The sequence below is a fragment of the Onychostruthus taczanowskii genome, unplaced genomic scaffold (genome assembly GCF_017590055.1).
Source record: "Onychostruthus taczanowskii isolate IOZ18803 unplaced genomic scaffold, ASM1759005v1 scaffold15, whole genome shotgun sequence".
NCBI classification, from domain to species: domain Eukaryota; kingdom Metazoa; phylum Chordata; class Aves; order Passeriformes; family Passeridae; genus Onychostruthus; species Onychostruthus taczanowskii.
This window is the reverse complement of record NW_024498685.1, coordinates 3,237,395-3,363,145: the sequence shown is the minus strand read 5'-3', so window position 1 is coordinate 3,363,145 and position 125,751 is coordinate 3,237,395. Positions and strand designations below refer to the sequence as shown.

The following is a 125,751-nucleotide window of genomic DNA, read 5'->3' as shown; positions in this document are numbered from 1 at the left end:
GGTTACTTCTGATGTTTGACCCCAATTCCTGCTGTTGACCCCGCAGCTCCTTTCTAAGATGTGGCAGTAAGTCACAAAATAGCCCAAATGCATTTTTTGCTGGAAACCAGCATAAAGCCACATACTGAGCCTCTGACACACACACACACACTGGGTGCTGTGCAGGGAACAAACACCAAGCCTCAGTCCCTTTCCTCTGAGCAAGCCACTCCCCAGGCTAAGAAGCAGAGCCTGCAGCCTCCGGCTGAAAGTCACATTGTGGCTTTGAGTGCTGGGTGCTGCGTTTGCCTGCATCATGGTTTGGGGGAGGTCGAGTATCTGCCTCAAATTCGATTGCTTAGCCTGGGTATCAATGTTACACACTGCAGTGGCTTTGTGCATTGTAGCTGCTGCTGCTATTGGAAGAGACTTTTCATCTGGAATGTGTATGAGGGTCTGAGATGAGTGAAATTCTTCTCTAATTAGTCTCCTACTCAATCTTCTGCTCTACCGGTTCTTGTTCTTCATTATGCTTCCCTGCTGGCAGAACTGGTTTGTTGGCTTAAATGCAGTTCACAGAAGATTCAAACTGTCTGATGAATTAAAGAATAACTTAGGCAGGACTTGGCTTGGTTACCTATGTATCTAATATGAATTTTCTGTAGTATTATAGCCTATAGTCTAATTCAGTTTTTATTTGGAGTTTCATACCTAATAGAGAGGCAGCGTTTTCTCAGACCTCTGAGAAGTTACTGTCTAAATCAGTTCAAAATAAGCTATAAACGATTTGATGTTTTTAATGTTTAGAAAGTTTTAGAAATCTTCTTGTGTTGGGTGCTGAGTTCATGCATCTTCTCTCTCAGGGTCCTGTGGATTAATGCTCTAAAAATATGTTACTACACAGATTTTCTCTGGGGTACAGCACAAGATAATACTCAGAGAAATCAAAGCTAGATGCCTTGAACTGAATAATGGAATAAATTTTTAGTGCAACTATGGAGAAGGTAAAGTTAAATTCCAGCAGAAAAAAAGAATCTTGACCAATGGCAACAACAGAAATGGTCTCACTCAAGGAGTTAGTGAAAATCAAGTCTTCTGAAGGCTGCTTCCATTAGTAAAATATTAATCCAAACAGGTTTACTGGAGGAACAATGGTTTACATGCGAAGTGATGCATTTGTTTTCTCACAAACTAAATGAAGATTACCTATGAAGTCCTGGTTCCCTGGATGCTTTGGGTCTCCAGCTGCACAAGCTGAATGCTTCCACGACTTTCACACACCAGAAGCATTCTTTCAACTTTTTCTTGAGGCTGTCTTGCCAGCTGTCCTTGCTCTCCTTCTCCACTTCTGTGTGCTTCCACAGGGCTCCTGTTGTTGCTCCCACATGCAAACAAGGTACAGTTAAATCAAGTCTGCACCACTGCATTTCTCACCGCTGCCACAAAGGCCTTGGAGCTGCATGGCCCAGCTATTGCCCACGCTGGGTTGGCTGTGGCTTGCTGGTGACCAGGCAGCAGAGGGGTGTGTAACTCCTCCTGCACTTTTCCTGGGGTGGGAGGTGTGCTACAAGGCTCTTAGCCAAGCAGTGCCATTTTCTGACCTTGATATATTTTAAGTAGCATTGACAGTACTGTCTACATGTAAGCTTATTTTTCTGTTCTCAGATCCCTTCCCCAGTTATTACACTAATATTTTAATCATTTAGGGTGATGTTTTCCAAGATAATACATATCTCTAATTGACCTTTTACACTTAAAGTGTTTTTCCTTTTGCTGACATTGCCAAAGGACTCTCTGTCTGTGCCCGGAGATGGAGAACAAGAGGGATTGAGAGTACAGAAAAGGAGGAAGGTCATGCCAAAAGGGGCGGAAGTTTTTTACCCTGTCAAAGCAGGCGGAACACAGCAGTTGCTGGTGTACAGCAGCTCAGAGCCAGCTTGAGCCAGCTGCTCCAGGTCTGTGTGTAACTAGTTGAAAAGAAGAGACAGTAAGCTACTCTGGGAACCCTGCACCACACTGCAGCGTACAAATGCTTTGCAATTACTGTGAATTTGCTGTCTGCCTGGATTTCTTCTATCACAGGCTGTCACCTCACTGCTTTAAATTGTTCAGTGTGCTTCAGGGTGATTTTTCAAGAAAAGGAGCTTTTGTGACCAATTTTCCGATTCCATGGAGTTGGCATGAGTCTCTTTTCTGAGGTGACCTTTATTTTCCAGGGTGACATTGTAATAAGCTACCACTCACTGATAATATCGCAGAGAACAAAATTAGCACAATTCCTACCATTTGGTTAAGATTTGTAGGGTGTGTTTGCCCTTGCTTCCTTGACTGCTTTCCTTCCAGGAGCAAAGCTCTGTGTTTAAAGAGGTAAGTACAAAGTTCAGTAATAAGTGATACATGCATGTCCATATGCCCAGCCCTAGTCAGGTGACTGAAGTCAGGACATAAATCAGTCTTTTATCTCTGAGCCACTGCTTTTTTTTTTTTGAATGTTTACAAAAGTCAAACCTAATGTTTGCAATTGCAAGCAGACAAAAAGTGTCCAGGAGGTGATCTGGCTGCTTCATTTTTATTGGGAACTGAAGGGGGTGGCTGTAAGATATCAGCCTCTTCTGGCAGAGAATGATTACAGAGACCAAAAGAGTGAGATCATTGGCACATGGTGGCAGATGCCCCAGCTGCACCAGTTCTTCTCCCCGGCTCGCTGCTGACACTGAAAGCAGAAGATCCACTCATTTGGCTTCTGCCTCATGATCCTTCAGTACTTCATGTGTGGTATGGGAAAACCACCACATCCTCTCTCTCCTCAGGGGTCAGACACTGCTGGTGCTTCACACAGCTGGTCCCCTGACATCACCAGGTGGTGTGCTACTGCATGCCAAGAAAGCCTCCTGGAAAAGACTCGAAGGCATGACAAAAGGCATCCTTGCCCCTTGGAGCTCAAGGAAGTTGTGAAGTCAGCAGCTTGCCTGAGCAGTCTATAAAATCTCATTTTGGAATATGTAAAATCCTAAGAGTGGCTGTATGTGTCAAATGAAAGGTCTTGCCTGCCCACTTCCCATCTCTGACAGTGGTCAAAAAGGGATGTAAGAGCAGGGTAAGTACAAAGGGGTACTCACCCAAAATATTATCTCAAGCTCCAGCAATTCATGCTTTCCTGGCAACTAAAAGTTGTGTTGGACTGCTGCCAAAGGGATACCATCACTGGAGTGTAGCTGACTGCACTCCTCTTTTGTGAGGAAATCCTCCAGCTACAGCTGATGGCAAATGAGGCAGCATGCTCCAAAACAGGAGGCCACCTTTAGAGAAGCCCTAAAACCTTGGGTTTCCAAAGGTGAGGAAATCCCTGTGTAGTGGGAGAACTGTTTCTCAACTGGTTTGCCCCAAACTGTAGTACATCAAGCTCCCTGACATACTTCAGAGCTCTTAACAGGCTTCCTGTCACAGTGGCACAGGTGGAGATGTTCTTCCTCTGAACATTGTGTTTTGGTTAACCAGGTAAACAGGTGCTTTCAGACATTGGTGCTGTAGAAGTGATTGTAATCTCAAAGCAGCATAGCCTGCTGATTGCCTTTCTCAGTGATGAAAATTCAGAGACTTTGGCAAAGAGGCAAGAGCTTTGGCCTGGATGAAATTATTATTGATGAAAGAATTGCAGCTCCATCCCTGGCATCAAAACTCACTTTTAAGTGCTGGGACTCAGAGATGCCTTTGAGAACGTTCTCGTCGGACGCGGGGGACTGTGTTACGGGCAGCTCATTTGATGTACAGTGATGTCAGGTACAGCGTCTGACAGCCCTGGCGGAGCTGGGCCTCCCCTCGCAGGGCAGGCAGAGCGGGGGCAGAGCGCGGCCGGCACAGGCGGCTCCCCCACAGCCGCCCGCAGGAACGGGAACGGCCACGGGGCCGGGGTCTCCCGGCGAGGCCCCGGGAGGAAGCAGAGCGGGTGCGGTGCCCGCGGAGGGAACTTGCGCCGTGGGCACCCGGCTCGGAGAAAGTCACCGCGCATCCCCGGGCCGGCCCGGGCGCGGAGGGCCGTGACTCGCCGTGACTCGCCATGCAGGCGGAGAACCTCGCCCGGGGCCGGCGGCCGCTGGGCAGGTAGCGAGGGCAGGGCTGCGGGAGGCGGTGCCCGGCCAGGTGCCGGCCGGGGAAGGGCGGGGAGCGGCCGCAGGTGAGGCCCGAGCGATGCAGGCGGGCGGTGAGGGAGGCGCTGCCCTCAGGGCAGCGCGGGGGGCTCTGCGGAGCCCCCGGCCTCTCCCCCAATCCGCCTTTCTCCGTTTCTCTGCCGCCCCGAGGACGAGCGGAGCGGAGGGCGCGCACTTCAGCAGGGTGGCGATCCGCAGGAAATCCAGCGCCGCTCCCGGTGCCGGCGGAGCAGAGCCCAGCGGCCCTGCGGGAGCGGCCGCCCGGAGCACGCCCGCAGGTGAGAGCGCAGCGCGGAGCGGGAGCAGCGCTCGGGCCGCGGGTGGGCGCGGGGGCTCCCGTGGACTCCCGTGGGCTCCCTGCGCCTGCCGGGTACGAGCAGAAGGCGCTGTTCACCTGCCCAAGCCGGGGAGCTTCGCCTATCTGCTTCTGCCGTGCGGGGTTTTGGCCGGGGTGGCTGCGGGGCCGCTGCTCGCAGGGGTGAACTCGGGGGCTCCTCAGGAGAAAGACCCCCGGGCCTTCGGAGCTGGTACCTTCAGCACGAAATGTACTCAAGTTGTACTTTTTATTCATATCCATTTACATTGTTACTTATTAGAATATTGTAACATATGTTTTCATATCTAAGAGTTTTGTGCTAGCAGTTCTTAGGATGGCAGGAAAGCAATGTTCCCCCTGCCACAGACCGTGTCTTGCACCTGCCCCTCCCCAGTGCCTCCCTCTTTTCCCCCTTCAGCAACAACCTGTGCTAGACTTGTTTGACACGTTACACTCCAGAAAGCAGCTGCATCATGTCGAAGGGGACAGTCAGACTCGGGCTGGTTACCTGTGTTGCCTTGGTCGCCCTGAAGAAGTACTGTGGTAAAATCTGAGCTTCAGAAAGGTGTTCTTTATCAGCAAATTAACACACACACACACACACACATTTCTAGGTCTGAACTCTGTGATGTGACAGCAAGTGCAATGTGCTGTCCTCATGCCTGTGGTGTCACGGCACCTTGGTGTTATGGGTGGGTAAGGGCAAAGTGGGTGAAATAAAGCTTGTAATCTCTGCCATATGGTTGTTACCATGTTGGGAATTATGACATGTCAATCACTAGGATGGGGTGTTTTGCTTGGGACCGGTCATTCCATGACTTCCTGGGCAAGAGGCCTGCTTAATTTAACAATGAGTATGCACAGAGAAGAACAGACTACCACAATGCTGTTCACAGGATCCTTTATTTTAGCTTTAACATGTAGTGACTTTGGATTTGTGCATGAAATCACAATTTTTTATTGGTGGTGGGATTTTTTTTTTTTTTCTCAAGGCTTTATTTACCTTGGGAAAGAGGAATTGGTAATTGTGTTTGCAGCACATAGACTTGGATTTTAATCTCCTCAGATAGAGGTATACTTACAACCAGGACTCTGTGTTTTCTGTTAGTTTGTAATTTAGTTTCTTTAGTCTTCTGCAGTTGCTGTCTGTTACCTTAGACTCCGGGGCAGTGTATTTATGCTCATCTACAATCTATTCATTGTTGTTCTTTCCATCTGTGCTCACACCAGCTCCACCAGGTGACTTATATACTAGACATTTGTGCAGGATGTAGCCTTTCAGTGTGACTGCTCCTGTCAGCTTTTGGGTTGCAGGAAGGTTGTGAGGGTCATGATAGGAGCAATATCCTGCTAATCAAATGTCCTTCCATTGCAATAACCAGACTCACAGCCGTTTCCTCTATTGTGACTTCTAAGTATGAAAACCTCACAAATGAAGATAAGGAAATGAATTTAAAATATGTGGGAAATAAAAGGGAGATTTGGTGATGATTTCTCCATGTAAGTGCATAAAGCCTCTCTTTTTTCCCATTCGTAATCCATTTCTCCCAGAAAATGAGTTGAAGAAACCTTCTGAACAGGACTTCTATTCTCAGAGTGGAACTTTGGCCCCCTTCTTCCTGTTGCAGAAGCTGCTGGAGCAAGTGCTTCAGCATCCTATAAACGCAGGGAAGCTTTGCAGCTTCTCTCTCTGTAGTCAGAATGTGACTGCACTTGCTTCTGTGGCTGGCAAAAGCTCACCAGACTGCCTTGATTCTGCAATAAAATTAATTCACAGTTGCAACATGAAGCTAGATGTGTTCTTTCTTCTATTAAAGGCAGGTGTTTATGCTTTTCTGGCTTATAAAATACCAACTGGATCTGAAAAGGGTTTTCTAATGCAGCACTATGCCTTTGACCTCCTTGAAAATCTTAAAGGAAAGGAGTTAGTGTAGTCCATCTCCAGTCCTTGTCTCTGCCAAATGTTGTGCAGTATGTGAGTTACTGACAATACTGCCTGGGGGACAGTTCTCAGGCAATTCCCTCAGATCTGTATCTGGAAAGGAACTCGAGAAAGTAGATCTGTTTTATGAGCTGTAAATGCATTTGAAACAATTCTGGATGATGCATATGGCAGGCATATCAGAATCCTTCTCAAACTGGTAAATTGTTGTTAATTACTGCCATGACATAATAAAGACTATTGTAACTCCTGTACACTCAGTAGTTGCCTCACAGATTTTGACATTGGACTGATGAAGGAGGGTATGTTGCAGCTTTTATGTGCTGGGAGGAAGAAGATCAGGGAGTGTTTCCATTCTTGGTGTTGCTTGAAAACATTTCTGGTGTTGATACGAGCTATTGAAGTTTTCTGTTACAGCATCAGCCTTTTGTTGTGCACTGCAATCAAAGTGTCTGACATGTAACAGAAAAATCTTTCTGCTCTTCCACTTACCATAGCCCAAATTCACCTTCATTGTGTGCAAAGTGACAATTATATTTTATTAACCTGTGAGTTTGAAAGAGCTTGGTGTGTTTAACTGCCTACAGGACAAAGCAAAATTCATCTCTCCTCAGAAGATGACATTAATTTAAAAGTTGAGTGAATCTTCAGAGATACTTTGAAATTGATGGAAAATGCCAAACTAGGTATCTGGAAACAGTTTAGAAAGGATATTTTGTGGAGTAACATGATTAACAATCTCTTTTAGAAGGAAATAGCTGTTGTGTATTTGGTGCCTTTTTTTTTCTTTTTCCCTGCTGAATTAGAATTCAGAGTTTGTGTGACTTGAGTGAAGGTTTACTTCAAATGTGTGTGTGCATGTTAACTCAAAATTAGCCTCCCACCAAGAAACAGGTGTTTCACAGCGTGCTTGTTCAGCACTTTCACAAGCCAAGAGCTCTGCAAGGTGTGAGTGTGGCACCACTTGGATTCTGCAGAGGATCGAGCTGTCCTAGGAGGTTCAATCTCCACCTAGCAGACTTAATCCAGGTGTGAAGCCATCACTCAGAATAGAGGGACACAGTAACTTACTTTCATAGCAAGAAATAGCTTACTCCTGTCACCAGCACAGTCACCTCTGGCCTTGCTGCACATAAACTAAATTAACTTTTGTGGCATTCAAGTCTTGCACTGCTTCCGTGGCTTTGCCCACTGCAGTGCAAATTTTCACCCTTTCTGGAAAGTTTTCCTCTGACCACTGACTTCTAAATGTACATCTGCTGGCTCTGCGCTGTCTGTTGGCAGTCAGACATTGCAGAATGCCTCGTGGGGAGCTGAGGTAATTTGCATTCAGGACAGCATTCACTGCAGCAAGGTGTCTTCTAACACTGACAGGAAAAAAAATAGTTTCCCTGCCGTAGTAGCTCTGCCTGTAAATGGGTATGAAATGATGGCATTATGTTAAAGAAACTTCAGTAATCTTTTGAGTTTCCACCTTGCAGTAGGAGACTAATGAGACTCTAATAGCGTGCTGCTATAGTCTATGAAAAATGTTTTTGTTGTTTATTTTTTAAACGCTAGAAGGATAACTGTGCCCTGCCTGACAGTTTCTCATTGTTGTGATTTTATCTTTGAAAATACAGTAATGAACATTGGATTTTGATTCTTCTTGTTCCTGGCTTTGTATAACCCACTGCATTTTGTTGACTAGTCTACAGTGATTGAAAATTTGCTATACAGTGTGCTCAGGGAAAACCTATACAATCATTAGGGCTAATCTTAGCAGTGATATGCATCTCTAGGTACATTAGAGACCACTGACAAAGAAATATAGCTGCTTTACAAGCCTTCCTGGGGATTAGAGGCTTTTTGACATTTTTCTAAAAATGAGCTTTATCAAGGAGTGTTGATACTTTAAAATGTCAAGAGAGGAACGTGAATATGAGGAAACTGCTTCCAAACATTCCTCTTTCTTCAAAAATGAGGGAAATTAAAGCATAAGGAATTGCTTTGTGCAGAACTTGTATCAAAATGCGTTTTCCTCTCACTAGAGAGCTTCCTTTTTTAAGCCAAATTAATCACCCCTGCCTCTTATTGAAGCAAAGGTGGGGAAGCGCCAAGAAATGGAACTTCGCTTTTACCATTTCTTCCCCCACTTCTCCTCCAAACATTTAGGATTAAAATTATCCCCTTAAAGCCAGTAAGAGTGTACTGTTTAGTTCATACACTATCCAGTCATGTCTATATGTATTTTGGGTTGGTTTGATGTTTCTATTTAACTCTTGTTTGACAACATCTACTTTACCCAAAAATTATGGTTTGCCCTGTAATATTGACTTCCTGGTGATCTGGATGTTGATTTCCTGAAATAAATTAAAATTCGTATTCACTGACTTTCACGTGACAATACACAAAAGATTTCAAAGGAGAGTTGCAACTGACATGGGTTTGCTGAAACTTGCCTGCTCCTTTCTGTAGAAGCTCTCCTTTTCAATATAGCCTGAGAGGCCAAAGTCAGGTAAGGTTCTGGTAAGTACCATTGCTGAAATGCTTCTAGGCATTGCTGAAACTGAGAAAGTAATAATTTGCACACCCAGTGTAGTTTGTTGTGCAGGATTATAAAGCTGATTTCTTTTGTAGATAAATTAATAAATGTGGGAGATTTCTAGATTGGAAGAGGAGAGCTTGTTCAGGGAACGTGTTACTTTTGGGTAACAAGTAAAATCAAATATTAACAAAGGAAGCTGTTAACAGAAAAACCCAGTAATTTGCCCTTGGCTCTTATTTTGTTCCTCTTTTTGTCAACACCCATGCTGCTTGAAACTGCAGCTATCAGACTTTCCCCCACTTCTAAAGTTCCAATGAGAGACTATCTCATCTCCCAGCATTCCAGTAAAAATCCTGTTCATAACTGGGCAGTGTTTGGCAGTGTTTGTCAGTACGTCTTGAGTACAGTGAGATCTGTGATAAAGCCCTCCAACTGCTGTGTTTTGCACTGTTGTGTCTTAAAGTATGTTCTGTTATGCATTTGACAGATAAATTGTCTTCCCAGGATGAAGGATTTATCAGAGGAAAAGGAAAAATATGAAGCAAGGAAATTTTAAAATGAGGCACTAGTGGGCTTTTCTCTCTAGTTCTCTTAATATTGGGTAGATTTTCTTCAAAACATTTCTGTCAATTCAGTATTTTAATCAAATTACTGACTGTGAATTTTGTAGCTGCAACTCTGTTTCTATGAGAGGAAAAAAATGGCTTTCTGTTCCAGAATGGGATGCTGTGTATATTAGCTGTTCTGAATATAAGGGGATCCAGGATGAATGTTTACACTCAGACAATCAGAATGATCCTTTTCATCTGTGTTAAATCTGTGAATAAACTTTGCCTTCAGCTATTGATGGTCAAAACATTTTAATCAAATGCGTAGCAGAGGACAACTCGATAGATTCACACCATTGTCAACAAACTCCTGTACTCCTGACAAAGGGAAAGAGAATGCTGCTTAGGGAGGGTATCCCCAGAGCACCAGGTTGTGTAAATAACTTGAGCATAAAGGAGGAAACTGAAAGAGGAATTTTTAATGGTTTCTTCACCTAGCTTCCTTAGAAATAACATTTTAACAGAGATAAGCCTTTAGCAGAAGAAAAGACTCTTTGAAGTAAATGTCGGGAAGGGAGGATGGGTTTTGTTGAAATGTTGGCAAGCCATGTAGAAGTCAGATGTGGTCCCAGGGTGCAGACATGCAGCAGTAAGGTGATACCAGAATATAAGGAGAATTGAGTAAAAACAGCAGAGAAGGAAAATTACTTCTACAGTAATCTGCAAAACTAGACATGTAGAGAAATGTATTTCTAATGAGTTTCAGAGCAATTTGACACCTCTGATTGCACTGAAACTCAGTAAAATGTAGCATAAAACGTGTTAAAATTAGAGGCAAAAGACGCTGAGTGGGAGGTAGGACAGAGCAATGATATAGCATTCATTATAAGTATTAATGCTAAGTGTGTCAAATGTTAATGTGAAACAAGTTAAATAGCCTGGAAAGAAGGAAAAATGTGGTGGGACTGTATGGTGACATGGGAATTTCTGTGATCTGTTAATGACTCCTGAACAAATGTCTTGCAGCACAGGTGATAATGTAGCTTAGAGGCACAGCCTTCCCCTCATGGATGACTGCGGGCACTTCCCTTCCCACACAGATGCTGGTGTGACCAGAATTGGATGAGGCTTGGAGAGGGACAGTGGTGGACAATGATTAAAAGTCATTGGTTCAGTGGCTGAATTTCTTCTGGCCCTTTTAAGGGTTTGGCTTTTTATTAGCTCAGCATTTGATGTTTCTGTGCCAGGCTTGAGAAGCCACCACGAATGGACAGGGGGATCTCCCCTCAAGTTTTCCAGGCTGAGGCCTCTCGTGCTTCACAGAAAGAGAAGACACACTGAAGATACAGTTAGAAACTTCTCTGTTGACTTCTGCTTCTCACTCGCCACAAAGTCCCCGAAGGTGACCAGAAGAGCCAAAAGCCTGGCACAGAAATATCAAATGCTCAGCTAATAAAAAGCCAAACCCTTAAAAGGGCCATAAGTCAACAGAAGTTTCTAACTGTATCTTCGGTGTGTCTTCTGTTTCTGTGAAGCACGAGAGGCCTCAGCCTGGAAAACTTTAGGGCAGATCCCCCTGTCCACTTCTGGTGGCTTCTCAAGGTAGAAGATCTAGGGTAGAGTGCAGAGCTCCCTGCCACTGACTCTGCTTCTGGCTGAGCATCCTGACCCAAACAGTTGCTGCTCCTTTTGGGGATTGTCCAGCCTTTAAGCTCCAGCTAGAAATCTGGGGTAGGGAAACTTTTTAAATGTACTTAAGGCTTCATCTTCCTACTAGGCTGAGCCATTTGGTTGCTTAAGCTCAGGAGTCTGTCATATGTCACATGACTTTCTTGAATGCTGTAGTATTGCCAGCTCACAGGAGAGCAGGCTCTAGTTTCTCTTATACCATGAAACAGGTATTCCCTGAACTGTAAAATTTTTCAGGCACACAGTATTTGAAGGCAGATTGCTTTTTAAGTATTTTGTCTTGTATTGCAAGGGCTTGATGACAACTTGTAGTGAGTTATTAAAGTGTTTTTCCTCTTTGCCATCACCATCATTCACTGTCTTGTCTGTGATACTTCACATCCTTAACTGAATACTAGTATATATGCATTATTTATATTAACATCAGTAACTAAGTCAGGAAATTAAACTTACTAATTAGGTCTCCCTTCAGAATTGGTGAGTTAAGAATCAAAGCAAAGTCACTGATACAGTGCCGTGCTGCTGTCCAAGTTTCTCTACTCCCTCAGGCAGGGAGGAGGTCGCACCGGCTGAGCTGAAGGCACGGCAGCCGACAGCCGGGGGGGCACTCCCTAGATGCGCCGGGGCGTCCCGAGAGCGCCTCAGCAAGGGGCAGCAGGGAGCAGCAGGCAGGCGAAGTAGAAGAATGACGGGAGGGACCCTCCTCGGGAGTAAAATCCAGAGCCGTTTATTAACTCCAGGGCCACCGGCCGAGCAGGGACCACGAGGCAGGAATACAGCAGCTTATAAAGGGGGCGGGAACACAACACATTGACCAATGAGGGAGAACTAGGGAGTGAACAAACTCGTGAGAAACATGCCAGCTAGCCAATAGGGAATGTGACAGGGAGGGACCCTTGTTTCCGATCCAATCACCCACCGAAGAGGGGAGAACTTTCTGGAATATGGGAAGGAGACAGTGGGTGATGGACAGAACTTGGGGAGGGATTGACAGAAGGTAACCAGGGAAACAGGGGAGGAGAGAACGAATTGACACTCTCAGAGAGAGAGGTTCCAGGGGAGGGGGAGAGGGGGATCCCAGCACTGAACCATTATAGCTCTAGGGGGTAACAGAACACACCAAATGAATCCTGCACCACAACAATACAGGAAAAGTCAATTGTTTTTGATAGAATTGAATTTTTTTTTCTCACTTTTATGCAATTATACTGCTATCAGCCTTTTCTTCAGATGACTCTTGCCAAAATTTCCGTGTCTTAATACAAACATACTGTGCATTCCTTTTTATTCAGTCTGACACTAACTCTCCTTATTAAGTAGCTGTATTTCATCTGTGAGGGTAGAATCCTTTTGTACTTCAATTATTCTCCTATGAATTAGTACTAGAGCATTCAAGAAAGTAATGTGAGATGAGACACCTGGGGATGGCTTTCAAAAGCCTGAAAATTCTTAACTCTTGAAACTTTAAAAGATGGCTTTTATGTCTTTATTACAAAAGCTTGGAAATTTTTGTGTGAAAATGTGGTTCTAGGGAAGGCTTTGCAAAACACCTTTTTTTTGTGGTCTGTACAATAAAATCAGAATTGCTATCAGTGCATAAAATTATTCAGCATTTGTGTTTTGGGTTATTTTAATTCTAAATATAGAGCAAAGTGAATTTTATTATGTTCTTTAAACTTAAGAGCAAGTTGCATCAATCTGCTACTAAAAATCATTGTCCATTTTAGAAAGCAGGGTGGATGTAGTGCGGCAGCTTAAGCTGACTAAGTTATGGTAATCTGAACAGACTGTTGCTCTGTAATTACCTCTGTGTGCTATTAAGTTCTGCATGATAATGCAGGAAACAGTGTTCTTCATAATTTATTAATCTATAACTGATCCAGGGGGCAAACGGGCTCATCAGACCTGCAAGTCAAGGGCAGGCAGGTGCCTGGGCAGGCTGTTAAGGTTCTCTTTAAGCCTGCCAAGGTAGGTGAGGCAGCAGGGGGTATTGTCGTGGCTTTTGTGTTTGTGGAGGGGTCAAAACACAACAGCCCAAGAGATGAGTTGTGCACATGCTTCTAAACCCCCCTACATCCTTTCCCTGTCCTGTACAGAGGGTGTTCTTAGAACAACATTCCTGACATTCAGTCAAGGGTGAGAGAAGTATCCAAATGCTTGGATAGCCAGCAGGAGACCTGGCTCGTGCTGGTGGGGGCAAACCTTGGTCTTCAACTTCAGCGTGCAGAATTGCCCCTTTAACTTTTCCTTTTACTTCTTTTCTGTATAAGGGCTGCTTGTGCATGGCATATATGAAAAGCTTTTTGTTCACAGAAATGAGAACAATATTAACATTGTGTGTGTTAATAAGGAATTTAAAGGAACTTCAAAACCCAAGTGAGTTACCTCTTCAAAGGATTTTCATGGAGCCTAAACAAACAAGTGTCTGTTCATCATAACTGTGGAGAATGATTACTTCCTGGTTTTAACAACTGTTACCTTTTAACACTATTATGGTTGCTTTTCCCAGGTGGCCAATGCCAACTGTAAAGTTCACTCGTTTTTATGGGATTTTTCGGGGCTGTTGTCACAGCCTGTGCCTGTAGAACTGCTGGAGAAAAGTAGGCCTATCATTTTAGAACCTGAGTAATATCAGGGTGTTGTAGCGTGGTATATATCATGTACCTTACCACTGTGAATATTGTGCCCTCTTTGCTAGGTCCCAAGTGCAATTTAGGTCTTGTATGGGACTGATTAAAATGAATCTTGAGTTTTTTGCCTCTTGTTTCTTACAGAAAATGTTGAAATAGGACAGTGGTAGGTTTTAAATGAAAAAGGGATCAGGTAGTTTCACCATGCATGTCTTATGATTTGTTGATTTAAAGGCTTACATAAGGCTTAGAAAACAGGAGTGTTTCAGGGGTGCTGTGTGCAAACTGTCACAATCTCAAGCAGTCACATTACTTTTTTCCCCCCATGGGGTTAAACATGTTGATTAAAGGCATCTGCCAAGCCCTTTACTGATTGCTTGTGTTCTGTTGGGGTCAAGGCATCTGTGACCAGCATTTATCTGAAATACAGAATGCAGTATATGACAATGGACCAGGATTCTGAAAGTCTTCACATCAGAAAGTTCGCAGTTTTCTAAAACTACTTTGATCCAGATATTTCAGACTCTTTTTTTCTAAAAACTCATTATTTTCACTATGGCTTTCTGAGAAAATATTAATGTAGTCCTTTCAAATAACAAAGAGGTTTTAAATGGACACAGAGGGAATGACTGGTGTCTATAAATGTGGGTAGGTAATGCTGCTGAAGTACCTGCAATGGGGAACACCTCTGGGGCACAACAGTTTATAACTATTTTCCGGTTTATTTGTTTAGGTGTGATATTAGGAATACTCAAATATGGTGAAGTTACAGAATCCAGACCCTCACTTGCAGACAGGTAACTCCAGAGCAAAGCAAGCAAAAACTCCAGTTACTGTGCTGGCACTCATAAAGTGTCACAAGTGTTCCTTTGCAGCACCAGCCTTTCCAATTGTTTCCTTTTGCCTAGAGGTGGAAGTAGTTGATAGATCAGGGGAAAATAAAAAAATTACAGAATTCTGTGTTAGAGTGTGTTTTTGGAGAGAGTTTTCTGCAGGAAAAAGAATTCGTTCAATCTGCTGCCCTGTGGTGTGCAGTGCTCACACTGTTGCTGGCTTAACAGAAAAAAACAAAAAAATCTTTCACTCTTTCCTTCCTCTCACTGCAAGGAAGGAGATTAGAAACCTGAGCAGAAGTAGATGAATTGTTCTCTGTGGACACCATGAGAGTGCATATATTTAGTAATCATAAATTTTCCACAGTGCTCCGCTGAGCTCTGTTTGCTTGTACAAAAGTAGTTATGGAAGAAAAGAACCACTCCTGCCCCTCTCTGCTTCCCATACCTCCATTCTCAGGTGGTTCTTTGTGCCCCTGTGCCACCCTGAATCTATAGTTTGGGATGGAAATGGAGCAATTTCTCCAAGTACTTTTCCTCCTTCAGGAAGTCAGACAAAGTAGCTGCTTGCTGTCAAATGTTAGCTTTAGTTTCAGGAAGGAAAAATGCTTTTTAAATATGAGAAGTGAGAATACATTATCCTGCCTGAGACTGACAAGGACTACATGCTTATTACAGCCAGTGAGCTGACAGACAGCACTAAATGTGAGTAAGGCTAGCAGAGGTGGAAACTGAAGTACACAGAGCTGGGGGATCTTAAATCCTGCAGTTGGATTTTTTTGTTTGTTTGGGTTTTTTGGGGGTTTTTTGTTTTGTTTTGTTTTGCTATGTGTGGAAGAGCAGATTGTTTGAACTTAAAATACAATATTTGCTGTGGCAAATATAGAAGCAGGACCAGCTTTCTGATAGGATTTTACCTGATTTTTTCAGGTATAGTATGCAAGGGATTCGAAAAGCAGGAGCTATTCAGTAACTATGGAGAGGACTGCATGATGCTGAAAGGACCCAATTCCTAAGGATTTCCTGTTTTTCTTTTTTCTTTTTTTTCTTTTTTTCCTTGGTGCATGGGCATGCATTGAAAGAAGGAAGAATTCTGATAATTAGTAAGCATATTAAACTCTAAGTGAAAACTGCTGAACTGCATTACAGTGTCTGCTAGCAAGCCACATAAAACTAGATAATGAAACTCTGATCATGAAGAAGAACCTCCATTTTTACCATAAGCTTTTGAATGACATATGTGCAAATTCAGAACCAAATTTTGTGTGGAATGCATGCTTCTCCTATCCTTTTTTTTCTATATGTGGATGTTATAGCTTTGAACAATCTGCAGTTTAAATTATGATTGTGTAATTAATTATTTGGTGAGTGTAGAAAATCAACTCTTTTACTCTTTTCTACTTATTAACTCGGCAGTGTGGGATTTTGGGTTTGTGGGATGGGTTTTTTTTTGTTGTTATTTTTAAATACTATTCTGTTCCCTAATTAGGACTTAGCAGATGCATTTAGGAATATATAAGCAAAATAAGTTTCTGAAAAGATGCATAATATTTGTTTCCTGATTAGTGGATTGTGGGGAATGACTGCATGTCTTCTCTGATTCATTTATTTGATATTAAAAAGGAAGCAAGTGTGAATTCTTTCTATTAATTCTAATTCAGGTGTTTGAATCAAAAAAATAAGCTAAAAGCACACCTGTATTTTTCAGCTCCTCAGAGATTAAAAGGAAGGTAACTTTAACAACATTATGTCTATGACAAGAATCTGAGTTTTGAAATCTAATGCAGAATTTTATTTTACTTCTGTTAAGGTAATTCCAATATAAAGTTAATAAGGTAATTTATATTTAATAACTTTATTCTACTTCAGTATCTTTCAAAACATTAGTCATGTTGGTTTACCCACTGTGTTGAAAATGTAAAAATTCAGTCTTAGTACATGATACCTATATAAACTTAAGATATGAGCAGCTGCTCTTTATTGACAAATATCAATAAAAAAACATGTAGGCAAGTCTTGACACATGAATATTTAACTCCGTGTCTGTACACAGACTTAAATAGGAATCCTGCACTTATTAGGCTCGAAACAGGCAGGCAAAGTAAATGCAGTATTTTTTTTTTTTAACTTTGTAATTGAATTTAAAATCTTATTTCCCTTATGGCATCTCACTGAATTCTCCACCAACCTTTACTAAGAAAAGCACAATAAATTGCTGCTGTGCCGGAACCAGGGAGGGAAGGCTGCAGCGTGTTCAGCACAGCAGCTGTGCACACGCAGCAGTGGGGATGGCAGGATTTAGGGGCTGGGCTATCAGAGTTCCCCATCCTGCTGCCATCCCTTGGGCTAGAGCTGGGGCTGTGGCAGTGCTGTGTTCTGGCAGCAGGGGCTACTGCTGAATTTCCAGCTGGCTGTGGCTCAGCAAAACTGGTCTGCTTTTCCTTCCTGCACTGGCAATTTTGGGCTCAGGCTACAGACATTGTTTCATTTAACAGTGTTTAGGGGTATGATGTTAAACTCCTTAGAGGTTCTGAACTTTTCATATTCAGAGAAAAAAAAGCAAACTGATAACAGAATTAGTTATATGTGGTTTCCTCTATCTTCTTTTATATGTATCTTCAGATGGAGCTCCTTGCTCCAGCGTAATTTTTAACAAAACAGCAAGATGACTTATATGGGAGAGAACTTCATACACAAACTGATAGTGATAGGACAAGAGGAGCAGTTTTGAACTAAAAAAAGGGAGACATTTATATTAGATGTTAGGAACACATTTTTTATTCACAGGGTGGTGGGCACTGGCACAGGTTGCCTGGAGAAGTTGTGCGCAAGGCCAGTTTGATTGGGGCTCTGAGCAAGCTGGTCTGGTGGAAATTGTACCTGCCCATGGTGAGGGGTTCCAATCCACACCATTCTATAATTTTACAGCTGTTCATACACTGAGCTTTTTTAAACTCTTTGCAAATCTTGAGATACTGACCTACAACCAGTAAATCAGGTTTAATTTTTCTAAGGTTTAGTTTAATTGTTAATTGCTTGCAAATATGCTGTCCCTGATACTGCTACAATTCAATAGAAATGGTTGTGCTGAGTAAATTGGCCATGTCATATGAAAGGTGAAGGGATTTCTGACCTGTCTGTTGCATATTTACATAAAAGCAGACCTGGCCTTTTTATGATCAGGTGAAAGAAATATGACCATGTAGAACACAGACTTGTTTCCCACAGACTTAATTCAAAAGGTTTCTCTTTCACAGATTAATCTGTGATTAATTGTAAAATGGTTACAATTAGCAATGGCTCAGCATGATCCTTATTTCAAAGTCTAGTGTGAAAACAGAGCAATTTACCTGCATATTTCTTTCCTTGAGAGTGGCTACTTGTGAGCTGGAGATCAATGATGAAAATTTGGAATTGAGGATAAATTGCTTATGAAAATGGATAAAAGATAAAATTTCCTTAACTTTTTAGTGGTTTTGCTGTAATTCCTGCACTATGCTTTTCATATCTGCAGTGTGGTTACTTATGCTGGGTAGTGAAATCTTTCTAAAACTCAGTTTTGCTTTCTGCTTCCATGGCAATAGGTGCTCTTAAAAAAAAAAAAAAAAAAAAAAAAAAAGGCAAAAAACCCAACCCCAAAGTAATGCACTTCTCGTTTTTCCTGTGTCTGTGCAACTTAACGCTTCACCTTCTCTCTTAGAAGCTGCTCTAAGAGCTTGTTGAATGCCTCTCTGAATCCCTTAGTGACTCTGCTGATGCTTGGCAAAATTTGTCTCAGCAACTTTCTTTGCTGTCACTCCTCTTTGTGATTGAGCAGCATGATAAGAAATGATATAAAGTCATTTGCTGTAATTTTTTGGACATGTGAAGCAGATGTACTTGTCAAGTGTGCTTCCATCTAAATAAGAACAAATGATTTTTAGGACTGTCTTGTCAAATTGTAAGCCAAAATGCTGGACCCTGTACTATATTGTGTCCCAAATTTAGTAAATTTTTGTACATTTTTGTTTTATTTTTAAGCAGCCCTGTCTAGCAAGTAATACTGTTTGAATGGAGAGGCTCTTTACAACCTATTTATTCAAACCCATAATGTTTTCATTTGTAATGTTCTCATTTGTATGTGTATTTTTCATCTCAGGAGCAAATAATCAGCCTTCAAAAGTTTTGAAACTCTTTCCTTTGATAAAATAGTTTTGACCTATTTATCTCAGTCTGTATGATAAGTATATTTTTACCTTCAGAATTATTTTCTCTGCAAAAGAAACTTTAAAGGATCAGAACTCCATTTGCCTTCAAAAAGGGGAAGCAGCTACTTTGTTTTATTTGATTGATATCTCTATCTTATTGGACAAATAATTATCAAAGCTTCATATTGCTGTATAAACAGCAGGGAAAGGACTATGGATGAGAAGACTGATATTTCTGTATTTTAGGGTGCTTTTACACCACAGACTATTAAATTAGAGAAACAGGAATTAATTATCAGATTATTGCTTTTGGCCTGCTCTGCTGATACTGAGATTTCTTTGCTTTGAGAGCAGTGCTGTGAAGAGACATCCTTCAAAACACTGACCCAGTGTGAAATGAATACAGAATGTCTCAGCTGCAGGACTATTCCAAAACTGGTTTGTATGAGCTTATTACTGTACTTGCAAAACTGAGAAGCAATTGCTATAAGCTTCGCATTCTTTGCGTCCCAGATCTCAAAACAAAAAATTTACTTCTTCCTTCTACCAAACAGCTGAAAGTGTGAAGTTTGCCTATGATTATCTCATAAGTATTTTCAATGTGGATGCCTTGTTTTACAGATAACGTGGCAAGGATCAGGTATGGGTGACAAAAATCCCACTTTTTATTGATGTCAGCTCACTCATTCCTGTGGGAAGGGTGGGCAATGCTCAGCAGGCAATGATGCTGCTCTGCAGGGAATGATGAGTGCAGTCTAACAATATATCCATCGGGTAGCCACACTACTGTGCTTTCCATTTGTCTGGGTAGAGTTTTACTACTCATTGAAGTATCTGCTTTCTGGAGGAGGTTATGCATGCAGAGAGAAGAGTAAACATGAAATGCAGGTGTTCTGAGCTTCTGTGGGTCTTGCCATCTTTCTCTGCATCCACAAATAAGAGCAAAATGTAAGAACAAAGCTCTCTTTAAAAACATGTTTACATATTCATAAAATAACTTAAGAGTGCAATAAGCTGGTGGGGAAAAAAAAAGCTCTCCCTCTCATTTTGGCCTTGAAAACCACAAAAGGAAGTGAAAGAGACAGCGAGCCCTTCAGTGTGTAGGTTGTGCAGCCACCTTGGGTGGTGGCTCTGAGGATACAGCACGAAGTCAGCCTGGTGTAGAAAGAATCTCTTTTGACCTAAGGAGAAAGCGTGAATCCCTAATTTCTTACCAAATGCTCATAGATGTCTTCACTGGTAAGTAAATAAACTCCTGCATGTAGACAAGAATCCTTCAGAAAAATCGGGTAGGGTGTGGATGTTGTAGTTTTCCATAGAACTTCTTACCTTAAGGCAAATATTTAATGCAGTAAATGTTTAAGTGAAAAAGTAATCAGGGATTTGTTTACTGAGAAACACTGAAGGACAAAAAGAAATGGGGGGGGGGGGGGGGGAATAGAAAAGCAGTATTCTATTCTGCCAACAATGTGATTCAGAATTAAATTCCTGCCTGGAGTTAATTGGGATTGATTATCTGTTTCTAAATTATGCATAGGAAAAGCAAAGGTATTACTCAGTGAGGTTAATCAGAGAGTTGTGAGAGCAAGTTTGGAGTTTTCAATTCTGCAGCCAGGATTTTATATGCATATGTAAAAGCTAAATATCCTGTTTTTCTGAGGTATTGAGATTGAGCTCTTCTGAAAACTGCTTCATTAGTTTACAAGTCTGAATATTGGATTTTTATTTCTAACTTTATATGTGTAAACCAACAGATTCAGGTATATAATTTGGTGCATTAATATCAGTAAGTGAATTTCTAGGTATTTTAACTATTTTTGGAAATGAAGAAATGCCTATGTATAAAACAATGGTTTCTGCCCCTTTTTCAGCATGTGAAATTGTCAGTAAAAGCTAAATGTAAGCTGAGCAAATGGCTTCTGTGGACAGCTGAGGTTTGTGCTGCAGTGAAAACACCAGGTTTTAAATGCAGTAATTAGAGAGGGTAGTCAATACTTGTTAATGAAGGCAGTGCTTGTGATCTGTCTTTGAAGGGGGAGCAGAGCAGCGCTGCCCTTCTGCAGTGCCTTATTGACCTGCTGCAGCAGGCACTCTGCTCATCCATGCAGTAATGGACATGCTTTCTTTAAGAATAAATAACCTCTTTTCCAAAAAGTGCTGGAAATAGTTCAGGAAAAATGAAAGGTGCTTGGGACTGCAAGGTGTATGGATACATAATGTGTGTGTGCAATTACAAGGGGCTTTGGTGGGATTTACAAGCTCCAATAGAGACCTTTTATGAACAATTTCCCTATTTTTTAAAGGTGACTTTCATTTTTGTTAAATAGATCAGTAGGAAGGGTTTATGCATATCTCAAATGAGGGAAATTTAGTTGGTGAGCAACTTGCTGCTGTGAAAGGATAATAAATTAAATATGAGGTGGTTGGCAGACACGCTTCAGAAATGTTTCAGTGATTTACTTCTCTGGGAAAAACTGCTGCCACGTAATTCCATTAACTGTATGACATGGCTATGCAATAGCCAGGCATGTCACTGCCCTTGAATTTCCATTTTGTTCACTCTGTTATATGTGCTGTTCCCATGAACTCTTTTCCTGCAGCTTTCCTGGGGTGCCAGTTTCTCGGAGGTGATCAGAATAGCCAGCTTGTGGTGGTGACCCCTTCTGTATTGTAGCTGTCAGAGCGAGTTTGTGAGGATCAAAGATGGAAAAAGGGGGCTCTATTAGAAAATGAGTCTTTGCATGGCATTTCTTTCAAGGCTATTCTAAATCTGCCTTAAGATGAAGAACGTGTCGCTGAGGTCTCTGCTATGCTATTTAGTTCCACAATTACAGAAGAAAGTACCAAAAATGGAGAGCTGCTCATTTTCCCATGAAAAGGGAACGCTACTGCTTATTTCTTTTAGAGCAAGGTAAATGAAAGGGAGAACTTTTGGGAATTCTCTTATGAAGTGTTAGTACCACTTGGTTGTTTTAACCAATTTTGCTCTGCGTAGGTATGTTGCCATGTGCAGGAAAAACAAATATGACTCCCCCCCACTGCCCAAATTCTGCTTCTTCAATTTATCATGCTTTTTATGGTTATTAACATGATTTGGTAGTGATCAAGGCTGTTTTCAGAAGCTCTTACAGCACTCAACACACATGCTGGGTAAGGTCCTGATATCTCACAGTACTCAAAGCTGCTTTACATAAAGTAAAGCAGCTTCCTTCCTTCAGCTGACTCCTGGGCTCACAATGTTCAGGATTCCAGAATATATCACTTGGAAGCCTGCACTGGCCTATAAGGATTGACTTATTTTCTCCTTTAAAAATGCTTCAGTTATTGAAAATATTTTATTTCTCAATTAATATTGGGAACAATGAACACTTAATATCCTACTACTGTTGTAATGGAAAGGTCTTTTTGGAAGTGATTTCTGTCAGGACTGCTCTAACTTAGGAGTTGCAGGATGGTCATTGACAGACCACTGGTGCTGGTGGTGGGATTTAGATTGCCATCCTAATCCAATGGACATTTAAAACTTCTTTGCCATGGTGTTTGCAAGATGGCCACACAAACCTGAGTGGGTTTAACTTGGTGGTGTATTGAAACCACTTATTGACCTCTGTTTAGCAATGGTTTTCTTTGTAGATGATTTATGTACTGGAGTTCAGTCTTTTACATTTTTTGCACTAAACTCAATGTGGTGGGACCTGAATGTGGAGCCTACTTCAAATACCACTTCAGTGCTCAAAGATAGGGGGTTAAGATTCCAGCCAGAGCCATAGATGTCTCTGGCTGGAATCTTTACATCTGGGGAGAGTAAAAAGGGTAGGAAGTCAAGCTTTTGAGTACACTGAGCACCACCAAAACTGAATGCTGCTGTTCAGACTTATTTTTCCACTTTTTCTCTTTTTGGTAAATCTGCTCACTGTGCTTGAAGTGTAGATGGGGTCTTGTTTGGAAAAGCATAACTTAAAAGCACAAATCTTATATGGCTAAAGAATGAGCTACATTGTTCTACCTGTACTTTTTGACAGATGAAAAGCCTTATTTAGATATTTCCTCTCTGCTGTCTTGCTGGAACCATGAAGTTCTTCTCTTTTGTGGGAGCTGTGTGTGGTTTGAAGCAAGGAAGAAAGAAAATGATTATTTAAACAAGGCATTTGTATCCTTGTAGGAGATCTGGGAACACAGTGTAAAGAACTGATGTTATGTGTATGAAATAGCATTTTCAATGGAAAATGTTTGCTTAGAAGAAAGTACATTAACGTTGCTCATTTCAGTTCTGTAAATTTTACAGAAGCCAGGCTGGGGTAGGTGAATCCAGTTTTGGTTTTGTAAGTCCAAAAAAACAAAAGCAAAGCTGACTTCTGCACTTACTGTTTCTAGCTGAAGTGTTGTCTGTCGCACATTTGAAAAAAATCAACCTTTCCTTCTTCCTAAGCTGCTTCATGTCTGTCTAAAGCAACCAAGACAAACCAAGCCAACTACAGCCAGAGAACTGCAATTTACACACGGTGAGGATATATGACAAGTTTGGGTTTTAGACTCGCTATCTCTCCGTTTCCAAGCTCAGCCTCAGGTGTGGCTGAGCCCTTCCTCAGCAGGGGAGGCTGACGTGCAGGAGTGAGGGCTGCTCCTGTGCAGCTGATGTCTCTCAGGTTCTCCCAGAGACACCTGTTCTGGAAAGTTGTTTGCTTAGCTGGTTCTGTCATGAGCTCTTCTTTACTGTTATTTCTTCTTTCCATCAGAGTTCCTCAGTGATCTGAGCTGGCCATACATAGCTTTGTTCAGGGCACTTTCTGGCTCAAAAGTTTCTGTTCTCTCCTGGTCTCTTGGACATTCTTTTATTTGAGATATCTGCCACAGTTCAAGAAGTCTTAACCCTATGCTCTTTTCTCTACTGCCTTGATATGTGATCTTCCTGTGAATTTTTGTCTTTAGGATTCTGACATTGCCTAGAAATAGCTCATGATAATTCTATCTTATTTTTTTTAATCAGACTGCACTACAACTGTAAGATGTGGAACATAAAGGCTGTGATACACTTCACTGTAACTGCAGTGAGAATCAAATTTAATGAAATGCAGGCCTTATGTAGTGAAGGTTCCCAGTGATCACTGAGATATCTCAGAGAATAGCTTGGGTGTTTTTGTGAAACTTGTGTCCGTTTTTAAACAAAAATTTAAAAAATAAAAGAAAAAGTAAGTGTTCCTCATTAGTATTTTATGTCTGTCAAATAGTCAAAATGAAACTGGTGAGCCGGTGTCAGTGTCTGCAGTTAGGTTTATTTTTAAAACTTTTATCCTTCTTTTGAATGCATTCCAGAAACGTATTTTTATCTTCATACCTCCGGAAGGTACAATATCTGACAGATAATGGTAAATTTGATAAACTTTCTTTGCACTTTTACACATCTTGACACTTGAACTTTCAAATGTCATTGTTGTACATGTACTAATACAGTGGACAGGATGGGCTAAGAAACACACATTTTGCTAAGAAGACACTTTTTAACTGACTTTTGCAGTGTGATTGTTAATTATTTTTTTTTTTTTTAATTTAAATTTCACTTGAATGTAGTCAAGCCACTCTGTACATATGGAAAGCTTCTTTGGTGTCCTGTCTTTAGTTTTTCTCTCTCCTTCTGTGTCCCTTGGTAATACTTTTGAGACTGAAGTAGGATATTGAGGTTCCTGTTTCATGGAGCAGTTTGTTCCATAAATAGGGCAGTAAGTGGTTGGCTGGCTACTTTTTCATCAGGAAGTTTATACTGCCTTAGAGATTTATCTGTCACTAAAAGTAACATCCATGCTGATTGCTCTGAAACAGCAGTGAAATACAATAACCATGATTGCATTGCTGCTGTTGGGATAATGGTGGAGGGGAACACTACAAAGTAATCATCTGTCAGGTTCCAGTAGAATTTGTTTAGTATAATGTTTGTGGTTTCCAGTGGCTTCTACTTTTTGTCATGCTTGCTACATAGCTGTTTAAGCTTTTATAACAGTACCTGATGATAGCCATCTAGTCTTTTGGCAAATTATCACTTTCAGTGCTGAGTAGCTCCCCACACACATGGGGTACTACTCAACCTCGTTGCTACAGAGGAAAAAAATTGCATCTGCTTCGTCCCTCAAAAGTAGTGAATTTTAGGTCATTTGGTTGCTTCTATTCAAGAGAAAGGGTAGCAGAATTTCTGGCTAAAAGTTTGTAATCTGGAATAAATGTTTCCTGGTTGTCTTGAGGGGTTAAAATAAATGTCAGCTGATTGTGGGGGTGTTAAAGGATGTGACACTGTGCTTATGGATCTGGGTTTCTTCCTGCATCTATCTTTTCTATGCTTTTTCCAGCTGATACTCTGTGATGTGTTTGAAACCTAAGTGCAGATGTTATATAATGAATCGCTTTTTTTTTTGTTGTTTTGTGCACCTTTACATCACTTCTTCCTTCATTACCTGTTTAAGGGGGTTTTTGTTAAACTCTCAGAAATATCACAATGGTGGTTTGATCATGCTTCATGTCTCTTGGTATCAATGCTGTGCCATACAGACAGACTTTTCTCTTAAAAGTACTTTAAAAATATCTGAAAAAAGGAGTTTGGTTTCAAGCACACTGTTATATGAGGAAAACCTTGTTGCTTTCTTCTTGAATTTTTTTGTTTGGTTGGGTTTTTTCACTAGATTTAGGGCTCTTAAGTCCTAAAATACTTGTGAGCTTATTAACAGTGCTTCTCTAAAATATCAACAAATAGTATTGCTGAGAGCCCTGTACATGAATAATCTTAAAATACCGAGAGAAATGTTATATCTGCTGTCTTCCCAGAAGCCCCATGCATCAGCCAGTAAAAATAGATTAGTGATGATATAGTAGTAGCAACATTCTCAGTCTAGAAGTTGTTCCCTTTGGAGTGGGATGTACAGAACTAAATCCAGACAGGCACATGGGAGACTGGCAGCCCTGTGGGTAGGGATGTGAGCAGGGAAAAAAGCAACATTGGTTGCATTTTTGAAATAGCTCTTTTGATGCTGAACCTGGGAAATCATGAGATGACTTTTAACAAAATACCCGGGATCCTGGAAATTTGCTGTCTTCTCAGTGGAATTTTTCCATACAAGGTCAGTATCTAAACTCCCTAGTGGCATTTTTCAAATATACTTTTAGAACAGCTAACTCTTTAAACTTGGCAAAGACAAGCAACTGCAGCCCTAACATGATCCCTGGCAGCTGATTACCGCTTTCCCCAGCTGGCAAGTTTTCCTGTTGTTTTCCTCTTCCCTTTTGTGTCAGACAGTTGGTGATATTTATTTGTCCTCTAATGGGAAAGCAGTTTCCTCTATCCCATATTAGAACAAAGTCTGATTTTTATTTTGATTCCTGAGGTCCTTTATTTTTTTTCTCTCACATGCAACTGCCTAAAAACACCATGGGTGCCATCAAGAACTGCATGTTCATTTTTCTTGCCTTATAAATATCTGCACAGCCTCAAGTAATTAATGGTTGTTTCCTCCTCCTGTGTTCATAGTCAGTGGGATTATTAATGCTGGGGTTATGCACACAGAGGTCTGCACAGAGAATTGAGGAAGGAATATGTTGAAGAAAAAATTCATTGCAGAGACAAAGATTTTGAACTTAGTTTTCTTGAAGCAACTCAGTAGCTTACCATAGGAATTTTTATGTTGTAAGTTCTCCATGCAGGATATCATCATAATTCCATCATTGTTTGGATTACCGTATTTCCCACATTTCTTCATTAATAGTTTTCTATTTGTTTGGTTTTGGTTTTGTTTCATTTTTTCTTGTCTTTCAAAGTGTCTCTGTGACAAATGCAGATATCTCTAAACTGGTTTTGCACTTGAAAGTGAGGACACAGTGGTGAGAGTGAATTTTCTTCTTTGAAAAGGAGTAAGGTATCATAGTTTCTAATGGAGCTCATTTATCTCATAGAAGGTGAAGCCACCTTTCTGAATGGAAAGGCTTTTAAAACTAATTTTACACGTTTTCTATGGTGTCTTCTTGATAGACTATGATCTCTTGTCTAAACTTAACCTCTCATCTAAACTTAATCTCTCTATTGCCCAGAGTAATCATGTAAGCTATTCCTCTCCATCCCAAATAAACTGTGCAAGATTTAATGGTCAGCCAAAAGTAAAAATTCTAGATGAGTGAAAAAGAGTCCAAATTCGTTTTTTTCCATGATATGAACTGCATTGTTTGAAGGGATATTTTAGCAGCTGTGCTTTTGTTAGTTTCTAAATTCTCTGAGGCACCATATGTGTCACCAGTTTGCATATGACTTTAGCTAAGTTCCAAGGTGGTGTGCTGCACTTCATCTATGAAAATTATCTGCAAACTTTTTCTCTGTGAATAATGATAAATTGATATTGCTATTATATTTTCCTAATCCCTGACCGTCTCTGAATAAAAGCCAAAGAACCCAAACCGAACATGTTACTCTGACATTTATTATATAAATTTATTTTTATACAAATAGTTGTGCCATGCCTTAATATGCCAAAAATGTAAACATTCTTTCTATTCTATGAAGTTACTGAACTCAAAAGCTCTTCAAAGGACCCTTGGGAAAGAAACCCACCAGAACAGCTTTGCAAAGTTCTTCTTGTCTCTTTCTTTGTTTATGCTTTCTTTCTGTTATGTACACAAACAGTTCAGGACAGGGAAGAACTTAAAACACTTGAAACATAGCAGATGGAGACAGATAGTGACTAACAGTTACTGATCAGATTCTTGTACTTTAAATTATGCTCTAAGCAAAGCAATTTGCCTGGAGGTAAACTGGTATTTGAGCTTAGAGGAGGAGCCACCTTATGCTGTTGTACTTATATTTAGGGAATGTTGCCCTTTGGCTATGGACAACACGGTCAGACAGTGATTCTGGAGGTGATTTGGCTCCCAAAGCTCTTTTAGTATTCCTTTAGAAGACACTGATCAATTGATAGGCCAGGCAAATGGCAGACAGGGAAAGAAAAGGAATTCCTATTTCCTGGGTTAACCCTGACTTTGATACTGTTCCATACTGCTGTGAACTACCTGGACAAGGGAAAGCAGAGCATCTGCAGCAAGTTTGGGGATGATATTACGTGAAGAGGGACCAGCTGATATGGGTAGGGTAGGGATGCTCTCCAGAAGGACTTTTTCAGACTGGAAAAATGGATTGATGAAGTGGATGAACGGATTGAACTTCCATGCAGTTAATTATGGGCAAAAATGTTTTACAGTCCCTGATGGAAAAATCTCTGTGCAATAGCAGAAGCTGGTTTTTAGAGAGCAATGCAGATATGGGGAACTTATAAGACAATAATTTATGCACCAGCTGTGTTGGGTCATGGAAAGTGAGCATGTAAGTGGTCAGACTACATCTGGAGTATTGCCTCCAGTTTAGGGGCATATTGAGAGGAGATTCTTTACTGTGAGAGTGGAGAGACACTGGAGAAGGTTGCCCAGAGAAGCTGTGGATGCCCCATCCCTGGAAGCATTCAAGACTGGGTTGGACGGGGCTCTGATCAGTCTGCTGTCGTGGAAGGTGACAGCAATCACTCCTCTGATGCCCAAGGCAGGAGGCTGGAACTGGGTGGTTTTTAAGGTTTCTTCCAACTCAAACCTTTCTGTGATTCCTCCAAAACTGAACTACTGCATGGGTTGAGGCAGCAAGAAGTGCAGCTTGATCCAGAGGGAGTCTGACAACACTTGCTTGCCTGTTGTGGTCTGCAAATGTTCCTCTAAGAGTTTAGATGCCTGGCTGTTTAACTGGAAATATAAATGGCCCAGAGCATGGGCCTGCTGAAATAACCTTTCTTGTTGGTTCCTATTCTTTGTAAGGCAAATAAAGTAGTTGTTTTGCCTCCCAAAGGAGAAAAAAAATTGCACAATCTGCTTTGTCTTGGATAGCAAAAGAAATCTTATTTTGGTCATGATTCCTGCTTCCTCTAGTTCAGCTCCATAGCTGAAAGAACTTAAGTTATATTCTCTAGCTGCAAGAACTTAAGTTATATTATCATTGAATATATAATATGTGATATTGTATCTTGAGACATCTTCCTCATTTTTTAAGTTACTGTGAGCTTCTGTCCTGAAGGAACTATGACCTTATGATAGAATTCATTCTTGAATACTCATTTTTCATTTTTCCTTCTAAGAGTTCAGGTACATTAAAAAAACAACAGATAAGGTAATAATGAGCTCTAGGATCCAAATCTTGCAAAAATGTATTCCTCAAGGTAGGACAGCAAATACGTGTCTGTTGTAGCTGAGTATTTATTTCCTTGATTTTGAATTGATTTACCAGCTTCATGCATCTGCTTTGAAATTCTTATGAGAATGTAATCATTCATATCAATAGTTTCAGTTCTGGAAGAGGTAAAAAGTCATAATTTCCACCCCCATCTTCACTCCCTCCCCAGTCTCATGTCAGTCATGGTAGTTGACAGAAAGTCTTAACAAAATATTCTGATGAATGTCTTGGACATGTTGCAAGTCAATGAAGATGTTCAAGCCCTGTGCAGAAGAGGTCAAAGAAATCCTTGGAGAAGGCAAATCTGAACTGTTGATGCCCCATCCGTTTGTTTGTTTGAGGGTTTTTTTTTTTGGTTTTTTTTTTGGTTTTTTTTTTTTTTTTGTGGTTTGTAAATCCTTCTGTTATTTTTAGTTTTTAAAGGTGTAAGTGTATACCACAGAGTATGTCTTTCTGTGTGCAACTCATTTCAGAGTCATAATGAGGATGCCCTAAACCATAAAAAGATTAGGAAGCAACTAAAGTAGCAGTGTTTGCAGTTTAAAATGGTGAGTCAGAGTCACGGGTGCATGTGGCCATGGACTTGGCAAAATGCTGGGCAGCTGCTGAGAATCTGCAGTAGAGACCCAAATTAAAGAAGTGTGTATCCTTTTTTGTGTGTAGGTGTGCATTCTGGTTTTTATTTTTATTTTTTCCCCCCCATTTTATGGCATTGCTCATTTAAACACTTTTTATTTAAACGAAATTTTAGAAAAAAAATTCCAGTGTGCATTGGCTGAATAATAATATGGATAGCATGAAGATTTTGGCACAAAGCAAACTTAGGGAGCTTTTGTTCTTGTTTAGCTCTGTGAGTAATTTCCACTTTATTTGACTTTTGCTGCATGAAAATATCTTGTGGGCTGCCACTGCTGATTAATATTTTCCCATTTTAATTCAGAGGGACATGTACAGAATGTACAAGTGTAAGGGCAATCAGATGTTGACAACCTGATGTGATTTGATCATGATTAATAATAACTCTGCAGGGCCTGGCTTGTTGATAAGACTTCAAACCAACCAGCCAAACAGCCTCACCGCCAGCACCCTGCCCCCCAATATTCTCTAACACTAAAAACCTTCAGTGCTTATGTGCCTGTCAGTGTTCTCTAGCAGCTCCTCTTCTGCTTTCTTGCCTGCAAATCTGAGCCAAATTATGGATTGGACTGGAGGAATGACAGTTTTGTTATCTAATTTTCCTGTTTCAAGGAGTTAGCATTTTTTTTTTCCTATTGGCTAGGGAAAAAAGTTTTCTACTGAAACTGGATATTGAATAGATGAGGGTAAAATATTGCTAAGCTACTGTTTCCAGAATTTCTGAAGCTTTCTCCCTTTGCTGTGATGTAGTGTATGAGCAACAAAGTCCAACCCCAAAGTACTCATTGACTTTGGTTGTTTATTTGAAAATAAAAGCTTTTTGAATATAATCAAACATAGCTATTGTTCTGTTATATTCCTGGAAACGGGAGAGACCATAGTGTGAACACAGAAACATTCCTCTGAACACACATAACAATTTTGCTTGTTCTGGGTTAGAGGTTGGTTGCCTTCCCAAATCAGCATCCAGCAGAGGTCCTTGCTGTCAAAGAGGAGAGATTAAAAAGCAAATGTTTATCATCATGTACTGCCCTTAACACACAGGCTTCCTGTATATCCTGAAAGAACTTCTCAAATCTTTCTGCTTCCAAATCTAGGCATCATAATCCCTCAGCTCTCCAGAAAGATCACTGAGGAAGACTGTAAGGCTTCTTGTGGCCCACAGTGTCCTCATAGGCTAAATAATTGTGACTAGAATCTCTTTCAGCTATATCATTGCTGTTTTTCAAGCTCTTTGTGAAAACAAAATGGATGAATTTTCCCTTTTAGAATCAAATATTGAACATTCTCTCCATTGCATAGGAAACATAGGTGTTTCTAGCAGCCAGCTGCTGCTCCAGAGGGAAGTGGCAGAGGTACAGGATGTATGTTGTGTTCAGAGGAACGCACTTGAGGTCAGTTTGGCAATCCTCCACTGCTGCTGTGCTGTGTTGGGTCAGCTGGAGTATTTATATCCACTTTTAGCATCACTTCTGATAAATCACGTATATAGATGTCTTTGCTGTGACAAATACATGTCTTAAATTTAATTGGGATTTCCTCTGAATTGGGGAGTGGATACATCTTGGAGATTAGTTGTTTTGGATCATGTAGGACTGAACTGAATATCATTTCTGGGGTGCTTTGTCTTCATTTTGTAGCTTTCAGGTGTGAATGTCACAACTTATTAAAGTTTCTACTTGTTATGGAATAGAGGGACTGATTAACAGCTGAATCTGAAACCTGTTAAGCTACAGATTTTGCTGTATTGTGTCCCATGATACTGTGGGATTGGCTTAAAATTAAATATTAGATTACAATTTACTGAAGCAATGGAAATAGACTATTTCAGGAGTCAAGCCCCCTGCACCCCACCTCCCCCCCCCAAAAAAAATCCCAGTCTTACAATATAGGCTTAATTATTTGTCATAAAAAGCTTTATGGAAGCTTAAATAAAATAAGTTTAAATAAATGGAAATGTAATATATGATATAACACTACTGAATTCTAAGTGACTGGAGTCCAGATGAGAAAGTGCCCTTTGCAGACTGTCGGGTGCAGCTGTTTTCCTGTTGATGACAGCAATCACTCCTGATGGTTGTAGTGCTGAAGTCAAAGGTAACTCTGCAAACCACAGACTTTGAAAACCACAATTTTTCTTTCATTAGTTTCTGTTCAGCTATCTCTTCCTTCTATAACCTGAAATTTTGAGAAGAAAGAGTGTGAAAATTTAATGTTTCTGCTGTTATTGTTGTTTCTGCAGGAGGTTGCTAGAAGTAATATGACCAAAAAGATCATTATAATTCATACTGAGCTTTCAAATTATAGATTCAGAGCTTGAATGAAAGGGTCAGGAGGGTTTCTGCGTGAAATAGGGGACAGTATTGGGAGAGGATGATGCTTGAGCTCCATTTTTTCATGAGAATGCTGAGAATCTTTGCCCTGCTGGTAGTTAGGAGAAAATGAGAGTGGTTGATTTACACTGGTAGCATCAGACAGCTTTCAACTGAAGAACTATTAAAAAATACTGTGTTCTTCTTTCTCTTCTATTAAGCTGAGAGTGTATAGTTCATACTTCTGATGAGGTAGTTTTCTCATATTTATCTTCCCAGGATGGGTTAGACATGCCAATTTTGCTTCAGGGCTGGGTGTTTCACTATGTAGTCTCCTGTTATGTCTTCCGCTTGTGTATTTATAGAATTCCTATTGATCATTAAATATAATTTTACTGATGTGCAAGTTCTCACTCTTCTTGAAACAATAGTATAGCAGACACAGACTCCCCTTTTTGTTAGAACTCTTCGCTCCTCCTGCTTTAAAAAAAATCAGATTGAGGAATGGACTTCTGAAGAAGCTGCATGGAGTGGGTGCTGTGACAGCTGTGTCCAGCTGTCTAGAGAGCTGCTGGCATCATCCACGCCTGATGCTATGGGACTGTATCTTAAGAAGTTTTTTGTTGGTGTTGTTGTTTTTATTTGTTTGGTTGGTTGGGTTTTTTTTGTTTTGTCTTGTTTTTAATTGAGGCATGGTGGAAATTGTCAAGTCGTTTTCTTTTGCCTGAAAATTCTCTCATATAATTTCAATAATGTAACAGTCAATGCAGAAAGGAGTCAGGAGCTTTTTGCAGTTAGGGCATGCTTGTTTCTGCTGAATTTTGCATGGTGCAAATGTGTGGCAGTAGAAGAATTGGAGGCCTCCTGCTGGAGTTGGGTGTAAAGGTCACAATGACGAGAAGCAAAAATGGAGGAGCAAATTACAAGACCTGTCTTGTTTACAAGTTTCCTGCTACAGGAAAATAATAACTTACTACTAGACAGTTTATTACTGTCAAAAGAATAGTGAGGCTACAAGTGAAAGTAACTCCTAGAAATCCTTTCTCTCAACTTATTAATGTGTTTCCAGTTCTTAACAAACTAAAATACAGGACTGCTCTTCTACAGAGTAACAGACATTCTGCATTGCCAGAGCTGCTCATTATTTTCTTAAGAAGTGAGGGTTCCCAAAAGGCCTTAAAGGTGAGATTAGAATATAGCTTCCATAATGTAGAAAAGAAAATAACTATTCTTGATGGCACTGAAACAAACAATTCCCAGTGTGTAAGGATTTTTTTTCTTTTTAAGGAGAAATTCTAAAGTCACATTTCCTTTGACACATGTGCCCACTCACACAATCTGCTGTTAGTATGTGTTGAAATGCTTCTTGTTGCTTACTTCCTGAGATATGTCACTAAGTTATGAAATTCAGAACTTCCTTTTTCATAAAATGAGTTGATAATGCTCATTCTATGTCCACTTTGAAGATTGCCTCCCAAATAAGTAGGTTTACTTGCACAGAATCACTGGAATGTAAGGATTTCTGCTTGTGGCACTGGCATTCCTTTAAAAGGCATGGGTAGCTGTAAGTAGCTGTCTTTTGTTTTTGTGGGGTTTTTTTTCTTAAACAGTTTACTGGTTTTGATGTTAAATAGATGTCCTCTGGGAGAGTCTCAGAAATATTTGAAAAACAAGATACACAGTTTTTCTCATCTTGGCCTGTAGCTGATACGTGTATAGATCTCTCTTGAAGAATTAGAAATCTGCAGGAGGCCAGGAACTTCTCTAGTAGCCTGTGGCCAAACTTATCTGTGCAGGAGTGAATCTGTGGTCTAGATCCAGTTTTTCTGCTGATCTCAAAAAGAAAGCTTGTTTCTTGCTGTGGTTGAGGACCAAGTAATCTGCCAACATCCAGAGGTAGTTGCACTAAACTGAATTCTCATGGCTTGGATGAGCAGCAGCAGAAGCAGAACAAGAATGTGTTGATCCTAGGCAGTTACCACTACAAAGAGAAATAGAGGCTTGTGACCTTCCTCATTGCACACCATGGACTTGTCTTCAAATTTGAACTTGGTTTCTGACATTTTCCTGACCTTTCCTTCCTATTTTTCTGTCACATGCAGTCTGAGAATAGTGATGATCTTTGAAATTATGGATAGGAGACGAGGGGTGAGTGTCACTGTGGTCCCCCACATCATTACTTTGCAGTGCATTGCCAAAGGTTTTATTTTCCTGGAAGCTAAGTGTAGGTAATACAGTTACTAGAGTGCTGTTTAAGTATATCAACATGTATTTATAGATATATTTCTAGATATAAAAATATAAAATACACCCTAGCTGTTTAAAATGTAAGTACAGGCAGACTGGATGGAAAATATTTTATTGTAGTGCATATATACAATATATATACACACTTGCACTATATTGTATTAATTAAGGAACATTGAAATGCAGTTAATTATTCATCCCTGCTGATACTACATTCTTTGGACTCATTTTTCTCACCAGTGCAAAGACAATCAAAACTTCAAAAGTGTCTCTAAAATTTTTTTCAGTGAACAAGATCAGCTTATTAGTTCTGTTTTCTGCACGTGTGTCAGTCTTGCTCATTTCTCAGAATGTGGAGTCTTTCTTTGTAGGTGTGTCTTATGTTGTTTGGTTTTTTTGTTTTTTTTCCCTTATGTGCATTAAAAGCAATTAAAGGCAAACTATGAAAATTCTAGACCTTTCAAGGTACTGCAGTGACTTGTGCTAATATTCTTTTGTGTTTCCTTGTAGCAAAATAATACAATCCTTGCAAGATCCCTCTTTGTTGCATTATATGTTACTAGCAATAATAATACAAAAGCTTTCAAAAGGTGCTTGCTGCCAGCAGCAATAGACTGTACTGGGCTGATTACTTTTGTAGAAAATGATCTGAAATAGAGACAACCTGCTGTATCCCTCTAGCACCATATATTTGTCAGAAGTCCACCTGGAAGTCCTAACTGTAACCAAGGCCCCCAGTATTCATCAAAATTTTCTAAACAGTTTCTGGCAGAACCTCTTTTTCCTTTTTTTTTCCCCCCCACAGCTGTAAAAATAGTTGCTTCTTCTTGTGGGAGGAGGTAGACTGCAATGAAATCTCCAAGCCATTGAAATATAAACAAAAATAAAACCCAGGAGTATTTTGAGTAGCTCCAGTGGAACAGATAGCTACTCTTGGCCCAAGTGGCCCTGTAAATTTGGGTTGTAAAAAAAGCTAACTCTCTTGTGTGAGCTAGCAGGGGAGGTGGGTAGAATTTTTAGGTTTTGTTGTTGTTGTCTTGTCAGCTACCAGTGAATCTTGTGATGCTGCTTTTTCTTCCTCGTGTCAGTGGAACTGTCAACTGTGGACATGGAAGGAGCATGCTCCAAGTTTGCCTGATGAAATACCCTCCAAAATGAGGGATTTTTTTTAGATGGCTTTGTGCTTAGTTGACCTGTGGAAGGAGATTTTGGGTAGTGAAAAGCAAGGTGTATTGTAAAATGAATATGGTGTTGTTCTGAGAACTGTTACAGACTGCCCAGAAAAGTGCTTGTTTGGGTTGGATCTGGCACTGGTGTCTCTAGACCTTAGAAACCTCTAGCAAAGTGGTGCCTGATGAGTTTGGAAAGGAATTTAAATCAAATCAATGTGTATTATATGAGTGGATCTGCTAGATGCATTTCAAGAATTTTTGCTGTATTCTTTGCCACTAATAAGTTATCCACATGCAGTGGGCTAAAGCATGATGTAATATTTAGTACTGCTCAAATACCACTGCTCCTGCTGTACCTCAGATTACCTCTGCAAAGACTAACTTAAAGTTCTGGAGTTATAACAGCCTTTTTTCTTTCCAAGTTGGATTGATGAAGTATGAGAGCTTCCTGTATCTGCGTGGAGGAGACAAGCTCACTGAATACCCATAATGTCGTGAGTTACTTCATTGTGGTTGCATCGGTTTCTCTACATTTCCTTACTCTCCTACTGGTTTTGGTAATTACTGTGGGATAATTTATAGAGGAGGGAAAGTATAGGCTATTCTTCTTCCAGCATTTCTATCTTTGTTTTGCCAGTTCTGTCCAAGAGCAGTCCTTCAGTTCCTCTACAGACTTTTCAGAAACTCCTTAGTGAAGCCTAAGGAGAAAGGAAAGCCCTGTGGCCACAGCTCCCACCCATGTGCTGCTCTGATGTCTGTTCTGCTTTCATTTGGAACTTAACTGGTAAATAAAAGGCACAGAGCAGAACCCCTGGGGTTGGGCTCTTCCTCAGAGCTGGATTTAGTCTTGCATTGCTCAGAACCACATCCAAAGAGCTGTCTGTGATCTCTCTTTGAGCCTTCTGAGTCTGAGCTTTGGCTGGCTCAGCTGTCAGACGCTGAATGTTAAACCTAGGAGGCTGCTGCTTTTCCATGGAAACACTCTGTGAGATTGCAGAAATAATCAGGCACGTCTGCTGGTTGCTGTGCCCTATTGTTGGGTGCTTCCAGACAGTGAACTGAATTGTCCTACCTAGACAAACTGAGTTTTTAGCTGAAATCTGCTGTACTTTTGTCATACCTCTTGATTTTATTTTTTTTTAATTGAATGCATTAGTGTGACAGCTCATTCTGCTGTTGTGAGGCAAGCCTCTTGATGTTGGCTTTCCATTTCTCTCTGTTCATGCACCACTTGCAAAGCCAGATCCAGCCCCCTTGCTGCTGGGTGGGTAGCACCAATATGAGCTCTTTCATACCTTGGATGTGCAAGGCCTGACTGCAGTGTGCTCTTGAGGGACCCTGTGCAATCATACATCTCCTTAACAATTCTTCTGTGCACTACATTTTGCTGTTGACATGAAAATAATTCAGTGTTTACAATGTAAAATTCTGTTAATTAGCTGTGTCTTTGTTATCAGCAGTTAGCAAGAGGATTTTCTTCACTAGAGGAAGGGGCTGAAATCTAGAGTGTTTTGATAGCTGAATTTTCTTGAAATTAGATTTTAAATAATTTAATTTCCATAATACTTGAAAATTATATTAATCAATGTGCCTGGATAACTCTAGATATGCTTTAGTATTGGCTTTAGGAAGAAACAATATCTTTGCTACAGGCATTACTAACTCGAAGCCAGTAGTGACACAGCTGAGTGGGAGAGGTGCCATAAACTGCTTGGAAATGAAAGCAATTCTAGTTTACAGAATGTGTTTCTGTGTATCAGGCTGGTGCCCTGCCTGATCTGAAAATAGCTATCTTTGGAGACATAACAGTAAAAGTCTTGTTTCTTATATTTCTGTAACTGGAAAGTTATTCTGGAGAACTGCCTAGGAGGGAAGGATAACTTCCAAGCTTGTGGACCAAACAGATCACTAAGGTGGCCTAGTAAAACTTCTGTCTGTGTTTCTTTGTTGTCCTTTAGTGATAGCTGCCAAAAATAGACATCCACAGGAACAGCTGTTGTAACATTGGAGGAAGGATGGCTGCAGCGGACGGAGACAGTGTCACTGAGGTGGAGAGAAGGAGATAGCTCATCTCTCTGCTGCAAATCCCCTTCTGTAAACAGTAGCAGTTTGGAAGGGAAAGATTCTGCACTTGGAACACTGACATTGTGCATCAAACACTGCCTGTCAGAACAAAAGCAAAACAGCCACCCTGTTTTTCCAAGCCCAGCACACATCTCCTTTCAGGGCACCCTGTGAAAGAAAAATAAATGCCATAGTCTTGTTTCTTGTGGCACTGAGGAGCCTGAAATCGCTGGGGAAGTAATGGGAGTAACAGGAGTGCAGCCTGAGGTCTCCTTTTGCATCTTCAGAGCCTTTATGCTTACTTATGAGAATAGATGTATTTTTTAATGCTCTTAAAAATGTAGACATCCTATTTCCCTTGAGGTCCACTTCTTCAGTACTGGATGATTTGGAGCTAAAAGGAACACGTGACCATTTTGTGCCCCTGTGCTTGGCACTGGTGGGGCTGCACCTCAAATTCTGTGTTCAGTTCTGGGCCTCTCACTATGAGAAAGAGCTGCTGGAGCTGGGGAAGGGTCTGGAGCACAAATCCTGTGAGAGCAGCTGGGAGAGCTGGGGATGTTTAGACAAGAAAAGAAGGCTCTGGGGGGACCTTAAAACTTTTTACAATGCCCTGAAAGGTTATAGCAAGGTGGGGGTCAGGCTCTTCTCCCAGGTAATGAGTAACTGTCTTTCAGTTTGCACCAGGGATGATTTAGATTGGATTTTAGGAAAAAATTCTTCACTGACAGGATTATCAAGCATTGGAACAGGCTGCTCAGGAAAGTGCTGGAATCATCATCCCTGGAAGTGTTTAAAAAATGTGTGGATGTGACACCAGGGGACATGGTGTAGTGGAGAATACAGTGGTGCTGGGTTAACAGCTGAACTCCATGATCTTGGATGTCTTTTCCAGCACAAACAATTCTATGAGTCTATATTTACATGGAAGTTGATTTCTCTATAGAAACAAAGGTGATATTATAATAGAGCAGATCAATGTTGTATTGTTTTACTTTGTCTGGCAGTAAATGTTGCAACTGTCAGGAATTACAAGCCTGTTTCAGTGGAACTCTAAAAAATGGTATAACAAATGGGCAACAACTTGAAACCATGCATGTGTGTGGCCTGACATGCCACTTACTTAGGTGCTGTGGTTGGTTTTAGTGAAAGCTTTCAAATCTTATGCAGACAATGGTGACTAACTGCTGTCTATATACCTCATTCTAAACTCACATAACTTGGTTTGGGTGAATAGATTTTGAAGTGGTCATTACCAAAAAGACACCTCCACCCCCATTCAATTTGAAAAACATAAATTTCTAAAGCTTAGTTTCAGACTTCATCAACCTGAATAAAATGGCAAAATCTTGGTCTGTCAGATAGCAGCTGGGATTGGAAAAGCTGAAGCACATGGTGTCATTGTTGTGAAAGACAATCCTTACAATGGAATTAGTTCAGGACACCGGATGTCAATATGTTCTTTATTTTCCATTCATGTCTTCCAGCTAAAACCAGTTTACTCCTAAACTTCTGTCTCTGAGCCAAAAAAGGAGAGATTACTAAATTTTTTTTTCTATGTCCACCCCTCCTCAGAATCATTTTGGATGTGCTGTTTTCCTCTGTCCCTTTCAAGGAGCTTGAATAAAACTTTTGTCATATGAACAGAAGATACTTTTTTAAGCATTGCTCCATATATGTTACCTATTGCTTCTATCAAAGATTGTAGTCTGTCCCATTGCCCCTTCCCTTGCGTGATGGCTGCTCCACGTAGTTGATTCGTTTCCCATTGTGTCTTTGTAAAATCAGACCGAATAATTAAAGAAATGCCAAGTAAGAAGCTGAAATGGATTTTGACTGCTGTTGCCCTTCATTCTGCTAGCAATCCTCCTATAATGAGTACAGCTAGTTCTTGTTCAAGAACAGATGGTCTAAGGGTTTTTATGGTGTATGGAACAGGTTTTCCAATACCAAGATGGCTTATAATATTTCAGTAAACAACTTAATTTTTAAATACAAAGTTGGAATTAACATAAATCTAGAAAACTGTTTTGTAGGAGGTGTCCCTTTCATGATGGAAAAAAGACCGAAACTGAACTTGAATCCCTATAATTTTGAAGTAATTTTGCTAAGAATTGCAATTGCTCCATTTTTAACCCCCAAAAGGCATAAATGCATAAAAATCTCTAAGTACATCAAACCTAATTTCTGAGCCACTGTCTTTATTTTTAAGAGGCAAAAAGGAAATGGTGTTGCTGCCTATCATGATTCTTTAATGATGAAATTTTTTGTTATTAACAACTGGCAAGTTGAGTAGGATACTAGTTTTTTCCCTTACTTTATTTTACTGCTGTTGCTGATGGATAATCAGGTTTGGTGTCCATATAAGCTTAAGAATTTTTTGATGATGTAAAGATTGCTTATTTAGAGGAAGAGAATGGATTGAAATTAGCAGCATGAGTCAGAATAGTCTACTAGTCCTGGAGGGCAAGTTGTCAGACGTGGGTTTTGTCCCACACCTTTCACCAGTATCCACAGTAACCTTGTGAGTTCTGTGAGTTCCTTCTGAAATCTGGGTCCTCTTCAGCTTTTTGTGGTGGGGCCTTTTGATTTCAGATACTTTTGTGCTGTCAGCAAGGATCTGAAAGGCTTCCAGTGGTAATGCACCAGCAGTTTAATAGTGGTGTCTCTTACCAATGTAAACTTCACTGGGCTTGCTGTGAAACAAAATAAACATCCTTGTGCAGCGAGGATGAGGAAAACTGAAAATTTGGGTGGGAGGAGAGAGAAAATCATAGAGCTCTGTGACTGAAACCACTTGCAGAAGAAGACATGTTTTTGTGATGGCAGGGTCCAGCTCAGGGTTTTTCAGTCTTTTAGAGGAACATAAGCTCTTCTGCAGGACCACCTAGAAGATTAAAGGAGAAAGGAAACCATTTTCCCTTCCTCAAAAGATTCATTTGCTAGACCTAAGTCAGTATGCAGGAACCTGAGGTCCAAATTTGGTTCAGCTTCAAGTAAAATTACCCAGTTTTTTGACACACTGTTAGTCATAAGCACTGAGTGGTTTTGAGAGTGAAGCAGAGAAAGTTTGTGTGAGTCAAGGCTATTGTCCATTCAGTGTTTCAAACCTTAAATATTTTGAGACTCTGCAACTCATCAGTATTTAAAACCTTAATATGTTCTTTCAAAGCCCTTTTATTTTGAGAGAAGATCTTTATCGGTTGGATGTGAAAAGCCACTTCCCTTTTCCCTGCAGACATCATCAGTGGGAATTCTCTGAGCTGGTGCACACACCTTCACTGTAGGTGTGGAGCTGTGCAGGGTCTGGCCCAGCGAGAGCAGAGGTTTCAGGCACACCTTTGATATGGAAAAAAAGGCTTTTCCAGACACACCTCTCCTGGCAGTGCAGCAGGGACAGGGCAGTTTTGCCTGGTGCTGAATCAGCATTGATCTCGGCTGATGCAGAGCAGATAAGCCTGACAGAAGCCCTGAGACCAAAACAGAGGGTCTGTGCAATTCTTGTTGAGCAATAGATTATGGTATCTTGAGGGGAGCAATTTCAAAGTCCGGGAGATAGAGATCAGGCAGCAAACGTTTCCAATCGTGCTGAAATCAAACCCATGCAGGGGAAAATAAGCCTGCCTTCAGAAAATAATTTTGCCAAGGGAAAACCAGCTCCCTGCTAATTTCCCCGTTTTAATAGCAAACAGAACTCCCGCTTAGCTTCACCTCCATGTCAGCGGGTGTTTCACCCCCTGCACGCCGCGGGAACAGGCAGTGTCAAGGTTAAAGCTGGCCGCCAGCTTTTGTTCAGGTGCCGCGGCTGCCTGCGAAGGCAGGGCACCTGCCAGGCATGCCCAGTCCGCCCGGAGCCGGCTCTGCTGCGCTCGGGCTTTGCGAGGCTGGAGCACAAAGAGCGCTTGTTGCCCCGGTCCCCGGGAGTCTCCCAGTGCTAGCACTAGCTGGAGAGGACTGGTTACCATGGAGGCTGCCATCTGTTCGCTCCCTGCTGGAATGTGATTATCCTCGCTGGGTTGGGAACCAGCAAAAGCAGGGGAGCGTGTGCTGTCGGCAATTATCTGCAATGGAGTGCGTTAATGGAAGGCTGGAATTAGCTAGCTGGAGGAGCACATAAAAGGATTTTACCAAAACTGTTAATGATTTCTAGCCAAGAGGAGCAAGCTTTTTGCAAGGTCGGTGCTAAATTCATTTTGTATGTAGGTAATTTTTAATTGAGGTAGTGGCTTTAAGATTTGAGGATGGCAGCACCACGGAAATAATGCTTATTGTTAGGAGGGTGTGGGGCGGATTGTATTTTAAGGCTCTTCGTTTGTCTGTTGCAGTTCAAGCAGTTTAATCTGGGGTAGTTAAAGGAGTAAGTCAGAACAATAACTGGCCGAACGGACACAAATGGAGCAATCCATGTCTCTCGTCTTTATGAAATGCTCTTTGCTGCCAGATCTGTTTGATTTACGTGTCTTTTCACGCTGGTTGCTTTTTGTCTGAGTGATTTCTTTTTGGATGTGATACGTGTTTGGTTTTCCTACTGTCATGAAGGGTGAGACGAGGGGGAAATGTGTGAGCAGAGCTGGTGATACAATGGATGTTTAGGGGTTTTTTTGCAGTTTGCCCAAGGAAGCAGTGTAAGGGAGGCAGAATGCAGGAGCAGGTTTTCCGCTCCTCGTTCCCACCCTCTCTCCCTCTTTCTAACTCACCAACTGATCAAACATTTTGGACTATTTCTCTTATACAGCTTAGTTGTATAAAGACTTGACATGAGTTTTTGGGATTCCCTTCAAATATTGTGACTGTTTTGATGGCTGGATTTAATATAAAGGGGAAAATAAAATTCAAGGTATATCCTTGTAAGGTTTTCTTGTCCTATAAAATACTTTTTTTGCTGTGTTGCAGGAGCTAGGAGTATTAATTTTTTCCCTAATATCTTCATGGTGAACATTTTAGTGCAACTCAAATTGCTGACTTAAATGAGGGACATGAAAATTTTGCCGCCCAAAAATGCAAAATGTTGCTTCAGCAGATGTTTTTAGTCGCATATGGGCTTTCCCTTTTCAAATAAAGGTCTTATGCTGCATCCCTCTTGTCAGAACTGCCATTTTTATTTGGTGCAGGGGAGAACACTACTAGAGGCTGTTAATTAAAACTGTGTCAGTGCTAATTCAACCGCTCTGTCCTCTGCTTTTAAGCACTGAAAATGTCAGGGCATTGGAGTCTGGATGGAAAGTTACTGATAGAGTTAATAAGTCACGATTGCAACATATTTAACTAAGATAAATTTTTAACCTACAAGATGCTTTTCAAGTCTTGGTGCCTAACAAAAGTGTGTGTGGGAGGTTGAGAGGGTTTTTATTTCTTTGAGTGCTTTAACTGTTTGTGGTGAATGAGCTTTTCTTGTGCTTGTGGGAGGCTGGTATATGTGCCTGAAGTCCTTTCAGACATCATGTAACACTCTCATATTGGTGGAATTGGGTGAACACCCTTAATAAAAGCTGTATCAACTTGTAATGAAAAAAAACCCCTTTTTAAAAATTCCCTTCCTTCCCCAGAATTTAAATATTGCATTGCCTTTGAAGTTGATAATTTATGCAAAACTTGCTCTTAATGGGCTGCATCGGACTTGTTCACACGTGCAAGTGCCAAGTCTGTAATTGCATTGTCAGGAGGAAGGGGGCAGATTGGCTTTTGTGCTTGGAAGGAGATTAGACTTTCACCCTTCAGGTGTTATCCTGGACCTGCCTGGAGTGAAGGGCAGCCCTCCCAAGGTTATGCTGCTGTGGGATGTGTTTCTCTTCCCTGCTCTGTTTCGTGGAAGGCAGCTGCTGCCCACAGGATTCACTGTCACTGCGTGTGAATTCCTGTCTGGCTGGCAACTCTTCAGAGACAGCAACAATCCTAAGGGCGGGAAGGTAATGGCTTGTGTACTCTTTCCAGAGGTGATTTCTTCTGATTGCTAGCTGGGGCTGTGCTGAGGAGCCTGTTTTCCCACTGCCTCTGCTAAACCTGTGTCAAGGATAAATAGGGGGCTGCACATTCTGCGCTTTCCAGCTACTCTGTTCTCATGAGCACCATGTAAATGTCCAAACAGTCTTAGGCAAACAATTTTTTAAATCTTTTTTTTAATTTCTGTCTTGATCGGTCTATATGTGTCTGTTGGATACTTTTTTATTATTAAATTTTACTTTAGGTCACTAGGTCACTGTTGATTTGTGGATGCAGGATTTAAAGGCTAGACACTGTTTAATCCATTTGAGCATCTGGCCTTTCATAGTAGACATCCCATTTCCATGTAAGAGAGGAACTGTTAAATGTCTGGTGAAAACTAATGATATTTTTTTTAAATGGCTTTTTTTTTTTTTGTTTTTAGTCTTAGGTAGATTACTACAAGTGGCTCTGATGTTTCTGCTTAATGCAAATAAGTGATTGTCAATGTAATCTGCCACATGATCTCTTGAAGGAGATTTAGTCTAAAATACAGGCTTTGGGGGCCAGCAGAGATGATGGGTCATACTGAGTATTTGGTTGGGGTAATTTTAAGTGGGTAAGCTAAACTTAGGTATATCATCTGGCAATAAAAGGGCATTTTGAATGAGCACTCAACTAAATAGTGTCTAGAAATGCAACCTAGTATATAATGAGCTCATAATAATCTTGTTTATAGTGTCTGTACTCACTAAGCTTTCAGGAAACTTGTCATTAAATGGTAAAATCCTGAGTCAATATATAGGAAAGTGGCTTGCGCATAAACGATCACAATTGTTTGCTTCAAACAGACAAGTCTTTCTGCTTTTCACTTGACACATGACTGTGGAATGCTGCTTGACATGACTTGGGTTTATTTATACATTGTGTTCAGGCTGCTTGGTGAAGGTTTTAAACATGCTTCATTTTCAATGCACTTTGTTTTTGCCATTTACTCCTGTATAGAGAGTATTAAAACAAAAAAAACCAAAAAAGGTCAGGCTCCTCACTGTCTCCTTACAGCAGCACGGCTGTTTCAAGGTTAAAGCCTGCAGCTCTCTCTGAAGGGCCAGCTGTTTTGGAAAGTCCTGGTGCCTGTTTACAAACTGTTCTCTTTGCAAGTCCCATGGAATAATGGAGTTCTCCAGCCTCTGGATGTGGGAGGATAAACCTGCTGACACAGGCGCTGCTGCTGTTGGTCTGTTTGCTGGGCCTTAGTCACGTAAAATTGCTGCTGCCTTTATGCTTTCTCTGGGTGGGGTCAAAATTCAGGCATTAACACTTATTTTTCCCACGATGCTGGAAAGCACTGTACCAGATTTCAGAAAACATCAAATTGGTTGAATTTGTTCTAAAGCTGATCACCATCCTAAACCTCTGCAGTGAGATGGTGAGTAACTAAATCATGGTGAGAGACTGGCAGATGACTTATTTTTGTGAATTGTTGTAGGTTTTTTTAGTCTTTTCCAGAGGAGCTTGCATTTAGTGCAGAAGTACTTCTGTCCTTCATTGTGCTTCCACCTCGTTAAGGTGTGTAACTGAAGAACCTGAAGACTCAGAGGTGTTCTGCAAATTGTTTCAGAAAATATTCCTCCCAAGTAATTGTTATTCAAAGTTGGAAGAAGAACAGGATGGGAAGAAATGTGACTGCAGAATATCTTGAAGGGGAATTTTTTCTTCCACTCCCCCCCCACCCCGTTCATCCAGTTGCTCTTACTATATAATTAGCTGTTAATTTTCAGTATAAAAATACTACTTGGACTTATAAGAGCCATGGGAATTGTTTACTTTTTGATGAATATCTCAGCCAAGCAATTCCTTGAGTGCATTTGGGAATGTGGAGCTCAGGACTGGAAGGAGCCATTTGGTCACCGAGGGGTTTTTGTGTAGGATTTCCCCACTGCCACCCTCAGTCACAAGTAGCCTTATAACTTACGTGCCATTTAGATGATCAGCTGGATTTTCTTCTGGCATACAGCAAATTGCAGACTCTTATGGTATGAGAAGCAAACTTTAAAGAGAACTTTAAACTCTGCTAAGTGATGAAAAGTCAGTGTTACACTATGCTTCAGAAAATGAACAATAAAGATTGAACTCATTGCCAATGTCATGAGATCCCTGTCAGCAGAAAACTCGAGCGGGCACTTTGAGGCATGAATTCTACTATCAGGATGATGCTTTCTGGGCTCAAGCCAGTGTTCAGTGCTTCAGATGAATGGTAACCCAGGGCAGCCAGATTTTGAATTGAGGGGAGAAAGCCTTCTGGTCCTGACAGATGGCTAGCAGAAGTGCTTTTTCAAGTAGAAGTGCTTCTCCAGCTGCTGATCTTTGGAGGAACCTTCATGACAAGTGTTTGTGTAGTTCTTCTTGCCTATCTGTAGACATTTTCTGGCTTGTGCCTTCTTCAGATTCTACTTTTTGGTTGTGGTTTTCTCACTACCACAGATGCACTTTACCTTCATGGAAAGGGTGTAGGTGCAGCTAACCCTGATATTAAACAGTGTTGTAACTTGTCTGTTCCACTTCTACTTGTAGTAACACTTGCCAAAAACCAAAACAAAATCCATGTTCACCTGCTCAATTAGGTGTTGGTGTGGTTTATAGTTGTAAGTATATTTTAAAATTTTTTTTAGCTAAGATTGAAACAAAGATTTATGCAAACCCTTTCAGCAAAGGCTCACGACCTGGGGATTGAGGTTGTAGAAGACCTGAATTGTAGACTTTTCTACAACCAAGGGATTTGTTTTGAAGTAGTGCCATGGGTGGCGTGGTGTATTTCCTGGAGAGGTGTTGAACATAGCTGCTGTTTGCGTAGTAGAGGGAAAATGATCTCAAGAGATTGTAATAATACTTTAAAGAAAAACTTGATTCTTTAATGAGTCATTCCTGCAGGGCAGGGCCTGAACTTCTCACCTGGAATTTTTCTTCATCTTATCTCCTCCTCAGTATCAGCATTCTTTGTGTTCTCCTACACTGCTGTCCTATTTTCTACACAAGCCAATATTTATTTATTTTTTCATTCTCCTCCATTAGTTAAGGAGGTCACTGATGCTCGAGAAGACAAGTGAAAGAATGACGTGGCTTTTTGTGATTCAAAATAGTTTTTTGGCTTCCCATACCATGCTTGTAGCTGTTATATTGAGATTGAAACAGAGAATAAATAATTTATGCTCATTTTACTGGTTCAGTGTGGCTGAGTGTTGTCCAGCTCTCTAAAACATCAAAAGGTTATGTAAGATCACCTGTTGCCTTTATTTAAAGATCCTGTTCCACTTTTCTCTGTAGCTGAAATAGTTCACTGGCAGCTCTATGTGTCACAGCAGTTTCCAAGACAGATTTTGATGTCTGTTCTCTTCAGTAGCTCTTGTTCACGCCATTGCTTGGAGCCTTATGTTGCTGTTATGACTTGGCCACCCACTAGAATGTAACTGGCAAGTGTTTTAGTCCCTTGGCTTGTCAAGATTTCTGTGTGTAAGTCACTTTCAACTGTGAAAGCTGCTACAAACACTCTTAAAGATAGCTGCTATAAGTCAAAATAAATTCAAAGGCTCAGTGATGGAATTAGAGCTTTGCCTGAGAACTGAAACACAACACTTAAAATCTAATACGATGAAATACAGTTAGTAGTGTGTTTGCCCTCAGTGAAGTCAGCAATGCTGCACCCCTCTGTTGTCTGCTAGCATCCTGTTATTTTGGGGAAATGCTCATTTTAAAACCTTAGTCTGGAATATTGTAGATGAAGAGCCTTGCCCACGAATTTTGCCCACTTGCTCTGCAAGCTGTGACCTGGTTACGTCGTAAGAGAGTGAACATTTGTGTGTGTGTATGTGTTTATGAAGCTGATCTGATTGGTTTTAAAATACAGCCTTTCTAAATTAAATTTTCCATGTTTGTCACTGATTTTACTGGTCTTATTCCTGGTGTTTCTCTGTTTTGCCTGAAAATATTCCAAATATTCCAAAATTTTCCCACTGTTGAAAAATTGTGAAAACTGTAGAATGCTTTTTTAGTTGCTGCTTAACACAGGACTAAAACTTCAGTTGGCAGCTAAGGTGACTTTTTTGTGTATATGTGTATTCCATGGAGTGTCCTCTGTTTGTATGAGTAGAAGTGTGATATTCCCTCAATCTGATGCTAAACATCTTCAGTGCAAAACAATGCCCAGGACACAGTCATGATGAGAGGGGAAAGCCTCTCAATACAATGTGATCTACTTACTGCTCTTTGATACTCTAGTCTGTTCATCATGTTTTAATGGATTAAGATTTTCTTTGCATTGCTTTAATCCCGTTTATCACAAAATCAAGTGGTGTTTTAGAATTTCCTTCCATAACAAAGACAACAATGAAACCTGGCTGTGTCTGTTTTATAGCTGGCATCTTCTCTGATTCTGGGTTTTAGAGTTCAGAAATAGCAGTAAAGGAGCTGGGGGGGGGGGAAGCTTATTGATTGTTTTTGTGTTGAAATAAATGATGAAAAGTCATTACTGTCTGGCTGATGAGGCCTGGTGGATGGCAATAATTTCAAGGAAATTACAGTTTCATTAGTGCGGATGTGGTCTCAAAGGCTATGTTTAACTATAAGCACAACTTCACTATTAAAAACAGTCATAGCTCTCTCTGGTCTTTGACCCTTACTGCTCCAAAAGCTGAAATGCACTTCTACATTGTCTTATTTGTTACCACTGTATGTATTTTTACCTTCCCTTTTTGAATCGAGTTGGTTTGTTGAATTCCTTGTGATCATTTTTCTCTGGAAAGTTGGGGTACACAAGGCTGGATGGACTGGAAAAAAAATCAGCTCTATGTATTAATGGCAGGGCAGAAAAAAACTCTGTGAAGAAGGGTCCAGTTTGCTGACTGTCCTGTGAATACTAGATTATATTGGCCCTAACAGGACAAAGTAAGGAGACTACAGCTGTAGATATATTTGAGGCTGAAAAAAAGAATTGTGAACAGATAGTGACATTTTTTTTGTCCTGGTCTGGTGAAAGTTGTCCTTGCCCATGCAGGAGGGCTGGATTGAATGATCTCCATCAAAATCATTCTATGCTTCTCTGATTTTTAGGAACTGATGTGTTCTGGAGAAAGCTCGTCTGATACTTTTTGTGGTGTGACAGGGAGGATGGAGGAAGGTGAAAGGGAAAATGTCTTGTGCTTTCAGGTTTCTCCTCCTCAGAAAGCATGGAGTCAGAGCTAAGGTGGAATAGGTTAAAAATGCCTGCACTGTCACATATTCTGTCTAAGAAATGTAAATGGGATTCAGGGAAAGACTAAACAAATTCATGGTGAATATGGCTTTCAGCATCTGCTAAAATTCAGTTGCAAAAATGACATGGGTGATCCATAAACTGATGCTGTAAGCCATGGGGCTTGTGTGTTTGTGGCTTTCTGCAGTGGATTACCCAAACATTTCCTACTGCTTCTTGTCAGATAAAGAATATTTGACTGGTTTTTCAATCCCTTTTTTACCCTGATCGTATTTTGTGTAGTCTTATCTAGCCCAGAAGAGTATTAATGCATTTTGCTCTGCTGTTTGTTGTGAATCCTCCATGCAGGTTTTATTAACTCAAACCAAGAATAATTTGTACTTTATTTTTAGTATCTGACTGCCCTGATTTGATTTTTATATGGAAATGAAATCACAGTCCCTACAATCTTATCTGCTTATTTTGTGAGTCTGTTTGGATTTTTAATGTGGAAGGTGTAATTTTTAAAGTTAGGAATTCAGCCTTTCTCTGTACTGCTGAATCTAATGACAGTTCTGTGTGCTGGTCTTCCTGTATTGGGTCATGGCCTTTCTTTGTGGGATGCACGTGTGCTTTGTGTGTTTGTGTATGACCAAAAGCTACTTTAATTAGAATTAATGCTGCTTCCCTAATGGCTGCTTCCCTAAATCATAGCACGATTTTGCAGGATATATATTTATCATTTGTCTATATAGAAAGGAGGTTTTAGAAATAAAAACTGTCAAACCATTTTTTTTTTAACAGAAGAATTGGCAAATCAAACCCAGTTGGCAGAGGCGTACCCTTTGACCACTTTTCATGTCTAAAACCAGAAATCCTATAACAATTGCTGATCTTTCTTTACTAAACAAGATTAATTGACAAATAAATCACACATTCCTGGATTTTAGGGGGTTTTTTGTTTTTTTTTTTTTTTTCAAGTATGGAAGGTACTTCAAGCTACAGAAACCCAGCTTTATATGGTTAGTGTAAAACATAGAGTTACCATAGGTCCTTTTGTGAACTCTAATAGACTAGAAGGCATGCAATGATCTTTGGTATAGTTCTCTGATTTCACTGAATTGCAACCATTTCATATTTGTTTGGAGAGTTTTGTAGTTGCTGGTATTACTCTTACTCTTGAACTAAACTGCAAACAACAAGATGCTACAGTGATAAATGCTGTGCAATTATAGGACAAAAAGTCCTTTTCCTCTAAGAACTTCTAGTGTGTGTTCTTTGAGCACAACCACAGGCTTTTTCTTTGGGACACATAATACAGCTGAGCTGGAAGGAAACAAAAAAGGATGGAAAAATACGGTTATTTACTTTCTAATTATGGCATGGTAATTGTTCATCACCTCTACCTTGAGAGTACTTTTCTTGCAATGTGATGAAGTCACAATTTCCTTGCATGTGAACCAGGAGAGCTAGAGAGGAGAGTGATAGATATTCCTGATTTTCAGAATTTGGAGGGGAAAATGTCCTTTCAACAAATGTGTTTCTGTTGGACTGCAGATCCAGTGTCCTCTAGTGTTTCTCACCTTGTTGAGGGTTATCTGCCTATCTTTTTAAAGATATTGTTGCTTTTCCTTGTTGCAGCAGTCCTGAATACCCATTCCTAAACATTCTCCTTGCCCAGCCCACTTCTGTGTGGACTTTACCTCCTCCTTTTTCTAGTGATCACTAATCTCTGGAGCTCACTTCCTTAATATAAAATTCCCCCCAGTCCTTTTATTTATTATATGCCTGCAAATCCTGAGTTGTGATGTGGCTGTTTCTTCCTTCCTTACATGCCACTGGGCAATGCTTGAAGGGTGCACTTTAACAAGACAGCAGTTTTAAATAAGCTGTGTGCTTCAGGGTTTTTTTAATGTATTTGTTTAAGCCATCCAGGCTTCTGCACAAAATCTCTTGTTACTGATTTTAGCCTATGCCAGGAGTCATGAAAAGGACAGCATGTGAAAGGTCTGACAGAAGTGAGGGTCACTTCAGGACAGGGCTCCATGATGTCCTGTAGCCAATCCCATTTCCCTAAGAATAGCTGGGACCCAAGTCAAACCCCTCTGCAGAATGCTGCCCAGCTCATGAGTGGGGCTTTTAACAGCATCTCAGGAACTCTTTGGGGATGAGCAAAAAGCATACTTTTGTTTCTGCCCATGCCCCAGATCCTGTGATTTTCAAGTTCTGGGGTGTAATAGAGAAGAGAAAGGGGAGATCAGTGTGAGTCAACCACAACTGCTCTATGGGAGCCCTCTGAAAGGCGCCTTTCTCTCTTGGATTCACTGAGATGCCTGTGGATCTCTCACATGGAAAAAGAAAGTTGGGAGGTGTTTCCATACTGAAATTCAGAATTTCTCCTTTTGAATTCTGTGTCAGGGTGCAGGTGGATTACTGATCCTTTAGCTGGGACAAAAATCCCTCTCCATCACTGGCTTACACAAACTGTGCATCATGTTCTGATGCATGATCCACAGCAAACCTTTTCAAACACTTCGTGCCTGAAGTAAGTCTGCAGGAAGGAGGAGAGAAGCAGAAGACAGCCACACTGAGTGCTGGACTGTGATTCACTGTCACATGAGCCAATTTGGTTTTGGGGGCTGTGTGTCACAGTGACACACTGCTCACGTAGCTCTTTAATACTTAGTTCAGCTTTCCAGGTTTCCTAACAGTACTCATGTGACTTGCTTCTCAACTTCATCACATTAAGAATATTCAAATGAGTTATGTATACAGTTTGAGTCCATTGTCTCCAAAATGGGGAAAGTACTGATGAAAGCTGGTATTCCTTTGCTCGTATTCCAAGTGCTTGGAGGTGGAAAAAAAGTAAGTGCCATCTATTTACTGTGAGACATTTGTGAAAACTTTCAGTTATTGGAGTGAGGCAGTCATATATGAGCCAATAATTTTGATTTGGGGTAACAGTTTCCTAGAACTAGTCTGCTGTGCAAGGACTAAAGGGCATACTGTGTTTAGTCTGTGTAGTTATTCTGATTATACTAAATGATGGCAACTTCTTATCTTGGTAGTATGACTGTTATGGCACATTAATGAGAATGTTTGTTTTATTTAACAAGTTGTTCTCCGTGCCTCTTTATCTGCCTTTTAGAGAAAATTAATAAAACTAACCTTATTTTTAAATTAACTTTTCTTTAAAGTTCATAGGCATGTTGTGGTGACAGGGAAGACATAGCTGCACTCTTGATGAGTTTGCAGCCAATACTTGCATTGTGCAATTTGCATGCTTCTGCTTTTAGAGAAAGCAAAGTTGGGCATAGAACACTTGTGAAACCAGGGTAATAGGTTAATGAGATATTCCCCTTCTAGCAGTTTAATCTCTTCCAAATCCCCTTATCTGCTAGATAATCAAATAGATATGGAACAATTAATATATTACTTTTTTTTTTAAAAAAAAATGAGGAGTTCACTGCCCATTTTTGAAATATTTATTTATGACTTCTTTATACCTGTCCAAATGTTGCTACTTCTGGAAGTGAAATAAGATCCTGAGTTTCCTTCATGTGTGTAAAATTCCTTCTTTCTGAGTGGTAACAGAGCTACAGTGACTCTCTTTGTCTGGCTCCTGCTTTTCCTTGTCTGACCCCTTCTCTTTTTGCTTGCAGTGGTCAGTAACAATTTATGTAATTTCTTATCTAAAATAATTGTTTCTTAAATTCTTTTGTAGCCATTTGTCTTATAGTTTTCTAACCTACTATATTGTTTGTGTCAATATTGAAACCTATGTTTCTGATTCAAGCTGAATTTAAAATCTGGCAGGTACTTGTATGACAGGCATTATCAGTGGTTTTCCTGGGTTGGGCAGGGTAGACCTGGTTGAAGAAAGGCTGGCAAAGCCCTCACTCCCTGGCAGATGGACAACCCAGACTCCTGGGGAAAGTGGCTTATTCCAAATGTGGGAAACTGAGCAGAAAATTTATCTTCTCAACAAAGGCTTTCCTGGAGCAATAAAGTGTTATGTTATAAAGGCACTTCATGTGCAAGCCCAAGCAACAGGGACAAGCTTTGAACTCCTGTAGGTGAACTTTCAAACTACAAATATGCATTGGAGTTTTCTTGGTCTGATTATGAAACTCAGCTAATGCTATTTTTTCTTTTAATGGTGTACTGATGATCCAGGTGAATAAAATTTGTATGTGTCTTTAAGGAGCCTGGGATTACTTGCTAGGGGTATCAGGGATGAGGAAATGCAACTTTCTAGCTCAGCAGTTTAAATACTCAAAGCAGAAAGAAAACTGTCAAAGAAAGTAAATCTTGGCCAAGGTGCTAAAAATGTGTTCCATTTAGGTTTCAAATCCAAATGTGTGGAGCTTGCATCTGCTCATCTCAAGACAAATAAGGCACCAAAATGGCCAAATAACTGGAGGAAAGTTTGGGTTTTTTTTTTTTTGCTGGTTTTGGCAATATCCCTCTGCCCTACAGCATCTGTAATAGAAAGGAAACAATTAATTGCCCAGAGGGCTGTCCCCTCAGTGACAAACAGATTCTCAGGGATTGTTTTGTAAGTGTGTTCCCAGTAACCCTTGGTGCTCACCCCTCCAAGCAGCTCTGCAGTGGTGTGAGCGTGGGGATTGCGAGCGGCTGGAGACGGAAGGGGCTGCAGGGAGCTGTGGTTTGGACCAGTGCAGAGGCTGAAAACTACTTCAGCTGGCTGCTATATTCTGATTCATATTCTCAGACTTGACAGGGCTGGATTTAAATCCCAGGTTTTTCCTCCTGCTGAGATGTATGTGTGCCAGCTGGGGATCACATGGTGCGGGAGCTCTGAACAATAAAAGAAAGTTACTCGGGGTAACTTCCCTATCCAGTTAATCCTTTTGCTTTTTGAAACTGTGTATTTCCTTGGTTAATAATTCACTCTAATATCTTTGTGTTGTGCCCTGCAGCACGATATGTAGTTTATGTAATTTAAAAATAGATTTTAAATTATTCTAATCAGTTTTAATCCATGCAAAATAAACTAATGTTTTCATAACAATTTTTTAATGTCGATTCTTTTGGTCAGTGCTCTGGTATATTTTGTGTCCTATACTTAATTTTAGGCATAAATTTAAAGAGGGATTAGGAAATGCAGATGATTTGACATGAGCACCATGCATTATAAAGGGAGAACAAAGCACCAAACAGAAAAATGTACTAACTTGTCCTTTAACCTTGATGCTACTTTAATTTTAAACAACAACACAATGAATAGTGACAAAACTTTCATAGTGGCTGAGGTATTAGACAAAACAGCTTACAGTAGTCCCTCCTTCTCCTCCACCTCCTCCTTTCTCCAGTAGTTTGTACGTTACATAAGCTGATTTCTTTGTTTTTCCTCTTTCCACGTGAACAGACTTTTCACTCTTTTCTCTAAGCAGACTGGTTTGCGTTGCTTACGCCTCTCCTCTCAGCACAGGCTTGCCCTCCGAGAGGAGGAGCATCGTGTGACTGGGACCAGCATGTGAACTGTGAGCACAAACCGAGCATCTGGGGAGAAGTCCTTTCTGGCAACTTGTAGGGCTTGTAAATGGGATAAATGTGAGCCTCTGGTAGGGTAATTACCATTGCAAAACCACTTCCTCGTGCAGTGGTACTGGATTACGTTTGCAAACAATGTCTTCTGAACCAGGTAAGGCTGACCGGGATGCTTCTGGCAAACTTTAATCTCTTCAAGGCTTGGGGTGTGTTTGTGTCCAGAGACAGCAAGAGTTAAACTTTCTAGTCTGAGGCAAATAAACCGGTGAACATCAGCTGCCTTGTGATGCAATACAGCTGGAATGCTCTGGTGGCTTTTTCTTCCTATTCGAAGTAAATGAGCCTGAAGTCTCCTGAGCTGACTGCCTGATACATCTGCCACACCATAACCCTGCTGCTTTGGGCTTGTTTTGCTGCTGCTTTCACCAGCTTGGGACTTTCTTAAGAGCAAGTTTTTTGATGTTTGTGAGTGGTTTCAGTTCCTGGCTCGTTTGCCAGATTCACTGAGCTGTGTTCATAGCTGTAAGGTTTCTATAGGACATATCTATAAGACAGCATTACCTTTAAGATTTATATCCTGCATCATATTTATATCGTTGTTTTAGGAAGTAGGTGTACACTCGTGACTCATACCCAGCTTTTCACCTATAATGTTGCAATAATCCATTTAACTGATGCTTATGTTATACTTAATGTGCAGAACTTGCTTCCAGAATTTTAAAAAATCCCCACGTTTTGTTTCACCATCCAGTGTAAGGTTTGGATTTTTTCCATTGTATGCTTGTAAATGAGTTTGAAAGAATACTATTAAAAATCTTGCTTTACTTCTGAGTGCATTTTTCAGTTCTGAGAAAAATTCAGCTTGGGGTGAGTTCAGTCAAAAGGCATACCCAACCCTAAGACTTAATATAAACCAGCAAATATTCTGCATTAGGTATTTCACAGAGAGATGGATGTAGCTGATCTGTGGAAGGTTTGGGTTTAATATGCCAGTCTTCCTCTCTGGAAAGCCCTCTGAGGGTCAAGAAAGGGAAGGAAGTTACTGGCAGAGTGAGTTTGAGATTTGCTAGAGAAGCTTGGAGTAGATGTGTGCAGATAGTTCTCCTGATTTCAGGACTTGTGGGCATCTCCTGTTTTAGTGGGGTACAAAGAACACTTGTTTCAAAAAATTCTATTGGCTCCTTATCTGTTTTATGAGCAAGTTTGAAACTGGCCTTTTCCCTCTAGCATTTAATAATCAGTGAAAAGGACGGAAATCACACCTTTCCTTCCACTCCTTAAATACCATTTTGTTGTATCCCGAGAAGAATTATATGTGGATGTAGGAAACTTTCTTTCTCTGATCTTTCTCTGATCTGTCTCTTAAGAGCTGTTTTCAAATGTGTATCCTTTTCCTGTAAATGTGAGCACTTACGGATCTTTCAGGAAGGATAATGTGGTGTTAAAACCACAATTTCCTCTTTCCCTTTGGCTTGCTTTCAGTCTGCAAAGGCCTAGGCCTACAGAATTCTTACATGTAACAGTGGCAGTCTGAAGGTCAAATGGAGTGGTGAAGCTGCGATATTTGGGGTTTTTTTGAGATTAACTATGTGATGCACAAATAAATTTTACAAGCTTTAAGATGACATCAATTATACTATCAGGTGTAAGAGACCTGTGGATATAGACAATGCACAGAGAAAGGGTGACAGCAAATAATTCCAGTCTGTGTGGGTTTTAAATCAAGTGGACAGATATCCCTGGATCCCCCTAAACGGTGTCAGAGAAGCAGTGAGTCTCTTGCTGAAGCGCTGGCTGCCTCCTCAAACACAAAGAAATCCTTCCAGTGCTGGCTGCTGGGACTGGGTGAGAGGGCAAAAGGAGGGGCTGGACCTACAGGAACTATAAGTTCACATAGCAGTGCATTCACTGTCATCACCATGGGCAGTTTGGGCAGTTGAGTGTCTGCAGGTATCTGAACAAAGCAGTTTTTCCAAGCACTAAAGGCCACAACAAATATGTAGAATGTACCTTTCCTGGAGTTTTGATGTTTTTGAAGACTCAAACTTTATAAATTTATATTCTTTTAGTAGTAGCATTCACTATAAAGGAAAAAACTGATTTCAAGCAATACCTTTTCAAAGGGTCATTGATACCATGACTCAGAAGTCAACAGGGACTCCAGTGTTTTCATTAGTGTCACCATTATGCTTTCCTTGGCCTGCAGCACTGAGTCTTATGTTAGTCTTTTATGTGATAGGTGCTGTATAAACAGAAAATGTCTGTTGGTTTACACCAATGCTTAGAAACCCAGTGTATTTGTTGAGTCTTTACTAAAAATTCAAAATATTTATGTAATTCTCCTCTTCTGCCCTGGGTTTATAATTATTATTAAAAAAAGGAGTAAGTTTCTTTAGTGTTAACAGTTTGGAACTTTAGTGCCCCATGTATTTCTTACAGTTTGACAGGCAACGCTTGACCTTGAGAAGGACAGGTGTTTAGGAAAAATAATCTTTCCTTTACATTGCTATAAGATCTTTAATGCATTATGATTACTCTTGCTTGCCTTTGAAAAAACCCCTTCAGTCATGATCCGTCACTGTAAAAAAGGAAACAAAAAGTAGAGGAGGCAACAGCTGGTTTACGTCATGTGAGGTGGAGAGGGATTGGAGTATTGCCAAACCTTGTATTAGAAAAGAAATGCTTAACCTTAAACAAATGTTATTTTTACAAGTAATTTTGTAGAGTTTATTTTTTCTCTGTTTTGGAAAACTATTTTCCCCATCATGCAAGCCATCCACTTTTTTTAGTGACTATTACAATGCTCTTTCTACTGATGCCAAGAGCTGAGGCTCTGAGGAGAGCACTGAGTATTACATAGGAGTCAGCAACATTCTGCTGGGCTGCAGTTTTGTCAGCAGCTCAAGTGATCCAGTGGGCAGCTGCTGCCAGGAGGCTGCCAGGTCCCGCTCTGGGGCTCACCCACGAGCCAGCTCAGCTCGCTCCCACTGTACAAAACTCTGGTGTAAAAGCCGTGTCCACTCACCCGGGAGCTGTGCGGGCTTCCACCGACCTGGAGAGAAACCCAGCGAGCCCCAGGGTGGGTAAGAAGTGAACAGCGGGAGGGATGTGGAGGGATGGAAAAGATGGAACTTCTAATCTTGGTAGGGGCTGTCTCACTCTGGGCTAGCTGCAGTTTGGGTGGAAACAGCCTTTTTTGGTCTGTCCTGGGGCCTTCGAACATTTGCGTTTTGAAGCGTTTGCAAAGTGAAAGGTTGCACGTCCTTGAGATGTTTTGGACAAAACTTCAGCCATTTCAAAATTATTTATCTTCTTGGAGTCTAGTTGGGTTTAATGTATTTTTTACATTATATTACTTTTTTTTCAATAGCATTTTCTATCCATTTACACACTCAAAGTTAAATATTCATAGGAATATTAAGCTTTTTGGAACAGTATGATCAGTATGATAAATTTTCAAGTTTGCATGGAGATCAGATATTTGAATTCTCCAGTTTTTTATAAGTTTTAAGAAATTACATTCAAAATTCATTTTGAATTTTGAATTCAGTTGCTGTTTTTCTAAGAAATTACATTCAAAATTCATTTTGAATTCAGTTGCTGTTTTTCTTATTTTTTTTTAACATTTAAGATTTTAAATGGGGGTCTAGAAAAGAGAGTAGAGAGAACTAAACAATAGAATGCTTTTGAATTTTAATCTCTCAACCCGTTCAGAGCATGAAGTGTAAAGCTGTTTCAATCTGTATAATGTTCAAGAGGCAAATGCATTCATGGTCAGGTCTGTTAACCTGGAGTGAATTCTGTGGCCAGTACAAAGAGTGGTCATCACTGGCAATTAAAGGCTAAGGAATTTTTTTCCCCATTTGGATTCCAGGCAACTTGTATTTGGCTTCCTTACATAAGGATGATCATGAGCCAGTGGGTTAATGTGAAATGGTGATTGGTTTCTTGCTCCTTACGGAAAGGAGGCGATGTAAAAGCTGGCATAATTGTGGTAGGCTTTAAAGAGACTGGACAAGGAAGGTCCTTCCTGAATGATTACACAGGAAGGCTCTAAATGCACTTAAACGAGGCTTTTTGTAGCTATTCTTCACTTTTTTTCCCTCAACCAGGTCAAAAGCAGGAAGCACTTGAATTCTTGTGAAGTGTCCAGCTTCGGGTTCTTTATATTTCTGGTTTGGTGCAGTGAGCATTCCCTGGGAGCCGCTTGTTTGGAAGCTGATGGTTGTTAATGACTTGGCAGGGAGGCTGAAGCTCCTGGGGAGCCTGGGAGAGCCGGGCTTGGGGAGGAAGGCAGCGGCCATGGAGCAGCCTGGAGCCACGCAGTTGCACCACTTGGGCAACAGGGTTTCTCTCCATCCCCACCTTCCTCTTTATCATAAAGTTCACGAGTTTACATTTACTTGTAACCTTTCATGTAACAGGAAGCAGTGCCTGGTAGCCTGTTGTAATGCTATTGTGCAGTTAATACCCTGCTGCCTGTTCTATAATTAAAGCATATTTCAAGCCATCCATTTTTAGATAATGTTTGTTTTTATTATTTTTTCCTTTTCTGTCCCTAGTGTTTTCTCCAACCACACTGAGATATGATTCAATAAAATCAATATTACCTAGTGGCTACTGGCTTCTGGAAAGAGAATCTTGTATTCCTTTCCCTATCAATAAATTTGCATCTTTGCCCAAGCTCCAGTGCACCTAAGGTGAATGAATGCATGGGACTGGCTGCTTTATTTTTTGGGCAGAGTTACATTTCTGATGGCTTAACTTTCCCAGACCACATCCTGAGGCTAGATGGGTGCCAACACTGGGGCATAGAAAGTGGTGGGAGCGGGCAGCCAGGGGGAGGGAGGAGAGTGGGTGGAATGACTTGTGTCCGTGACAGCTGGCTGCTGGATTGTTGTCAGATGCTGGCAGGACACGTGGACTGCCTCAGCAGCTGGATCAGGGAAACAGTTTCCATCTATCAGTGATGATTTTATTGACTTGTATTGAGTGATTGACTTCTTTCTGGATCTTTGGCCCTTCTGCATTTTGGATGTACTATATTATGTATTTATTTCTTTAAATTACTTGAATGTGCCTCTATTTTACAATTTCGAAATAATATATCAGTTACAGTTTCAACCTTCTGTAATTAGATACTTTATTTTTTTCCCCTTTGGGTCTGTGGGGGCTTTTTGCTTTGGGTTGTTTAGCATCCTGTTTCTAAAAATGCTTTCTTTTAGTCCTTTTATCTACAGAAATAGCTGATTTCATGTCTCAGAGCATATGGATTGTTTCCAAAATAGCTCTGAGTTGAAATGAAATAACTTCTCAGATAACAGGGCAGAGAATAAGATTGAAGTGGCAGTGACTTCTTAGATAAGTTCAGAAGCAATGAATACTGTGCAAAATTATGAAATTTGTAGTTAGTTCAAATTTCTCTAAGCACACTGTTATTTTATAATGGCTTATGAATTATAGAACGGGAGGTCTTTCTGTCATTGTCTGAGTAATCCCTGCACTTGCCTGGTAAGTATATGCTAATGAATCCTCTTGAATTATTCCACTGATTTGTATGAGATAGTCAGATGCATTTTCCTTTCAGTTGACCCCAGTATCGCTGGTGCTTTCCTTAATATGAAGTTAAATTGGGCTGCCCAACATGGTGTCATACTGTTTATCTGATATGTAATAAAAGAAAGAAGAAAAGAAATCAACCTAAAACTCAAAAAATAAAGTGAAAAAAACACCAGGCTCAGTGTAACAACCCTTGCCCAGACAAGTGATTCTTCTGTGATCAGTAAATCTGTTTTTACAAATGGGGTGTCTTGTTTAGTAAATAGGAGCTTGGGGAACTTATTAAACAATGATTTCCATCTGTGCAGAATATGCTGGTGACAATTAAAAACTTAATGAAAATTTTCATTGTTCCATAAAATAATAGTTGAGGGGACATTGCTCACCTCACACAGCTCTGTGGAGAAAACTAAAATGAAAAAATAATTCTGGGAAAACACGGAGGAGGTGTATCCTGTCAATATTTTCTTGTGGTAGAGTTCATAATCAAAATGACTATTAATGCAGTAGGAACTCCAGAAAGTCGCACAAAACTTGCTCAAGCCCTTCTTCATCAAACATGAAGGAAGCTGTCAAGAGAGCATGGGATAGGGAGGGGAGGAAGTGCCCCCCAGATACAGAACTCACCAGTGCTCCATTACCATGATGGGGGAAGAGGTTGACAGATGTAGTCAGGACACTGCTGCAACTTTGTGAAATGCAGTCATCTGAGAAGCAGCTCTCGAGCTGAAAGTTGCCGTCATGAGTTATGGCACTGGCAAAAGGCAGTGCTGGCAAGGAGGGAGGAATTACCTGAAGTTTCCTGGTGCAGAAATGAGACAGTAATGGCAGGGCAGCTGACTTGGGCTACAGGGTCAACTTGCCCTGCCTATTCCTGGAGTGATGGAGCTGATGCTTCTCATTGCACCCATTTTCTTTCTTAGGGTTTCTTGTTTTGTGGCTTTGGATCCTGTGGTTCTTAGCTACATGAAGTTCATGGTACATGGCTGTAGGGTCAGGACCTGTATTCACTTGAAAGTCTTGTAGTTGTAATAAAAGCAAAGAAAAAATATTGTCCAAATCTGCTGAAAGATTTTTACATTATTTCATGAAACAAACCATTAAAAGTTTCTACAAATAAAAGAATACTATTGCATATTTTCTGTCTAGACTTTGTGCTTGATAATATGTGTTCAAGGCTAAAGTGAAAACAAGGCTTTGAGGGAACATATTGTAATACAGGAACTAAGTATGTGGAAGAAGAATAATTTATTCCTCTGAACAGAACTCCTTGCTCTCGGAGCTCTCTCTTCAGTCATGGGTTTCTGGAGACGTGATTTGAACATTTCTTTTCTCTGTGTATTTAAGAAACCCCCCTTATTCATTAAATAGCTGATGAACTATTCCACCATCAGCAAAACCATCGTCACAGTGTGTACAAGTGTAGGTGAGTAATAAAAACCTCAGTGAAGAAATGGCGTGGTTTGGCAGAGGACCTCAGTCATAAGCTTCTACTTTCAAACTACAACCATTTGGAGTCCTGTACAGTGCTTTTTGTTTTATTGGAACAGCATCAGCAGTGCAATGTTATATTATTGTGCTAATCCGAAATTGAAACAAATATTGAAAGATAATCCCATTAATTGTTGACTAATTTTAATAAGACTCACATCAGATGTGCAGGTTTCACTGCAAAGAAATGATTGTCAGAGCGAAAAGAACAAAGGTTGCAGCCAGACAGGACAACAGAGTGAAGCACACTGAGTCTGCCTCCTGTAGCCAGCATTGGCAGGACATTTGTAGTGACTGTGGAGTTCACCATTCAGTTCCTTGCTTTGTGTGATTCACTGTATGCTAACACTGAGATCAGGGGATTACTGATAAATCTTATTTAGGAGTTTATTTAATTATATATTTAATATAATATTGTATGTGTTACTTTAAATATGTATCCTACTTCAAAGTGGTGGCATCCATAGCAACTCCACCTTTTTGGTAGAAATCACTGAAAGCTCTATTTCAGTCTCGAAATGAAAGTTACCATCAGAAAGATGCATGATTTCTTCCAACTAAAACAACTGTAATGCTTGGCAAAACATAGGAAAAACAGCATGGAATGTGCAAGTCTCCCAAATACCTGCAAAAATCAAACCAATGCAGTAATGTCTCATCTTAGACCAAGAAACTGTAATGCTTGGCAAAACATAGGAAAAACAGCATGGAATGTGCAAGTCTCCCAAATACCTGCAAATCAAACTAATGCAGTAATATCTCATCTTAGACCAAGCAGATATGGGAATGTTTGGTATTGGGTTCGGTCACTGATGCTTTGCATAACCTGCCTCAGTTTATTAAAAATGAAACTATTTCAGAAGTCGTTTCTTCTTTTAAAATAATTTGGGTGTTGTGCACAGTTAAACTTGCTGAAGTTTCTTTCACTTTTCCTTCTGTATTACTGCTCTATGTATTTCTTGTCAGTGGTTCACACACTGTTGGGCAAAGCACAATCTGGAAACCTTTGCTCTCTGTTACTAAGTAAGGTACCATATCTACCAAGAAGTTAAATATTTTCTGGTTCTTGCCAACTATCATATAGCAAGTATTTGATCTGACAGTTTGAAATTCAGTAAGGTTTCCTGTTTAACTTCACTGTCACATGTTATGGGTGCATTCACAGGGGTCATTAAACTAAAAGAGCAGTATTTATATATTTTTTTGCAATCTACAATTTATATCTACCATATTCACTTGAAGTTTTATTTACTCCATCCAGAAAATGCTATGAAAGGCAGGTAATATTGGCTTGGTAATTCTATTAATGTTTGTATGCAGCGAGAAATAATAGTTTTATACGGTTTGCATCTTTTTTAGTTCCAGAAAATGGTGTACTTTCTTCTGTTGAACTTAGAATATTTTTGCTTGTGTCTGGGGAATAGCTCTGCAAGAAAAAAGCCCTACATTTTTACATTTTGTCATCATATGCATCTGAACTAATCCTTTAAAAGAACCTGATCTGTCCCGTATACTTTGCCAAGATTCCATTTTTCAAAGATAATTCTAAACCGTCTGTTATTTGCTATTTATTTTTCTGGCCAGTACCTATTTGCAGGAAAAAAACGAATTTATTTGGTGAGACAGCCCTCCTGACTTCAACAAAAGCTATTTTTTTCTCTTTTTGCAGTGTTTGGTGGTCAGCTATTTACAGTATTTCAGCACTGGCTCACCACAGTGAAGCCTGGCCTGATGTTTAACCTTCATAGCTCATGTGCACAGAACAGAGTATCAGTGTGGAGTTTCTGCACTATTCTGCAGCTGAAAACATTCACAATTCTATCACCACTACAGTGGGAGAGGTGAGATGTGTCAAAGCACAACTGTGTAATTAACTCAGAATGATAGCTTTTAATAGGAATTGGAGGAAGGAAGATTTTTTTTTTTCATGAGAGAAATGTTGACTTCCAAACTTCCTACTCTCCTCCTTCACACTCCTAATTCTCAGATAATTTGAATTTAGTCCAGTTGTTACTGACATTGGGTATGCTTCAGCAGTATAAACCTCTCAGGAGCATGTCAGCTCCTCTCACAGCAAGGATAAATCTGTGAAGAGGAAGTACCAGGTTACTTGAGACTTGGGTTTGAGGGCAGGTTTGGACACAACTGTGTGCAAAATCTATGACCTCATGTACTGGATGTCTGGCTCAGCCTCAGCCTGTGGTCTTGTAACCGAGAAGCCACTTTGTGCCTTCTTGCTCGTGATCAGGGAGCTGCTGCTCACTCTTGCTCTGCCCTTGCCAGCTCCTGTAGTGTTTGGTGAGTAGGTGGATGGGTTGGAGTAGTCTCTGTGGTGCCAGTGTCACTTAGCACTCCTCTGAGCTGGTAGGAGAATGTCTGGTTTGGTTGCTGTTCCTGCAGTGCCTTGGCAGGGTCTGTTTGCTGAACACCCACTTCTGTCCAGGGCTGCGGGAAGTGTGAGAACATTGATGTTACATGAAAAGATCCAGCTGTAGAACACCAAGGCCACAGCCACTGGGGTAGGTGCTCTTGGGACTTAACACATGGGGCATGCATAGCTATAGAATTTAAGAGAAGTAATTTTGATCCTTTAATTTTGCCTCTTGTCACAAGAGACTAAACTTCCCCCATATATTTTGTTTACATCCAGAAACACTGCATTTCTTTCATTCAGAATGCATGAACAAGAGTGGGATCACCGTGACAAGAAAAATTAGACAGTGCTGCAGGAATAGAGAAGCACTATGTGCTTGTAAGTGGGAATGAAAATAAATACAACAGAAGAGTTAATGGTGTTGAGATTGGCTTATGGAACTGCTGATGGAGGACCCATCAATACTAAGATATTAGTTAATCTTTGTGAATATAAATGAGTCATTTTTCAGTCTTACTGGCACTTCAAGCTGGCTGATTGTTTGTCTAAATGTTCATGGATCCAAGTTATTTCTAATTAAAATGCCCTGAAAAAATATATAATGCATCACCTAGCTTCAAACATACTTGCAGATGCAAGCATTCTAGCTTCTCATTTCCTTGCAGATGATAAGCAAAGTAATTAAATGCTTATCAAATTTGCACTGTTTATTTCTCTTTTCTATTAGCTATTATTACCTCTTTCTCCCTTACACCTCTTAAATCTTTCCATCACCTTTCTCTCCTCTCAAATGTATATAACTATTCCTGATTATAAGAGGGGAGTTTTAACATGTACCAGTCAACACAGTAAGTGGCTGGCAGTATTTTGTTGCCCATGGCATTTCTGACTTCAGGTAAAATTTCTTATTTTTATTATGGTTATTATAATTCTTATATTTTTTTATAATTCATAGGAGTAGCAGAAGTGCACAAGTGTTTATTTAATCAGGTCAGAAATAATCATGATGGGATTCTACTTCAGCCCAGTAAAAGGTGGAGGTTTTTGCAGCATATCTACATTTTTGCATATCTAATGGGATTTTTCATTGTGTTTACAGAACAACAACTGTATTTTGAAAAGGCAGACTGTGTTACTGCTTACTTAAGCCTTGAGAACTGAGCAGCCCTACTGAAATGCATGCTGCTGGTTGTGGAGCAAGTATTTGGGCTGAGTATTGCATGTTTTGGGCTTTTGTTATAACAAAATGTATTATTATATTACAATACACTTGAATACGTTACACTAGATACAGGAATTTTCACCAGTTTGTGTTTCTGCCACAGTTTTATTGCCTGCATCGCCTGGAAGGTGGTATTGTTCATTGCCTAGAAACTAGGGCTCAGATTTCCATGGTTGTCAAAGGATGCACCCTGCCCAGAAAATTTGTCTGCTCAGTTTTGTATAGAAATATGCTGTAGCTAGATTTCTGTTACCTTTTACCATTCCAGCATTACATGGCTTGAGGATGTGACACAATTAACAAAATCACTAGTTTGAAATATGGGTTAAATGTCTGCAGCATGTCCATCTCGAGCAAGTGTGGCTCCCAGAGAGGAAGGAGGAATTGTTTAATGGCTTGTACAGCAATAACAAATTTGAAGTCGCTCTCTTTCCCCACTGCCCCATGTGCTGAATTGTTGGTGTGAAGCCAGAGCACATCTTGAATCAGAGCACCTCTTGTAGCTTTTGTTTCCTGTAAGCAGTTGCAAAAATCCCATTTTAGAGAAGCACTCTTTTCTGTTGCTTGTGTTACTGTTCTGTCTTACAGTGGATGAGCTTTACAAAATGGATTTTGCCCACTGAATGTAACTAATATTTGCCAGTCTAGTGGAGAGCACAGGATGCTGACAGCAAAATTGATTCTTAAGGCCATCTAATATTTTTGCATGAAAGATTTGTTTTCAGCTGTTGCTGGTTTTGCTGGACTTTGTGTTAAGGCTATGTGTGTGCATGTGTAAACCAAGTAGAATGGAAGTCTGAACAGCTGCTTGAGGAACTGGGGTTGTGTTGAAATTATCTTATCAGGCAGGTCTGAGGAAGGGCTGCTGCTGCTGGGAGGAGCTGTCCTGTCCCCTTCCAGCCATATTCCCAGCTGTTCCCTTGTGCAAGCAGCAGTGCTGGGGGATGGCTGTGAGGTCGAATTAACCCAAAACGCACTCCAGCTTCCACCTGCCCAATTTCTGCTGCTCATCTCACAGTGCGGTGCAACAGGGGCTGGTGCTGGCCCAGGGGAAGTAGTAGCCAGAAGCAGAAGCTGGAGCAGAAGGTGACAAGGAGGGGGGACCATGGCTGACCACAAAGCAGCTCTGTTCTCAGCAGCAGCTCTGTATTTGGCTGGGCGTTGTGTGATTGTGAGTGATAACCTTCAGCAGGTGTGAATGCCTTGATAAAGCTGTGCGTGCAAAATAAGTTCCTATTCTGGATACAGCAAAACCTAATTTCTCAGAAAATCTGTATAATAAATAAGGTAATATTTTGATGGAGATTTTTAGCCTTGGTCTGAGCAGTTGACACAGCAATGCCCGTTACTGAGCTGCACTCTGGGAGCTGTGGATTTTACAGCATGTTGGCTGACAAATCTGCAAACCAATTAGTTTTCAGAGAAGTCCAAGCCTTCACACTTTGACCCTCACTGCAATCTTACAAGTGATCTGAATATAGATTTATAAATTGTGTGCAATTGCCCACTCAATTTGTGCAACCTAATGATACCACAGGAGTTACTCTTCTTAAATTTGTTTCTGAATTTAGAATTGCCCAATTAGGGTGCAAACTGCTACATTTGTAGTGGTATTTTTATGGGATTCTGTAGGAAAGGGAAATCCAGCCTGTCAGCTTTTAGGTGAAGACAAGGAAAACTTGCTGGTCCAACTCCCTGTACCATCAGCTTGGTCTTTTTGAGAGCTTTCATAACTCCCACCTGCAGGAGAGACAGATACGGAACTAAAGTACCATGTCAGAATTTGAGGAATGCTGTGGGACAGAGCTCTCGCTGCTGTAGTACAACACAACTTTTTATGGATGGGAGTGATACCAAAGGAAGCAGAGTCAAGGAGTCTCTGCCTGAGATAGCAGGCATCTGAGACTTTGCTTCTGTAGAGTGGGGGCCTTGTTAGATTATCCTCATCACTCTGGAATAACCACCTTTATGTTCTTGGGAGATCCCTTGCTATGAGCGAGATCCTTGGATGAACTAGAAGATGCCGTGCTGCTGCTGTGGGTGTTGTGCGTGCGTTGTCACCAAGTACTGGGGCTTTGGTAGCATGGAATGTTGATCTCACCGTGGACCTCTGCAGGAATCTGTGTTGGTAGAAGCAGCCTCTGGGTAAGGCTGCCTCAATGTTCAACAGGAAAAATAGGCTTCCAGGAAATAGAAAATAAATACTTGAAAGTATTGTTGGAATCCAGAAAATGCTGAAGAATCGTTAAGCAGCATGGAGCAGTAGTTGTAGCATCCCTCTCCATTACTGCTCTAAGAGCAGGCTTGGCTGTAGCTAGGGGTGGGTGGACTTTGTAGTGGGGAGAGGAAGTTGGATGAGACCAGAGGGTACAAACTCTTGTTGTTGTTCAGAAGATACAGGAAGATCACCTTATGAAACAGTTGAGTGGGTTTTGGATTTGATTTTCACAGAAACATGCAAAGAAAAACCCAGCAAAGGCAAGCAAATGGAAAGGGTGGTAAACAACAACAGTAAATAGAGGTGCAGAAACTCTATCCTAATATATTTTTTAATGAAAATAATTACGACAACACCACAATAAATGATAAATGGGCTTTTCTCCTTTTCCTTGCTTCTTCCACAAAAATGTTCTGGAGCTTTTTTGGTTCAGTGGTAAATGAATATTGACCTAAGTGATGTCTCAAAGTCCTTCATACTATTCTTTCAAGTTTTTGATTGTGTTTAGAGAGCCAATTGCTTTTAAGCTGCAAAACTAGAATGCATGTTTTTGGCTTCTGTAATTGCATTCAAATAAGTGCTTTTATTACCATTTCCATTGTTTGAATATATTTTACTTTATATTTTCTTCCACATTTCTTATCAATAACAGCAGCATATTGATTCTGTGAATGAGAATAAATTCCATTCTGCTAAGAAATAATTTCTTTCTGGCTTTGTGCTGTGCTTTTTTTTTTTTTTTTTAATACTTATAATAGGGCCTGTTCCTACCAAAAGAGACACAATTAGTTTAGCTGACTTTTGGGTCCTTCCATCAAGTAATTAAATAAGTGTTCTGAATATACAGCATTTTGTACACATTTTGAATACAGAAATAGAATAGATGAACAAAAATGCTGGTTCTGTTGAACCAGCTGGTCCAGTTCTGTTGAACAAGCAAAAATTCAAATGGGAAAAATGTCTGTTGGTTATTGTCATGTTCCTATAGAAGAGCTTAGGCTAGTCATGGTGGAAGTATATTCTTCATATCCAATCCTTCAAAGTTTAAACAACATAACAAATTTCACTGAAAGGCAAAGAGTGTTTTTAGGATGAGACACTCTTAAATATTTTAATATTCTCTGTAGAGAATTGTTAGCATGCTAATAAATGTTCTTGTAGTCATTCTAGCCTATACTCAATCCCGTTTCTTACTTCTGTGTGTATTTATTTTCCAGGCAGCAGCATCTGTCCAAAGCCCTTACTACTGCCTAGAGCTTGTGCAGCAGGTGCCACAGCCAGGCTTGTGGAGCAGAATGTACGCTACGAAGCGGCTCAGGGAATAAATGGAAGTGTGCCACTCAAACAGTCCCCACGTTCAGCTGCAAGTCCAAAGCCACAAGGTAAGCACTCTCAAATATTTTTGTTAGGAAAGTTGTTCTTTCAGACTTCTGAGAGCAGCAGAGCACCTTGAGACAATTGTATTTGAAAGAGAGAAAACCATGGGGCATAAGCCTGCTACTGAAATACAAATGTTCTGTAAATGCCTTGTGATTCTGTAATTTCTGGCTTATTTTTCAAAACTGTTGCTGTATTTGAGCTGGGAGGTTTGGACACTATTTTTAAACTGGAGTGTTTGACAGTCTGGCTTCAAGGCAGGAATGGTGGGAAGATATTCAGGGTCTTTGGAGTTCTAGCAGAGATTAAGAGGTGCCTTCCTGCAGGAGTATGTGGAAAGATGGGAACTTCATGTTTGTGCAGCAAAAGCTGACAGTAATGTACACAGGCTAGAATTAGGTCTCCTTTCTCTCTGCTTCTGTCCATAAATATCTTTACTCTTAAAAGTGAAATAGATCAACCTGTGTATATATATATATGTGTGTATATATATATACATACATAATTTATATAAACACATTTTATATGCATATATATATATCTATGTATGACCATACATATATAAAATCACTATTTAAGTTGACTTAAACCATCTTTTTATGTGGTCTTCTCAGTCATGTTGTTGATTCTGCTTTGGCTAATCACAGCTAAGAGTCGCTACATTCCAGAGATTTTGAATTCAAATCAAATCTGGACTGATATCTTTTAGAGGCGACAAGCAATAGGAACTTTGATTATTTAAAAAAATTTTTTAAAAGTGAATTTTGAGGACATAAATTACAATGTGCTCAGTGCATTGGATTCTGAGACACAGTGCTAATAAGGCATAGATGAGAATTACTTATGGAAAACTAGATGTGGAGGGCTGACCCCGGCTGAATACCAGGTACCCACCAAAGCTGTTCTATCACTCCCCTCTTCAAATGGACAGAGGAGAGAAAATATAACAAATGGCTCCTAAGTTGAGGTAAGGACAGGGGGAGATCACAAACTGATTGCTATCATGGGAAAAGTGTTGAATTTATTAGTAACCAAAATCAGAACAGGAGAATGGTAAATAAAACAAATCTTTAAAACATCTTCCCCCCACCCCAACCTCATCCCCAGGTTCTGTGTCCTTTCTCCAGTGACAGAGGCAAGTGGGAATGGGGGTTAAGGTCAGCTCAGCACAGGTCGTTTCTGCCACTGCTCAGGCAGAGGAGTCCCTCCCCTGCTCCAGCTCAGGGTGCCTCCCATGGGAGAGTTTTCCACGTGCTTCTTCAGCATCTGTCCTTCTGTGTGCTACAGTTGTTCATGAGCTGCTCCAGATGAGTGGAGGGTGCAGCCCCTCAGGCACAGCCTGCTCCAGCATGGGTCCCCCAGAGGGTCACAAACCCAGGCAGAAAACCTGCTCCAGTGTGGGCTTCCCCTGGGGTCACAGCCTTCTCTCAGGCATCCACATGCTCCACCACAGCTCTCCTCCAGGTGCTGCAGGTGGATCTCTGCAGACCCATGGACCTCCGTGCGCTGCAGGGGCACCGCTGGTTCACCATGGGCTGCACCCATGGGCTGTGGGGGAATCCCAGCTCCAGCACCTGGAGCACCTCCTGCTCCTCCTTCTGCACTGACCTTGGTGTCTGCAGAGTTGTTCCTCTCACATATTGTCACTCCTCTCGTCCCTGAGCACAATCATGTCTGTACAATAACTTTTTTCCCCTCTCAAATGTATTATCACAGAAGTGTTACTCCCTTCTCTGATGGCTCAGCCTTGGCCAGTGGTGGGTTCATCCTGGAGCTGGCTGGTATTAGCTCTGTTGGACATGGAGGAAGCTTCTGGCAGCTTCTCACAAAAGCCACTCCTGTAGTTCCCCCAGCTACCAAAAGCTGGTCCCACAAACCCCATAGTAGAGCACATCTAAATCAAGTACAGAAACTAGAATCACACAGAGTCATCATGTAGTGGAGTCAAAAATATCTGTATCACTCAATGGGAAAATGCACCTTGAAGAATTTTGCATCAATCCTGAGTTTTTCTTAGAGCTAAGGGCAGGAAGAAATTTTTAGAGGTGTCAGAAAATTTTGTTTACTTCAGGAGAATAAAAGCAAAATAAAGCTGGGGTTTTTTTGTGTGTAATTTGTTTTTGTAGAACATTTGCCCGTATTGTTAACTAAACTAAGAATTTTTGCCAGTCATATGTAAACATTACTTATCTGAGGAGCCTTTCTGTACCATTTCCTATGTCTCTGGAATTAATTCTCTACAGCAAAGGGAACGTGTTCTTCCTAGGAAAAATATTTTAGAAGTCATTAATGGATAAATAGAAATGTGCTATCAATAAAAATATTTAAAGTCTTTCAAAACCAAAGCCAACATAGTTATTATAAAATTTTAGCTATTAGATAAATTAGGAGTTGTGTATTATTGGACCCCATTCATTCAAGTTACACAGCTGTTGTTGCTCTTTCCCAGCCAAGTTTCCTTTTGTTTGTCAATATTGTGTACTCCAAAATGTGCCACAGCCAGGAATAGTGTGGTAGTCTAAGAAATGCAGCTGTGTAGATGAAATTCAATAATACTGTTGTAAATAATATTTTGTGTCTCCTCTGTTCATGGCTCGCTCTCCATTTATGAATATTAAATATGTGCATCATATGGAAGTTTTGTACTGTATCTTTGTTTGGCTTTTTATTTGAAGAATTGAAGCAAAAGAAACCAGAATTAATGAGAGAGGCATTTGGGAGACTAAATGTTCTTAGCAAACTAGGCTGCTCTGGTTTATTCGTTTAAAAGTAGCCACTGGTTTTTTTTAAAGTTGTAATGTGGAGGTACAAAAATGTTTTTGGTTTATAGCAGCAGGAAGCATTTTTCCATATGATAGTTCTAGTCATGCAAATACTAAGTGGCCTTTAATAGTGAAAGGAAATAAGATGACAGACCTGAATTGTACTGCCAGTGTATTTGGTTGTGGAGGAACTAACTGCAAAATGACCTTCATCCAACCTACCAAAATAATTAAAACAAGAGATATAAACATGACTTTGAGGTTATGTTGCAAGTGTGGTACAGTCATTTTCAGTAAAATTTGCTTTATTAAGGGAAATAGAAGTTTAACATTAAGAAAAAATGTTCAAAATCTTGCACTTCAAGTGAACCCTGTACTTTTGTCTGTACTTGGTCTCTGAGTAGTTTAAGTATTTAGAAACAGTTCACTCGGGGTAGCTAAGTCAAGTGAATAAAGTTCTGCACGCAATCCAATATGAAATTATTTATTTTCATTTTAATTTTCCCCCCTGGCATTTCAAGGAGTAAAAAACCTGTCTGCTACAATAGCAGAAATTTTGTTCTCCAGTAATTACTTCCATCAATTTTTGTTCCCCAGTAATTCCTTCCATCAATAAGTCAGCAATTCATGTGTCAGATTTCTGTCTGGAGCAGAGTTTGATTCAGGAAAATATTTGGAAAAAATTTGGAGCAAAGCCTGAAACTGGCTGAAAAGCTGATGAGGGAGTTGAGCAAAGGAATCAGGGCTGCAGAGCAAAAGCAGTCACAGTCTGTGTGTCTGTACCAGCTGTGAGATATGCTGCTTTGCCTTTGCACCAATGCAGTGCATTCCCTGATAAAATGGACTGATCCACACTGGGGGCAGTCAGTGGAAATAGCAAAATATGCTACCACATATGAATCCACAAGAGAGGAAGAAAATTGTTAAATAATTTAAAATTTGTCTTTGTCTACAAATATTTGGGTAGTGATCTGAACCTCGTAATAGCAGAGCTCATGTAGAGTGACATGTAAAAATTTACTTTTTAACCCCTAGTTTCTCCTGTTCCTTGCTCTTTGATCCTCTTGCGTCAGTTCTTTTATGACGTCAAATTGCTAAATACTGGGCACTGAAACTGCTGCCTGTACCAGGCAGTTTTATTGTAGGATGCAAAATATGTGGAAATGCCAACACTTCTTCAAAGCGGTGGAGTGCCTTGTCAGTTCAAGACTGTGCATCAGTTGCTCATTTAAATTTTTCTAAAGGAGAATCTAGGAGTACTTATGAATCTCCTGCTGAGGCTGAAGAGGCATTTTTGTTTGGGTTGGAGGTGAATTTTCACTCCAAAAGATGGCCTGGTTTGTGCTACTGTGAAATGATAAGGATGCAACAGATTCAACATTTAAACTTTGGCAGTCAATTTTAGCTGCCTATCTGCTGTGTATCATGAATCCTGTCTTCCTTTCTCAGTTATTATATAGTCTGTGGATAAAACTTGACAGTGGCCTGGGCTTAAAAAAAGCTGAGACACCTCTTAAAGGTCTCAGATAAACATTGTACTTCCCTAGCAAATTAAATTTGTACAGTGAAAGGTGAATTGAACTAAAACTGGCAGCTGTTCCTAGGTAGGTTTCTCCAGTCTTGGTGATCCTTTAAGAAACCTGCAACAATGTCTGTTTTATCAACAAAACTAACAAATCCCCAAATTATCTCTGTGAAGAAGACAAATGAGAGGACAAAAGGCATTTGATGATTATTGGTCTTCTCTCTTGATATACTATTGAAAGATTCTTGTGGCGTGGACTGGAAATGTGGAAACACACATCTCAAAGAGAAGATTAATTTTTTCTCTCTTTCTGCTGTGTTTAATTTACTGCTTATTTCATATTGTTCTTGAGAGTATAAATCTTTGGCATCTATTCAGCAGTGCTCATTTGGTATTCCTGAAGGTGATGGAGCATGCAGGGAGGTGAAGATGGATGACTCAGCCAGGAGAGCTGTAGTTGCTTACCACAGGAACTTTTAACTTCATTTTCATTGAGTCAAGGCATAGCAGCCTTTTTAACCATTGAACACATACTTTCTAAGACAAGAGATAAATGACCTTTGCTGATATGCGTTGGAGTCTGCAAAGGTGGTTGTACCTTTTGAGCCATTTATATAGGATTACCTGACATTTCCTTATGAATGTATGCAAAGTTGAATGCACAGCCAGGCACTGCAGCATAAATTTTGATTTTGGCTAGTGGTGTACAGTATCTGCTACCTCAGTATATGGAAGGGTTTTCTTTGGGCAGAATAAGCAGTTCATATCTCCTAATGAGCTCAAAATTCTGCAGTACAGAGGCAAGAGTATTTATAGACTCAAACAGAGCTCTGTATTATGCAGGTTACTACAATAGGGCAGTCTTTTCTCTTTTTTCCCTCCTTAAGATCCTTGCTCTGCACACACTGAAAAATAATCTGATTAAAACAAAACACTACAGAAGTACATTGAGGAGAGAATTAATAGAATTTGCTTTCCATAATCCCTGTTAACAAGGCTGACCTTACAGGAAGGTTTGAGGGTTGTGGTTTGCTTTTTTTTTTTTTTTTCACTACTCATTCTTTTCTTTCCATTGATCTTGTGACTATTCTTTCTCCGCTGCACTATTTCTGAACCATACAGTAGCTACAGCAGCAACTGGTAGGGGAAATGCTGTCTGCTAGGTGCTGATAGGGAGTAAGGAATAAAATATTTTGTCTAAGTGATTTGGCTGTTTGGTTCGTGGTTCTCTTCTGAAGACATTAAAGTGATTTTCAGTATATGGGGATTGTCCAGTTTGACAAGAGGTTCCTCATTCCTTGCCATGCATAAATGCTGCTTAGCCATGGTTTTTCAGCTGCAAAAGTTTGTGACACTTCCACAAAATGTCCTAGAATTTGATTTTTGTCCCCATGGATCCGGTATAAAAATAGCTACCCACTAATTCCTTCTGCTTTATCAGTAGACATTAATTCCCGCAAGTTTAGTAGTTTTAATATATCCTTGTGAGGACATTAACATTTCGTGAGATGTACAGAAGAATTGAAGAGATGTACGAGTCCATTACATAAGAGAACTCACAGGACTGGAGGTTATGCAGAGACCATTGCAAGAGCAAGAAATGTTCCTACAAATTGCTGTGGTGCTGGCCAGCAAATCCACTCCATGTCCCCTTTGCTGTCCACCTCCTCCCCGAGGGAATGGCAGTGCTTATGATCAATTATGTGTCCTGCTTTTCCCCAGCCTGCTTGTGTCTCCTTTTCTCCGCTGTCCCATGGCCTTTGTCAGCACAGTGAGCTATTCAGTGCTCGGACAATTATTGGATGCTCGCTGGCCTCATTCTGCCAGGCCTTGCCTGAGCTCCTGGGAAGAGGGAATTTGGGGAAAGCTGTTCCACTGCACTGCAGCCGAGCACTGCGCGGGGCTTCTCAGGAGGGACTGCACTTACTGCAGCTGAAGCAGTTGCACAATTTAATATCTCCTTGTTTCAGGGTTGCAAATAACAAATTGCAAATATTTCAAAAGAGCATTTTGAGTCATCTTCTATACTGCATCCTTCCCCAAACTTGCTTTTTTTGCATGTGTTAATACATATAAAGCTTCTGAGGACTGAGGGTGCACATATGCACAGTAAAGGCATCTGACCTACAGTAATTGTCTTCCTTTTCCCTCTGATTATTTCATCTATCAGCCTTTGCAGTTGATATGATTGAAGTCTAAAGCTTTTTATGGCAAGTTCATTTCTGCATAGAGTCTCTCATGGTACTTTTCAGACTGCAGTGATCACTGCAATCCCATTAAACTGCAATTAGGTTGTTGGAAACACAGACAAATATTACCTCCTGTATTACCTATAAATTAAATGAAGGGAAGAAATTAATAATTGCCCTTAATTGTGTGTTTCTTCAAGTTTATCGCCATCTGTGATTAGCATATTTGATAGAATTTTTTCAACATCCCTTTCAAATGTTGGTTGATGGCTTCCTCTGCTCCCACAGTATGTTTTGGGGATGTGTGTGGGAATGAACAGGTATACCTGGGAATTAAGGTCCTTTTCCATCAAGGCTGTCCTTTTGATGGAGCTGGACATTCATTGCTCCAATGTGGAATGCATTTGGGCCCAGACTGTGATGTGCTTTTGTTGCCCACAAATGCTGCATGGTTGCTTAAAGACTTTAGTGCTGTGACTTCAGTTGCTTTATGTGCCACCTTGTCTTTTGTGTTCTAGTCACTGCTGTATTAAGCAGTAGATGATCATCAACAATCTAATTAGAAGGACTTATGGTAAGAATAGGGAAAAAGCAGGAGTAAAAATATGTTTTCAGGGGGGAAGGTTTTCAGTAGTATAATTAGACAAAGGTTCAGTAAGTAAGGGAATTTTAAAGCTGAAGGCAAATATCTTTTCTACTGATTATTATTATTGAGGTCACAAGGGATAAGGTAAAGAATGAGAGCACCAGAGTTTTGGGGCAGCAATTTCCTTCATCTTTCCTTTGTGCTTAATTCTTTTTTATTACAAAACTTGCAACCATAAGCTTCTCATACATATTTCCTACAGTATACTATGAAAACAAACACACAGAAAGAAAACAAGAAAAAAATTCTAGCTTGTTTAAAGTAGCATATTGTTCAGCTTTTAGTCAAGAAATATAACAAGATCCCTAATAACAAACAGTGCATGAAGAATTAGATGAAGTCTCTCCTGTATTTGTAAAGCAGCTTTAAGGTTGAATTTTAAGGTTGTAGCCAAGAGTATCTCTTTTTCGTTGCTACAATGAGTTCTTTCTAAAGAACTAAATCTAATTTGTGAGAGTAACCTGGTCTTGCAGAAAGTGTCCCTGCCATGGCAGGGGGTTTGGAGCTAGATGATCTTTAAGGTCCCTTCCAATATAAACCGTTCCATGAATCTGTATAGAAACTCAAAGAAATTCAAGAGATTGATTTTTGTTGTTTTTTGCAGTGCCTCCAAAGCCAATTCACCTGCAGAAGGCAACATACCAAACCCCTAGGCATAAAGCTTTAATAAATCAGAAACCAAGAATGGAGGAAGAGACGCCTGCTGCTGTTTCTAGTGTCACAAAGGAAAAGTCCAGTAAAGTGTCAGATCTCATCAACCATTTTGAGGGAGGCAGGTATGTAATAGAATTTGAATTGGTTTGTAACTCTGTTTGTTGTGTGGGGATTTTGGAACTTGAAGCTGTTGATGCCTTGTGAAGGCTGACCTAGAACAGAGGCTAGATGGAGTTAAAGAATAAAGTAGGTATTTATTAGAAGGCCTCAATGGATACGCCTTGGGCAGTACAAGAGCCCAATTCAAGATTAGTCTAAAATGGTCACAAAATGGATGACAGGTCATGGGGTCTCACACTTGTATAGGTTCTGGTCCATTTCCATATTGGAGCTAATCGTCCAATTATAGCTTCAACTTATTAAGTCCCATCCTTCTTGTTTTCCTCTCTTCAGTCCACTGTTGTTTATTCTCTTGGGCCTGAAATTTGGCTCATTTGTCCTTGTTCCCAGCTAGAGAAGGAATTGTTTTGTCTCCCTACTCTGTGAAGAGAGCTTACCATCCCCTAATATGAAGCTCAGAACTACACACAAAAGCAGCCGAGAATCTGAAAAACATAAAAGCTAAAACCTGAGGCATCACTGTGAGGAAGAACATTGGTACTGTGGTAGGGCTTACTCCTATCCCTGCTAAAGGACTTGATGGCAAAACTGTATGTGTTTTGAAATAGTGGGAGCCAGTTGTATATTTAGCTTAACAAAGTGTGCTTTTTCATAAGGCATTAGTCCTAATTTTCCTTTAAAAGAAAGAAAGAAACTTGCAGCATTTTAAAAACAACTTGAAAAATGTCAGCAATTTGAAATAGGTTTAATATTGAAGCTAATATTAAATACCTTTTTTGTTGAAGAAGAAAAAAATACTTTTATGAGCAAATAGAAAAACCTAAAATACTGGTTTTAATTTCATACTGTCTTAACTTTTCAATGGTTCATGTGAAGAGGGTGAACTCTACAAATTATTTGTAACAGCATTGCATACATTCCCTAAATGGCCTGTTTCTTGGTGATTTTGATGGAAAAGCTCATTGTTCTTGAGTTTCAATTCAGTGGGTTATGGGAAACATTTGGAACTTTTGGAAAAAAGAACTACAGTCAACAATGCTTCCACAAAATGGTGTTTCTTGGGTGTCTTTAATTAGATACCCATGATGCATCTCTAAGTAGATGCATTATAAGCTCTGAAACAGAAGTTTCAAATATATCTGTACAAAGAGAGTGACTTTCCAGAAAGCCCATGGCAGAGGAGCAGTTCAAGAAACAGTCCAGTGGCAGTTGTGCATTGCAAGTTTTGGATGTGATTTTTTTCATGTTCTCTTGGGACATGAAATTGCTTGGATCTCAGAAGGGATGCCCCCTGTGGGAGTGAATGAATGATGTACAACAGAGTACATGAATGCATGGCCTGCTGTGGGACCAGAGTAAAAGGGCTTTCATTGAAAGAATTTCTCCTCAAGATGGGTGAAATTTAATCCGTTATGTGGAAGCAGCTGAGTATTGCAAAAGTATGTTTGCCCATTGGAATAGAAATAATTTCAGAGCTTCATCTGCAAGAAACTTCTGTCATTAGGCAGAGACTTAATTGCACTTGGTGATGACAGGTGCTCAGAGATGGGAAAAATAGATTATTACAGCACTGGAGGTCTTGTGAATTCTTTTAGCATCAGTCTCTAATCCTGCTATCACTCTGTTTTCCAGTTTCCTCCAAAGCATTACCCAGCTTTTAAACAGTGCAGTATCCTTAGGAAAAAAAAAAAATTTTCTGAAAGAACACTCTTCAGGTTCATTGTGCCCTGCGCCACTGAGCCCTACATTTCTTCTTCCTAGACCTGCCTGCTGTGCTGTGCAGGAATTTCTTCCATATTATGCAATCAAAGGAGAGTATAAAGAAAGAAAGAAAACTTTCTTGTTGACAGACTTTTACAAGTAGGGACATTTTGTGGACTATGGGAAGCTGAGTTGGTTTTGGGCAGCATAATTTGCTAGGTACAGCAGTAATATCTGTCCAATGACTAAATTCTACTCAAGTCTACGATCTCTGCTTATGAGAAATTTTCATGATTAGCATGCTGGGTTCTGGATTATCTTGCTTTGGCAGTGGAGGTAATTCCTGGTTTTTTGAATGAGCTCAACCCACAAAATATGTCTTCTGTGAAGCTGAACTTCAGTTTAATTAAGGATTTTGAAATGGCTAGGTAGCATATTCATGAACTGCAAACTGTGATTGTCAACTGTACTAACTTATTTTCATTAGTCTGTACAGCCCCCAAGCATGTAGGCATGTCAGAAAGTTAATTAAACCTCTTTGTGCAGGCAATTGAAAAATGTATGTTAATTTTATCCTAGAGTTAAGTTTATTTAATAAAAAAATCAAAGTCTTTACATGACTAAAGAAAAAGTGATTTAAACTTTTTTTTTTTGTTATATGATGGAAGAAGATAAAGCTAGTGTAAGTTATTTCTGATCTGTGTGCACAAAAGTGCAGAATATGTTTGCAACATTTGTGTAAAGTATCCTATAAATAAGGAGTAAAAGTACAGTTTGTAAGCAGTTTTCATCCTTCCAGAAGATGGAAGTTCATACCAGGAATAGTTTGAGGACAGTGAGGAACAAGAGATAATGTGTTTAAAGCACAGACAAATTCTGGAGGAAAAAGATCTTCAGAAAAGATGCAGCATGAAAAAACGACATTGCTAACTAAGGAAACTGGAAAAGAAATGAGATAAAAATGTAAAGGTCCTCATGTAATATTCTGACCTAAGAAAAGGGATGCTAAATGTTCTTGATTGATTTTGTTAGATTAATTTTTAATTATTAAAGAGCTGTTAAGGAATGGGCTACTTTTCAGTTTAAGCAGTGGACTAGGACTTGGCAAACCACAAGCCTTGCTCCATTTCTGCCAATAACCTTCTGGGACACTTTGGGCAAGTTGCTTCATCTATCCATTTCTTGGTTTCCTGCTCTGTTTCATGGAGCTAAGAATAGAAAAATTTAGGTTGCAAAAGATGAGTGAATCTAACTGTTAACCCAGCACTGCCAAAGCCACCACTAAACCACGTCCTCAAGTGCCACATCTTCGCATCTTTTAAATACCTGCAGGGATGGTGGCTCAAAGTCTTCCCTGGGCACCCTTTTCCAATGCCTGATGGCCCTTTCAGTGGAGAATTTTTTGCTAATATCCAATATAAATCTCCCATACATGTGGGATTCAAGATGCATAGGGATGCAATGGCTCAAAATGGGCAAAGGTCTGGGTTTCTGGTAAGAGAAGCTTGTTTGTAAGTGTTTTAATGCATTTCAGGTCTCAGAACTTTCTAGTATTAACACAGGAAAAAGATTTTTTTGGGAGAAATTGATTATATGGTGCAACTCTCCTATTTCTCTGTCTTGGTTTCAAAAGACAGGTGTCTGCTAAGGAAAGCAGGAGCTTCCCCTGAAGTGGAAAATCTACACCCTCTCCCTCCAAATTGCTATAAGGGCTCTCAGGCAGAAAAATATGCGAGCAGGAATAACAGTTCTTTATTAGGGAAAATAAAAAGATAAAATAAACAATGCAGTAAACCAAAACAACACTGACAGAGTCAGAATATGACCTGATGCCTTGTTGGTCAGGGGGCTGGTAGCAGTCCAATTGGAAATGTGGCTGCAGTCCTCCTGCAGTGTCAGGTGTGGTTCTGTTGGAGCAGTGATCCTGTAGAAAGGGTGTAGTCTTCCTCTGAAGATCCAGTGGAAGAGGCAGCTGTCCCTCTGGGAAATCCAGTGGAGAAGCTGTACTGGTGTCCTAGAACTTCACGATTATATCCAGGTAGCAACGCTTGGCTCTTCCCTCTGGGCACAGCATCTCACAATGGGACGCTATAGTTCTTATCAGTCATGCAGTGACATTCAATAGCCTGTTATCAGCAGATGTCTCCCCGGTGGGGGGAGTGGTTGTGGAAGAGGTAAGGAAGACTGCCCACTTAACAGAAGACAACTGTCATACAGATGGCAAATGGAATACAATTTGCTTGGCAATCCAGCAAATTTTACTCTTCTCTCATCAATGTTTTGTTTGCTTGGTGTTTTTAGCTCACTGAATCCTAGCGATTTCAAGAAAGATTCCTCCATTCTCCACATTACTAAATCTCAAGGAAGATATGGGTCCACACCATCACCTCAGCCAAAACTCCCCTCCCAGCACTCACTACAGAAACAGGGAAACAGTAACACTGACAAAACTCAGGTTGCACAGCTGCCCACGGCCAACGGCGTCGTAGCGCAGGACCAGCCAGAGGAAGAGGAGCGGCGATCGCCGGACCGCAGCTCGGCCGTGCCCACCCCGGTCCCGGATGATGCCATGGACAGCAGCTTGACAAACGGGGAAGGAGAAAGCACTCGCAGAGAGTCCTTGCAAAGTGTGGCTGCCTGTGAGGAGCAGATGCTCAACAGCTGCCACAGGACTCCAAGCAGTGACACGCTGCTCCTACCCGAAAATGAAACTCTAGGAATTGATACTGATGTCAAGGAAGAACCAGCTGAGGAAAGCAGTAAACAAGATCAACCTGTGGAAATAAAGGTAAAGAGAGAAATGGTTTAATTCTTGATATATCACTACTTTTTGTATTGTCTCTAGGTTGTTATTTACAAAAATAGGCTTCCAGGAGCAGGTCAGAAATTGAAAATATTTCAGTTATTTTCGCTCTGAAAAAAGATGAGAAAAAAGCCTTGCTTGCCTTTCCTCACACTCTCCCCTCCTTTGCTCTTCTCATCCCCTTGGCTCTTTCCCCATTAGTTATCTGAAGTTTAAAAAAAAGTGAAACTCAAATATGTGTGCCTGTTTAGCACCATGCTTCAGCTGTGCTAGCCTAAAAGGGACACATGTTAGCGATGTATATGAAATAAAATGCCATGTGCAGTAAACTGTAATGACAGAGCTTCAGGCAGAAGAGTTGTGTGAATCCCTAACTTGGATGTAGTTGTCAAGTCAAAGCTGGAAAGACATTGGCAGTCTGCTAGCGATCAGATAGATGCAATATTCAGGGTATACTAAATACATTACATTTTAGCAAGCAGAACTTATATCATGACGAATTTGAGCTCCCTTGTGAGGAAGATTTTAAATGCTGAAGCAAAGTAAGTGGGTGGAAGGAAATCTGTCTTGGGAAATTAATTGCTGAAAAATTGTTCATAGTTTTCATAGTTTTGAAAGTTTACTTGTGAGTTCACCTCCTTGAACCAAAGCAACAAATGTGATTAACAGTTCTGGTCCAGCCATCCCCTGTTTGGCATGGGGAGCTTGCCCAGTCTTCCTCTTCACCACAGAGCCAAACAGCTGATGCAGGAAAAGCTCCTCACTGCTGCTCAGGTGTGCACCTGCAGCAGTTCACTGCAGCCCTTGAGTTTGGTTAGCTGGAGGTCACAGATATACATGCCAGAAGGTAAATTCTGTGAGTGGGAAAGGTGGATGAAATATCCTGAGTAATGATAAGGAAGTGATGGTTTATGTGGTTTTCTGATTTTTTTTTTAGGGATTGTTATTTTTTCCATAATATTTTTTCCAGTAATTAACGAATGTTATGATCACCACCTGAGCATAAGCCTGGGTACAGTCCAAGGCACTTTTGGCTGTCACAATATTTCTCTCTCCTGTTGGGTAATGCCTGTTTCCCCTCTCTGTGCCTATAAAGTGCTGAATTCTCAGTGGGCAACGATGTTAAGCTTGAATCCAAGTCACGCAGTAAGGTGCTGGGAGCATTTTCAAGAAAAAAGCTGAAAAGTGAAGCAGTTCTGTTTTAAAGTTCAGGAAGGATCTGGGCAAATGCTAATGGCAGCAATCTCATTAAAATCTGTCTTTGAGCTGTAAATGTGATCTGTCTTATATTGACACTGAGTCAGCTTGTGAGGTGTAATGTGACTGTAACTAGATGTATATTGCTCACTGGTGCTTGAAGGGTACAAAACCAAGACATACCCATGCAGGATGACTTTTAAGGTTGCACTGGTGCAGAACTGATTCTGTAAAACTGAGCTGGGTCACAGCAACCCTTCCTGAGATACCTTGTGCAACAAGGACTTCCCCTTTAGTCTGGTGGGGTTAAGAAGTTTGTCTGCCACCCTTTACAGAATCTAAGACTGATTTAGTTTGGGTTAATGCAACCTGGAGATGGCAATCAGCCCTCTGGTGGTCTAAATAGCTGCTGCCATGCTATCTGGATTAGGAGAAGGAGGATGAGCAACAGGAGAGTTCTGGTAGTGCTTTAAGCTGTTTCTGTGCTCAAGCACATGCTGGTAAGAAGTAAGACATTAGCATTAGACAATCTGTGATTTTGCTAAATGCCCACTTAGTCATTAAAGAATATTAAAACTGGGATGCAGTCCAGTTGAAGTTGCTCTGCACAGGATAACAGCACTCTCCTGCCCTTTTGATTAATAATATAAGTACAATTGAATAAAAGCAAAAGGAGCAGATGCATGTGAGTCATAGTCAAACTTTTTGAGTCTGATATATGTATTTTGATGCAGATGCAAAGTATCTTGTCTCTTTCATGTCATGTTTCTTAGTTCAGGAAAGAGCAGAAAGTGGTGCTCTCTCTCTTTGTAAATGTGTACATGTACAGTAGAAGTAATCCTAAATCCACAGCTAGAAAGGGTGAATTAAATGAGCAACTGGTGCAAAACCAGTGCAGAAATTAATTTTTGGACTTGGAAAAGGAGGCTTGTTTTGCAATAGTGTTGCCCTTACAATTATTCCCCTCCCTCTCCCCCCAGTCACTATAGATCTGACTAAAGACAGATTATTGCAGCTTCTGCAAAAAGTTGAGCAAAACTTATTAAATTTTGCAGTGATCTGAAACAATTTCCCCAAACAACCAGAGTAGAGTATCCTTTATTTCTCTTATTTTCTGAATTGGTTTGAAGGTAATTAAACACAATCATAGCAAGCAAAAAGACAATTAAAAGTTAAAAGTTTCCTGCCTTACAGCAGAAACACCTCCTGTCATAAAAATTGGTTTGTCTGAACTGCGGAGGCTGAATAGTACAAGAACATCTCAATCAATTGACTTCCTGAATAACATCTTGTAGGGAATCTGCTGCTACAGCTAACTGAAGACAAGAGGACAAATGTGTCAGTGTTTGCTGTGAGACTGGTAGGAATTAGGGATGTAGACTGCCTGCATGCCTGCATGATGGGGAAGAATCCACTGAACATCTTTTAATAAAGTCCTTATATGATGTCTTCTTTTAATGATAGCGCTGGGGGCTCTTATGCTTCAGATGTAAAAACCTGGTGTAGATACTGGATTTCTAAATGTAGGGTGATGTTTCAGTTTAACCAGGGTAAAATTTTTGGTTTTGCAAAGTTAATTTTCTGCCAAGAAATGTTTTACTGTTGAAAGACTTGAGAGGTTCTAGCAGCTTCTTGATTCTACAGTTTTTGGTCTTTAGGAATAGTACAGGCAACAAAGCTGTGTATCTTCAGCAACCAATATAAATGTATAAATCTTCTTGTGAACACTTCTAACTACTTTAGGAATACCAGAATCTTCCCACTTCTTGGTTGCTGTGCAAGAAACAAGCACAGTGTAATTTAAATTTTATTTGTTCATACTTTACTACTCTCACCCTGTCTGTGTTGTTTAATATACTCCTTCAAAGCCCTTGGGGCAAGGACTATGCCTGAGTAAGAGTGAATCATATACATCACTGTCATGTTGGCAGGTACAGTTTTCTTGACAGGAGATGGCTCCTCTTTGGTTTGGATAACAAGAAAGTTCATACTTTCACTAGCATTTTTCACACCTCTTCTTAATTTCAGAGTTCAAAATAACTTATTTTAATTTCTTAAGCGTGCATAGTAATATAATTATTCTAAGGATGAGCAGCTTTGTACTAAAGAACTAGATCCAACTGACAAATTTACTGTAAGCATTGGAATAGAGATTCAGGTTTACAGTCCCTGCTGATGCAACTCTTGGTCTCTCACACTGCTGATATTTTGGTCCACAGATGAAATAATGTACCTGTGTAATGTAAATGTTTTCTATATAGCACACTAGCCATTTCTGTTTGGTTTTATATGTTGAGTTGCCACGTGTTATGGATTGTCATAGAAGTTTAAAATGTTCCTTGAAATAATTGTTCCCTGAAATTCCCCTCAACAACAGCCCTGCTTCCCCACTGAGGACGTGCTGAAAGAAAAGCAGTAGTAGAGTTTTCTGGTTTTTTGTGCTGATCTGACCTTGTAGGTGGGTGTTCTTATGCTGGAATAGGAACACGCTGCAGTGATTAAGATATAACTCATGCGTGATGCGCATTTTCCCCCCACACAAAAGATCCCTCTGTCAGGTCGTGCAATTGATGTAGAAAGGAGGTGCAGGATCAAGAATTAAGATGATGTCTAAGGTTGATACTGAGACGTTTGGAAATCTCAGCTCAGCTAATTTTATGTGATTTTTTTGCATTTGTTATGCATAATTTTGCCTCTCTTAATTAGTTCAAGCAATCTTCCAAAAACTATGGATTGCTTCTGTAGCATTGCTTCAGGGAGAAAGTGGGGTTCTGGAGTGAGAAAAAAATAAAATTACTAAGGAACCAGTAACCTCCATGGTTTTGTGCCTCAAGTCCACATGTGAGATCTTTTGTAAATGGTTGCACTAAGCAGCAAGCTGTAGCTGTAATAACTAATCCTCCAGCTCCCTGCAATGTCTCTTGACAGCACTTAAAACACTGTTCTGCAGGTTACTGTGGTTGCTATGCTGATTTAAACAGATTTAATGAACAGCTTTGAAGTCACTATTGAAAGCCTGTTTTTAGGGAGGAAGTTTGCCATGTAGCAGTGCAACTGTGAACACTGCAGATTAGAACTGAAATACATTGAAATTTGGAATACTTATTGAATACCAAAATGGGGGAAAAATGCACTGAACTGATTTAAATATAAGACTGTACTTTAATATTCAGTATTCTTCACACAATTTTTGTAAAGGTATTTGCAAATGTTTTTCATAGTCTCGTGGGAAGCAGTGTGCAGCTTGAAATCAGAAACCACTCCCTCAAGCTCTCCTCTTTATTTTTTTTTTTAATGAAGAATTTTTATGGTTTGTCTAGCAATTACCAGTTTCCCATAAGCACTGTGATAATACTGCCATTTATTTCAGGAAAACTCTGATGTTGTTAGATGAGAAGAGACTATCACTAGATCTGGAGAAAGAATCTTGTAATGGAAGTGTCAGTTTGTTGAGCCTGACACTTGTAAGCCTGAGGCATTTCCCTAATGTTTTGACATTATAGAAGGCTGTCCTTTCATTGTTTGTTTTGGAGTAATTTTGCCCTGCAACTTACAATTACATATTCTAACATATTTAGTTTAATATTGAAAATTGAGTGAATGTTTTAAGTTTCTGTTCAGCAGAAGAATCAGAAATATATTTTGCAGAAGAAAAGATTTTAAAATGAAAATTTCCCTTAAAATGTAAAAATTGCTTCCATAAAGCCTTAATGAAGGAGTTCTCTAATGGCAATCAACAATTATTCAGCAATGAATGTATTGGTGAACATAAAATATTTTGTACCACATTTTTCAATAATTTTGCATGCAAAGAACACGCAGTTCAAATAACTTCTGAAATGGGGTGGGGGTGAACACTGAGTGCTCCCATCTGTTCCCTCTTACTCTGTAAATCAGTTCCTCCAGCTCTGAAAGGTCAGTGGTACTCAATTACCAGGATGTGAGCTGATCTGTTGAGTAGGGAGTTGGTGCTTTGGCAAAGATCCCTGTACAAACTGGAAAATGCTAAATCTTTTAGGCTTTGAATTTTGCTTCACAGTTTGACTGATTTTTAACGTTCTCTGGCTTTTGTATGTCTTGATTAAACTGTGGGAAATCATGTATTTTTTGAAGTTGGTGTTTATTACTAAATGTTAAACTTGTATTTCAGTTTTTGGACTATAAGGTAGTCATAAGTATTTTCAAATTTTTTTATTGATATTAATGTTTTCTTCAGTGTCCTAAGAGTTGCTCTTCTTTTCCTCCAGGAGACTGATGAGCAGAAACGTCACAAAATTGCCAATGAACTTCTGCAAACAGAAAAGGCCTATGTTAGCCGACTTGACCTCCTAGATGGGGTACATTTTTCTTGAATTTGCTTTTATTGTGTTGCCTTGAATTCAATAAAATGGCTATGTATAAGTGTGGGTGTAAATTACATGAGATGTGGCATGTTTTTCACAATTTACTGATTTTCCAATCAGTCATTTTCTGTTGCCTCATGGTTTTGCCTTTGCTTCTATTTTAAGAGTGCTATATTTTTAATAAGTATTCAAATTTTGTGGCTATTAATGCAATATGTTCTGTGTGTGGAGATGTCCTTATAAGCAATCATGCTGGTAGACAACAAGGAGGATGGATAACAGTGTTTTGGCTTCCAATGAATTGGAGTGAATGTTGCAACTTGTTAGAAAATTACTAAATCCTTCTAATTTGAACCACCCAATCAGAATTTTTCTTTAGTCCCAAAGAACCTAGAAATTGCCCATTCCAAAAAGAATATCCTCTACTTTCCCATTGTATTTTTTGAAACAGAAATTACTGCTCCTGCAAGGAAAGGGTTGGACTCTCATGCTTTGTACAATTGATGTTTCTTAAATGTAAAAGTGTGTACTTTAGAGTTTTCCTTCCTCAGTCTTGTTTACTTCCCACATAACACATATACACTTTACTTGGATGCCTCTAGCTTTGCATTGCCTTACCACAGGATACTTTTCTCAGACTCTACAGTTTAAATTTCTCAGGTCTACTGCAGAAGTTTTGTACAAAGAGTTGATGAAAAGCAAAAATCTCAACTGATTGTTCAGGCTGCTTGGGGATCTAAGTAATTGTCCTCATGAAAGTGAATTTACGCAGCAGACCCACATGGTGATGGATGTATGGTAACTTTTAAAAGCCAAAATATTGCAGGAAAAGAAAAGTGATTTAGAGAAGTTTAAAAACAAAAAAAAATATGTTTATGTCCTTCATAGATTTTTCTGATGAGTAATGTACAATTATTTTCCTTGATGGCTTTATAAGTGCATTACTGCTATGTCTGTTTTCCAAGTATTAACTGGAGAGAATTCTGAAAAATGAGTTTCAAAAGCTGCTCAACTGCTGCTAATGAGAGGAAAGCAGAAGACTAGGAAGGGACTGTTGTATTTCTGAACTTGGTTAAAAAGTTGTGTAATCTTTATGGTATTCACAAGTAACTGTTCTGTTGGCAATGCAGCAAACGGGGCATGTTTTAGAGTGTATGTGGCGGTACATGGCATTTTTCCTTTTAAGACATTCCAGCTGTCTCAGTTGGGGTGATCAAAGTTCCTGTCTTCAGACTCTTTTCTTCTTTTGCAAATCCTTACCCAGACCTTTGAAGCCTTTTCTAGGGATGTACAATTTGTTCAAGCATGGGAGAGGGTGCCAGAGGGACAATAGCTCTCCGAAAGTTCGGGGTTTTTTGTGATGTGCCTATTAACAGATGCACATTTTGTAGCTGCACCTGGTCAGGTTGAGCCCACTGAAGGAGAAAGAATACATTTATTTTTAAAAGAGACTATAGTCCACTCAGAACTGGGTCCCTTCTGTACTTTAAATGATATGTGGGGACCACTCATAATCTGCCAACTACTTTGATTTCAAAAGGATAAGGGGATACAGCACTCAAAGAAAGTGGTGGGGCTGATGGTGATCAGACATCATGCTAATTGCAAAGAACAGAAGAGTGGAAAATACTGCTGGAAGACTGGCAAAGCTGAGATGATCTAGCTGTTAAAACAGACAGGATGTCTGGAGTGATCCCAAATGGCACTGCTTCAGCTTGGCTCTCCTTGTGTCAGCCCTGCCTGCAGTCTCTCTTGGCTTAGAAGAACAAAAGTGGGGTGTTAGGGGAGGAGAAGCTTTTCACTACCAGTGAGGGAAAGGCAATGAATGAATTCATCACTACCCATCTATATTATTGAAATATTAATCTTGCCTCAGCTGGAGCAGGAAGGGGGGATAGGTGGTCTTCCATTGGTTAAAGATAATAGGCTGATAGGTTTGTGGCTCTTTTTCTGTATTGCAGGTATTCTACTCCAGACTCCTTGAGGAAGCCAACAGAGGTTCATTCCCAACTGAAGTGATTAATAAAATATTTTCTAACATTTCATCAATAAATGCCTTCCACAGTAAATTCTTACTTCCAGAACTTGAAAAAAGAATGCAAGAATGGTAAGAGAGAATTCACTGGTTAATACACTTCTAAAACTGTGTCTGTAGAAACTCTCTTGCAGGGTTGAGGTAGGGAAAATATCTTCAAATTAAGATGTCCAGGCCCTGGAACCACTGTGAGTAAGACAACATCTGCTCTTCCACTCTTCCTCAGGATCTGACTCAGTAGAGGACTTGCATCATTTGCTCAAAATAAAGGACATGGATCATGAGTAATCTCAGTGGCTTCAGTGAGATTACTCATGATCTTGCTAAATTAGGGGTTCAGACTCAAATTATGTGCTACCTGGTGAATTTATTGTACAGAGTACAAAGTTGAGGTAAATAGCACATATTGTGGTTTATGATAATGCTGAAGTACAGTAGCCTCTGTTGTTATTGCCTTTTGTAAAAAGATGGAACAGAATCTTCTTCTATGTTTTAGTTTTCTGTTTGAAATTAAAATCCATGCCAGATATATTTCAGGGCCATTTCCCCCTCCGCTTTTCTTGACCTCTATTTGGAGCCAGCAAGGATAGAACAGGTGTAAATATACTGTGTAATACTCATGTACAGATGTAGTATCTTTATCCTGCCTTGTTGTGTGTGTGTGTGATTCTGGGCATAAGAAAACCTAGCCATACATTTTTGGTCTCTTCTATGTAATTGAAAAAAATGGTCTCAAACCATTGCTGCTTCCCTATCTTCTTTGGGAAAAAGAATAACCTCATTTAAAAAGAAATTGTAAATACAGTTTCATCCAGTCATTTCACCTCAGCACTTGTTTGGCTCCTATATTCTATGTTATCTAGAATTTGTTATGAGGAATTCAAGTGTTTGTCCATACATAATTTCCAGCTACGCTATTGTATAGCTCCGTTATTGTCAAAAAACACCCCAAAAATGAGGGGGGAAAAAGCTTTTTTGTGATATGTATAAAAATCTTAGACCATACAGTGGTGCTTTAGACAGCAGCTGTACATCTTCTGACTCTGTAAGATGATTCCCCTTTAAATGATGATTCCTTAAAATAGAATACTTAACACATGGTACCTTTGGAAGTAATAAAATGTCAGCATTGTGAAATATAAGAAGTTCCCTGCAGAATGATTTGAGTAAGTAAAAACTACCAATTTCTTTTAACAGAAGTTGAAAAAATCTGATAGGAAATATGAATGCCTGGAATATACTAGAGTGCATGTTCGTGAGAAGTGGAGTTGAGATGTTTAAAAAACAGCTCACACCACATTATGTCAGTGCTGTGTAATTTGAAATGAGATTCACAATGCAATCTTAAAATTCTGCTCTAGACACTTCATGGAGCACAGAATATGGGTTGCCTCACTTTACATATTGGCAAAAGGCTAAACCGCTCACTATGATTGTGTGTATAATTATATAGCTTCAAAGGTTGAAAAGTGCTTTTGCAGATAAGCTTTGACTCTTGGTGCAGAGGTAATAAATTGCATCACAAGGATATTATCTTTTCCAAATTGTATAAAAACAACCTTTGTGCTGCACCTGAGACAGCCTGTTTAAATGTCCTTGAAACACTGTGCTTTTGGGAGGAGTTAGAAAAAAGGGTGCAGTTGAAGACAGCTTTTTTTGATCATTGCTGAAAGTAAAATCTGGGGTAATTTTCTCTCCCCATCACTGGTGTCTGAAATTTTCTGGCATAATAGCTTCTGCCAGATGCAGTCTTCTCAGAAGTTCCTCTCATTAGACACAAGAAATTAAGTATGTTCTATGGGTAGCTTTATGTGCTTCTATTACTCTTTATCCTCCAGCAAAAAAGCTGGATAAAAATTTCTGACCTTTCCTTGAGCTGTGGTTTAAATTGAAAACTAAGAGTAAAAATATTTAATTTTGTAACTGGGAAAGCAGATCAAAAGCAAATTCATTTTTGGAAGAAAAGGCAGTGTGAATCTAAACTTACCAAGTGAAAGTGAAATTGTCTAGTAGCTGCATTTTGAATGAGTTGAGCAACAGCTGGAGCTGAATATCTCTTACAACATACGGCTTGAAAACACCAGAACCAGCATTGTTGCAATATATTTCTCATGAAAAGTGTGTAACAGAGCAGAACAGTGATCCCACGCCACAGAATCATCACATGGTTTGGCTTGGAACAGACCTTAAAGATCATCTAATTCCAAGTCCCCTTCCATCGGCAGGGATACCTTTCACTAGACTATCAAACAAAATAATTAGATACAAAACCCTGAGTGTTCTGGACCCAAGGATAACCTAGTAGCAGATACTTGGGAATAACATAAGAACCCTGCAAGACTTCAGAGACCAACTTCCCACCCTGTCTTGTCCCCTCACTGCCAGCCCCAGCAGCAGCCCAGTCCTCTGCCAGGTGTTACACAGGAACTCTCTGCCCTGCAGAGGCAGCTGGAGCTGGACCAGTTTTTGACAGTCCTGCAGTATTCACTGTTCAAGTATAACTTTTCTGTTCTGCACAGCTTTTCTCTCAGAGAAGTGATGCATTGGAGTGGGCTGTAGAAATTTTTGCTTCAGACCACTATGAGAACATTGATTTCAGACTTTTAGAAATCCATACTGAGATACTGAGTTTCTGAGTCTGTTCCTGAAAATGAGACATCAAATGTGATTCCTGTTGTAGTTCTCGGAGGTGCCTGTGTGCTGCTCCACATTTTTTGTGTGCCCTGGGATTGCAGCTTCTCTAAGCTTCTCCATCTGCTACTTTACTATTCTGTTTTATCTGAAGATGCCATCAGGAGTTGGGAAAAATGTGGAAAAGTTCTCACAAAAGATTGGAATCCAAGGGTTTATCTTTCCTTCATATGTTTCCTTAGATAATTAGTAATTAAAACCAAAATGTTAATACATATGTTTATACGAGGCACAGAGTGGAAGCGGTACAGAATGGATTTAGCCCTCAAACCAAACCACAGGTTAGATGTTTTAAGGATTAACTTATGGTCAAAAGAAGATAATGTAATTTTAAGGAAGTGCAGATAAAATAAATTAGGCCATGTTTTGTAAATAAAATCTTTCATGTCTTCAATTTCCAGCTTTACTTTTTTAGTCCTCTACGTGACCTGTGGTGCTTATACATCACCAGAAGGGGATACAAACACCCTTTCCATGTGAATTCAGATTTAACACTTATGTTGGAACTCTATATGATCTCAAACAGAAGGATTCTCTGTTAAACACTTGAAACATTTTATAACCTTGCATGACTTTTTTTCTTTCCATTTTGCTCTGAGATTCCAATCTCTTACTTTGCAGGACTACCACCCCTAGGATTGGAGATATTCTGCAGAAGTTGGCTCCTTTCCTCAAGATGTACGGCGAGTACGTGAAGAATTTCGACAATGCAATGGAACTGGTGAAAACGTGGACTGAGCGGTCACCTCAGTTCAAATTCATTATTCAAGACATTCAGGTAATGGGGAGAATAATGTAGATCCTCAAATAATATATAAAAACACATAGGTTTGTGGATGAAAAAAGGATTAAAAAAGAAGTTAAATACCAAATCCCTTAGAATTAAGGTAGTTGTTTTATGCACTTCACACTGCATTTCTCCCTACTCCTTTCTGCATATGTGCACAACCCACCCACAAAAATCCAGATTTTTCTCCTGAAAAATAGAAGAGCAAATTGTAAAGGCTGAAACATCTGAAGATTACAAAAATAGTGCATTTTGTTGTAAATAACATTTTAGGATAAAGTGAAAAGACAGTGCAACCCTAGATCCCTGTGCTGCATCCAACAATACTGTGTTTCCTCACAGTAATGCTGAGCACAGGCAGCTGAAGAGCCCAGGGATGCAAGTCTTTGCCAAAGGCTCGTTTCACACCCTCTGGTGCTCCCTGGGGGTGTCTCTGGGAATTGGCAGGTGTGTGTCCTGCTGCAGTCTGAGCACTTAGAAATAGAATGGAATATTTCTACTTAAATTTTACTGCTCTGTGGGGTCTTTTGGTTGTAAGCCAGGGAAGAAAACAATGTAGATTTTAATGTAATTTTGGTTTTTATAATCTAATTGCATCTAAGATCATGGAAATGAATATACATCTAAAGGTATGAGGGAAGGACACTGCTGAGGGAGTTGAAATTGTAAATAAAATGAAAAGAAAGCATTCCCTCCTTAGATGGGTAAAACATACCTTTATAGCCCGGTAAAGTGATTGTTTATATATGTGGACATGAACTGTTCTTATTAATTTTAGAAGTATTTCTCTTGTGCGTTATTACAAACCTATTTTGAACTACACTGGAGTTTAAAATATTTTTTTGGTAAGACTATCAAATACTTAGTATGTTTTTACAGTTATTTTTTGTGAAGATTTTCTGATTATCTGATTTGGTAAAATAGTTCTGTGTTCTTTCAGAAGATCTATCATGCATGTCTCAAAACACATTGTTTATGTTTCATCAACCATAGCTTTTATTTTATGGTATTGTAATGACATTTCTGCTTGCTTCATTGAAATATGTTTACAATTTTTTAGAAGGAAAAAGTGTGTGGAAATTTGACATTGCAACATCACATGCTAGAACCAGTCCAACGCATTCCACGCTACGAGATGCTTCTAAAGGACTACCTAAGGAAATTGCCTCAGGATTCCCTAGACTGGAAAGATGCTGAAAGTAAATATCTTCAGGCCATTAAAGGAGCTATAATAAGATATTAGTAAGAGGATACTGTAAATTAAAGATATTTTCAGGAAAGATCAAATGAAGAATTACCCATGAAAAGAATGATAGAATTTCTTCAGTGGAATCATAGCATTCCTTGAAAAAAGTCTGTTTGAATTTAAGTTAATTTTAAAGCCATAAAGCCTTTAGTATTCTCCTGGAGCTCAGAAGTTTTCCTTTGGTTTTGGAATAGTGCACAGGTTTTGATTTGTTTGCTTTGCAGATGATCAGGGCTTGTGGTGGCTTTTTAATTTATTTTTGTTGGCATTTTGGTTTGCTTTATGCACATTTGGAATGTTTGACTGCTATTTGTAAAAAAGTGAAGTTAGGCTCACTGTATTTTTAAGCTTCTGCAGGGAAAAAGCACAGTCCACTTTTAAATTTCTTCCTCTCTGTATTTACACAAGAATAGTTCAAGGTATTTGCATAGAGTGTTCAAAATCACTTGCCAGATAATTCTTTTAACTATTTAATTTTTAGTACCATTACAGTAAACACTTGTAAGATGAGCTGCTTCAACTGAAAAAATATAGTTTGACTTTCTGAACTACTTTGAGAAAAGGAGGGAGAGAACCATGACTGTTCTTGTCACAGAAAAATGTGATTCTGAGTACTGAAGTGCTACAGTAAACTGCAATAATTCTCTTCTTCTTTCCATATAATTGTTTCTATTTGGTACCTGACTTTTTTATGCCGTCCACTTCACCTTGTATTCTTTTTATTGCTAACTGAAGAAATCTGTTGTACTTTGAAATTTACATAAAAACAACAAATATTTTTGTAGAATTACCACTGTGCCCCCCGCCCCCCCCCCCCCACCCCCGTCCCTCGACCACTTTAAAAATACCCCCGCCCCCCCCCCCCCCCCCCCCATGTAGTACATGAATAAGTAAAAGTACAGCTTTTTTGTTTTACTTATTTTCTTTTTCTTCTGTCTAGAGTCCCTGGAAATTATATCCACTGCAGCAAGTCACTCAAACAGTGCAATAAGAAAGATGGTAAATGATCCTTGTTTTCCTGATCACTTTTCAATATAATTGCAAATCTTCCCTAAAATGTCAAGAATTGGTTACTTGGGTCAAAATGATTGTTCCTACTTAATGTATTTATATAGCTCCTAGAAATGACAGACAAAATCTGTCATTGCAGCAAATTCTCTCAAGTGGGAAATGGGACATACTTAGTTCTTCTCCTGGCTCAAATCACTGATACTGCACTGAACTCTTAACCAGGTTTCATCTGTTTCTTTGAGTGCAGGACAATGTTTGTGAAGAGCAGATACTGTTTCTCTGCCTGATTGGGCTGGGATGATAGGATCTTAATTGAAATGTGAGATGTTTTAGGCAAGAAATAATGCAGACTGTATAAACAACTGCATTTTAAAAATTACCAAGGATATAATATTTCTAAAAGTACTTCTAGCTTTATCAACTAAATTAATCAGTCAGACCACTCATGTTGGGTATAAATATTTTTTCTAAAGCTTAACAGTCTCCAGATTTATGCCAGCTCCCATCATTTAATTTAAACTGCATCAAGATCTGTGTTTTCCCTAAGTTTTATAACTGTATTTTCACCATAAAGGAGAATCTAAAGAAATTGTTGGAGATCTACGAGATGCTGGGAGAAGAAGAAGACATCGTGAACCCTTCTAATGAGCTGATCAAAGAAGGACAGATCCTTAAACTGGCTGCTCGCAACACGTCTGCCCAAGAGCGCTACCTTTTCCTGGTGAGTATGGTGCTGCTGCTGCTGGGAACTTGGAAATCCTCATTAAACTGAAATGTAAAAGCTTAGGATCTTTGCCCTGATGGATTGTGTGTTGAGGTCCCAGTAAGTAAGTCTCATGGCTCTGTGGGAGGTTTTCATCGTGGCAGGTCATCTTTTCAGCTGGAATTTGAAAAGTACAGCCGTGGTCCTTTGCAACTCCCTTGGAAGAGGTTTGGTGGAGTTTTTTGCTTCCCATACATTGAAAATTGATGGTATATTTTTGCTCAGGGGTCTGTGGCATGGCCCCTCTTCTGATTAATGAAGGGTAGTGACAGGATGTTGAGGCACAGCTCCTCCTTATCTGTGCTTCAAACAAAAGGAGAAATTACAGAATAGAAAGACTTCAGCTGGGGCCAGATGATGTTCCCTTCATATGAGAGGTGACAAGCTCAAATGTGCTGTGTCTGTGATACAGACTAGGCAATAGTCTAGTCAGGATTTCTATGAAATAGGATTTAACTGAAGTGAGTTTTTCTTTTTAATAATTAATTTTGAGAAAAATGAGAGGGGAAAAAAAGTCAGAAAATTAAACACTTTATATCTGATTTAATAACTGTGCTTCTAGGCTGCGGCTTTAGACATTTAAACCTTATTTAAAGTTCTACTTTAATAACGGAATATATCTTTGTCCTATTCATGTACCATTTTCCCCCCTGTGATATGGAGGGTTTCAGGGAATAAAAATTTTAAGGAATGTTCTTTTGTCTTGGAGAAAAGACAAAAAAATATCTTCAAATAGCATTAATTCCAACTTGTACAAAACAAAATTATTTTGGTACAGGATAAATATAAATGTATACACTGAAGTGAAAAGTCCTTATTCTACAGTTTACAGTAGGTTTTGCAGAATTGGGGCATAAGAACAGATTTGGTAGAAAAGCTTTACATTGGCATAGAATATGTGGTCTGAGTATAGTTTGATAATAAATACTATGAAGACTGCTACATATGCAGAACAATTATTCTTACATTGACTGAAGCTGTCCTTGAATCCTATTCCTAAAGAAATCAGAAAGAGAAGTTGTCTTGCATTAGGGCTTAGGTCTTCCCATGTGTCAGCTGATCAGGAAAGAACCTGCTTTCTCACCCACCAAGTCTAGCTTTGTGATATTCTCCAGGTCTCAGTGGACAAACTATGGTTTTATCTGTGTTTTTCTTAGTGCAAAACCACGTGTTTATTTTTTCCCCCAGTTTAACAATATGTTGCTCTACTGCGTCCCCAAATTCAGCCTGGTAGGATCCAAGTTCTCGGTTCGAACCAGAGTTGGCATAGATGGCATGAAGATTATAGAAACCCATAATGAGGAATATCCACACACTTTCCAAGTGTCTGGAAAAGAGAGGACACTGGAGTTGCAGGCCAGGTAAGCAGTCTTTTTAGCCAGTTCCTTGAGATCAGATATATACACACAGAAGAGTGGATTAACAGATTTGAAGAACGAGGCAGCGGATTTCATTTTAATGCTTGTGTTTTGAAAATAGCCTAGGCTGCCAAAAAATCATGAATTCTAAGTCCAAGAATCCCTCTGAGCAGAAGATGCATCTACGACGTATAACACATTGGCTAACCTTGCAGAAATGCCCAGGACAGCTGTGAATGGGCTGGCTGGGAATTTGAGAGCAGTGCCAAGGCAGCCTGTCTGACCAAAGTGTTTTAGGACACTGGGTGTGTCAATCACTGGTGCCTCTGGGATCTGAGCTGCCTTGGTACCAACGAGTCTGTTCACCTCAGGGCAGGTCCAACAAACAAAGCTCTCCCTCCCACTGGGTTTACCACCACAGAACAGAGTTTTCTGCAGCAGTAGTTGAGCATCTGCTTTCCTCTGTTCCTCAGGCCCATTTCCCATCTACTTGTTTTCTTCCAATCCGGAGTATCACCCTCTCTCTGCAAGGCAAGCTCTCCTCCTGGTTCTTGGGTCCTTTTCCTCCAGGTGCCCTCTTCTGACTGGCACTTTTTCTGCTTTCCAATTTATTAGTCCTTGTATCCTCCTTTTGCTGAGTTACCTTCCCCTCACCTTTTTGCACTGACTAGGCTAAATTGCCCCTGTCTAGACTCAAATAAAGTGAGATACTCCTTCTCTCCTTTTGGGCCTGCCTAAAAATCCTATTCTTAGGATTAGGATCAGGGTTTCTTAGCAGTCGGGGTTTCATTGCAGAGAGGCAAGGATTAAATAGGCAGGAAAGTGTCCATGGTGGGTATAGTTCTGTGTTGGCACCATGTGTTTGGGGACAAGCCATAGCTGGCTAGCCAGTGAACTTGCAAGCTACTTTCCTTTATGGAAAACCTGTAATATTTAATGTTTAAATAAATATTTAAGCAGAGAACATGCAAAGATAATGGCATATAGGTATTTATCTAAACTTCAATTCCATTTCAAATTAAATATATACTTTGAAAAATGACACAAAAAACCCCTTTCCACTAAGATCTGCAAGATTTTTGGGACAGGTTTTTGGCTATCAGTCATATCTGCTGTAAATTACTGTGTGATATCTTGCTAAATATTTTGTAAATTGTTATGCCATACACCTATTTCAATGGTGAAAGGTGGCATCTTGTTATACCATTTCTGAAGCATGTTTTAATTTGAAGAAAATTGATACAGCAAAGTAAGTTTAATTTGTTAGCTTTCCTATGTTACCTGTAGGAGAAAGTTTATTTTAGGTGAGGGAAGCACAGATTTTTATCTTTTGCTTTGCGATCATTGTTAGAATACATTAAGTCTGTACAAAACTGTGAAGGAGTAAGTGCCACGAAGCTCTTATTCAATTATATTAGAAAAATCTAATACATTTATCAATGTATGAGTAGTATATGTACCCTATGCCTTAATGTCCTTAATTCATGAGCTTGTATTAACACTGTAATAATTTTTAATTTACTCTTGGCATATTCTTTAGTAGGAGAATTATAATTATTTTTTAAACTGTTATTGGAGTATATTTTCAATTACTGTTTTTAAACAGCTGGTAGATTATTTCTTTGGAATGCTGCTGGTCAGGTACTATGCTTAATAGCTCAGCTTTTTGTTTTTACTGTAAGCAGGAAGAATGATTTTGGCTGCTTGGACAGATTTCTTCTTCCTCATGTGCAGATGGTAGGTGGGAAGGGCAAACAGTAGTTTAGGATTCTGCCAGCTTAAAAGTTCTGCTAATACTGCAAAACAACAGGTGGGGAGCTGTTTTAATTGAGATGTTGTAAAGGTTCTCTTTTGCATCCTTCAGAGCAATCCATAGAAAAATTAATTTTTGTATGATTGGTATCACATGGTACAGCAGGGTTTTTTCCCAACACATTATCCAAGGAGGAGGCAACTATTGGAGAGCCAGATACACTGAAGTGTTAGTTCTCATGTTTTTAACTTTTGTCTTCTGGTTTGGCTTGTTTGGGGTTCTTTTGTTTGTTTTGGGGTTTTTTTTGTTTGTTTGTTTAAGTTGGACAGTTAATGAGTATTGTTTAAATTCTTGAGAATTACTGAAGAGTTACTTGGCTTTTGCAAGAAGTTGTTGATAGTGGGATAATGTTTCCTAAACTAGTCTCAAACTAATGTGTCAAATATTTCTTTTAGTTCTGAACAGGATAAAGAAGAATGGATAAAGGTAAATTAATCTACATTCTTTATTTTCTAACCATTTTGTCACTGAAGCAATCAGAAAAGTAATATTCATGTCTTCTGTCTCTACCGTCTCTCTGCTGATCAATAACTGGTCAGAATGCAGAGTCTGTTTTAAATTTTACCATGTCTGAAGAATTTCTCCACTGTTTCCTTAGGCCCTTCAGAGTACTATTGAAGCTTTTCAGCAGAGGAATGAAACTTTCAGAAATGCTATTGCTAAAGAATATGAAGACATGCCTGTTGAAGTCTCTGTAAGCTGCTCTTATTCTTTTGTAACTTTCTTAATACCCATTGTGTTCTTCAATAAGTGGAAGAAGTTTGGCAGAAACTTTGTTTTCAAGCTCATCATTCTTAAATCAGAGTAATCACAAAGGAGTCATCTTGTTGGTAATTGTTTTTCTTCAAAATGCCAAATCTTGTAAACGAGCCTCTTTCTTTCTTAAAACAGGAAACAGAGCACCCTTTCAGTGATGCATCATGATTTTTGACTGGGCTCTTTGTTATTTCTTTTATAGATTTCAAAATGCATCTTGAGCTATGTTTTGTAATTTCCTTCCCAGAGGACGAGAATAACTATTTTCCCTATTTCAAGTACTGCGCAGTTTTTTTACTAGCTTTTAAAATTCTTTTCTCCTCCTCCTGGCCCTCAGAATGCTGAGCTTGGGAAGAGAGCGCCGAGGTGGATCCGGGACAACGAGGTCACCATGTGCATGAAATGCAAGGAGCCCTTCAATGCGCTGACGAGGAGGAGGCACCACTGCCGGGCGTGTGGACACGTGAGTGCAAACCCCCCTGCCTGCAGCTGCCCAGCAGGCCTGCCAGTGTCTCCGAGCACCTGCTTGGCTTCTCATGGCTCCTTGTCATCATAGATTCTTGGAATGGCTTGGGCTGGGAGGGACTTTAAACATCATCCAGCCCCAACCCCACTGCTGTGGTCAGGGACCTTCAGCAGACCAGGCTGCTCAGAGTCACACCCAGCCTGGCCTTGAGCCCTCCTTCCCTGTTCCAGTGCTGTGGAGTCTGCTGCTGCACTTGTAGCTGGAAGAAGCAGCTCTGCATACCACCAAGGACCTTCTCCTGCTTTAGTCATCAGAAGCATGTACACTTGTGTATAATGTCCTGCACACAGTATATTGTTAATTTTGAGAGAACTCTACCAATATGAAGAGTTTCAAGACCATAGTAAGATGTCATAATCCAGCATTATTTCAGAATATTGTTAATTTTAAGAGACCTCTACTAATATAAATAAATTCAAAAGCCTATTAAGATGGCATAACCCAGCATTATTTCAGGCAGCACTGGCTGACTCCACCAAAAGACCATAAAACCCTGCAGTTTTTCATTAGGTTAACTTGAAGCTGCTCCCAGCTGGGTTCAGTGTGAACATGTGCAAAGCATCATGGAAGGAGGGAATGTGAGGGTGGGGAGAGAGTATTGCTGCTGCTTTCCTTGGGGGATGCTACTGTAACATATCCAGCTTGAAAGCAACCATCAGGCAATGGGATTATAACTTGTGAGTTTTCAGAAGGTAACAAAAGAACAGCAAACATTCTGTGCTTTCTTCTCTTGCCATCTAGCAGCTCTGCCTGTCTCCACCAGATGGTAGTATAAGCTCAGGTTTAATACTTGTGGTACAGGGTGTCTTGTCTGATTTCTAATGTTTTAAGTGGTATGAGGTATGCATTCATGGTATACATTCATGGTATGCATTCATAACACTGCTTTTGTGCTTTTCAGGGCACAAGTGGCTTTTTCAGAAGCTCTAAATTATTGGGTTTACAGTTGTCATAGAGGGTTTTTCCCCCAGATCTTTTTGTCTTAAAATTCTGTTAATGTTAAAAACACACCCTCCCTTTTTATTTCCCTTTTTGTTTAGACTCCTAACTACTTCCCTCTATTATAGTTCTATCACATCTCCTTGTGCTTTAATTTCAAAAGACTTTTTTCATGGGAGTTAATTTGGGCTAGCAATGATGGCTTTCCAGAAGTGACTAATTTGGAATACTTAACTAGGATTGTCTAGAGCTACAAGCTGAAGGTGGTGTACTAGGTTAGCACTGCAAAGCCTTGGTCCACAATAAAGATTTGTTCAGTTTTGTTAATGGTTCAAGTCCATTCATGTACCTTTTTTTTCTTGAAATAACTTCACTCCTATTTTTTATTCAGGGCATCTTTTTTTCATGTGAAAGAAAAATTCTGTGGAAAAACACTTTTAATGAAACAACTTTGATATCTCATTGCATTTCACTTAGATATATACTGAAAAGAAAAATCAGGAAAAATCAGTGGATATTGACTTACTTGTTCTGTGTATTTATGATTTGATTTTAAAATTGTAAATTTTATATGTTTAGGTGTATATATACATCTAAACATGCTAATATTTCTTAACAAGTAAAAAAAGTAGCCATTTCTGATTTTATCAGACTTTTATCCTTAAAATGTCATATCAATTGTAGGTTTTTTTCATTCTCATAACCTCATTCTGGTTACATAGAAAACCAACTGGTAAATGTACCTTTTCAGACTGGCATATAAGGAAACTGCCAGCATGGCTTGGGCTATATTCTGATTCTAGACCTAACTTGAAACTACAGATATAATTAAAAGCTGAATGTGATTTTATGCAAAGTACAAAATTTCCACCAGCTAAAAAGGAAGAGGTGCTTCTAGTTAAGAAGTAGTGGCACAAATTTGGAAAATCATTATTTTCAAATAAGTTGTTGCTTGTTATACAGACATCTTTCTTGTTCTGTATGATTAAAAATATATTACAAAATAGCTTAATACTAATTTTTATTTATATTTTAATAAAATTCTAGAAATACTTAAATATTATATGTTGTTTCTTTTTTTTTTCTAAGGTGGTTTGCTGGAAATGTTCTGATTACAAAGCACATCTCGAATATGATGGCAATAAATTGAACAAAGTCTGTAAGGATTGCTATCATGTTATAATTGGTTGTACAGACAGTGAAGAAAAGAAGAGGAAGGGCATCTTGGAGGTATGTCATTCAAAAATACTATATATGTATAGCTGCAATCCTTTTGGTTCATCAGTAGGTGAAAAATGGTAGCATTCCTGCAGAGTTTATTTTCTCTTTGAGAAATAAAAAGTATGTGGATCAATTTCATATAATTCCCTATATTTTGGTTCCCAGCACTCACCTTTGCAAAATAGCTTTGTTTCTTGCAACTTTACATTTTTTAAGGGAATGCATAAATTATAATTTAATTATATAATTGTAAGAATTATAAACCTTAGAACTTGTTTGCTTCTTTCAGTTACATCAGCTCCTGTGACAAAATGTAGCCTTCCCTTATAAATTTTCAGTTTTCTTCTTCTGCACTTAAGCTTTCATCGCACCAAACCCCACTGCTACCAGTTGGTTTTTGAAAATGTATACCCAGACTGAAAGTCTGGATGGAAACGAGGGGACTGGGGAGAATTTTGCTCATCCTTCATAGTCTGAGTAATAAGATACTGTTTTGATCAGTGTATAAAATGAACCTTTAAGTTGTCAGGTTGTCCTCAGCTTTTGGCATCTGAAAAGTCAAGGTCCATGGAAATTTTAACACATAATCATTTTGTATTCTTTCTTATCATCTCAAGTTCACTATTTAATTTGAGTAGCGTTTTACGCTGTCTACAGATTTTAAGCAATTAATCTAATCTTTTCTCTAGGATTAGTGCTTGAATACTTATGTTTTTCTTAAAAATGTGTTTGAACTTGATTTAGTCATAATATTTTGACTGCCAAAGTAGATAAGTTGTCATGTTGGATAGTTAGTGCCACTTCAGTGCCTAACATGGTTTTATTTTGGAAATCAGACATTGTTGTAGATGCTCAGATACAGAGAAAGGCTGGCTGTGGTGGCAAAATGAAAATTGGAGTGATATAGGAATCTATAATCCAAAGTTATTGATGAAAAAAGGAATGGATTACACGTGCTAAGGGAATGTGTGTTGTGACTGCACATGTTTAATATATATATATTCTCCATAGATCCAGTCATTCGTGATCTATCTTGCGTATTTCCTGAAGCCTTTTTGCAGATGTCCAAGAGTTCATGTGGTCAATGGCGATGTACTTCCTGCTTTTCTGTTCTTTCTGGTTTTAGTCTTTACTGAAGGAAAGTTTAGTTTCCTTTTTATGCTTTCTACTTCTCCTAGATTGAATCTGCAGAAGTCTCTGGAAACAGTGTCATATGTAGCTTTCTTCAGTACATGGAGAAGTCCAAGCCCTGGCAGAAGGCATGGTGTGTCATACCCAAACAGGAGGCTCTTGTGCTCTACATGTACGGTGCTCCACAGGTATGTACAGGGGAAATGGGAAAGACTTGAGTAATTATTGTCACTGGTATTTGAGGAAGAGGCAACAAATCGCTTGGGAATGGAGGAAAGATCCAAGTGTTTTCACCAAACTGTACAGCAAATGAGAAGTAATGGGTAGATTAGTTGTCAGTTCTTAATAAAGAACTTCTTCTTCTTAGGATGTGAAAGCTCTGGCTACAATTCCTCTTCTGGGCTACACAGTGGATGACACTCCAAAAAGTGCTGACCTCCCGCACAGCTTCAAACTGACCCAGTCCAAGTCTGTGCACAGCTTTGCTGCAGACAATGAGGAACTGAAACAGAAGTGGCTAAAAGTTATCCATTTAGCTGTCAAAGGTGAGACACCAGAATGTCAAAATGAACTGCAAGTGAATTTAGAAGAGCAGCCTGAATCTTCTAAAAGATCTGAATGCTGAAGCACAGGAACACATGGCATTTTTAAAAATTTTTAGTTGAAATTGTGGTTAACCTTTGTGTTGACCTTTCTTTGCTCAATCAAGGAGAAAAAAAAAAAAAGAAAAAAAAAAAAAAAAAAAGAAACTTCTTACTACCATACACATCTTGGCACTTTATGTTTGGGAAAGAATTCTGGTCTTTTTAGGGATCTTTTTCTTATATTTATGTTCTGTCAATAAAAGTGATGTACAGGTCCATTTCAGAGACTTTTTAAAAAAATGTGAATGCTATTAAAAATATTTACTAACTTTACTGTACTACTTGTTCATTGTAATGCAATTTTTTTTTTTTTAATCCAGTTGCTCTTCAGTTAACATTTGCTACTTTCATTAAGAATGCAAATATTTGAAGCTTCCTACTTACATGTTAGGACTTGCAACAGGATAAAAGATATACCTCCACATTGCCAAAATAGATCTGTACTTAAATATGCAGGGACAGTTTGGTTCAATGTATGTAGTTTATAGATTGATTTCCATGGTTCTGTACATATGTTGTATTTACTTGTATCTTTTTAATTAAAGTAATGCAAATTGCTTTCACAGGTATATTGGCTTTTAAGGTTTCAATTTATCAAGGAAACAATCTAATGATTTTCAATGTAGAAATAAATACCTAAAATATGAGAAAACTATATATAATATATGTACAGTATTAAAAATGTACAATACTTGATTATTGCTTTGATTTCATGATACTGGGTTCTTATTAGTGAATAATTTATTTTTAAAAAAGCATGTTTTCTATTTGAAATTAAACACAGTCCTAAATTGAAAAATACTGTTCAGTGATTTGTTTTAATAGCTGACACTTAATGATTTTGATATTTTTATGCATCAAAAAATTAGCAGTAATGTAAGTGGCATGCAATGGAGAAATGAGTTCCAGTTGTGATTAAACAAGTAGTCGCTTTTCTTCAGTGTCCTATCACTGTTAGCTTTTAAGAGTGCAGTAGTTTGTTGCTCAAATGCAGTATGTGGTTTGAGAAAAGCAACAGATTCTAGTAACCTTCTGGGAATGTGTATTTTTGCTATTATGGTTATTGGAGCAAAAGAACAATTTGAACTTAAGTTTTTTAATTTTTCTAGACTATTAGGTATTGTAATGCTTATTTATGACAACAACCTTCAAGGATTCTTGTTTTAAAGTGGAGCCTGGTTTATAAAAATTTCATATGAAGTCTGAGCTTGCAAATCTGAAATTTTATGAACTAACATTATTTTTTTTTCTGTTTCTGGGTATAAGGACTCACTGGCTTCACAATATTAAGCTCCTTATGAACTTCCATTCCTATTAGAATTTTTATGCATAGAGACAAATGACTTCCATAAAATATTACTGTAATCCTTTAGTGAAATATGGCAAAATCAGAGGAAGTGATTGACTATCAATTAAAATCATTGCTGTCTTTCCTTTTTGAAACCTTTTAAGGAAGGAAAATACGTAACTTCTACAATCAGCTTGTCATAAGAACATTCAGAAGTCTTACTTCTCAATAAATCTGCAATCTGTATTTTAATTCATGTCAAGTTGAAGAGCTCAGGTTCAATTTTGTTAGTCACATGACAGATTTAAATTGTTGGATTTTTATAATGAGTTTGCCAAGCAAACTATCCACTGAACTCCTACTCCTGCTTTACTCTTTCTGGAACATTATAGGGAAAAAAAAAAAAAAACAAACCAAAACCAACTCATTTTGCATTTAGCAAGGGACTCATACCTGTTTGTAGTGTCAAGCACACGTGAGCATGCAGTGTCCATCATTCCTTCATAAGTATGTACCTTAATGTTAGTGGGATGGATTTTGCTCTCACCTGCACCGATCCAGGATCTACCATATCCTTTAGATTCCACAGCTTGACACCAGTGTTAATAATGATCAGGACACGGTAAGGTACTAACTCTCCAGCTGACTTGGTGCATGTCCATTCTGAATTCTCTTCCTTGGGTGCTCCCTGGGTCCAGGGATTGTTCTGGATATAACCCTAGTATTGCTTTTATCTGATGTGCAAGCTCTTCTGAGCTTGCAAATCTATAATACTCTGAGATTTTAAGTTACTTCTGCTGGCAGCTGTGTTTACCTTTAGCAGTGGGCAGCTCAAGCCTGGTTTGATTCATGTTAGTGAATACCATCAGATTTTTGCCAAGGTAATTAATATAAGATCTCCCTAGCTAATATATGTAATCTTACATATACCTTGGCAAGGGATGGGGGAACATTCAGGTAAGCAAGCAGAACTCTTGGTGGCTATCTTTCCTTTATGGCCGTCTCCCAAGAGTGGGTATCTTCTACAAGAGCCTCAAGTGCAATTGTGGGATATGGAGAGTTTTCTTCCTACATCCCAATGTATAAAAACTTTCCCATGGTCAAGGTGTTGAGTGTAGAGGAAGAAGTTGCTTTAAAGGAGTTCTCAGACAGGAAGGACTGAGCTATAGTGAAAATATGATGATATGACTGTAGAGACAATTAGGTTGGAAAAGATCACTGAGCCCAACCATTGCCCAGCACTGCCAAGTCCACCACTAAAGCATGTCCCTAAGTGCCACATCTACACACCTTTTAAATACCGTCAAGGATGGTGACTCAACCCTTTCCCTAGGCAGCCTATTCCAATGCTTCCCCTCTGTTTTGGTGACAAAATATTTTCTAGAATCCAATCTAAAACTCCCCTGGTGCAACTTGAGGCCATTTCATCTTGTGCTTATTGCTTGTTTCTTGGGAGAAGAGACCAGTCCCCTCCTTGCTGTCATCTCCTTTCAAGGAGCTGTAGAGTGATAAGGTCTCTCCTGAGCCTTCTTTTCTCCAGGCTGAACACCCCCAGGTCCCTCAGCCACCTCTCACAGGACTCATGCTCCAGACCCTTCACCAGCTCTGTTGCCTTTCTCTGGGCCCAATCCAGCACTTCCATGTCCTTCTTATCCTGTCTTTCATGTCCCAGAACGGGACATGGCATTTGAGGCATAGCCTCTCCTGTGCCAAGTACAGGGGACAACCACTGCCCTGGTCCTGCTGGCCACACTGTTGCTGGTACAGGCCAGGACACCCTTGGCCTTCTTGCCCACCTGGGCACACGCTGGCTCTTGTTCAGCTGCTGTCAAACCAGCACTCCCAAGTCCTTTTCCCCCAGGCAGCTTTCCAGCCTTTCCTCCCCAAGCCTGTAGTGCTGCAGGGGTTGTTGTGGCCCAGGTGCAGGACCCAGCACTCAGCCTTGTTGAACCTCTTTGAGCTGGCTTGACCCATTGATCCAGCCTGTCTGGGTCTCATTGCAGAGCCTTCCTGCTCTCCAGCAGGTCAGCATCCTCCCAGCTTGGTGCTGTATAGTACATTCTGTTTCCTCCTGCAAATCTCATTCTAAGCCAGGCAGGGAGCCCCATTCCAGTTAAATGGTTAGAAGTAGCAGTTTCTGTGCTGCCTCATTGTTAGAGTGGTATTGAGCAGTTGAAGCTACTTGAATGGCAGCATCTCCCAGATGAAGCCCAGCATTTGGGCACAAGCAGTTTGAAATGTGAGTTGTTTGTTTGGATGTTAGCTTAACGTTTGCTCTTGGCCGTTAAATTTTATACAGAACAGGATATTTTATTAATCCTAGTGAAACCTGTTTCATGTTCTCATAATCAATTGCTTGGTCAGAATTGTTCTCTTCTGAGTCAGAATGCCTTGGCACTCAAATACATGGTTCTGTGTGTATTTTGTGGGAAAAGTATGTATTACCAATATTAAAGGACATCAGAAGATAGAGAAACTCTAAATTTAACCAACCTGCTGTCTTCATTCCCCACAGACAAGCCCTCCTAACAACAGCAAACTTACACTTCAAATTGTAAATTATGACTGCAGAGGAACAAAAACAAAGTTGTAGCTGCTGTGGTTTAAGAATTGTGATGAAAGCAATGAAATTAAAACCACCATTCTAACAAGGTAGAAGCTGTTCCCATTTGAAATAAATTCTTAAATTCTTCAAGGAAAAGAAAAAGGCATTAAGTGGGCGAGCATAAAGCTGTGTGTGTAAGAAATAAACTGTAACTAAGCATTCATTCATAATGCATAAATGCATGTGAATGGCTCTGCTGCATTATTTAAGTTTTGCAACTCTTGTGTTCAAGTAATGCTTGTTTCTCACTTTAAAAGTGATCACTCTTCTGTGTGATTTAAAGCAGATCAAAAGTTATTTTAGTGGTTTTATCTGTGTTCGACCAGAACAAGACGAAAATTTATCACTCATATTTTTGGATCATAGCAATATATTTTTTGAAATTACTTATTTTTTTCCCCCTACCATGGGAATAGTGTATCATGATATCTGCATGTCTGCACCATTCCTCCAGACCCTCTAAAAATTCTTGTTTGGTATCAGGTACTCCTACTTGGTTGAAGAGCTGCTATAAAACCTGTATTATGTAGTTTTTTCAGATCCCTTTATGACGAGTAGTTTTGGTTTTTTTCTAAGTGTATTTAACTTATATGTGCAAAATAGATACTGAGAGTACAAAACATTCTCTTTGGAATAGAATATTAAACACTTTAATTGCATGTATATATAGTAGCATCTTTTTATGCAAAACCATCTCAAAGTGCTTTATAAATCTCCTCAAAGATTCTAACCCAAGAAGATTTTTATTGCTCATGTTTTTAAGTTATGGATGAAGGCAAGGCACTGATTAAATACAGAGTAAATACACTACCACCTAAGTAAAATTCAGGTGAGATTATAGAAGTATGCTCCACAGACTTCCAAGTGGAGTCAGGAGGAAAAAGAATATATTAAAACAAGTGAGAAAGTGGAAACACTTGACAGGTTGTTTGCGTTCCTCACCACATAGCTAGTATAAAATATCATCAGCTTTTCATTTCAAGGAAAGATTAAATAAAATTAAGAGAAGGTAGTTATTTCTTATACTGAAGGAAAGACTTTCTGGAAAGAAATAAACATTCCGTGTAAAAATAACCCTAAGCAATAACAAAAGGTCTTTCTCCATGTAGCTGGTATAAACTAGCATGGGCCTGCTGGAGCTATTATACCTTCAGTGTTTTAAATTCACATAGAATCTGCCTTACATTATATAAGAACACTTCTGGAAGATGAAACTTCCCAGTTAGGGAGCTGCTGAGACACCAGGTCTCACCTGGACTCACAGAGCTCAGGTGAACCTCAGGTGGAGGTAATGGATGTAGGGATGGATGTAAACGACTGGAAATATATATCCAAAAGTAAATGACTGGAGAGAATAATTTTGTGGCAGAACTCACTACCCTTAAGGTAAATCCATTGGTGAAATGGGCATCATTCTTAGTCTCTGTGGTGTACTGTTATTTGAAATCTGAATTTAAATAGAAGGGGTTAATGCTTTTTGCTCTCGTCTGTGGCCCTCTTGGTTTGAGGAATTTACCTAGCTGGTTCTGACCCATGGGACTGTAGTCTGTTCCTCAGATAGGAGTTGTAATCTGCTAGTCAGATTGTTTCCTAAATCCTTTCCATTTAACAGATGATAACATTAATTTAATGGTTACATATGTGTGTGTATATACACATGTGCACATGTATGTGTGTATATGTATATATGTGTATTTATATATTTGAGACTATTATTCAGATGACTTGTTTTCAAGCAGTATTTTACAATCAAAAAAGTACACTGTGCTGCATTCAAAATAGAATGTATAATGACTGTGTTAAGTATGCTTTCCAGAAAAATATGGAGGTAGATCTGCTATTGTGGCATGTTTACTATTTCAGCCTATAAAAATAAACACAGAAGCCCTGACAAACATGCTAATTCCAGTGAGGCATTTCAATCAGCTTCCTTTGAAACCTTGTGATTAAATTTCTTCCCAGAATAAACTATGGCATTTTGTTTCACCCCTTCCTCGTCTTGGCACAAGTGAATGTAGAACATGCTTTTTTTCTCAAAATCCTCAAGCAGATATCTTTGAATAAAACATGTTTTCAGCCACTGTATAACACCAACCTACTTCTGTTTGTACTTCATCTGCGTAGATTCATTAAGTATTTATGGTGGAAACATTCAGAAAAGAGGGAACTATATCAAAGCATTTTTGCATCTATGTGCCCTGGTATTTTTAAGCCAAATTTGTAGAGATCAGTTTGCAATAGAAATACTATTTTTTTCTACCAGTGTATTTTCTATTCTGCAGCCCTTAAGGCAGATTAATACAATAATTTTAGTGGGAGCTGTATCAGCTGTAATGTTTGACATCAGAATTACAGGCTATACATGTTCATTTTCCTTCATTATGGAAGCATGTCTGATTTTAATTGCAAAAAGATTTTCTTTAAAAAAATAATAATTGGAAGAATTGTAAATTTGTTTTGGTTTTGCAATAAAGTGAATAATACTAAAAAGGTGAAACACAAATGCCATTGTAAGTTGTGCAAATGTAAGTTGTCATTTTTATGGTTAAGAATGGTTATATGAATGTAAAAAAGTTGAAGATATTGTACATTTTTTCTGTAATATATGTATATTTGATCCTAAGGTGGGTGGAGAATTGTAAAAATGAAGCACTTTAATTCATGTTGAGTACTTAAAAAGAACAGAAATTTGTATCCTGTAAAATAAAAGCATCATTAAATAAGTATTGCTGGTTGACTCTTTTTTTTTTTTGTCCACCTACCCATTTTGCTAATAAAATCTTTAAGCTGTATTTCTTGTTGTGTGTGACGGTGGGGAGCAGTTTTGGAACACTGGTATCTAATTTGCTGAAGTGCTGGTTTCTCACAAGTACTGCTGAGTTGGTGAAAGATGTATTCTGAGTTTATAAAGGGTGTATTTAATGCTATGATATCCTAGGTGGGAAAGATAAATGACATCTGCACAGTTTGGTCCAGATTTCTGTAATGGGAATGTGCCCAGTTCATTATATGAGTGCTTTGTGGATTTCTGTACCTCCATCCCCATAGAAAAGTGCAAAAATAAGGGAAATTGTTCAGCAGAGCCCCAAATCTTTCTTAGTATTACTCAATACTAAACGATCAGCGTGATCTCATGCACTGAACTAAAGTGGTGCTGAAAAGCAAAAAATGATCAGGTAATTAGCTGGATGTGTCCTTTAACAGTCCAAAACTGGTTGCAGTTGCCTCTGATTTCCGTCATCAGCACACATTAAACCTGTTTTGATTGTATCTGATTTATTCTTGATATTCTTCTGCAGGTGAGCACAGTGTTGCAGAAAACACAGAAACACAAACCAGAGGAAAAGTTACCATAGTACTTGGTAGTTCCTGATTGGAAAGAATTGCATACAAGAATTTTTCTTTCATTTCTACATCTTCTTCTCTTTGCACATACCGTAAACAAATCAGTATTTGAAATAAGCACTGATTAACCACAGAAACTAATGCCTCCCTTTCTGTTTATCTTACTGATTTTTCTGATTTTTTTTTATACTGTACTCTGTTCCAAACCTCATTTAGCCCATTAAGCACAATGCAATGTCTTCTGCATGGAGACAAAAACAATAGCATTTACCCTATAAATGTGCTTTAATAACAGAACACAATTATAAAACTCAAACTACAGGAAATGTGGCACCACAGGTCCTACTTAATTCCCTTAAATCAGCAGGGTTAATAAGCACTGGTATTTCTACGTGGCAGCAAATTGTCCAGAGCCCATCAGGTTGGTGAGGAAGTGGTAGGCGTTGCTCCTCTGGCTTTCCTGAAGAGCCTGACTAACACTGCCTCATTACCACAGAATTGTTCTTGACATTGCATGAACTTCCTGACATGAGAGAAGTGGCAGACCAGCCTTTGGCAAACACAGTATTGGGAGCTGGTTTGCTCTAAATAAATTGCTCTAGAGGGTCCTGTGGTGTCTTGAATGGACAAGCAGAGGGATCCTTATGATTGTGACCATTTTGCTTGGGAGCTGCTCACCCCCTGCCTTCTTGGCCTTGTGCACCAGGCAGCCATGGCAATATTTAGCCTCACCAGACCCAGTTCTTGTGTTTAGTTCCTTGAGGAACGCCATGTCTGTGTTGCATGGTGCTGTTTCTGTCTCAAAAGCACAATGCTCTGGTGCCATGAGCAGGATGTGCTGCCTGCCCCAGAGTTGACATGGCCTCCAACCATCAGGATCTTACCAAGAAAATTCATTAATACTTTCAACTGCCAAATTTCAATTTTTTTTGTTTGCTAAATGAAGGAAATTACTGCTGTCAGAAGCATTTCCTTATGGAATAGATCCTTAACTGGGAATCTAGGGTAAGATGAATTTCCAGATCCAGATCTTCATACTAATTTTACTGAATACTACCTTATTTAACTTACAGATTCCAAAGGTTTCTGGATTTGATTGATGTATTTGTAACATTAAAATAACACATGGCTGAAGAAATGGAGATTATCCTGGGAGCAGAATCTGGGATTACTCTCTCTTTGGCCACTAGTAGCCTCATGGTCTCTTCTGCCTCTTCCTATTCCTGTCTGGGAGCCAGGCAGTCGCAGCACTCTTGCGTGGAGAGCATGGAAATTAACTTTCTCTTGGGTTCACTGGACACTGAACTTGTACCTCTGACTCTGTGAGCTTGTGTTTGGAAACAAGACTGGAGGTTTGTGCTCTCTTTTGAACGTTTTAACATCGTATGCGTGACCCACTTTTCCAAATTCTAGGTAAGAGGAAATTCCTGCTTTGGGGAAATGGTTTTAGACTCCGACTGCTACTGAACAGCGGAGCCTTCTCTCAGTGTGAAATTAAATTAATGAGCCTACAATGAAAGAAGACAGGATTTCATTGTAGTTCTGTTTCGATGTACTGCCTGGCATGTAGAACCACCTGCATTACCTCTTTTGTCTTACTTGAATATTCCTTGCAAAGTAAATCCAAATATCACAGCCTGAGGTTCTGGGACACAGCATTTGTAAAAGGTCTGCCACCTTATCTATTTTGTATTTTGGAAGCTGATCTCAGACTAGCACTAAGTTGGTCCTATGAGCTGAATGCCCTTTAGTTGCTGAAGTGCCTCCCACAGTTGTGTTTCACATGGAAAGACCTGCATCCCTGGGCCTCAAGATGAATCTGCAGTGCAAAGCAAAGCATGGCAGGTGAGACATGAAGTGTCTGCTATCATTGCTCTTACAAGCAGGGTCTGATGTTGTAAATCTCATATGCTCAATTGTTACCTTGCCAACGTAAAATTGTGCCAATCATAAGCAGCGTGCTCAAGAAAATGTGCATCACAAGAATAAGAAATGCTCCTCTTGGTATACTATTTTACCTTAAAAAGACTACAGGAGATGGTCTTCTTTAACTGCTAGATCCAGAAGTAGAAGGTACAAGCTCAATTCCTCCTAAATACCAACAAGTTTTGGTTGAGGTAAGGTTTGGTTGGGATAAGATTTTTTATTTTCTGTTTATGTTGCCTCAGTTGAATGCTAAGTGTGCATTTTGTTTAGCAATAAAAGTTACTCACTTGATAGCAGACAGGAGGTTATTGCTTTTATTCCCAAAACCTTTGTCCTTTAACATAAAGAGTATTCACCTGAAAACTATAAACCATTGGGATGGTGAAAATCTTTTATTGAAGCAACTGTTTCATTATTGTGTTTGTTATTTCAAGCGACCACCCCAGTTGCAGCAAGGAGGGAGCACTGCTGTACAGGAATCCACAAGGATACAGATTTTACTTTCATCTCCAACCTAAGTTTTTATCTCTTTTGGCCCTGTGAGAAAAGCTGATGTCTTCCAAACACCAAAGCGCTTGGGCTTTGTTACTGATTTATGAGGTTCGACTGCTGTGCTTGCCTTGTGGCTCTTGACCTCTGCTCTCCCCTCCCTTAACTTGAAACATGCTTTCAGTTTCACAAGCAAGTTTTACCAGAAGCAGTCTGACACCCCAAATCGTCAGTGGATTTTCATAAATAACTTCCCAGTGTTCAGATTAAGAAAATATAAGGAGCTCTCAGTTTTTTAGTTCATATTGTCCAGCAAAGTTGCATCCCCGCCCCAGGATAAGTTTGTTTTGTCAGAGACTGGGTGTCAGCACAGGTAACATGTTCCTCACACTCAGGAATTCCTATCAGCACTGTGATTTCTTACAGCCAGCCAAAGCACGTAGGAGAGCTTGCTTTGCCAACTCAGCAGAATTCCTGAAATATGGATTTCAAACCTCTGACTTCTGTTGCTTCTAGAAAAGAAAAAAAAAGAGCAAGATTTAGAATCTCTCAGCCTGGGAAATCTGTGTAGAGCAGCCAAACAAAGGGTCATTCTGTCAAGGGATTTCAGGAATTTATTTATCTCATCTTCTAATGGTGCCTGGTGTAAGAAATTGTTACAGTTACATCTGTGACAAGGTTGTTTTGGAGAATACAGAAACACCATTCATTCAATTTGACTTCACATAAAATCTGATCTCTGCCAGACCCATATAATTGCTGTGCTGCATGGTTCCAAAAGGTGACATTAGTAAGGAATAATTTATAGAAGTATTTTGCTAATGGTGTTTTTGCAGCATAAAGCAGTATGAATGTATGAGGCACAATTGCTACGTTACGTACTTGATATATTTCAGTAATAATTCTCTAGACAAAAGAGGATGTCAGGAAAAATGCTTTGCTGAGGTGCTAGTTTGTGGTTTCCTTGTCTGGCAAAAAGGAACTAAATGGCAAATGACTTGTCCATTACTGTCAGTATGCCAACAAAAAAGACTCAGCTATCTAAGAAAAATGGAAGTAAATGATGATGCAAAACTAAAAAGAAATTCATATCATGGAGAAGAAAGTCTGGAAATGCTCTCCTGATGTCAAACATAAAACCAAGGAGGCTTATGTGGAAATTGGAAGAAATACAAAATTAATATAAAATTGAATTTTTGCATTATATATAATTAGATAATGAAATTTACCACCAGAGGCTGTCATTGGAACCAAGAATTTAGTGTGATGGGACAAAAAACCCTATTATATGTTAAATAAAGCAATCTAGTTTGCAGTAACATGGAAGAAATATTGAACTGTCTACTTCAGATCTTACAGCAATATCAAAATAATTTAACATACAGTTTTGGAATGATCTTATTACTGCATTTTTATATTTTCCCCAGAGGGCTACTGCTGGAAGGTCTTAGGTGAGGTCCTGAAGTAGACTGATATCAGGTCACATTTGGTGTGGCAGTTCTTGTGTCCTCATGTCAATTAACTTCAATAACCAGTCTGACTACTATTTTCTTCATCAGATCTTTGAGTTTCTTGCTCAGTAAGTCAGCCACGGAAATTTAGAGTTAAAGCTACAGGCAACCATTGCCTGTTAAAATATTTATTGCTTTGGCAGAGTCCTCAACAGGGCTGAGGTAACTGTTGGTGCAGGCCATGAAACTTCACAGCAGAGGTATTTCTGGCTCTCACTTTTTAGCCAGAAATGTGAAATGTGTTAAACATAGCATTCTGATGCTTCTGAACTTTACATCTTCTTTAGTACTTCCTTCTTGCATTTCTTCCTTAATTCACTTCCTCCGTCTCCACTCTCCATTGGTGCACCCAGCCCTTGACAGGCCTTTCAACACCTCTGCTGGGCGAGATGGCTTGTCTCAGCTTGGTTCAGCAACTGATATTTCCTCTGTGTGCTCCTTGAAATACCGCACTGATAAATTTCTAAGAATAGCCATAGTGGGACAGGCTAATGTGTGAGCACACACTGCTTCTGCATGCTGATCCCCCAGCTCCCAAACACTGCCAGCTCAGAAACAGCCCCAGCTAGATTTCATCCCTACAGGGCTGCTTTTATACATGCAATGCATTTCTCCTTAAACTAATCCATGCAACATCTGCACCAATTTAAAGTTTTACTGTCTACAGCATCCTTTGGCAAGGGGCTCAAAAGGTCACCAAAGCACCCATATGGGGCTCTTGTGTTTTATTCTGAGCTTGCTCTTACTTTTATTAGATGTTCCCAAAATCTCTCTAGTGGAAGGGAGAGTAAAGAAACCTGATTCTCTTTTACCCACTCCAGGTTGCTAATGATTATACAGACCTCTGGTCCTTGCTACCTTGTGCCATTTTTTCCTAGAGTGAAGGCTCCTGGTTTTCTTAGTTGGTCTTGATATAGAAGCTGTTCCACACCTTTCATCATCCTTGTTGTTCCTCTATGACTCTCTTCCATTCTTCCTCTATGACTCTCTTACATTCTTGCTGAGATGTCCCACTTCTGGTCTAAATTAAGACATAAACCAGGTTTCACTTTCTCCATTTCACAGGAGTGTCCATGAGGTCATATGGCAAAATAAAAGTGGTAGGAGAAAAAAGATTTGCATAGATAAATAAGCTGGTGTTATCCACTTCAATGGCAGTCAGCAGCTTCTTGTCCTGTGCAACTGGGATGCTTTTTTACTTCCTTTCCTTTCCTTTCCTTTCCTTTCCTTTCCTTTCCTTTCCTTTCCTTTCCTTTCCTTTCCTTTCCTTTCCTTTCCTTTCCTTTCCTTTCCTTTTCCTTTTCCTTCCAGAGACTCAAGGAAGGAGAGGAGATCAGCCTTGACAAGGAACAGCTAACCTTTTAGAAAGATTATTTGCTGTGTCAGGGAAAAACTTCCTTTTGTCTGGGAAGCTGGAGAGGTGGATGCCAAATGACTTTTTGGTATTAATGATCTCTGGGAGCCATCAGCTGCGGGATGCTGAGAGCTAATGAGTGAAATCACTGGTTAATGTTTGTATGACAGGAAACCCTCACCAGTCATTCAGGACCTTCTTCCCCAAATTTTACATGCATTAAATGCTTATCTCTGTGCTGAATACACTGAATTTTGGAGTGTTTCAATTTGCTTAGCCATCTTTATGCTTTTATCACAAAATATTATCCCTCTGACAAACAGTGTGGAATTCCTTGGCCAGGAGTGAGAAACTTTGTTGAAAAGATGTACAATAAGAACACATATCCTTGTTCTTTCTGTTGACATTTGAGTGTTTCAAGATGTGAAGACTGCAAAAGACTAATCTGTACAGAAAACAAAAATACTGTTTTTAAAAATACTTTTAAACAACTCTGTCCCAGTTATCATTTCCTAGGTGTAAATACTGAGAGTTAAAACAGTATTGACATGTTTGCCTTCAGTAGTCTCCCCATCAGTATCTATTCAGTGCTGTAGCCATGATATTTATGAGCCCCCTTGAATTAGCATGAAATTTCCTAGCATGCCAAGGCCAAGTCCAGAAAAATATCTAGCAAAATATCTAGCAGGCTGTATCAAGGGTTTTTTTTGTTTTTTTTTTTGTTTTAGTTGGGATTGTTGGAAGACAAAAACTGTCTTTACTGACATAGTAATTCTGAAGATGGTTATTTTGTGCAATTAGTTGTTGTATAGAAAATAATAAGAAATCTAATGCCATCCAAAACTTGAAACTTTCAGAAGCCTTTTTACTCTGTTGGTTACAAGAAAGAACTAAGTCCGAATTAACTCTGTGCCAGCATATTCATAATTTGTCTTTCAGAAAATACACTCAAAGGAAAGACATTTGAAGATGAGATGGCTTATTTGTTGTGATCTCACATCACAAGTCGTCCTCTGGTTTCATTCTATCTCTTTTTATAACACAGCTGAGTGTTAGATCTCACACAGTTTCCCACTTCCTAAGACACCTCACCTACTATTACACATCTAAGTTACAGAATTTCAGATGACTATCCAAGAGCCTCACAGCAAAACAAAAAACATCCCCAAGACAGCAAACAGAATAAATACAGCTGTTCCACGTGTGTCCATTGCAATTCTCAATACGTGAACAGAGATGGAAGAATATTCCTTCCACTGTGCACCTTGTAGGAGCAGATCTCCAGCTCTGTTCTTTCCCAGAAATGACCTCCATTATGCCTCTTCCCTGCCCCAGCAGCTTCATTTCCCTGCTTCCTTGGCTTTGTGGCAGCAGACGCTGCCAAGCTTTGGCACTTTGCCGCTCAGCCCCGCTCCTTGCTGGCGTCTGTGGGCCGAGCGAGGCCGGGCTGCCCCACACGGGATCCCTGTGGCACCCGCTGGAGCGGGCCCGGAGCGGGCAACGGGGCTGGGGAAGGGCCTGGAGCACAAATCCTGTGAGGGGGAGCTGGGGGTGTCCAGCTGGAGAAGAGGAGGCTCAGGGGGAACAAACACACGGATCTCTGCAACCGCCTGAAAGGAGGCCGCAGCCGCCTGGGGAGTCCGGCTCTGTTCCCGGGTGACAGCGACAGGACAAGAGCACTTGTCTAAAACTGCGCCAGGGCAGGTTCAAGTTGCACATTAGGAAGACTTTCTTCTCAGAAAGAGTGAATGGGCATTGGAATGGGCTGCCCAGGGAGGCGCTGCAGTCACCATCCCTGGAGGTGTTTAAGGAAGGACTGGAGGTGGCACTCAGTGCCTTGTCTAGTTGATGTGCGGGTGTTCAATCACAGGCTGGACCCAAGTATCCCAGAGGTCTTCTCCAGCACCACTATTTCTGTGATTCTGTGTAACAAAACCACAACACCACAGCGATCGCGCTGTGCTCCCCGAACGCCCTCGTCCCCGGCGCTGCCCGAGCAGGGCGCGGCCCGGGCGCGGCCCCGCAGCCCCCACGGCCTACAACTCCCGTGGTGCCCGGCGGCGGCGCCGGTGCGCGCGGCGGGCGCGCAGAGGCTGCCGGGGGCCGGGCCGTGCGCGGGGGCCGGCGCCGATGGCGGCAGGCGCAGGGGGCGGCTGAGGGAGCCGCCGGTGCCCGTCGCGTCCATCGACCGCCGACGCCTCGCCCGCCGCTATGGAGGCGCTGATCCCCGTCATCAACAAGCTGCAGGACGTGTTCAACACGGTGGGGGCCGACATCATCCAGCTGCCGCAAATCGTGGTGGTGGGCACGCAGGTGAGGCGGGCCGGGGCGGGGGCGCGGGCGTTCACCGCCCCGAGGGCAAGGTCGGGGTGTCCATCGCGCTTCCGCCGCTGCGGACCCGCGGCTGCCTCCGCCAAGGGCACGGGGGGACGCGGCAGGCGAGGGCGGGCGGGGCGCCCTCGGTGCCCGCGTTCCCCCCGCACGCCCTCGGCGGCTCCGCTGCCTCAGCCCCGGCTGCGCTGGGAGCGCCTCGTGCGCCGCCCGCCCGCCCTCGGGCGCTTCTCCGGAGCGGATCCAGCGGCCCGGGAGCTCCGCAGGGCTGCGGGGAGGGCCGGCGCCCCCGTACGCCGTGGCTCCGGGCCGCACCGCGCGGGTGCGGGTGGCATCGGGGGAGCGTCAGCGTGACCGCCATCGCCGCTCGGGTCGTGGCTTCTCTTCTTCCACAGCGCCGGGCAGCGAGGGCCGGGCAGAAGGGATGTGGTAGCGGGACGGCATCTTGTAGGCGTGGATGGTTGTCCTTTTCCCCGAGTTCTTGCGCCGTTTGGACTCTTTGTCTTAGCTGGTGATGGGGACTGAAGGTGAGAGGCGAAGCCAGCGGCTGTTGGCTGCAACAGTTGCGACGCGTGCGTGTGAGCCCGGTAATGCTCCTGGGCTCGGAGACAGCTCAGACCCTCTCCTGTCTCTTCAAATGGGATGCTGCTCTTCGGCAGAACTTTTGGCAGCTCGACATGCCTGACCAGAACTACAGCTGTCACAAGGGAGTAGAAGATGAAGCTAAGACTTGAAGCTAATGGATCTCTCATTTTGTTTCTGTGAAATTTAAATATGTATTGAATGTGCTGTGCTTGCTCACCAAAGACTTCAATACCAAGTACTCTGTACTCAGGGTTTTCACTGATAACTTAAAACACCAGCTGTATGTGTCAATGCAGTGGCATTTTCTCTGTAAAATTGAAAAAGTAGTTTTCCAGTTTCAGTATATTTTTATGAAATATATTAAAGTGGCATTTTTTAAAAATACTTTCAAACAACTCTGTCCCAGTTATCTTTTCCTAGGTGTAAATACTGAGAGTTAAAACAGTATTGACATGTTTGCCTTCGGTAGTCTCCCCATCAGTATCTATTCAGTGCTGTAGCCATGATATTTATGAGCCCCCTTGAATTAGCATGAAATTTCCTAGCATGCCAGAACCGAGTCCTCTGTGGACTCCAGAAAAATATCTAGCAACCTGTATCATGGTTTTTTTTGTGTTTTAGTTGGGGTTGTTGGAAGAAAAAATTGACTTTACTGACATAGTAATTCTGTAAATGGTTATTTTATGCAATTCATTTTAGTTTAAATAAAATATTATTAATCTATTAATTTGGAATTAGTTTATTGGAGACCAGATTTCTAGAGATGTGTCAGGTATGGCATTAGAGCTGATAGTTTTGCTGCTGGTAGCTTTTTTCCTTTTTTTTTAATGTGCCTTTTAGACAGTCTTGTTTCTTTGTGAAGTGCTGCATGGCCTTTAAGTTTGTTCACACAGTTGATGTATCTGTAGCCCACTGGCATATGCTGTCTTTGCTTTTTTGTCTTTGAATAATATTCACAATAAACAGTCTTGAATTTTTCACCTCCATTTTTCTTGTAGGAAGCAAATGTTGCCATTTAAGGTTTCTGTAATTCTCTCTTAATTGAGTTATGCTTTTTTGCTTCCAATTTGCCACTTGCCTTTTTTTTTAAATTACCTTTTCACATATTCAGCAGGGAGAGGAAAAATGCTTTTTGAAGTGGTTTTCTGTTTATTTTTCACTCCTCTACCCTTTTGTTTTTTTTGTGCTTATGTCTTTCTCTGCTTCTCATTCTGTGCATTAAGTTAATGCTTTCTTTTCTAGAGTGTGTAGGACTAGCTGTTTATAAGCCCTAATTCTGTTTCCCATGTTCGCTTTCCTGCACCTCTGTTGTTTGGGATTCATTTCCTACCTCCCTTGTGCCCTGAGCAATTGAAGTGTTTTAATTTTTCCTCTTTCTAGATACATTTTGCTGCTAACTGTGGATTGTTTCTCAGTAAATTTTGCACATCTAGATGGCCTCTTGCACTTGTAGTGGTTTTCCTGCCATTCAGTCATGTGAGAATTCCTTCTCATTCTCCCCCTAAGTTATTTCTGTATCCTAGTACAGGGTCATTTAAGAAAACTGGGGACTGTGCTGGTAGAACTCAGAGGACACCTTCAGACTGCCAGTTTTTCTTCACTGTTTCACGGTTTTTCTACCATTTCCAGATAGGTGTTCTATTTTTTCCCCAATTCAGTATTCCAGTTCCATTTTTAGAACTGTATGACTGGATTGTAAAAAAAAAAAAAAAAAAAAGAAGTGTCCCGGTTGGGAATATGATATAAAAATATTAGTTCAGTAATGTTGTGATACTCAGTGTTCTGGTTTATACAAATACTTTATGCTCTGTATTTTAAGGGATAACATGATGGTATTGAAGTGCCTCAACTAAACACATTAAAACTACAGTAAAGGAGGCAAAGGGAAGAAAAGCAATTTGGTTAATTATGGCCTTTTGTGTGGATAGGTGGTATCTCAAAAATTAAATGCCTACACTCCCAAAGTGATCATAATATTTAGAATAAATTTAAGAAAACCAGCCAGACAAGAAAATATCTGCGTAGAAGTAGGCAAAAATGAATTGTTATTTTTTGTGCCATTAATTCTTGGAATATGTTTGGGGTTTTTGGTAGTTATCAACAGAGTTTTATACAAACTTTAGTGTCAGCTTTGTAGCAAAATTCTTCTAATACTGACATTATAAAAACACCTTGTGGGCTTTATTTGCACTTTTTAGTGTTAATTGAAGTAGAGACATTGTACTGAAATTGATGTAGCAACTGATGGAATTGACAAGTGAGATTTTGGAGTGACCTTTCATGTGTACATTTATGGAGTACTTTTGCTCAGCCAATGCCATTTTGAGACTAAATGGGGAGATGTAACACTTTTTAGTGTTAATTGAAGTAGAGACATTGTACTGAAATTGATGTAGCAACTGATGGAATTGACAAGTGAGATTTTGGAGTGACCTTTCATGTGTACATTTATGGAGTACGTTTGCTCAGTCTTCTGCCAATGCCATTTTGAGACTGAATGGGGAGATGTAGTTTACAGAGTTTACAGTATTTAGTATAGGCTTCTCTTGAATGTTCCCCTGGGACTGGCTCACAGATGAGCATTACATTTATTCCTATTTTTTTTTTACTGCTTGGTGTAAGTATGTTTGATGCTAATGCTAAACCACTTTTTATTGCAAGGTGGAAGGTTTCTTGATCTGAGGTCACAGCCTGAGCACGTGGATATGTATAAATTTATGTTCTGGTAAGATAAATAGTTGGAAGAATGCCAATTTGGCTGTTAAGAAGTTGACAGCAATGGGAAGGTAATGTGCAGTCCTGGCTAGTGGGATAAGGAAATGAATCCAGCAGATGCTATCAAAGCATCCTGTCTGTGAGAAACTGGCACCTTTGTCTGGAAATTCAGGTGTTCTGCAGAGCTTCTGTGACTTTCCCTGGCAGGGGAGCAGAAATTCAAGCCACTTAGCTCATTCGGTGTAGCCTACATTGTGTTGGCAAAAAGCCAGTTTGAGGTGAAGGAAACTCCAGTTTGTACCAAGCAACAAGGAAAACCCCATGCTGAGCACAGCCCTGTCTTCCTCCCTCCTCTCTTGCTGGGTTGTTGGTTTGATTTTTGTGGGGTTTTGTTTGTTTCTGTTGATTTTTTTTTTTTGTTGCTGTTTTGTCCAAGTATCTTTCAAGCAATTCAAGCAGATGCAAAAACCCATTTGTTTCTACATTTGAATAGAGGATGTAAGCAGAGCATTGCTTCCATGCTGGCTGGGGACAGTTTGTTTTTTTCTCCCAAATGTTTTGCAAGCTTCCTGGTTTCATTTGGTTTTTTTCTTTGTTTTTATATCTGACATTTACAGTCTCTGGTTTTGGGTGTGACTGTTTTCCTTTTTTTGCCATCCTTTGCTCCTGTCAAGTCATGCCCTGACTGTTCTGTTTGTTTCAGACAAGCAGCAAAGTGAGGCTGACATTAATTAACTGTTTACATTTACCAGACATAATAGAAATGTTGCTGCTGATATGATATAGTGCAAACACATTTAGTGTTGTGCTGTTTGTTTTCTCTGATGGGCTCCCAGTGTTTCTGAACAGCTGAACTTTTTGGGTCCTGAAGGTTTCTGTGATTGAAGGGATGGCATTTTCATGGTTTCCAACTGCAGACTTCATATGAATTAAAATAAAATTATAGGTCTAATAACTTCATCCTGCATTTTAGTATTTTAGGATTCTTAATATGAAAACATTATTAAACACCATTTAGAAGATATTAATTTCATTGTTTGCAAATGCCTAGTTTTTGTGGGAGAGTGGAGAGTCTGCACAGAATTCACAGTTGTAGAAAGATGTGGATAAAGAAGCTGTGTGCTTCTCTTTTCTTGTTTTGTTTGTGTGTTTTGTTTTGTTTTGTTGCTTTACTGCAAGGGCCCTGTTCAGTTCATCTTGTGATTGGCAGTTGTTTTTAATGGAAAACTGGTGTTTTAATTAGACCAGGTGAATCTTGTATGTTGTCCAGGGGGCACAGTGCAAAGAAAACATATTTTCAGGAAGATGAAGGGGAAGAGTATTAAAACAGAAAGCACAGACATTTGTTTTTCACAATCTGGAGAGAAAATGCCTGTGTAGTTCTTGGAAAAGATTTGTTTGCGTAGTAGCCAGAAGGTTGACTAACTTAGAGATTTGGGGTTTGGGTTTGTTTTGATAATACTGTTGTTTAGAACTTTTAAAATTTGAATATTCAAGTTGGTTTTATTTTGATTTACTTTACTGCAAGTCATGAATATAGCAGTATACACAGTACTATGTGAGGTCAGGATATCTGGCTTGCAAATGTCAGTCTTCAAATACCACAGTTCCATGATGTAACTGGGAGTCTGTAACTTGTTTCTACTTAGATGAGGCATTTTTTTTCTTAAGTGAATTATTGAAGAGCTTTGGGAATTGATGTACTGAGGAAGAAAACATCTGCTAATCATTTATGTATTTGCTGTTGTTTGGCACTTGTCTGCAGTTAGATATGGTGTAAATGCAGGATTTCTGAAGAGTTTTGACTGAGCTGTGCCAGTTCTGGCATTCCTTATTGCTGGTACATAAGCTGTTTTATGTGGAGGTAGTTCCTGTGACTTTGAGTCTCTCCCTGACTTATTCAGGTGAGCTCTCTATTCAAGTAAATGGGGAATGCCCTGCAGGAACAAGAGTCTTGTAGTCTGGACAAGATCTTGCATGTATTTTGCAACAATGAGCAGTGCATTATGCTGGTTTTACTGCTTTCTCAAGTTGGGAACAGCCTGTTGTCTCTTCTGCATCTTTTAGAAGTGTTGTTTTGTTTCAGACAATGTCTTAAAATAATCCATTTGGCTTGCTTATAGCTTTAACATTCTTTTTTGATTAGTAAATAAATTTTTAAGTTTGTTAGCTGTTTAGAGTCATCCTAGCTTGGGGCATTCCTAGTTTGAATAGGAAAATTGTGTTGTAATATCTGTTCCAACTAAAGCGGTTCCTTGGTGGAACTGCTCTGAAACTGCCTATGTACTCACCTTTTATTCCAGAATAATTTGTATTTGCAAAATAAGGAAAGAAAAAGAAATGCTGCTGTTCTTAGTTATAGCGGGCTGAAATCTTTTAGCATGGCTACTGCAAATAACTTTTTAAAGCACCAATGTGGGTAATATTCCTGTGGATGAGATCCCAGCACAAGTGCATTAGCTTTTACTTCCCAGTGATAGAGTGAAAATTTAGGAAATTCTGTATGTACAGGTTGCCAAGAGCAGGATTTACCAGCAGGACTTTTGTACTTCTTGTATGACAGAAACTGCAGAATTGCCACCATTTCATCTCAGATGTCAAAGCCAGGTCCATTGCTTTCCTTGATAGAAAAGTAGTCTGTCTCATTGAGAGTATGTCTCATTGAGAGGTGTCTGTTTCTTCACAGCTCCTTACTGTCATTCTGGACTGTTTGTATTGTGCCACTCCAAAAGTCGTAGGGAATTCTGACATCACTGCCTCTATTTTCTTGTGCTCTCCTATAAGAAGTCTGTGTTGTCTTGCAGGAGTTGTTTGCATTTTTCCCCCTATTGGATGAAATAGTTAAAAAACTTACCAGTTTGCCCTGTTCAAAAGCAATGAGCTAAATTTTATACTCCTTTCAAATAATTTTTGGGTTGGAAGTTTCCCAGTAATTTATTGGACATGTCTCCTTAATAAGGTTTTTTCCCCACAGATGATGTATTGTGCATTGGCTCCACAAAGACATTAAGTCTAAAGATAGACAAAGGAAGGCAGGAGATTCTTGTAAGATGACTTGAAGTTTGTTGCAGCTGATTCAGGTCCATTATCATTTTAATAATGCTTGAAATATCCAATAGTCACGAATCCAAGCATGTGACTGTAAGAAATTGGATGGTTCTTGTGCATCAGTGAGACTCCAGGTAAGCCTTGTGTTAATTTGCCTTCTTGCTTCATGGACGTCATAAGAGTGAGAGCAGACTTTGCTTATTTACTGAGCTAATTGGAGAGACTCTGTGAGCTAAAAGACAGTGAATCACAAGAGACCTGTCATTCCTTTAAGGACAGCCTCATGGAGCACAAAGCAACAGTCCATCCACTTGCTTGGGAAAATGAGTGGAGGTGTAAGGAGAGCAGTACTGAGGGAACTCATGACTCAACCTCAGCACAGCAGACTCAGGCAGGAGGTAAAAAAAAGGACAAGCTTGCTCAGGGATACAAAAATCCTTCCTGCATAGGCAGAGATGGTATTGAGAAGGCCACTGTTAATGGTAAGGGTATCAAAGGCAGCAGGAACTTCCAGCACTGGATCAGGAGATAAGGAAAAAGAGAAATAGGGAAATAAAGGCTTGCTGCTGTCTGTGACAACTGATCCAGGGGCAGTGAATATGGACAAGGCTGAGGCACTGGATCCTTTCTTTGTCCTTGTCTTCTTTGTCCCTATAGGCAGGGTTAAAAATGGAGAATAATTCAGTGGTGCAAGGGGATTGGGTCAGGGTTCTTTTTTTGATATGGAGAAAACATCTTTGCATTCTGTTTGGTGTAGGGAGCAAGACTCTTAAAATAGTAACACTAACGAGGATTTGGAAATAGGATAAGAAAGCCAGTGAAGTAAATGGGATGGGGTGAATTTGAATGGTTGTTCACAGTGTTACTTCAGCATTTTCAAGATGCAGTCTCTTCCATCTGACTTGTCAATGACCCTCAAGTGTTTTTGGAAGTAACATCTCTGGCTATTAATGAAGCTGGAGAATTATAAAATCATGCACTTGCTGTGTGCTGCTTCAGAATTCCTAAAACTGTGGTTTGTAATGCAGCAGATTGTAACCTACATTTTCTCTTAAGAATTAGTGTAATGGATGGGAGCAAATGCCTTTTGATACTTAAGTGCACACAGTTGAAACATGCAGGGACAAGTAAAGAAATGAAGGATAGGGAAGCAAAGCGACCTCATGAGGACTGTTACAAGTAGAGGTGCTGGTTATTTGGAGTGGATCACAATTCTTACAGCTCACAGCTTTTTAATTTGGGAGGATAAGTACACAATTGTTTCCCAGTGACTGCCCATCTTCCTTGATTGTCAACATCATCTTCAGATGAATGTAAACCAAAGA

The 125,751-nt window shown here is 39.9% G+C and overlaps 2 protein-coding genes across 12 annotated transcripts in view; both read left to right on the top strand.

The window, feature by feature from the left end:
- The first annotated feature begins 4,363 nt into the window (after positions 1-4,363).
- FGD4 (FYVE, RhoGEF and PH domain containing 4) lies at positions 4,364-109,845 on the top strand. Of its 8 annotated transcripts, XM_041398755.1 has the most exons (18): positions 25,711-25,902; positions 35,826-35,897; positions 68,209-68,373; positions 76,095-76,266; positions 80,267-80,753; positions 86,213-86,302; positions 88,270-88,415; positions 91,656-91,812; positions 92,882-93,020; positions 94,008-94,066; positions 94,653-94,799; positions 96,030-96,202; positions 98,408-98,438; positions 98,611-98,706; positions 99,106-99,231; positions 101,323-101,463; positions 102,633-102,773; positions 102,953-109,845. In XM_041398755.1, the coding sequence occupies exons 4-18, from the start codon at positions 76,175-76,177 to the stop codon at positions 103,208-103,210; spliced, it is 2,283 nt and encodes a 760-aa protein (XP_041254689.1). In that variant the 5' UTR covers positions 25,711-25,902; positions 35,826-35,897; positions 68,209-68,373; positions 76,095-76,174; the 3' UTR covers positions 103,211-109,845. The 8 variants fall into 8 exon arrangements, with proteins under 8 accessions (XP_041254692.1, XP_041254689.1, XP_041254688.1 ...); XM_041398758.1 differs by lacking the exons at positions 25,711-25,902; positions 35,826-35,897 and adding an exon at positions 4,364-4,405; XM_041398754.1 differs by lacking the exon at positions 35,826-35,897.
- A 7,994-nt stretch (positions 109,846-117,839) lies between these two features.
- The window catches only part of DNM1L (dynamin 1 like), a 35,819-nt gene continuing 27,907 nt past the window's right edge, over positions 117,840-125,751 (top strand). For all 4 annotated transcript variants that reach the window (XM_041398827.1, XM_041398825.1, XM_041398826.1 and 1 more), the window contains exon 1: positions 117,840-118,060. In XM_041398827.1, coding sequence (XP_041254761.1) covers positions 117,959-118,060 — 102 coding nt within the window. In that variant the 5' untranslated portion in view covers positions 117,840-117,958. The remainder of the gene's footprint in view (positions 118,061-125,751) is intronic.

Excerpts from the sequence above, each read along its gene's own strand:
- FGD4 (XM_041398751.1), top strand. Across the intron at positions 68,374-76,094 it reads TGCAAGTCCAAAGCCACAAG|TGCCTCCAAAGCCAATTCAC; the intron begins GTAAGCACTCTC and ends TGTTTTTTGCAG. Across the intron at positions 91,813-92,881 it reads TCATTATTCAAGACATTCAG|AAGGAAAAAGTGTGTGGAAA; the intron begins GTAATGGGGAGA and ends ACAATTTTTTAG.